Source organism: Pithys albifrons, chromosome Z, assembly GCF_047495875.1.
Source record: "Pithys albifrons albifrons isolate INPA30051 chromosome Z, PitAlb_v1, whole genome shotgun sequence".
In the NCBI taxonomy this organism is placed as follows: domain Eukaryota; kingdom Metazoa; phylum Chordata; class Aves; order Passeriformes; family Thamnophilidae; genus Pithys; species Pithys albifrons.
Window position 1 is genome coordinate 81,269,623 of NC_092497.1, and position 143,317 is coordinate 81,412,939.

Consider the following 143,317-nt stretch of genomic DNA (forward strand, 5'->3'; position numbering starts at 1 on the left):
ACATGGAAAAAGTAACCCTGAGGCAAACCAAACAAAGATGGACTCTGATTTCTGCAGCAAAAATTATATCTCTTCTCAAGCCAGAAGGGAGGGTGACTTCTATTGAAGGCACTCCAGTTTAATACAGAATCCTTCACTTTAGCTGAATTTAACATTCAGCCCCCTGAGTTGCAAGGACTCGAGGTTGTTCAGTGTACACAGATGATGTGTTACTGCCATTCAAATTACAGTCTTCAGTGTCTTTGCAAAGTGGTGATTCCATTTGGGTTTTGTTTTGTTTGTTCTGTTTTTCCTTTCGTTTTCTTTCATAGACGGCTGCAAAAAAGTCCAGATCTACACCAGAATCTGTAAATTGTATACTAGAGAAGACTCCTTCTCTTCATTCCTACACTCAAGTACGAGGATGGAGTCAGAATTTGTATTAGGAATTTCCTATACAAAGAAATAGAGAATGCCATGGCTAAATCACAGTCAGGTCTCTGAGTGTGTTGAGTACTGCCAGACTCACACACAGATTTTGCAGAAATGCAACCCTGGCTTGCAGAAGGCTTATTAGATGCAAAGTCTAGAAGAAAGAAAACAGTATTTCACTTCAAAACTAACAGAAGACCCAAAGACATTCTGACCCCAACAGCCCACCCCACCCTTCTTTCCCATCAGGCTTTCACACTGAGATGGTGCTCACCCAGGAAAATGTTTTAACTTCCTGTTTTCTTCTTAGTTTAACTTTTACTTCTCTCCACTGTCTGTGCTGGAGGATGATTCTTCTTTGCGAAAACAGCCTGAGGGATATTCGGAGGCTTTAAACCCAGTTTTGAGAGCTTTATGTTGCTCCCTCCAGAGAGATGAATGTGGGAACTGGAAGCAAAGAGAAGGGCGTCTCCTGCTCTTCAGACCTCTCACAGACACCGTGCAGCAGCACTTTCCCCCAGTGTCAGACAGTAAAGCACTGGGGCAAAAGTACATCTTAGTCATTATTGCAGCACCTGATCATCCAGCAGTGTTTACACAAGCATTATTTAGTTTTATTGCAACTCTCTCCTCCATAGTAAAAAATTTAAAGCTAAAAAAATAGATAAACCACCCTAGTAAGTTCATTGGTAAGAGGGAAATGGCCTAGGTACTGAAAAGCTGCAATTTTTAATGCTGCAAATCAGGGGCCTTGATAATGTCCTTACAGACAAACTGATGATGTTGTGTGGATAGATAGACTAGAATGGCTGAACTGCTAGACACTAAGTACTGTTATTTGATGTACAAAGTCCAGGTGGCTGCTGGGCACTAGTGCCTTCCTCAGGGGCTGATATGTAGCCCAATGCACCTTAATGTTCTTATCAACAACCAGGGCAATAGGATGGAATATGCCCTCAGCAAATCTGGTATCATTACAAAGGATGGGGTGGAGCAGAGGATGAAGAAAGATCAAGTGGCAAGCAGGGTCACTCTTCTGAGGGACTGTGATGTGCTGCAAAAAAGCACCAGCATGAACGTCACAAAGACCAAGACAGGCTTCTGGTCTTACCCAACCCATGAAGTAACTCTGCAACAACTAAGGTTGGGCAGGAGCAGACTGGGGAATAACTTTGCCAGAAAACAAACCAGTGTCCTAGGCTGAGTATCTTCCATCAGTATTGTGTCACTTTGTGGTGATGGACACCAGCCATGTGTTGAGGAACACATTTAGGACAGTGTGCAGCTGCAGCAGGAGCAGCAGGTTGAACTCTGGATGGGAGCCTGAGCCAAGAGACCATGAACTGGCACTGCCCCTTTGCACAACAAAGGGCACAGGGACCTGTGGCCAAATCAGGGACACAGAGACACAGCAGGAGCTGATAACTCAGTAGGAAGACCCCAGGCTTCCACACACATAGACTGTGGGGATATAAAAGTCTGGTAATCCTTTGTTCCAGAATCCTCTTCACAGGCACCAACTCAAGCTGTAATTCTATTGCTGCACCATGATTTAATTACTGATTTGCAACCAGAGGTCTGAGAAGGTGCTATGGGAAACTTGGGTCAGTCTGGGGCACCTGTGGGCCCAGTGGAGCTGGCTGCTGTGAAGAGATTTCAGCAGTGACAGTCTGGTGGTGGAAGTCTGACTGCCAGGGTGCTCCTGCATGTTCAGACAGGGAAGTTTCCCTAACAGTTTGGTAAACCAGAAGGGACCTTAGGCCACAGCCTTTGGAGCCTCCCTTCTCCCAACATCCAGCTGCTGACACAGGGTGAGTTCACCTGTGATCGCTGGAGCAGAGAAGATACAAAGGGTGAATGTTAAAATTCCCTGAGCAGATTCTGTATAAATTTTAAATGTGGATTTGTGTCTCTCCATTAGTGCAGCTTTTTATATAGGTCTGGGGAAAGCACTAGTAGGGGTTCAAGTACAGGTGCACAGCCTGACCAGCATAAGGAGCAGATAGAGGAGGTTGAAAGTCCCTCATAAGATGTGACATGAAAGCTCATGTCTCTTATATGGCACACGTAATTTGGAGTCACTCTTAGCATTTGAAATGACGGAAAATTAACTCATTATAGGAGATGCCCTTGGCCAAGGCTGTGCAAAATTGGGAGCAACTGAAACTGTAAATACTTCATAGAATCATAGAATCATTTGGGTTGGGAAAGACCTCCAAGATCATCAAGTCCAACCCTTGGTCCAACTCCAGTCCATTTACCAGATCACGGCACTCAGCGCCACGTCCAATCTGTGTTTAAAAATCTCCAGGTATGGTGAATCCACCCCCTCTCTGGGCAGCCCATTCCAATCCCTGAGCACTCTCTCTGTAAAGAATTTTTTTCTGATATCCAACTTAAATTTCCCCTGGCAGAGCTTGAGCCCATCGTGCCCCCTTGTCCTATTGCTGAGTGCCTGGGAGAAGAGACCAGCCCCCACCTGGCCAGAACTTCCCTTCAGGTAGTTCTAGACAGTGATGAGGTCACCTCTGAGCCTCCTCTTCTCCAGGCTAAACACCCCCAGCTCCCTCAGCCTCTCCCCACAGCACTTGTGCTCCAGTCCCTTCACCAGCCTTGTTGCTCTTCTCTGGACCCGCTCCAGCCCCTCAATCTCTTTCCTGAACTGAGGGGCCCAGAACTGAACACAACACTCAAGGTGTGGCCTCCCCAAGGCAGAGTCCAGGGGAAGGGTCACTGCCCTGGGCCTGCTGGCCACGCTATTTTTGATCCAGGCCAGGATCCCACTGGCCTTCTTGGCCACCTGGGCACACTGTTGGCTCATGTTGAGCTTCCTGTCCCTCAGTCCCCCCAGGTCCCTCTGCCTGGCTGCTCTCCAGCCACTCTGTGCCCAGCCTGGAGCGCTGCAGGGGGTTGTTGTGGCCAAAGTGCAGGACCTGCACTTGGCCTTGTTGAACTTCATCCCACTGGAATCAGCCCATCTCTCAAGTCTATCCAGATCCCTCTGCAGAGCCCTCCTGCCTTCCAGCAGGTCGACACTCCCTCCCAACTTGGTGTCAGGAGCAAATTTGCTGATGATGGACTCAATCCCCACATCTAAATCATCAATAAAGATGTTAAACAGGACTGGACCCAACACAGACCCCTGGGGAACACCACTGGTGACCAGCTGGATGCAGCTCCGTTCACCAGCACTCTCTGGGCCCGACCCTCCAGCCAGCTCCTAATCCAGGAGAGGGTACACTTGTCCAGGCCATGGGCTACCAGCTTTTCCAGGAGTATATTATGGGAGACAGTGTCAAAGGCCTTGCTGAAGTCCAGACAGACACATCCACAGCCTTCCCCTCATCCACCAGGTGGGTCACCTGATTGTAAAAAGAGATCAGGTTGGTCAGACTGGACCTGCCCCTCCTAAACCCCTGCTGGCTGGGTCTGAGCCCTTGTCCACCTTGAAGGTGCTGTGTGATTGCACTCAGGATGAACTGCTCCATAACCCTGCCAGGCACAGAGGTCAGGCTGACAGGCCTGTAGTTGCCAGGGTCAGCCTTGCAGCCCTTTTTGTGAATTGGGGTGACATTCACCAACTTCCAATCATCTGGGACCTCCCCAGAGAGCTAGGACTGTTGGAAGATGATGGAGAGCAGTTTGGCAAGCTCTTCTGCCAGCCCCCTCATCACCCTGGGATGGATCCCATCTGGTCCCACAGACTTGTGAGGATCCAGCTGGCTCAGTAAGTCAGTAACTATTTCCTCCTGGAATACAGGAGGGCTATTCAGCTCCCTCTCTCTGTCCACCAGCTCCAGAGGCCAGTTGTCTTGAGGGCCACCTGTCTTACTGGTGAAAACTGAGGCAAAGTAGGTGTTAAGTACCTCAGCCTTCCCCTCATCTTTGTTAACTTTATTTCCCTCCCTTATCCAACAGAGAATGGAGATTTTCCTGCCCCTTCTTTTGTTATTAATGTATTTATAGAAGGACTTTTTGTTATCCCTAACTGAATTAGCCAAATTAACTTCAAATTCCACTTTCCTTTGCCTAATTTTTTTCCTGCATGACCTAGCTCTCTTCGTAAATTCTTCATAAGTAGCCAGCCCTTTTTTCTACAGTCTGTAAACTTTCATTTGATCCCTGATTTCTTTCAGAATCTCCCTATTTAACCAAGCTGGCTGTCTTCCCCTCCGACTGGCCTTTGGGCACACTGGTATAGCCTGTTGCTGTGCACTCAAAATTTCCTGCTTGAAACATGTCCATCCCTCCTGGACCCAGTCTATTGCATGGGACCCAGAGAGTAAACAAACTTTAAAAGCAATAAAAAGAGCTGTGGAGTCTGCTCCTGCTCTTGGGCTCCTAGGTTATATAAACCCCTTCAATCTCTGTATACATGAACGTAAAGGAATAGCCAGTGAAGTGGTAATACAGAAGTTAGGACATCATCATGTATATTACTCAGTTCAACTTGATCCAGTTGCACCAGAAACACCAGCCTATATGAAGTCAGTGGCAGCAGCAGTAGCAATATTAGAAATGAGATGTTCCCCTTATCATGGGACATGCTGCAACAGTCCACATAATGTGGAGATACTGTTGAGACAGTCTGCAACCCAAGCTCTAATGCCACAATGGGCACATTGATATGAACTGATCCTCCTAAAGGCAGGTAATGTGATCTTAAAAAGGTGTAACAATTTGAGCCTAATGCCTCTACCTGATGATGGAGAACATCATCAGCGTGAGCAAATGATGCACATTTCAAGTAAACCGTGGACTAATTTGGGTGATGTTCTCTCACATAACACATGTGCAGTTCTATTTGCAGGTGATTCATTCTACTACCTGCAAGGACAGTGACAGTCTGGGGATGATGTGGTGAGGCAGGTACATAACCACTCCCAGCAAGGATGAGAGCACAAGGAGCATGATTAGTACCTTTGATGTGTGCAGCACATCTGGGAAGAGGGAAATGAGTCAACACCTACACAGACTCTCAGTATGCTTTTGGGGTATACCATGCAACAGAAATGTTATGGAAAGACCAGGGATTTTTCACACCAGCAGGGAAAGGGTATCTAATGGAAAAGAAATATGCAAGTTACTGGGATCGGTACAATTACCTGCAGAAGTTGCTGCAGTACATTGCCCAGCCAACAGCACAGGCACTACAGGAGCTGATAGAAGAAATGCTAATGAATCTACTAAAGTGAATGCAGCCACAAAGCTGCAGCATCTGGGAGACTATGCTCTTGTGTCTCCAGTTGACCAGAGTGAATGGCCAAATCTGACAGAAAAGAAGATTGTGTATGAGAAGGACTGCTCAACAGAAGAAAAGGGATGATGGGGCAAGTGGGACGCAATGCAAGATGATGATGGAATATGGCCAATTCTGACAAAGAAATATTTGATCTGTGTAGCTAGATGGCTTCACAATAAAGTCTGGAAAGAGACATCAGGCAGAGGCAATAGCTAGACAAATTAAAAAATAAAAAAAAAAGAATAGCTTTGGGAATTTATGCCACTTGCAAAAAGAATCCAAATAGCTTCCCACCTTGCTGGAAGTTCTCATGTATCAAACCCAGGTCAGAGTTAGGGAGACCATGGGCCTTTTCAGTGACTGCAGATAGACTCTCCAGACATGCCACCTATGGCTGGGTGCAAGCATTTGCTAGTGATAGTAGACCCGCTATCAGATTGGGCAAAAATCTTACCAATAAGAAGGGCTGACACAGGCCTTGACTAAAGGAAGTTATACATAGATACAGGGTTCCAGAGTCAATTGGATCAGACAGAGGTGCTAATTTTACAGCCAATATAGTTAATCAGCTGGATAAGTCTTTGGAAATAGAGAGAAAATTACATATACTGCATCACCCACAATCTTCAGGACAAGTAGAGTGAATGAATAGGACATTAAAAGAAAAAGAGAGCAAAAATATGCACATGCACTAATCTGAAGTGACCAGAAGTCTTAATTTTGACTCTGTGGAATGTTTGGAATATTCCATGACAACCCATAGGACTAACACTGACAGAAATTCTCTTTGGAAGGCACTCAGCTATACCAGGAACTTTTGGACTATCTAGGACCAGCCTGTTGGATGGAGACAAATGCCTGACTCAGCATTTTTTATGTATGCAGAAAGGCTTCAAAGAGTGGAGGAGGCATGCACAATAGCATCAGCCCAGTCCAGTCTGATATACCAGTACATGATACACAACCTAGGGATGAAGTGCTAATCAGGATGTTATCATGAAAATCCAAATTAGAACTTAAATGGGAGTGACCATATACTGTCTTACTGTGTTCTTACTTTGCTGCCAGAATTTTGGGCTAGGAAAACTGGATGCAACAGTCTCATATCAGACATGTAGTGAGTGATTAACCAGTTTGTCAATAACAGACATTTGAGAATCTTTCATGATCTTGTCTTGATAACAATTTCTGCCCTATGACCATCTTGTTAGCCTTAATTTTGTTACTTTGAATAAGGTTGTGTGTAAGGACATTGGAAAAATGCTGTGAAAGCTTTCTTTCCCCCTTATAATGTATTAGCAAGTATGGTCAATCGAAACCAAGGGAGGACTTTTGAGGAACACATTTAGCACAGGTAGCTCAGTGTGCTGCCGCAGTGGGAGCTGCAGGTTGAGCTCTGGATGGTGACAGCCCCAAACAAGAGGCCAGGAACTGGCACTGACCCTTAGTACAACAAAGGATACAGGAACCTGTGGTGCCAGCCAGATGACCAGACACTGAGACAAGGCAGGAGCTGAGGACTCAGTAGGAAGATATCAGAGTACTGCATGTTCAAACTGTGAGGGTACAAAAACCCAGGAGACCTTTGCTCAGGGTCCCTCCTCAAAGACACCTGCTTGAGCTGGTACTGTGTTACTCTACCACAAATAAGTTGCTTTAGAGATCCAGAGGTCTGAGACTCTGCTATGGGAAACCTGGTCTGACCGTGTGAGTGTGGTGTGTGTAAGGAATCAAGCAGGGAACCCGTGGGCTTACTGAAACACATGCCCACTGTGAAGGGACTTCAGTCCCAGTGGTGACAGTCTCTGATGGTGTGAGTGTGACTGACATCCTATCCTGAATAATAGGATAGGAAAGTTTACTTTATTCACACACTGCCCTGGACAAGACACACATTGACTCCATTAAGCAAACCCTTCTGCAGAAGTCACCATGACAGTAATGGAGCTGAAGCTTAATATTTCCCAAAAGACATGGCACTGGACTTGTTCAGACTCCATCAGAGAACTCAGTGCTGTCTACAGCTCCCTTTTGGGAGTAGATTGAGAAGATGAGGCTGAAACTCTCCTTGGAAAGGCACAGTGAAATCACATGTTGAAATGAGAAAAATGTGCATTGACATTACAAAAAGTTTTCTGTGAGGCTCATCAAACATCAGAACAGGGTCCCAAAGAGACTGTGAAATTCTTGTATTTACTGATTTTAAAGCAGGCACTAGTACTTTGTGTGTGTGGGATGAAAGTGAACAATCTCCATATATCCCAATGACTCTTAAGATTCCATAACTCTAGCACGGGGTCCACATGAAGCACTTTTGGAGAAAATCCCTGACTTTCATATCTACAATGCACTTTCTGGATCCTTGATTATGTCAGCAGCTCTTTAGAATGCATGAGATTCTGCCTTCTTTCAGCAGGATTGCCTTGCTTCTCAATGCTCCACGTTCTCATGTATTAATACACATACTGACTTAAATGTTCCACCAAAACAGTTATTTTTTAAATCTCTTCCTATTTCTTCACACCTTTTGTTCTTGAGTGCATGTCTGTGTTCTCTACTGCTTTTATTCCCAGAAAGAAGAAATCAGATTTGGCTGAATGTATCCGAGTTTTGGCCAATGAAAGTATGCAAACCCTGTAAGAGCATGAGCACTTTATTCTGACTTCTATAAATGAGACGTTATAAGCACACAATTCTAACTGAAAAATCGTGACAAAACGTCCCCTGATGACAATTTGTGTTCCGTTTTCGTGTCAGGTGTTTTTCTCATCAGTAACACTGACGCCCATCGCTCATCCACACTGCTGAAACTTCACAAAATAGCCAACTTTCCAACGCAGGGTCCGAAGTTAGCTGCCGTAGCACCGCCTGTCAGGCATCCACCGCTGCATCACGGTTCGATGCCGCACCGCGGCACCTGCGGGGCGTGACTGGGGCCGGCCCCGCTCCGCCGCCCGCCCTTCGGAAGGCAGAGGCACGGCGGGGCAGCGGCCGCCGCTCCGCACACGCCGCTTGCAAAGCGCTGGGCTCCCGCACCGTCCCCGCACCCGCCATGGCGCAGGGGGGGCCGCGGGTGTGCGGGGTACATGCGGGGCGGCCGCTGGAGCTGTTCTGCGAGGACTGCGGGCGCTGCGTGTGCGCGCTGTGCCCGGCGCTGGGAGCGCACCGCGGGCACCGCGCCAGCCTCCTGCCCCAGGCCGTGCGCCGCACGCAGGTGAGTGCGGGGTCGCCGGTGCGGCGCAGGGGACGCTTACAGCGAGGCGGAGGACGGGCGTATAAACCGGGAGCTGGAACAGACACCTTCCCTGCTTGGTTTTATGTCTTGCCGTTTTCCCCCTCGTTTCTGGTGCTTGCAGACCTGGGCTTCGTTTTGCCAGGGTAAGATAATGGCAAGTGTCACAGTAGCAGGCCAAGCATCTTCAGCTATTGGCCTTGCTTTGCTTGCCTTATAAACAGCTGGAGTTCCGAGTCTGTTGTCACATCAGTTTTGTGGGCTGTGCTGGCTAGCAGAACAAAGCTTCTGTACTTTCTGTACTTTGACAAGTGTTTTGTAAATCCCATATAGACAAGGGTCAGCCTCCTGGCGGCGCACAAGGACATGCACCGGAGGCAAAGAGTTAACCAGTCGCGCACAAAGCCCATGTAGCAGATGTATAAACCAAGGAACAAGTAGGAAGTGAGATTCACTGTTAGGTCACATGCAGTACCATTTATCCTCCGACTTTGTGTCTGAGAATTTTTTTCGCAGACCTTGTGTGTGGAGTCAGTGGAATTTGGTTGCCCCGAGGAACTTGTTTTTATTGCCAGACTGGAAGCACCTTTGTCAGAAACAGAGATGCCACAGGGGAAGGTGAAAGGCCATTTCTGTTTATCCCCTCCCACACCACTGTAGCTTGATACACCACGGTGACTGCCCACGCACAGGACCTGTTCTCTGATAACCCTTGGGTGGGGAGCAGGGCTTGTTGTGGGCTAACCCAGCTAACAACACAGCTGCCTGCTTACTCCTCCTCCCGTGCCCAGCAGGAGCAAGACAGGAAAATTTAATTAAAAGACTAAAACCAAGAAAATTCATGAGCTGAGATAAAAATAGCTTAGTAAGTGAAGAAGATGTGGGGGAAAAGAATGAAAGAATCAAAGTGATTTAAAGGTCACTCATACCAGCTGTTTGTAGGCCAACACCTAGACAGTTCCCTACCAAAAGATGGCTAATCCACTCAACCATCCTTACCTCCCAGTTTTGTTTCTGAGCTTGTTATTTTATGGCATGGAATATCTTGTTGGTTAGTATGGGTCATCTACCTGCTTGCATCCCCTCCTAGCCTTTTGTGCACTCACATCTGAAACATAGCACCATACAAGCTCCTATGAGGAAAATTAACTCCGTCCCAGCCACAATCAGGCCAGGGGTTCTTCCCTGAGCTTTTTTTCTTCACCCCACTGTAGTAGTCCATCAAATATCCTGAGGAGGCTTTGCAAGCTTGCTCAATACTTCCTGCTTGTGCTTCTGTTTTAGACTGGAGAGCATACCGGGAGGCTTGCTGAGGCCTGAATGCTATGGTGTTAAGCTTGAGAGGCTTAAAAATTGTAACACAGAGGACAGGTGTACAGGATGGGGTTTTTTTCCCCCTCCACAATTTCAGAGAGCTCCTTTCCACTGCCTCTGTGGTATTTTGGAACAGTGTTACTCAGAGGCTTGCTACAATAAACAGCAGGGAAAACCAGTTCCTATGGAACTTCCTACTTGGAAGTTCACAAGGATTGTGAGTAGATGCATAGATCATACTAAACTCTTCTGGCATTTTATTGTACTTCATGTTAGAGAGCATTACAAGGGCAGGGGGCAGTCACTAGGCTGCAAGCAAACAACAGCACAGGAGTAGAACCATTGAAGACTTCTGAGCAATGCAGAGCACTCATCCTGCCTGCTGGTGTGCTTTCATCCAAAAGCAGCTGGGAATCCACTACCATGTTTGCATTCCCTTCATTCCGTGCCTGGCAGGGTTATGGAGCAGTTCATCCTGAGTGCAATCACACAGCACCTTCAGGGTGGACAAGGGATTAGACCCAGCCAGCAGGGGTTTAGGAGGGGCAGGTCCTGTCTGACCAACCTGATCTCTGTTTACAATCAGGTGACCCACCTGGTGGATGAGGGGAAGGCTCTGGATGTGTCTATCTGGACTTCAGCAAGGCCTTTGACACTGTCTCCCATAATATACTCCTGGAAAAGCTGGTAGCCCATGGCCTGGACAAGTGTACCCTCTCCTGGATTAGGAGCTGGCTGGAGGGTCGGGCCCAGAGAGTGCTGGTGAACGGAGCTGCATCCAGCTGGGGGCCGGTCACCAGTGGTGTTCCCCAGGGGTCTGTGTTGGGTCCAGTCCTGTTTAACATCTTTATTGATGATTTAGATGAGGGGATTGAGTCCATCATCAGCAAATTTGCTGATGACACCAAGTTGGGAGGGAGTGTCGACCTGCTGGAAGGCAGGAGGGCTCTGCAGAGGGATCTGGATAGACTTGAGGGATGGGCTGATTCCAATGGGATGAAGTTCAACAAGGCCAAGTGCAGGTCCTGCCCTTTGGCCACAACAACCCCCTGCAGCGCTCCAGGCTGGGCACAGAGTGGCTGGAGAGCAGCCAGGCAGAGGGACCTGGGGGTACTAATTGACAGGAAGCTCAACATGAGCCAACAGTGTGCCCAGGTGGCCAAGAAGGCCAATGGGATCCTGGCCTGTATCAAAAATAGCGTGGCCAGCAGGCCCAGGGCAGTGACCCTTCCCCTGGACTCTGCATTGGTGAGGCCACACCTTGAGTGTTGTGTTCAGTTCTGGGCCCCTCAGTTCAGAAAGGATATTGAGGGGCTGGAGCGGGGCCAGAGAAGAGCAACAAGGCTGGTGAAGGAACTGGAGCACAAGCGCTGTGGGGAGAGGCTGAGGGAGCTGGGGGTGTTCAGCCTGGAGAAGAGGAGGCTCAGAGGTGACCTCATCACTGTCTGGAACTGCCTGAAGGGAAGTTGTGGCCAGGTGGGGGCTGGTCTCTTCTCCCAGGCACTCAGCAATAGGACAAGGGGGCACGATGGGCTCAAGCTCTGCCAGGGGAAATTTAAGTTGGAGATGAGAAAAAAATTCTTTCCAGAGAGAGTGCTCAGGCATTGGAATGGGCTGCCCAGAGAGGGGGTGGATTCGCCATCCCTAGAGATTTTTAAACACAGATTGGACGTGGCGCTGAGTGCCATGATGTGGTAAATGGACTGGAGTTGGACCAAGGGTTGGACTCGATGATCTTGGAGGTCTTTTCCAACCCAATCGATTCTATGATTCTATGATTCTATGGCATAGGGGCAATGTGTGGATGCAGATATATCAGGATTCTGTGGCAACCTGATTTGAGCTAGGGTAAAATGTACAAAGCTACAAGTTGTGCTAGTTCCCTGGAGGCTCTGATGGACACAGGACCACATACTGCTGGTAAAGAGTTGTCTCAGTACCAAATTAGGAATTGAGCAGTATAGAAACTTGTGTTCCCAAGGGAACACTTTGCCTCTGGGAAGTATCTGCTGACACCTACTGGCTTAGGGCTGCAGAGAGTTCATGCACAAATTGTCAATAGTTGTAGTCAAAGGGATGGGATTTTGGCTAGTAATTTGGTTTGCTGGGAGTAGTTACTCTGTACAGCCCTTGTGCTACAACATGAGCCAGGCAGCACTTCTTCCACAGAGAATCTTCCACAGCAATTTTGGCAAATCCTACCTGTGAGTACTAAGAACAGATGCAATCTCCTGTGTGAGGTCCATCAGCTGCTTCATCCCTGGATCAAAAGTTGTATAAAATCATCTGGAAGGACACTCTTTCTGCTCCTGAATGAAGAACACAGGATCAGCATTCTTTGCACTCATGTCCTGTGAGCCTGAGAAGCTAGGAGTCTCATCTCTTACAAATCTTTGCTTTGATAGTGTTTTTACTTGAATGACTCAAGGCATACAGGCAATCCCTAAAGGAATGTTTTTGGAGTTGATTCCTCAGGATGAATGACACAGGTTGCCTGGCATTATGCCAATTGCTAAGAAGCAACTCTTTCATGTAAGGAAAGTAATCAGAAATGCTTGGGGTTGTCATAAGTATTTGCATATGGTCATTTTTGTGAGGGACTGAGTGCCTTGTGTTGTAATTGCAGAGAAGGAAGATTGGGTTTTGCTCTGTGGTCTTTGTCAGGCTTGAGGAAGGGAAGGTAGCCTAGATTGCAAAATAAACTAAGGCAGGCTGATATCTGGTAGAACTCCTGTATTCTCAAGTGATGTGGAACTCCTCTAGTTCTTCAGAGACAAGACTGGAAAGCTGTGGCTGGAATGGATAGGATAACATGAGTGGCTTGTTCTGTGCAAGAACATTTAACTGCTTGCATAGATGTGTCTGTGCCAAGGGCCTTCCAGATGCAGAGTGTCTGAGTTTTGCTGGGAGCCCATTTTCTTCTGACTCCATCATACTAAAAAGACAAACTGCATGTTTTTTAAGGAGGCATATGTCAGAAATGCAACCATAAAACAACACTTCATGCTCAGTTAGTCAGCCCTGCAGAGTTTAAATGCTGTGCTGCCCTGGGGCCCTGGAAATGTTCCAGGGATCTGGTACATGTGCAGGCAGATGCTCTTGACTGGATTGCAGCTGCAGAACAGGACATTGATAACAGGTATAGCTGGAGCTTCCTTACTATTGACAAAAGTATATGAGCAGGTACATCAAGACTGTTGAGCCTGCTGCACAGAGAACAGCCAATTTCAGAGGGCTACAAGTGAGAAACTGCAGGGCTGTACATAGCAGAACATTAACTATGGTAACTATGGTTTGCTAGCACATCACAAGTATCACAGATACTGGGATTTCCAGCCAAGCTTACAATATTTACTGTTGTAGTTGTTCAGACTAGGCATCACTGTAGTGATAGTGGGGTATATCTGATTGGTCTTTTTGGGAGACATCCTAAACTTTCACTGGATTTTGACTAGATGGAACCTCCCACTGATCCTCTGAATAAAATCACTTGGTTAGCTGCCATTCAGCTGCTAAATATATTAGCCTGTAGACTTGAAATGCACAGCACCACAGATTTAAAGATGGAAATGTTTTTTTCATCATAGATCTCCCTGTACCTTAGAGAGGTGGTACGAGTTTGTAGAAGTCCCCAAATTTTACCCGTATAGCCACCAGGTGTTTTCCCCTGTATGGAAAACAAGCTGGATATTCATTTCTGTTTTTCACAGATGTTGCTGTGAAACTGTTTTATTTTGTTTCATTTCTGTATAGGAACTCATGGCACTGTGCTTGAAGGATCTAGAAGAAAGAAAAGAGCAAGAAGCTGGTAACAGAAGGAGCATAGAGCAGGCTGTGAATGATGTGAAGGTAAAGTGTGGTTCCCTTCCCCACCAGATGGTCATTTTCCAAGGAGAGGCACTTTGTTTCCTCTGTAGCTATTCAAAGACTCAGACACCTACTGCTTCTCAGGAAAAGAGTGTATTCCCTGTATACATCATAACATATTACACTATCAAAGGGACAGAAGAGGAAAAGAGTCTCCAAAGACCTGGTCCTCATTCCCTGATCAGCTGAACATCTCTGGAAGAAAAATGTTGAAATTTTTGTGCAGAGGAATAGCAGATAGCCCCAGCTGCATATGTTATTCACTGATATATGTTACATTGCACTGAGCTGCATTATTGAATCCTTGAGCAAACACAAGAACATTGATTGTATCTTAAGAACACGAATGTGTGTTAAGCTGCACCTCATTTAGAGAGCATGAAAGGGCTTTTGCCCTAAGGAGCATCTCTCAGCAGCTCTGCTGCAGAAGTGTCAATAAGAGCTGGAGGGGGGTCTAGAGATTTGGTTTGATGTCCCTTTGTTTTGAAGGCTTGCTCTTCCTAGCAACTCCTTGTCTCTAGCTTGCTTTGGAAGAGGCCAAAGTGTTGGAAGGACCAGGTCTGCTTCTTGTTGCACTTAGTACCTGACCCTGTAAATTCCAGATGAAAACAGCATTCCTTGCATAAATAGGTATCTTGGAATCTTTCCTCAAGCTTTTCCATCCAGACATCAGCCAGTAAATCCTGGCTGCCCTCCCTTAAGGGATGGACACATGTTAGTGAAGAGATGCAGAAAGATCAGTAAAATTCAACCAAAATGCTACACTGAAATCTTGAAAGATAAATGTCTGAAATATTTATGGTCTATTGAGTGTGAGGAGACACTTCTCTGCTTCACCTGTAGGCACATGCCCATATGATCAAAAGGCAGCTATCAGAAAAAGTGACCGAGCTCCAGTTACTTCTTCGGGAAGAAGAGAGTATGGCAAAAAACTTCATTGATGAAAAGACTCAGCTAGCCTTGGGGACACATGATCAGCAGTTGGAGTCCTGTCAAGAACAGCTTTCAGCCCTAGAGACCTTCTCATGTCGAATCAAACAAATACAACAGGACAGTGATCCTATTCAGTTGCTGGAGGTGGTATCGTGTGGTCTATTTCTACCTCTTATCTTCATTGTCTTTGATAAACTGTTCAAGTAGTCTCTTCTGTAGATCCTCTGTATGTAAGCAACATCTGTCTGACTGCTTTTTAATTTTTTTTGTGTGGGTGTTTTGGTGAACCACTTTAGTTCCTGATCTTGTTGTGTTTCTGCTATGACATTGATTTCAGTTCTGCATAAAATTCATGTTATTTTAAGAATATATGGAAGAGAGAGATAATTTTAAGCATATATGGAAGAGAGAGACATGTGTCTCTTAATCTTGAAGACAAATGCTGAATCAGGTCTTTCCCTGTCCAGTGTAATACAAAGGTCTGAGGAAAAGTGTTGGGAACCTCAGAAGGAAGGCAAAAATGTCTCATCTCTTTAACCGTAAGAGATCCTAATCACTGTGAACAATAGGCATCACTTTACTGGATCTCAAGGTCTTCCTCACCTTCCTTGGAAAGGGTGTGTTGCCACGTGCTTATGCCCTGACACCAGCCAAAGGAAAATATTCATCCTGATAAAGCCTCTGGTGCAATTTTGTATCCTTGCAATTTGACAGACTTGAGTTTTCATCGTTGTGAGCAATATGGCCCTGGCATTCTGCTGTGTGTGCTAGCAACATACCCCCACATGGGAAGTTGCTCTTCCTGAGTTTGGGGAATTTATTTTGTGGGAAAGGTTGGATTTTATTCTTTAGATTGCTTTTAAAACTTAATGGTTTGATTTTTCCATTGTTGGGATTTCCCTCAAAGGGTCCTAACCAGGCTAAATTAATTTCTATCCTGGAGGGCTTTGTTTTAAACTATGACTGCTGGGTTCTCCATCTCTGGGCTGGCTACTGGCTCCACTGGCATGATAAGGTAATAGGCAAGCTAATGAGATAATAGGCTGGTCGAACACAGCAAAGGTTGCCTATTACGGCCCATAGGTTTACCTGGTGATGAAGCTGTCCTTGCTCTGTGCCATGTGGGAGCTGGGAAGAGTCCTTTCATGTCACTGACTCTGCTAATTGCAGAATTTGGGTTTCTGCCCTCAGAAGTACACAGAAATCGAGAAGGAAATGAAGGAATCCAAGCAGCTGTTAGAACAGTGGCATCCAGTACCTGTCTCGTTTGAACACATACTTAACCATTATAAGCAATTCTTCAGAGTTCTTCAGTCCATTCTACAGAAACCACTAGAAGCCCGGCTTAAAGAAGGTACTTGGGAGAGTGCTCTGAATTTTGCTTTCTTCTGCTCTCTTTGTAAATAAAGTGTGGTTTGTAAGTAAGAGCAGGACTTTTACCAAATCAGCTGGAGAAAAGAGCAATGTTTCAGGCGTAGGTACTGTTTTCTAACAGCATGGGTTTAATGCCACTATAGTAGAGATGATTTAGGAACATAAGAGTTTTCTCTTCTAACTCTGAAAATGGTCTTTTGTTTGTCTGATGCTTCCCCCCCTCCCCAGTTCTGTCAGTTATTTCAGTACAGTTTACTTCTTCCCAGACCATCACACCTGCACAATATAACTATTCTTTCTTTCAGTTACTGTTGGGTGTAAGTGCTCTGGCACTGAACATTGTGTACCTGTAAAATTTGAATGCTTTTTCTAATTGACATAGCTGGTGATTTTTCTGCCTCAGTCTGAAAAAAATCTGTGCTTTTTGGTACTCTTAAAGGTGAGCTAACATGTTCTACTTAGAATTACTTTTGTCTTCAAGATGATATTTCATCCTTAAGTGACCTTTGGCATGATTAAGGCAAGGAATTTTCTAATGAGACACAGAGTCACAAAGCCACATAACCATGGGGAAACCCTCCACCCATGGAGTGAGAAGGCAACACTGGCCATTATGCTTCACCCAGTTACCTTTTAATAATCCCTTTTCAGAGAATTGCCACCAAGAACAGAATAGCAGGATGCTGGAGTAAATGATCAGACCAGATCTGAGAGGCCATTGCATGTTGTGTGTAGGACTGCTTGACAGCTGCAGCTGTCTTCAGGTGCCTGACTGCTGTCATCTGCTGGGGGTTACTTTTTATGGACTCAGATGTGATTAGTTGGTGGTATGCTCAGCTGTGTAGTTCTCTGACAACACTGGAGTCCAGCATCTCCATGCTGTCCAAAGAGCAGAAGGTTGAAAGCCTACAGAGTGAATAGCCCTTCCCCAGCAAAAGTACCAGAGCTTGTCCATTAAGTTTAAAATGGAAGTTGAAAAGATTCCTAAACTGTCCCTTTTCATCTCTGTCCAGATGTTTTCAGCAGCCTGAATGCCACTGCAAAGAAGGAACCTGGAACAGTGTTGAAAACTATGACTCCAACTGATCGGTTCCTTTTCTTAAAACGTAAGTATGATCACAGAATCCTAGAATCTCCTGAGGTGGAAGGGAATCAGAAAGATCATTGAAGTCTAACCCCTGCACAGGACCATCCCCAAGAGTGACACCAGGTGTCCAAGAGCATTGTCCAAATGCTTCTTGAATTCTGTCAGACTTGTGCTGTTACCACTTCCCTGGGGAGCCTGTTCCAGTGCCCAACCACCCTCTGGGTGGTGAGGAACCTTTCCTAATACTCAATCTAAGCCTCACCTAGCACAGCTTCATACAGTTTCTTTGGGTCCTGTCCCTGGTCACCAGAAAGATCAGTGTCTGCCCCTCTGCTTCCTGTTGTGAAGAAGTTGTAGACTACAATAAGGCCTCCCCTCAGTCTTCTCAGGCTGAACAAGACAAGTGATGATAGCCACTCTGCATATAGTTTCCCCTCATCCCATCACCACGAGTGACCCCGATTAGAAAGCTGTGGAGGCATCAGTGTTGGTGCCCTGCTGGGATTCCCTTTTCACACCTTTTCCAGCCCGTGTCTCTGGAGCTGCAGGCTCCACGGCTCTCTGAAGCCTAACCCTAATGGCAGCTGGTGATGAGGCTGAGGTCCCCATCACCTTGGTGGCCCAGATTAGAAGGTGTGAAGGCAGCAATGTTGGTGCACTGCTGTGATGTGCTTGGTGTAAGTTTTCCAGCCCCATTGCTCTTGGAGCTTGCAGGCTCTGTGACTCACTAAAACCTATCCCTAACAGAATCTTGGTGCCACAGCTGATGTCCCCATCACAACAGGTGGCCCAGATTTGAGAAGTGTGGAGTCAGCAATGTTAGTACTGGAATGGCTTTTCAAGACTGTGTCCTTGGTCCTGTTGGCTTTCTCTTCTCTGAGCCCTAACCCTGCCTGTAAGCAATGGTGGTGCTGCAGTTAAGGTTCCATCACTGTGGGTGGCCCAGATAACACAGGAGGCAGTAATGTTAGTGCCCTGCTGGGATCCCCATGGTATGCCTTTTCCAGCACCTGTGCCCCTGGGATTGTGGGCTTTCTGGCTCTGACTCAGTAGACACCACGAGCTGTGAGCTCTTTTGCAGGCATTTTATAACTTGGACTTCTTCAAAGAGTTGTGATAAATGTACTAAGTATGTTCATGGCTTTGACTGCAGATGCAAGAACACCAACCTGGGAATATGACAGCGTTCACCCAAGACTGAAATTGTCCGATGACCGTCTTGTAGTAAGCTGCAGTTGGAGGAGGATATTTTACCCTTGTAATCCCCAGAGATTCGATAAATTATGGCAAGTGCTAAGCAAAGATTCATTTCTCTCTGGGAGCCACTACTGGGAAGTTGACCTGCTTCATGCTGGAGCAGGATGGTGGATTGGCGCAGCCTACCCTTCCATTGGCAGGAAAGGAGACTCTGAAAGCTGCCGGCTGGGATGGAATAGAGCATCTTGGTGCCTTAAGAAATTTGAATTTGAATACTGGGCATTTCACAAGGGGGAGAGAACCCCTATCTTGATAGATGAGGATCCTGATCGCATTGGCATTTTTCTGGATTATGAAGCAGGAATCCTTACATTCTACAATATTAGTGATGGCATGGCCCATTTGCACACCTTCCGCTGCAAATTCACAGAACCAGTTCATCCAGCCTTGAGACTCTGGGAGGGGTCCATTGGAACATGCAAACTACCATAAGGAAAGAAGCAAAAAAAAGCCTACTATTTTATGCTTTTTCTAGGAAAACCACTTTAGCAATTACCTACATGAATTAATCTCTGTTGTATGAAAGTTGTAATTATAATGTTTTTCGAAGGTAACAGTAATTTCAAGAAAACCAACTGTAATTTTTAATGTATGTGTTTTTCAGCGAGGGAAGGTGGTCTGGCTCTTATAAATGGTGTTGATGTACCACCCAAAGTGCTGTATGTAATATTTCTGTACTTTTTTCCACTTGTGAAATGGAAAAACTTTGGTTGAAAGAAGCATATTACAGGTCAGACTGGAACCTGAATACTGACTTATTTTTTTTTTTATTTACAAACTTCCCTCATCTGTCTGGAGAGGCTGTAATTGTGTCTGTGTCCTAGTTGAGCAGGAGGGACCAGCTAACCCTGTGTGGGGGTGATCAAAGCTGTGTATTCTACCCCCTCTATTCATTCCCCAAGGTCAATGGGCCATTAGCAGCAGCTGCCCAGGGAGCCATTATCACCTTCTCACCCAGCCTGAGGGGGCGGAGCTGCTATGGGCCATCAACAGTTCAACACCCCCTGGCTCCCAGAGTTAATCACCCATTGTGTGAGTCCCCGCCCAGGGGGAGGGACTGGGTGCTCCCTGAGGGTACATAAGTGGGGGGTAAGAAGACCTCGGGAACTTCTCGTCGGATCCAGAGGAGCAGCAGGACCTCGACAGGAGGAGATCCCCGCTCTCACCCAGACCACAGCCCTTGCCTGCACCAACAGGTTTTTCTTTTCCTTTTGCTCTGGACTTGGGGGAACCACAGGGGTCTCAGCACAAGGGCAAACAAACCCCCTTGGGTTTGTGCCCCAGGACACTGGGTTATACTGCTGGGGTTTTGTGAGTTGAAAGCAATTTCCCTTGTGTGTCAGTGTTGTTATTGTAATATTGTTATTAAATTTTAGCTCTGACTTATAATCTCTCTCGTGGTGAGTTCATTTCCCCTGCTGGTTCACCTTTAAACCAGCACAGTCTGGTAATTGGTTTAGTTTGGTTCAAGCTTCAAGTTTATATATTGTATGTTGTTAAAGGTGACAGGGTCAGATTTGGATAATAAATGCAGTCAGTGAATCAGCTTTAATTAAGTGTCTTCTTGAAAAAATCAAAAACCGGCACTAATTGTTGAAAAGGTCCCTTCTAAAGTAGGAGCTTCTGAGGCCACATTTAATAGCCATTAGGTGGTCTTATGTGACAGAAACTTTGAACTGGGCTTCTGGGTGGCCCTATTCTTCTCTATTGATAAACAGTTGTGTACAACCTGCAACAGAGGATGAAGAGCCTGGAGGGCCTGCAGGTGCAATAGAAACCACTAGGTCTGTGGGACACTTATGCCAATTTGTTTTTGTGTCCTATTTGCAAAGGCTCTTTTACTGCAGCTGGATAAACCTATGCTCACATAAAACTAGGAAACGCACCTTGAATTTTTTGCACATGGATGTTTTATTTCCCCCCAATACATTAATTAAGCTAGGAAATTTCTGGAGCCTATGTTTGCAGCAGTCTCTAGGACCAGCCCTGCTAGAGTGAAGAATCACTGCAACTTGAAGCAGGTCAATAATCTTACAGTTTTCAGGTATTAAAGGCCCTGGAGTCATCACTAGTGCTAGCAAAGACAAGGTCTGACCCTAGGCTGAAATGCAAAAACAAGTGCTTGTTTTATAAGCTAAATTTATTTTTCACATTTGAAATTAAAAAAATCTTTTAACAATGTAGTAGTTTTTTAATATAAGGCAAGCATCCTGTTTCATTCAAAACTCACATATGGTCAAGCACATGACTCAAAGAATCTCTGCTTTCCCATTTAAAGATATGAGTACAGTTTCTTCAGAATTGCAGAAGGGAAAACATTCTGAAAGTGAACAGCTCACAGGTACAAAAACACCCACCACCAAAGTCAAGATACTTCACCAACCTGTGACCAAAACAAAGGTACGAAATTCCAAGAAACCCTCACTAGTAAATTATTCTACCACAGAAAAAAGCAGATGAAGCAGATCTGTGCTAAGCAGGATAATTGAGAAATGCCTGGTTTACAGCTTCTTCATGGCTCCTTCCTGGTCAAAAGGAAAAGCAGCAGGCTGGTAGAAGTGGGACTGCATTTCTTACTTGGAAAGTAAGAAGCTGGGATGCAAGAGCACAGCACACGAGAGGTGCACTGAGCATCATGCTGAAGTGTAATGATGTGATGTATTCAGGGAAAAACCTCAACATAATGTATTTGCTTGTTAGTACAGGAAAAAAAAGCTGCTCAATCTTCACCAGCATTTCCCACCTGAGAGGCTGCCCCCAAGGTCCAAACAGATGTATCCAAAAGCTCTGCAGAATCAAGATTCCAGGCTTCACTCAGCTCACGATAGATGGTTCTGATAAATTCTGAAGCATTGGTTAAGTTAATTTCCACCAATCCATCCCAGAGCTACTTTTCTCCCCTGCTTAATCTGTCTTGCCCTCTTGCCCCTTAAATGGGACCTTTCTACATACCTAGTATGCTTCCTTTCTTGGTACTGTCTCTTGAAAACCTATGTTTCCCAAGAAGCCCATTTTTCCAGAGTGCACATCCCTGAAAGCCACTGTTTTATCATGAGACTTTTCATCTTAAGGCTTTCATTTTGAGAAAAATCCATCAGGCCACATGTGCAGTTTCCTGTTCAGTGTATGTAAACTTCTTTTTAGCTGTCCTCAACTCCAACTAGAGTCCTGCTATCACAGGGTTGAGGCAAATGTCAGAAAAGAGCAACATCAAAAGATGGGCGTTAGAACAACTCAAAAGTGGTAAAAAATTCTTGTGATTTATTATATTCTTTAAAGAAAAGTGAAGCTGGAAAGCAGAAGATCGTGGTCTTAGATTTGGCTAAACTCCAGATTAATCTAGGTTAAGTGGAATGGAGAAGGAAGGAGCATGGTTTTTCCTAGGCACAATACTATACAATTTCTAATAAAATGCACTTCATAATTTATATCCCCTTGCTTCAGAAACTAACTTCCTATGAATGAGAACCTGAAAATTCCAACCTTCTTGGATATTCATAATCACACTCCTTTCTCCTAACTGCCCACATTGCATGTTGTGCAGTAGGACATCATGAAATGTGATGAGTGCTTTGGTTTAGCACTTCACTTTTTTCACATGATTTTCCACTACTTGCTCAGTGATGGTTTCATCTTCTTCAATATTTCTTTTAACCTTCTGTCCCACCAGATCAAAGATGGATTCCGGGGGAAATCCCTTTGGCTCTCCCACCTTCACTGTCAGCATGTCCAGTGTCAGGATGGCACCTTCAGGAATCGCCACTTTTGCCACAACAGACTTTCCCAGCTACAGGGAATGGGGAAGAAAAAAGTTCAAGTCAAACACATTGCTAGGCTCAGTATATCAAAAAAGAGTAAAAAAAATTCTGCAGTTATTTGAAAACAGGTTGTGCCCTCTCCATTACTTATTCCAAATGAAGGCTGAGTTAGTATAGAACCCCTCACTGTAACCAGACTCCCAGGAAACTGGATGGTGACTTACTGGAATTTTCTGAAATCACAGTGGAGGGAATCTGGTTAGAAGGACTGGTATTTTAGCTTACTATAAAAGCAACTCACATACAGTCATAGAGACATATTATTCCTATTACTATTAGCAAGTACTCAGCACTGGTGAGGCTGCACCTTGAGTACTGTGTCCAGTTTTGGGCCCCTTATTACAAGAAGGACATTGTTGGAGCAAGTCCAGAGAAGGGCAATGAGGCTGATCAAGGGTCTAAGAAAAGATTTTATGAGGGGCAGCTGAGGGAGCTGGGGTTGTTTAGTCTGGAGAATAGGAGTCTCAGAGGGACCTTACTGCTCTCTACAGTTGCCTGAAGGGAGGTTTTAGCCAGGTGGGAGTTGGTCTCTTCTTCCAGGCAACTAGAAATAGGACAAGAGGAAATGGCCTGAAGAGGATGTTTAGATTGGATATTAGGAAAAATTTCTTCACCAAAAGGGTTATCAGGCACTGAAACAGTCTAGAACAAGGAAGTGGTTGAATCACCATTCCTGGAATTACTTAAAACATGTGGCATTTAGGAACATGGTTTAGTGCTGCACTTGGCAGTGTTAGGTTAGCAGCTAGACTTGATGATCTTAAGGGTCTTTTCCAACCTAAATGATTCCATATTTCTACTCATCTTAGTTAACTACTGGATTATAAACGCAGAACTCCATCATACTAAAAACTGCCAACGTTATACAGTGAGAAATTTTTTAAGTGCAGAGGCAGAAACCCTACTGTAATAAAAAAATAGCAAGTTATTTTTCTGCATATAGGTTATTAGCTATAGTTCTAAACAAGCTGCAGGTTTACATGAATCAAAAGAGAAGTTACCTTTTCATTGCAAGCCATTTCACAGGGCAAAAGTTGTTTGATTGGAGAACCCATGGCTTTTTCCACAGTACGGATGGCTTTCACCAATTCCACCAGTTCGTTTGGCTCCAGAGATGCTTGGTGGTCACTTCCTTTCCATGTTTTGTCAAGGGTCACGTGGCGTTCCACTACTTTTGCACCCATAGCAACAGCTGCCACTGAAATGGCTATGCCAGTTTCATGCCCCGAATAGCCAATGGGGATATCAGGAAAAGCTGACTGATATGCCTTGAATCAAGACACAGTTGGTCTGAATTACCAAGGTAGCAAAGACAAAGCAAATCTAACAGTGATAACTGCAATAAAACCCCACGGGCAATTATTTTGCCACAAAACAAGCAGTTGGTTATGCAGAGAATACATTTTCTTACATTCAAAAAGTCACACTACATTACCAATTGTCATATTCCAAGTTTTGCTATCAATAGTATCAAGAAAAGGAGGTATGTTCTTTTCTACAACTTAATGTTTTTCCTTTTAATTTAGTCCTACTATTGAAGGTCTTCAAAGTCTACATCACTGTAAGTAACACTGATAGAGTGGTGTTCTATTTTTGGACAAGAACCCAGTGGATTGGTAAAACTTAAAACAATATCCAAAGACAATTTCTTCACTCTGTATTTAAAATCTGAAGCAATCTTTTAATCCATACATAGGGGACAGTCACACAATTCTAAAGGCAATTAAATGCAGCCATGTCACATTCTACTAAAAATTACATTCTACGTGTGGATAAATCTAAGCTAGTGCTTGAACACTGGCCAATTCAGGAAAACTTTCCTACACCATTATTTGGCATATCCAAGTCATATTTTCATCCCAGGAAACTATGCCAGCATCTAATCTCTTTTCTTCATTGCTCTGAGAGTCACATGAAGCTTTTTTAACAAAGGTTTCTGGTCTAGTGCCCTATTTAGAGTTATGTTCTCACTTCCATGGGCCTTCTTAGTGGTAACAGTCTAAATAATTTTTCTTTTCATTATAAAGCACAGGGTTAACCTGTTAGCCATATGTCATGTTTTCCTCTGTGGAACTGTGAATTCTCCACTAATATCCTTTATCGTATTCCTTAGTTTTGCTAAAAAAGCATCGACTGTTACTTTAACATTTGCATGAACCAGAGGAACACGATACATCTTCTAAATTCTCAGAAGCAAATTCCAGCATGCCAAAGATCTGGAAATACATCTCAGCAAAGGTGCACGGCCCTTCTCTGCCACTGTACCCATGGCACACTCTGGGTCCCTCACTGACCGATATCACACGGAGATTGACATCCTCTGGCTGAAGTGGGTAGGCACTGGTGCACTGCAGGAAGCAGAAGTTTGGATTGATGGGCTTCACAATCTTATAAACCTGCTGCATTGTGTTCATTGACTGCATCCCGCTGGAAATCACCATTGGGCGACCTGGTCGTTAGAAAATACACACAAATTTGGTCCTGGGTCTGCAAGAAGGCTACACGAGATTAAATTAAGCTCTTAAAGGAAATTAATTCAGTAAAACTAAAAAAGAATGCTGGGTGAACGTTTTTAATGCAAACCTGAGGGTTTCTTCTAAAGAAACTTCACATTTTTTCCCCAAAATCAAACTGGATGAAAGATCTAATAACTGATCTACTGAGACACAATGACTCTCACCAAGATGGCCCAAAGAAAATGCTTACCTTTCTTTGCAGTCTTTTCCAAATATGGAAAATTATTTGTATCTCCTGATCCTACTTTGAAAAATGGAACATCGAGTTCATGCAGAAATTCCACAGCCATCTATATGGAAAAGAAATCACTACATTTTAAAACACCAGCTGGATCAAGGGATGAAGTACTCCTGTGCTTGGAAATAACCCTTCAAAACAGAAACACCAAAGCTTAAATAAGTAGGTAGATATTATAGATATGCCGCCCAAAATACACTGCTCCTGAAGTAACATTTGCTATCCTCAGCATATTAGTTTCTGACTTCCTTCCAGGTGAAATACAATTATGATGCCTTCTTTCATACTTGTACTATTTCTCTACAGGTTTTTGACTGGGATCACTGTGTCAAGGCACTCTCTTTGTGTCCCAGCCAGAGCTGGTCAAGCCAGTTGTAGGTGCTGCTGCTTAGTACAGGTGAGTTCCATTGCTCCTCTAACTTAAGGAAGAACTTGTCGGCCACAGCATTCTTGCCTTTGGGTTTTTTGTTTGTTTGTTTGTTTTATTTTTCTTTTTTTAAGCACTACCAGAGAGAGCAACCACCTGCAGATGAGAGCTAGCCTGTTGAAAAAGAAATTAAGCACAGCTATGCAGGCAGTCTTCCACCACACACTCCCTGCGGGTCTGAAACATGAAACCACAGAGAGTTTAAAACTACAGGTAGTTTTCCTGAATAATCCACCACACAGAAATGTTCTATGAGCATATTAAGCAACCACCTGAAAAAAAAGAAGCACCCAAAAATGTAAATCCAAAACAAGTTTGCTTCTAGGAAAGATATTAGAAAATAAAATATGCCAAAGAAAAGACTATCCAAGAGTTTATTCAACAGCTAATTATAGTCTGCTTTTGTCTAAAAATATGTGTGTTATATTGAAGAAAAATTAGAAATTATTAGAGGCTTCCTGAAAATTGGGTATTACATTAGTAAGTAACCTTTTAAAAATCAGTACTTTCACAGAAGATATTCCAAACCTATCAAAGGCAAGAGAAATTTAAATCCTCTGTCTACCTCCAGAGGAAATAATGAAATGGTTATCTTTGTCCCCCATCAATCACCCACAACACTTTTAATTTCTTCAGCTCTTTCCTTGGTGCAGTTATATTTACTTAATGCCAGAGAAAGAGTGATGCTGTTCAGGGGAGAATCACATCTTCTTCAGTCTAACTTTTCTATCATCAATATGATGGAGATTCAATCTCTTGTACCTAGGAGGTATAACAGCTCTTTAATACAGCTTATCCACTAAGATGCATTGTGCACAAATACAATGAATACAGTATATTCAAAAGCCACAGATCTAATCACAAGAGATGGCAAAAAATGAAATACAACAGGATAGACCTCATAACTAAGGCCACTCTTCGTTAGATAAACATCTCTTGAAAATTGGCAGCTTTTCTGTAAAAGATTCAAAGATCAGGAAGTAATTTCAAATAACAGGAATGACATTAAAGGGAGTGGTTCAGTAAGATCCTGTTTGTCTCCAGTGCACACAGGAAGAGAATAGATAAGAAGTTTTTCATAGCCTTTGTATTTACTTCACACACACTTTATTGATTTGTGCATATAGTCAAACATGCAATTTATCCTCCTTGGCACAGCTGGAGTTCCAGAGATTATGTTAACTTCACAGAAGGACTTATTACATCAGTTTATGCAATGTTTTCCTTAAGTCCCAAACCCATGTCTGGCAGAAATGCCACCAGAAATCCTATGAGCTGTGCAATCTAACTCCTGTTCAAACAAGAAGGCACAAACAGGTACAGTTCTGCTAATCAGCTGATGTGGTCACACACAATGCAGCAGCAAAGAAAAAGATGGATGGTAGAGTCAGAAAGTGATCTTAGCTGCTGAATATGAAAAGTGTTCTGTAGAGCTTTTAGAAACCACAGGCTTGAACACCAAAGAAAGAGTGTGGGGTTTTTCTCCCCCCTGCAAAGGCACACGGGTCTTTAAGTTCCCAGATACAGAAGTCCAAGAATCCTGGGTTTAACTACTCCTTTGTTAAAGCAGTACATGGTTTTCAGCAGGTCTAGACATGAAGACAGCAATAAAAGAAATATTGAAATACTGTTTTCACAGATCTATTTCTGACTCTATGGCACTTAAGCTATTGCCAAAAAACATCTTTTTGTCTATCATACATCTGAAGTAATCTGTTGTGGTATTTGGTACATCTCAGCAGAGGCTCAGCAATTCAAGGATTTTGGCCAATAGGACAGTATGTTGATAAAAGCAGAAACACTGGCCAGATGACTAGAAAAAACAGCATAAAAAGGTTGAAGGAATTGAAATTGCCTAGTCCAGAGATTAAAAAAAAAGAAGAGGGGTGATAATTATTGCATTCAATTATCAGAGAGGAGATAAAAGTATGAACTTTTGTATCAGATGAAGAAGTACAAAAAACTATGAGAAAGAAGGTAACGCTGATGTATCAAGAACTCTCTGAGGGTAGTGAGTGAGGCACTGAACAGATCACCTTACAATGTTAATTAAATCACATCCGTGTTGCATCCTGGATACAGCTGCTTGCAGGAAGCCAGGGACATCGCTGTGCTGGCCATATGCAAGAGTGGCTAGCACACTTCTGTTCAGTTTGATTCTCTGTATTTTCTGGACCCCAAAGAAAAGTAAAACAATCTGTAACCTTTGATCTATGCTGAAGTTCAACTGTTACCTAGTCTTTTCAGTTGACACATTTCAACTGTATGTTGCATTTCTTAATATTGTAACTAACACCCTTCCGAGGTGGGCAACATGCAACAGGAGTTTCATGTCTTAAGAGAGAACAACAGTAGCGCTTCACGGAGTTCATAAACTGCTGACTGTTCAAGAGACCTCTGGCAAAAATCAGTAAATGCTTCAGGAGTAACAGGGCAAGGTGGGGACCTTCTCCAGGAGATTAGCAAAAGAAAAAGGGGCATAAACATTTTTGCTGCTTAGAAACACCAAGAAAGAGCTAGTAAACAGCAAGGAGGGGGAAAAACAAGAGTGAAATTTGGATTAGGTTAAGAAAGGAATCTGGTTTAAATATAGAAGGAAGTTTGAAATGCTTGGAGCCAATATACCAGACAACACCAGAGAGCAATCAGATCGCTGACTTGATCTGAACTCTCAAAGCCTTGATTGTTTATGCTGTTCAAACTGAGGCCTGGTCTCTAAAATTATTTACTGTGTGTAAATATCTCAGAGCACAGGGCAAGTCTTCCAAAATTTTCAGCCATCTACTCAGCCTTGGTAGAGACACAGGTCAATTGGCAAATGACTCCAGTTCTCTCATTTAGAAATTCATCATCACATATTCCTTTCATCTAAGAACTATCACACCTAAGTAATTCCCAAAAGACACAACAGCCAGACTCCCACTGTCATTCCAGTATGACTTACATACCTCATCCATGCCAGAAGCTGTGAAGAAAATGCCAATCTCCTCTGCATACTTCTTTAGCTCTCTGTACTGGTCATGGCTGAACTCCAAGTGGCGCTTGTGCTCCCCATAGGTCTCTCCCCAGGAGTGTTTAGAGGTGTAGGGCCTTTCTAAGGCTTTCCTGTTGAATTTGTACTCCAGTTCACTCTTCTGGAACTTAGCACAGTCTGCTCCACATTCCTGCAAAAGAAGCCAGTGCACACTGAGTGGCAGCACAAGAGAAACTGCACTCATCCTAAGTTTGAACACAAGGACTGAGCAACGAATGTGCTCGTTTGCTGTGGAATTTCCACATTATCACCAGAGCAATCACAGAAACAGTAATGAACAAAGAGTGACTGAGGACTTAAAACAAGGCACAGGATTCTGTGGAACAAGGAGTATGAATATGAGATTCATAGAATCAAGGTTGAAAGAGACCTTCAGGACCATCCAGTTCAACCACCCACCCAGGACAACCACTGTAACCCTTAAACCAAATCACCCAGGACCAGATCCAGATGCCTCACGAACACTTCCAAGGATAATAATCCATTTGAAGGGACACAAACAGTAAAGATATATCATCACTACATTATTTTGCACTTACACAACGGTCACAGGTGTGAACACACTGTGCCCTGAGCTGTTCTTCAGTCACAATATGCCAGTTTCTATCGAACAGATGTAACATCGAATTTCAAAGCAGCCTGGCTGTCCTGGATGACACAGGCATTACCTCAAAAAAGCCCTAATGCAACCAGGTCAAATTAGAGGTTCATCAGAAACGGTTCAGCAGCTGCTTGATTCTTCCTAAATTCCCCGTGAGCTCATGCCACAGCTGTGGGGCTGCAGCTGCCACACAGAATCACAGAATCAATTACGTTGGAAAAGGTCTCTGAGACCGTCGAGTCCAATCTATGGGCGAACACTACCTTGTCGACTAGACCATGGCACCAAGTGCCACGTTCAGCCTCCCTTAAAACAGTCCAGCCTTTTCTTAAACACTTCCAGTGACGGTGACTCCACCACCTCTCGGGGCAGCCCATTCCACTGCTCGGTCACCTCCTCCATGAATTTCTTCCTACATCCATCTTAAACCTTTCCCGGCACAGCCTGAGGCCATGTCCTCTTATCCTGTCGCAAGCTGCCTGGGAGAAGAGGCAGACCCTCCTTCCAGGTAACTGTGGAGTGATGCAACTCCCCTTTAAAAGCCTCTCCCCAAAGGACCTGCGCTCCAGACCCTTCCCCATTGTCAAGTGCCGGCGTTTGCTTTAGGAGAAAGCTCTTCAGTGAGTCCCTGCGCTCCTCCCGAGCTGCACCACCGGGCGCAGGAGCTGCCGCTCCCCGCGGTCCCGTCCCCTGCCGCGCCCGCCGCCCCGCGCGCACCTTGACCATGCGGATCATGCGCTTGGCGATGTCCAGGTCGCCCTGGTGGTTCTGCCCGATCTCGGCGATGATGAAACACGGCTGCTCGCCACCCACGCGCCGCCCGGGGCACAGCTCGATCTCCCGTGCCATGGCGAGAAGCAGAAGCTGCCACCGCCTCCTCCCCGCCCTCGACTGCGCCGCCGCCGCGCCGCACCGCCGCCACAGCCCGGCCGCAGCCAATCAGCGCCGCCGGGAGCGCGGCCGCAGCCAATCAGCGCCGCCACAGCCCGGCCGCAGCCAATCAGCGCCGCCGGGAGGGCGGCCGCAGCCAATCAGCGCCGCCGGGGGCGCGGCCGCAGCCAATCAGCGCCGCCGGGGGCGCGGCCGCAGCCAATCAGCGCCGCCGCCACGGCCCGGCCGCAGCCACTCAACGCCGCCGGGGGCGCGGCCGCAGCCAATCAGCGCCGCCGGGAGCGCGGCCGCAGCCAATCAGCGCCGCCGGGGGCGCGGCCGCAGCCAATCAGCGCCGCCGGGAGCGCGGCCGCAGCCAATCAGCGCCGCCGGGGGCGCGGCCGCAGCCAATCAGCGCCGCCGGGAGCGCGGCCGCAGCCAATCAGCGCCGCCGGGGGCGCGGCCGCAGCCAATCAGCGCCGCCGGGAGCGCGGCCGCAGCCAATCAGCGCCGCCGGGGGCGCAGCCGCAGCCAATCAGCGCCGCCGGGGGCGCGGCCGCAGCCAATCAGCGCCGCCGTCACGGCCCGGCCGCAGCCAATCAGCGCCGCCGTCACGGCCCGGCCGCAGCCACTCAACGCCGCCGGGGGCGCAGCCGCAGCCAATCAGCGCCGCCGGGAGCGCGGCCGCAGCCAATCAGCGCCGCCGCCGGGGGCGCGGCCGCCTGCCCCGCTGGCAGCTCCCGGAGCAGCGAAAGGCGCCGATGGCCGCCGGGCGGCGCCGCTGTCCCGAGTCACAGGCAACTCACCGGCTCCGGACCTCGCACTGCGGGCGCGGTACAAGACACCGGTTCCCCACCTCCCTACAGCCTCCTTTAGAAGTACCTGTAGGGACTTAGTTCAGGAAAACTTTCCATGGTGCACTGAAGTAAATGGTGAAGTGTCTGCCGGACACGTGCCTGTGGCTCACACACTGCAGCGCTGCCTCCTGACACAGCCTCACACAACTCAGCATGGAGATAAAACTGTGTTTCATTCACTCAGCAGCTTCAGACTGGCAGAACGAGCTAAACGTTACACCTGCTCACATGGTTGCAAAAAATTTCTGGTAGTAATTCACAGAATCACAGAACAAATTAGCCTGGAAAAGACCTGAGAACATCCAACCTATGACTAACCACAACTGTGTCAACCAGACCATGGCACGAAGTCATCGTCTCCAGGGATGATGACTTCACCATCTTCCTCGGCAATCCATTCCAATGACTTATTACCCTCTCTGTGAAGAAATTCCTCCTAATTTCCAACCTGAACCCCCCCCCCGGCACAGCATGGGGCCATGTCCTCTCACTTGTTGCCTGGGAGAAGAGGCCAACCCCCCCTTGGCCACAGCATCCTTCAGTAAACCCTTTCGGTTTTATGCTTTTAATAACAAAGTGAGTTTCATGAAGTGCTCAGAAGTAGGTTCAAAGATATAGTAGAGGTTGTCCAGAAAACTTGATAGACAATAGTTTACTGATTAAGTTTTTAAATATATTTCTGAAGAGAAATGTTTTACTGAATGCATTGTACAGTGTTGGGGTAATCTAGAATTTCTGATGTAATATAAATATGTCCTTTCAGTTATGTCAGGGAAAATGAGGGTGAGGCAATAGGTGCTTTCCACCTGCACAGTTTGCAATTCGTTTGATCAGACATGCTAGGACGTTATCCTCTATGGAAAACTACTTTTTGTCACAGGTCAGTTCTGTCAGGCAGGCTGACAAGTCTTCCATGCAGGGCATGCTAGAAGGGCAAGAAACTGTGAAGTCAAACATACATGTAACTCCTTTGTGGAAGCAGAAATTCTGTGTTATATTTCACTAGTGAAGAATTCAAAAAGGTTTTCTGTGAGCTTGTTCTTGAAGACATGAATGACTATTGCCTTTCTCCAGGCATTTCAAAGATGATTGAGTGGCCTCACAATGACATTAATCATCTTCCTTCTTGGCATGAATGCCAGGGAAGGGTAGATTAAACAAATTTAATAGGCCAAGGATTTGAGGCTTCTTACAGGCTGCAGTAGTTCTACATAGTAACTTTTTTTTCCTCCTGGTAACGAGCTTTTAACCTGAAAAGGGGAATCAGTCTGCTGACTTGCAAATATGTTCCAGAAATGCCCACAAATAGGTAATTTTTTTTCTTCTGTCTCTACATATGACTTTTGCTTTCTGATAATTAGTAAGTTTTGTACCAAGAACTAAGATCAACCCTTCATGCACATTCTCTCTTGTTATTTCATACAGCTCTCATTGCATCACAGAAATGTTCACCCTCACCATCTTTATGGAAATGGAACATTCTATAGGAGTTAGTTTTTCTCTGTGCTTTTCTTCTGATTTTGCCTCCTCCTTTTAGAAAAACAGATGCACTTAATAAAACAAGGTAATGTCCTCAAAAAGCTAGTCCTAGTTTCCCTTGGGCTTCTAAGGAAATAATGATCCATGGGGAGATATGCACTACTTTTCACCATCACAGAGGCACCTATCTCTACGCTGGATTTACATGCACCTATATCAAACTCTCTACCTTGGATTATGAGTAAATTTGGAGCACCTTATTAGGTCTGTTATAAGCAAATGATCCTAATCTGCAAGAACTACATGGCTCTGCAACCAGAGAAATAGTTTGGAGCAAAGAAGACTTACTCTGGATAAAGAAGGACCAGTTTAGGGAGCACTTAAACAAATGGGCCAAACGTTGCACCCATGGGAAAGCTGATGGATGTCACTGGGAGGCAACTCTTGATAATGTTTAAAAGGCCATGGCAATTGGGAATGCTCCCCAGCACTGGAAGAGAGCAACTGTCACCCCTGTCTTACATAAAGTAAAAACGAACATTGACAGAGTGACAGGCCAACCAACTTCAGGTGAGCCACTGGGAAGATGATGGAGCAACTGATTCTAGATACCATTTCCAATATCAGGAAGGACAAGAAAGTGGTCAGGAGTAATCAGCAGAGGGGAAATCATGTATAAACAACTTGACAACCCTCCACAATGAGCTGACTTGCTTGCTGGATGAGTGGAGACCAGTGAGACCATTGTTTACCATGACTATACTTGGGTTTTAATGCTGTCTTCCACAACAGTCTAACAGACAAGCTGACAAAGTATGTGATAAATAAATGGGCAGTGAGGTGTGTGTGGGGTGTGTGTGGGTGTGTGGTGTGTGTGGGGGTGTGCGTGCATGCGTGTGTATTTGTGTGTGTTGGCTGTGTGGCTGCAGCTGTGTGCTGCTGCAGGCGTTGCCTTCATTTGCTTAACCACTCCCAGTTGATAGTGATTAGTATAAAACCCCTGGATCATTAACAATAAACTGATTTCTGTCCATCAAGCCAGAGGTCTGTCACTACGTCATAGAATAACTCCAGAGATTCTTGGAGCTGAGTAGCTGGAGAGTGGCTTAGCAAAGAAGGGCCTGGGGGTGCTTGGGAGCAAGAAGTTGACCACCTACCAGCAATACACCCTCATGATGAAAAAGGCCAATGGCATCCTGGGCTGCACAAGAAAGATGACTGCCAGCATGTCGAGGAAAGTGATCCTTCATCTGTATTCAGCACATCTGGAGTGCTGAATCCAGTTTTGAGCCCACAGAACAAGAAAGACATGGACTTACTGGAGTGAGTGTAGGGCAAGACAACAAAGATTATTAAAGGACTAAAGTATCTTTCATATTAAGGAGAAGCAGAGAGCTGGGATTGTTTAGCCTGGAGAAGTGATGGCTCAGAGAGATCTTATTGATATGTATGAAAATCTGATGGGAGAAAATGAAGAAGAGAATGACAGGCTCTTTCCAGCAGTGCCCAGTGACAGGACAGCCACCAATGGACAGAAAGTGAAAAAAAAGTTATTTTAAGCATAAGGAAATACCTTTTTGTTGGTTGTTTTTTTTTTTTTTTTAACTGTGAGGATGCTCAAAACCACATTGAAGACAGCATTGAGAATTCTGTGTTTTCTGACTCACTTCAACAAGCAAGTTGGACTAACCAGCCAAAGCAAATCTGTGATCCACCTGTCACCTTTAATGTCTAATTCCTTATAAAAACTTTCAATATGCATTCTATTCTCTGGATTCTTTACCCCCACTCTATCCATTCAAAATGTCCCCAAGACTTTACCTGCATGGTATTTCTTATTCTGTAATTCATATTATTTCAAGTATCTTGACCTCATATTTGCCAACCTGCCACTTTGTACTCCTCTTGTCATATTACTTCCTACTGTTCTGCTCTGACAGCCTGTCCCTTTGCTCTGTTGCTCTTTGTGCAGCTCTGTGCTTCCCTTAGGCATGGAACAATCTCTGTCCTTTGCTTAGATGCTGGTTGAATACCATGAACTGCTGTGATGAGATACAGCTGTTAACAGCAGCAAAAAAGTAGCAGCACAGCATCACATCTTTATTAGTTGTAGGTATGTTTATTATTTTATCTTCTACTGGGTGTCCTTTGGAAAACAGCTGCACTTCTTTACTCGGGATGTTTGTGTTTAAGGCTGTGGATACTATCAGCATTGTCTCCTCATTACTCCATCTAATTGAATTCTCGGACAGCAAATCAGCATGATAAACGGAAAGTAGTGTGGCTTGCTGTGGTGTTGGAGGTCTTGTAGCAGAACTCAAGTTTACATGTAGCCAAACATGTAGCATGTTTACATTGTAGCTGAACACAACATGCATATGAAGTAAGGGTGAGATGCTCCAAGCTCTCTTGCATTGCTGGTGACTCGGTGCACCCAAGGAGAGCCTGTCATGAAACAGCTGCCTTCCTTACGGTGATAAGTACTACATATATTTAAAGGCTGGCTTCTCTTGGGTGTTGTAACAATAAACACGTGTCTCCTGTTTGATTGTCTGAACATGTGAATTGGGTGAATTGCTCTTTGCTCTTCCAAGGTAGGCAGAGTGGGCAGCTGGCTTTTTTAAGCTACTAATGTCAGTATGAGTTATAGACACTGGCTTAGCTTTAATTTGGCCTCATCAAAACAGAGTGAACAGCTGCAGCATGAGTCTGTAGTGCAGATGGACTTGACCTGAAGGACAGTAAATTGTAAGTGTGCTTTCTTCATGGGCTTTAGTCTTCATAAACCCATTTAGTAGAACTGTTAATTGTAGCTATATATGCCCAAGTCACTGTATGTGCAGGGATCTCTATAAATCTGCTTTGAGGGAGATTCCAGACTGAAATGGTGCACAGGGCAGCTGCTGTGGAGCAGAGATGCTGTTAGATTTACCTGCCTCTCAAGGCAGTCCTTTTTGGCTCCTCTACCTTGTGAAGGAGTAGCAATTTGACAAAGTAGCAACCATCTTTCAGCTATGGAAGCCTAGTTATAAAATGCTAGGTTCTCAGAACTGAAAAGCTAGGGGTTTTTTTCTAACTTCTGTCTACAGCTTGGAAGTTCCTAGCCATAAGCACGTTGATGGAACGTCTTAATAATTTTAATGGACCTGGACCAGATCCTAATCATTACCTCTCCCCTTCTACTTGCCGTTAACTGTGGGCTCTTGTGCAATGAGGTTCCAGACAGAAAGATTTCCTAAGATGTGATTCATATCCAGTTGTCAGTTTGCAATGCCTTTCTCATCTGCATACTTACAGACTGTAAGGACTTGCATTTGAATTCTCTGCTCTGGGAACATATGTTCTACTAATTATTTAATTTCTTAAGTCAAAAACTTTCTGAAGGAGTCAGTAAAATTCCCACTACTCTTGCAATGATTTCCTTAATATTGGAAGAGCAGAACTGCCAACTTATATTTTCCTAATGCTCGAAAACCTCTTTTTAAACTACTTCTAAAATAGATCTCAGTACATACAGAAATTAGAATTATATATCATCTTCTTTCAAAGAATGGAGAGAAACAGAATGGTCCTGAAACTCTTCTTCAGGACCATATTTCATGCCTCTTCATATTTACATAAAGGTTTATTCATCTAATATTTCTGTAATAAAGTCTTCTCAGTGTGACACATCAACAAAAACTATGGCTAAATTGCAAAGGGTGTGGTACTCTCATGTTTTGTATTGCTCTCTAAGCAGTAATATCTGCCTTTAGAAAAGGCGATCACTTCTTTTTCAGGGTAAGAATCATAGAATCACAGAATCAATTGGGTTGGAAAAGACCTCCAAGATCATCGAGTCCAACCCTTGGTCCAACTCCAGTCCATCTACCAGATCATGGCACTCAGTGCCATGTCCAATCTGTGTTTAAAAATCTCCAGGGATGGTGAATCCACCCCCTCTCTGGGCAGCCCATTCCAATGCCTGATTACTCTCTCTGTAAAAATTTTTTTTCTGATCTCCAACTTAAATTTCCCCTGGCAGAGCTTGAGCCCATCGTGCCCCCTTGTCCTATTGCTGAGTACCTGGGAGAAGAGACCAGCCCCCACCTGGCCAGAACTTCCCTTCAGGCAGTTCCAGACAGTGCTGAGGTCACCTCTGAGCCTCCTCTTCTCCAGGCTGAACACCCCCAGCTCCCTCAGCCTCTCCCCACAGCACTTGTGCTCCAGTCCCTTCACCAGCCTTGTTTCTCTTCTCTGGACCCGCTCCAGCACCTCAATATCCTTTCTGAACTGAGGGGCCCAGAACTGAACACAACACTCAAGGTGTGGACTCACTAACGCAGAGTCCAGGGGAAGGGTCACTGCCCTGGTCCTGCTGGCCACACTATTTTTGATACAGGCCAGGATCCCATTGGCCTTCTTGGCCACCTGGGCACACTGGTGGCTCATGTTGAGCTTCCTGTCAATTAGTCCCCCCAGGTCCCTCTGCCTGGCTGCTCTCCAGCCACTCTGTGCCCAGCCTGGAGCGCTGCAGGGGGTTGTTGTGGCCAAAGTGCAGGACCTGCACTTGGCCTTGTTGAACTTCATCCCATTGGAATCAGCCCATCTCTCAAGTCTATCCAGATCCCTCTGCAGAGCCCTCCTGCCTTCCAGCAGGTCGACACTCCCTCCCAACTTGGTGTCAGGAGCAAATTTGCTGATGATGGACTCAATCCCCTCATCTAAATCATCAATAAAGATGTTAAACAGGACTGGACCCAACACAGACCCCTGGGGAACACCACTGGTGACCGGCCGCCAGCTGGATGCAGCTCCGTTCACCAGCAATATATCCAGGAAAATAATAATAGCTTTGTCAGTGCAAGGGCACTTCATGGTGCACCTGAATTATAAGTAACACACAAATGTTTGAATTCACCATGAAAACAGATCTAAGACACACTGTGTTTTCCTTTGTCTCTAAACCAAATGACATTCAGTTACTCATTCTGATGGAACACAGATAACAATTTTCTTGGGCCATTTGAAAAATTGTAATTCTGCTTATATTTCATAGGCCTTAATCCCTATTCTGCAATTTTAAGACAAGCAAGTAACTGGATTTGCTTTTCATTTTAAATCACAATGTTCTATTTATGTTTGGGCCATTAAGTCATCAGAAATCCCCTTCTGGGGGTTTAGAGGCAGTGGAAAAGCAAAAGAGGAAGTAGTTAGACTGCCATCCAAAATTCACTGCTCACAGTTAAAAGGAAGCTGTGCAATATTCCACTTTTGTTTACATATAAGGAGAGAAACATTATGAAAATGCACATGGGAGTGTGTTTTTGAAACTTGTGGGACAAAGTCAGCAAGTTTCAGTGAGAGCATGGCATACACTTTGTGATGGCGTTTCATGTTAATGGTCTCCTACTGTTAGTTATGGGCCTGCTTACTGCTGTTATATTTAATTCTTTATTTTTCCTGTGGCAGCTGGAGATTATTTAAAATAAATGACCTTGTTGTGTTTCTCCTAGGAGATAAAATCCAGGGAAGTCTAGCCTCCTGCCATGCCAGATCCTGAGTTTTAACATAAGAAACTAGGCATGTGTTTTAGCTGACTAAGTGAGGGGAAGGGAGCTGTCTGTCATGCGTCAAGAGTTGGTGCTTTTCTCCTTGGAAATCATATTGCCGGGGGGGTGGAGGGTGGGAAGGAACTCAGCCTGAGTTTTATCTTACTCCATTAAATTCACATGGGAAGCAACTTCCTTTTAGAGTTACATTTCTCTCTGAATGTGGCCGCCTTCTGAAAGATGTTTGTAATTTAAACCCGTTTGTGATTACCTCTAATATAGTGGGAAATACACACACAGATTTACAGGCAACATGTTAACAGAGTTAAACAAGTATGTCTTGCAGCAACTGCACCAGCTTTAGAGCTGCCAGTGTCATTTTCTCCTTTCTTTCAGCAATATTTTCCCCTCCCCTTTGTCCTAGTTCAGCAGGAGGGACCAGCTAACCCTGTGTGGGGTAATCAAAGCTGTGTATTCTACCCCCTCTATTCATTCCCCAAGGACAATGGGCCATTAGCAGCAGCTGCCCAGGGAGCCATTATCACCTTCACACCCAGCCTGAGGGGGCGGAGCTGGGCCATCAACAGTTCAACACCCCCTGGCTCCCAGAGTTAATCACCCATTGTGTGAGTCCCCGCCCAGGGGGAGGGACTGGGTGCTCCCTGAGGGTACATAAGGGGTGGGTAAGAAGACCTCGGGAACTTCTCGTCGGATCCAGAGGAGCAGCAGGACCTCGACAGGAGGAGATCACCGCTCTCACCCAGACCACAGCCCTCGCCTGCACCAACAGGTTTTTCTTTTCCTTTTGCTCTGGACTTGGGGGAACCACAGGGGTCTCAGCACAAGGGCAAACAAACCCCCTTGGGTTTGTGCCCCAGGACACTGGGTTATACTGCTGGGGTTTTGTGAGTTGAAAGCAATTTCCCTTTGTGTGTCAGTGTTGTTATTGTAATATTATTATTAAATTTTAGGTCTGACTTATAATCTCTCTCGTGGTGAGTTCATTTCCCCTGCTGGTTCGCATTTAAACCAGCACATCTTTCCTCTCTGCTGTGCCAGTGAACTCTTGCAGGGTCAGCAGGTTGGAGGAGGTGATTCTTGCCCTCTACTCTGCTCATCAGACTCCACCTGGAGCACAGCACTGTGTGCAGTTCTGGTGTCCCCAACAAAAGGACATGGAACGACTGGAGCAAGCCCAGAGGAAGGCCACAAGTTTGGAAAGAGGACTGAAACCAGTCCCTGTGAAGGGCAGGCTGAGGAAGCTGGGGCTGCCCAGCCTGGAAAAGAGACCTCACAGCAGCTTCCAGTCTGTGAGGCCTGTGGCGAAGCCTTAGAGGGAATCCTCGTCAGGAACTGTAGCGGTAGGACAGAGAGTCATGGGTACAAACTGAAAGAGGGGAAATTTAGGCGAAATATTTTCTTTACTGCGAGGGTAGAGAGACATGGGAACCGGTTGCCCAGAGAGGCTGTGGAGTTTTCCTCACTGGAGACATTCAAGAGCCGTCCGTACATACTCCTGTGCCATGTGCTGTAGGACGACCCTGCCTGCGCAGGGTGTTTGGGCCACGACCCACTCTGGTCCTTTTCTGCCCGACCTGTTCTGTGAGTGTCTTTTTTGAAGCTTCCCAATGCCAGAGACAGCACGCAAAGTCACGGCAGAAAGACGAACCCATGTTTTTTTTATGTACTCTGCGGGTCACGGATACGCCTCAGAGACGCCAACACACGGACACAGACCCCCCCCCCCCCACAGGACACAGACCCCCCCCCCCCCCCCCCCCCAGTACACAGACACCCCCCCCCCCCCAGGACACAGACCCCCCCCCCCCCCCACGGGACACAGACCCCCCCCCCCCCCCACGGGACACAGACCCCCCCCCCCACAGGACACAGACCCCCCACAGGACCCTGCCGGGGCCCGAGTGGGGCCGAGTGGGGCCCGAGCACCGCCCCCGCCCGGCCCGGCCCCGCCCGCCGCCAGAGCCGCTGTGCACGCTGATTGGCTCTCGCCCCGCAGCCCCGCCGCCGGGCTCGGTGATTGGCCGCAGCTGGCCGTGCCGGCCCCTGATTGGCGCGGCTGCCCGGCATAGGCGCGGTGCGGCGCCGCACCGGCCGAGCCCGCCCCAATGGCCGACATGGAGCTCTCGGGAGCCGGAGCCGGAGCCGCGCTGCCGCCCCAGCCGCCCGCCGGCAACGGGGAGCCCGACGGCGGGGAGGAGGACCCCGCCGCCGCCTTCCTGGCGCAGCAGGAGAACGAGATGGCAGGCATCGAGAACGACGAGGGCTATGGCATCCTGGAGAACGGCGAGGTGCCCGAGGCGCTGCAGGGTCCCGGCGGCCTCAGCGAGGGTACGCCCTGCGGGAGTGGCGGGGCGGACGGGGCCGAAGGGTCGCGGCGCCCCTTCTCCCTCGCAGGCGCTGTGTGTGGGCGGGGGCAGCACCGGCAGGACCCTCGGCCCGGGTGCTGCCCCGAGCAGGGCTTGGCTGCCCCAGAGGGGGCCCCGGGGCAGGGTTGGAGCCGCTCTGGGTGTGCTGTGCCACAGGGGGAGCGGCCGCACTGCTCCCTCCGGTGCATTTTGTATCTCCTGGAGGTGCCCACGGTGTGTACTGATGAGAACGGTGCTGATCCCCTCTAATCCAGGAGCCTGCCTGTAAGGAAGGGCCCCTGAAAGCAGAGTAAATCTGACACTTGGGTTTCTTGTCTTCAGCGGGCTTTATCTTAAAGTATAAGAGCAGTTAAGCTAATGTTTAATTTTACTAAACCATTAGCCTTTGTTCCTTGGTAACCTTTGTACTGAATGTGACAAAACTGACGCTGCAGAACCCTCGTCCAGAGAAGGGTGGCTGTGTGTCTTCGCACTACAGGTTAGTGTGCTTCCAGTTAGTCTAATGGTCGCCAAAGCAGCCCTGAATAAACCCTTCGGATTAGAAAAGGTTTCAGCTGAGGTCTGAATGGAAGGGAGTTGATGCTGCAACACTCTTGGAAGACCTTGCTTCTGCTTCTCCCTAGGTCCACAGGAACTGTTTGTTCTCATGTGACATTCGTTTGTCACTGGGAGGATGGTGCTCTGGTTCTTCAAACTGAGTTGAATAACTTCACTCCCCAGTTCACTGTCAGAACATCTTTAGAATTAAGTCTTCTTTTTGCAGCCTGATTTCTGAAATGACGGGTGAATCTTACATAAGAGGATGCAGGTTCATAATATCTCTTGGAATAAAGCTCTACTAGACATATTGAATGATGGTGACCTGCTACTTCCAGTGCTTATTTAGTGGTAGCACTGGCCTTAGCATCAGTTCATTCAAGAAGTCCAAAACATATGGATTACATACTTCCTGTAAAAAGGGTTGTTTACTGAGGAGTAACTTGCTTCAGCACTAGAGCATGAGGATAATTATCACAGCACCATCCTGTTTTGATATCAAACATTATTTGACTTCCGTATTCTATGTATAGTTTCTATGTATAGAAACAGACACAGGGGACACTTTGCTTCTTACTTTCAGAGACAAACACTATGGCTTACATTGTCTTTATGTTTCAAACAGTCTCTGGAACATTAAAGTAGCTGAGAACTATTTTCTTTGCAGAAAGTTCTGTCATTGGTCTTTATCACAAGATGCTAGAATCAGCAAGAATCATTCCATCTCCACATGCATGCAGTGTGACTGTTGCAGAGTATTTCCTTGTCAAAAAGTCAGTTTGTTAAATGCTTCTAGATTGGTTTGATATCTAAAAGTGGTTCTTAAACTGCTTTTCAAGAGTGGTTTTTTCTCAAGTCACATACATTGACTTGTCATGAAATGCAAAAGTGTTACCGGAGAACTTTCTCTATAAAGAAGTTCATAAAATAATAATTATGATAATGATCTCAGGATCTGGGAAGTCTAAGTGTGAGCTCTGTCACCTTGCTTTCTTGTGTGCACTGGGATTGCATTTAGGCTCTGACCAGTTAACTGGGGATGGGGGATGGTGCTAGTGGACATTTGGTCATCCTGTTTTTCAACAGAGCATTGATTTGTTGACTGTCAGAGCCTGAACACTTTCCCTCCTGCAGCCATGTAAAATGTACTGGTTCAGGCATGGTGACAAAAGATCTAAGGACTTCTGTTGCCATTTGTGTTAGAGATTTCTTATCGTCTGGTCAGTACATTAATACATATCAGACAGTTGTAGTCTCTAGTGCAGATTAGCTTATCAATTGTTTTGTAATTAAATAAGTAAATGTAAATTGCTTGAAACAATGCAAATTCTTATGTAAATCCTTAAGTATCGTGATCAGGGATTTATGGATTTACCTTTTTTAGCCATAACCTTTTTGGATCTCCTTATTTGCAGGTCTGTTGGATAGGTTTTCTTTCCAAATACTGGGCCAAAGTAATAAATAACTCTAGCAGCTCTCAGCTGAAGTTAAATGTCTTAACTTCAAATGTGGTTACAAGCAGTCGCCAACTTCTGGAATACACTTTTAAGAATCATAGTGACTCATCAACAAACAGTTTTTAAATTGCAATCTCCTAATAAATGATTAGATAAATACATGGACAGAAGTGATCTTCATGGATTGTTAATATCAATATTGGAAATTCTGTTAATTGTAATGGTGGATACTGGGTGAGTATGGGGGGAATGGAAGAATGTTGCCAAGCTTATGTGTCTCACACATCATCACTTCATTTTGCTGTGATCAGGGTGGGAATACTGTCCAGATCCAGTAGGCCATTCGTTATGTAAGGAGCTATTGCTGTTCAAGCCTCCTTGGCATGTGAAAGATGAAGCATAACCACTGCTTCAGAGAGCAGGAAGGGCTGTATGAATGAACTAATAAAATACTCTTGCCTAGTTATTAGTAGTTATTAGTAACTTGATGTCTTATGAGATTTCCTCTTCAATGACAAATCAGTGTTTACATGTATTTAGTGAAATTCTTCATTTCTTTCCAGCCTGACAATACTAGGTCTTCAGGTCGTATCAGTTCACTTGCCATGTTGTCTGGGCATGAGAGAGTGAGTTCAAGTGGAGGTTTATGGCTTCTGTGTGTCAGTATAAAAATCTTGTGACAGTTTAGTTGAGTAGCCTCTTAGAGAGAATTTCATTCAAAGGCAAGCAGTTATGTATGTTAACAATTATGCAAACACACACAAGTTTAATGTAGGCTGAGGAGTCTCAAACATTGCCTTCAAATTTTCAGGCTCTGTTAGTTTTATGTTAACTTGACTGAATGATGTTTCTCCATCTACCAAAGATGTTCATCAGGCTCTAGCAATTAAAAACCCTAATTGTGTTTGGTATTTGTCCAGAAACTGCATTGAATAGCCTTTCAGGATCTGAATATCAGTTTGCTTTAGGAAAGAAGTGATTCTACCTGTCTTTGTAGTTAGCACCACACAGAGAGTGAGTTACTTTTCTGTGACTATTGGTATTTTTAGTTAATCGTTTGAACAGCCGTTTTTCTGGGTTTTGCTGTGCAGTCAAGTGTGTGATGCTTCACAGCACCTTAAGGCAGCACTGAGAAAGGTATAATAAAGGGGTAGTGTCTGTTTAACTTGTATTAGTGATGCTGCATGGTTATGAAGCTAAGGGCAGAAAAAAACATTTTCTTTGTTTCCAAGACAATACTACATGTACTGGGAAATTGAAGAAGCTGTTATGGTTCAATGTTATTGCAGGTGTAGTTTATTACTTGCTTATTGATTATATTGAAAATGAGGGAACTCTTAAGGGTTTTGATATGACAGCAGGTTAGAACTAAAGCATGGGAAAGAAGCAGTCTTCATGAGCTGCTTGCCTTTTTTTGCCCATGAGCATGAGAATGACATGTCTAGAAAAGCTGCTTCTTCCCCAGGCTCTTGCATAACTATCTAAACTAAAACTATGTAGGAGAATCTTATTTCTTACAATCACCTGGGTGAGAGGTAGATAAAGAGGAAGCATGACTGTGCCCGGAAAAGACAGGATGGGAAAGCAGGCCTTGAGTGAAGTCACTTAACCTGATGTCAGAGTATGTTATACTTGGTCATGGTCATGTTCTTCTGTTGCTTGAATTAGCAATGAAGAAGCAGTTTAAAAAAGATGTTGAGGGTAACTCATAAAAATACTTCTATTTTAAAAAAGCATAAGAAAAGTGTTTTAATCCTCTGCAAAGCCCTGCCTCTGACTCTTCTGATGACAGTCTTCTTTTGCATTGATAGTAACACTTTAGAGAGGCAGGTGAACAAGGCTAAGAAAACTTCCTTTTAGGTCTAGTGGTACTGAGTAGTATTAATGCAAGTTTGCAGTCGTCAGAGTAGTTGATCATCATTGTGATAAGCCTCTGAAGCCATAAATGAACTTCTGGAACTGAAGTAACAAAATGGTTGTTGTATTTATTTTCAAACTACTCAGCACTTTGCTTTGTAAGCTGTAGTAAATGTGGAAGGCACTGATGCTAGCTTTGTTTCTGGCAAGCTTGGGTGTTGTGTCTCCCCTGTGAATGCACAGCATGACTTAGCTGCTCCAAACCCTTCCAGACTCTCAAAACTATCTGGGTTGCTGCATGAAAGTTCATTATTGCCCTATTGTCAGCATGTGTTACAGAACTATAAATGTTTGGATGTAGTCATTGGAACAGTGTCCTTAGAAATAAAGCTTCGTCTGAAGTTCAGAAGCAAACAACAAGGAATATTGAGTATTGCTAATTGGGATGGTTCTGAATGTGCAGTGTTAACTTTAGAAGCTTCAAGGTGCAATACTGTAATAGGATGGAATGAACTCTCAAGCCAGTGGAGGAGTCCTGTTGTTCATGACCAGGGAAACCATGGTGATGGCAGTACCAGTATTTAGGCTTTTTCTGTGGGAAGTCAGTTATCAAATTGCATGTTTCTGTGAACAAAAAGATCTGATACACAACTGGTGTTAATTATTGATCAGAAGGTAGCTTTTTTAGGCTTTATACTTAGTTATACAAGTGCTAAGACTGGAGACCTGAAATGAAGGCATGTTTTACTATTGGTCTTAATGCCAGTACAAGTATGGTAACTGAAACATGACAGTATGCTGGTACAGTTTCATTTCCTCTTCTGCCTTCAGTATGCTCAGTCAGCGTGCTGACTGTGCATGTTAATCACAAGTTCTAGAGAGCTCAAAACAGATGGGAAGTTTGTTCTAATACTTTTAGTGCCTCTGACCTGGGTGCCCCCTGTGAACAGCTCAGTGCCAGTTAGTGGCTCTTTCTATGCAGAAGAGAAATGGCCCTAAGACAAACCCATCTGTTTCATCCCTGCTGGAGCCCTTGGCAAGGATGTTGTTCCTTTTACCTCAGCAGACTACCAGCCTGAGTAGTGAAGATCATAGTGAATGTCTTTTCCATATTATCACTGTTCTTGGAAGCATCTTCAGTACTTGGGAGCCCACCTGGTGACTTTAGTCTTCATAAAGGCTTCTATATCTTGCAGAGGAGTAGCAATCAGACAAAGTAGTGACCATCATTTAGATATAGGAGCCTAGTTATAAAATACTTGGTTCTCATAACTGAAAAGCTAATTTTTGTTAACTTGAGGCTTCTGTACTTCTGTGTTCTTGAGGACTAATATCTTCCAACTTAACGGCCATTCTTGAACTGATGACTTTATAGTCCTCTGCCTAACACAGTTAATGATTGCTATTCAGGGCTAAAGACTTAAAATACTTGCCTAGTTCCCTGATAAAGGAGTATAAAGAGTTTCTTGTCTGCCATTTTTAACGCCAGTAGCATGAAACTGGTGCCTACCTAGCCACAAAGACAGAAAAGATACAGCAGATACAGAAGGTGGTGCAAAATCAGCTATCTCTTTTTAAGAAGGTGCTTACTGTAGGGGGGGTATGGTACAGTCACTTATTTCACTAGAGGGTATATTAACATGCTGTCTGATAAATTTATCCATGGTGGCATTAGAGGTGAGAGAAAGGCAGTAACATGACTTTGGTATATCACAGGCAGATCTTACATGGTGCTGCTCCAGAGAGATGCCCTGTTGTGATTCAGCAGTTCTTGAAAATCTTAGTGTATTTTGTGTAATCCAGATAGTTTCACAGATTTGTTTGCCTCAGAACTGACACGTGCTCCATATATCAGTATTTTAATAAGACAAAATTTTAGAGTTTTGTGGCAAAGATTCCTAGCTTATCCTGTTCCTGAGGCTCAATTGGCAGTATCACTTCAGAGATGATAATTCTGCAACTGAAGTAGGAAAGTATTAAGCATGTCAGCACAGAGGGTTGCAGAAAGGTGACTGCTAGGAATGGGAGCTATATATTTTGAGCTGATTAAAAGGTAACCAGACTAGGATAAGAATTAACAAGTGTTGGCTGCAGGATTGTTAATCTTCCAGATAGACAGTCATCCATTTTAACATGGGAGCAGTTGTATAGTAGTCAGCTTTTAAGACAGAAGAGGAAGTGGGAGTAGCTTTGGAACACTGTAGCAGCCTCTCAGCAGTATCAGCTCTGCTGTTTATGTAGTTTGAAGGAGGAACTCATTATGAAGAAAATGGTTGTGCTGAATGATGGCCCTTTGGTTTTTCATGCTTGTTCAGAAAAGTTTAGGGAAAAGGAAGGATATCAAGGAATTTTCGAACTCTCACATTAGATAGTCTAGTAAAGCTTCCCATACAGATTACTGAAATCCATAAATCTGGCTGTTCTGTCTTTGCTCAAATGACTAAACAAGTCACCTCTTTACAGATGCTGTTGATGGAGTGGTTAACGGAGATGTCTTTCAGGTAAGATGGAAACAGTCTGTACTGAGAATGTGCTGTTCCACTTTGAGAACTATAACACAGACTAACACTGTGTTTATTACCTCTAATGTACTTTTGTCTCATCTCTGACAGGGAATTTCTGTTCTGATAGCTCATCTCACAAAGTTGTCAATGCTCTTAGTGTGCCCCTCCTCTGAACTTAGAGGCAACTTAAAGCAGCAGTCCATTAGGAATTGTGGCTTAATATTACACAACACTGTAGACTGACAGGCTCTGTGATACGACTTAACAGTGACTTGCCACTGTTTATAAGCTGAAAGCATGCTTTGATTACCTAGTTTAAGGCAGAGTTTTCACATTTTCTTGCTCTTTAAAGATAATTCATGCATCTGGTTGTCTTACCAAGATGGGTCTGGCAAGGAGCTGACTGAAAACATTTGACACTTAGTGACACAGAGTTGCATGAAATTAAGTTGGTGGCTAAAGAACTCAGTTGGAATATTAAAGCATGTTACACAGCCATGGTAATGACACAAGGAGGAGATACCTGCTTTATAAGTGTCCGGGAGGAATGAGGCATGCCAAAGCAATCACTGTGTTGTAACTGAATTTCACACCAGTTTGTCCAAGGCATTGTCATGGCCTGGTGTCACAGCTGGCTCCAGTAGCACTGGGTAATTAAATGAATGCCTGGGGAGAAAGCAATGTATGAGATACTTGCTTCTCCTTAGTGTTTTAACTGAATGCTGAGCTTTGTGGAGACACAAACCACTTTCTCTGCTGCTAATATTGTTATATCCTCAGCGTTGCTGTGAGATTGATGGGAAAACTGCATTTTACTGGCCCTCCTTACACAACAGAGGGTAGATGAAACCTTGATTTTGTGTTTGAAGCTCTGAGACACCAGTTGCTTTGGTTGATACAGCTTTCTCTTAATGAGAAAGAACAGACTGAATGGGCAGGCTATACATAACTAGTCTTTTAGCTACCTGTAATTAGGTGGCCTTGCAGCTGGCCAGTTTCTGTGGATGGAATGTGAAGCCTGCTGGTGTTGCACCAGCCTAGCTCCTTCTCTTTGCATTATTCCATCATTGAGGGCTACAGAAGGTCCAAAAAGGGGCAAGGCATAGCCAAATAAATCTGTTGTCAGCTGCAATTGATCTGGTAATCTCAGGAGAGGTATTTCTTAGCTCTGTTAAGGGTAGGATGAAGAATTAGAAGTTAAGTGTCCTCTATAGCAAATAGCACAATATTGATTAGCATGGTGAATTTGATGTATTAATGATAATCCTATTCATTGCAAGTCTTAGTACTGTAAAAGTATGCTAGTACTCGCACAGTTTTGGTGCTAAAATATTGAAATGCCTCTTGTGTTGTCAGCTGCACACAGCAATCCAAATTTTGTAATGTGATAACAGTTAGGTTTTCAAATGTGTCTGAAGTTACAGAGAATGTTTTAAACTCCTACGCACAATATCGTATTAAAAAATGGCTTTCACAGCAAATATTTAAGGTGAAATGAATTTAGGGAATATCTAGGCTTACAGTTTTGTAGTAAGGTGCTAGGCATTGTCTTCTGTGTTCTTGAAGCTTAGTGTTCTGTCACTAAGCACTTGTGGTGCTTATCTAGCCTGCCATCTTGAATTTTTGTTTGATTTTTTCAGGGGCAGGTCTGTATTAATTTCCTTCAATCCTTCTAATTTGTCGCACGATGTTTTTCCTGTTCATGATGGAAGTGTGTTATAACATCAGATGAATGTAATGTGTTCAGTTCAATAGGGTCCAATTTTATGTAGCTTATAGGCAGTTATCTGAAATACTCAGTAGTCATGTATAAATGACTTCACTATTCCTTTCCTTTGAGGAGGCTAATGGTCCAACAAACTGCTATGCTGCCATATCCCAAGCAGATCGACTGCAGTCAGAGCCAGAAAGTATTCGTAAGTGGAGAGAGGAGCAGAAGGAGCGCCTGGAGCAACTTGGTAAGGAAGGTTTTTGTGAAAATGTATTTACGATGAGGGTGGTGAGGCACTGGCACACGTTGCCCAGAGAAGTTGTGAGTGCCCCATCCCAGGCTGAAATGGGTGTAGAGCAGTTTGGTCTAGTGGAAGGTGTCTTTGCCCGTGGCAGGGGAATTAGAACTAGATGATCTTTAAGGCCTCTTGCAACCCAACCCAATCTATGATTCTTAAGCAGGGGATTTCTCAGCCATGGCTCTACCCCTTTGGAGTCCTAATGCGCCTCTTGAGTTTGAGCAGCAAGTGTGGATGAGTTTGCCAGTAAGCAGACTTAATACTGCTGTGGAAGTCAGCAAGCAAGTGGCTTTCTGAACTTATACTTACAGATAAGCTGAGAGAAAAGGAACAGCTTTTGTAAGTAAAAAAAGATAATAGTAATAATAACAAATAATTACTGCAGCCCTTAGTACTTTTTTCTAAAGGATAAAGATCACTAATTTTGTGATTGCTGGGGCCATCTGTTGTCACGTGGATCTAATCTAATAGCTAAATTAAGAAAGTAATGGATTATTAACTTAACTAAATGCAGCTATCAAATGCAGTGATATCTACCCATGGACAGCGTCTAACAGCCTGTAACCTGGTATGCTTTCCACTTGTGGAGGAGCCTTTGCTTGAAACTGTTAGAACAGAAACTTCTATAAAATGTGGTTCTGGACAGAGCTGACTCTGTTGTTCCTCTTTTGGGCTACTTACAGTAGATGGATGAGCTTGTCCTGAACTCTAGGCTGAGTGTAAAAGTGTGCTGAGTGCCAGGCTCCCTCACTTTGTTTATGCACAAAGGTTTGTTCTAGCACTGGCATAGCAAGGTGACTGTTTGTGGTTTGAGCAGCTTGCAGACCAACAGACTTACTGAATCTGAACTGGTCTGCCAATGCCTGTACTAAACTGAAGTGGGCTGTCACAGTTATGCAGTACAGGAATTCTGTTTATCTAATCCTTTGAATGTTTGTAGTATTCAAAATTCACATAGCCTAAATCAGGAAATCTCCTTACCCTTGTCTGAGTAGATGGAGCCACTGTCTGCCCTAGAATGCACCCTGAGCCATCAGGTGAAATGTTAACAAGTTATGTCTGAAACAAACATGACTGACAAATTAATTCTTAAATCTTCAGATGCAAACTCACGAAAGCAGGAAGCAGAATGGAAAGAGAAAGCAATAAAGGAGTTGGAAGAGTGGTATGCAAGGCAAGACGAAAAGCTCGAGAAAACAAAAGCCAGTAACAGGTAAAGTTTCTCCAGCCGCTGGAAGAGTATTTGAAAATAACTGGGGAGGGAGGTTAGAATACTTCTGGTATGCCCTAAGGCACTAGTCCTTCAGATCAGTAAACACTCCTACCAATTATCTTTTTAAGTTTTCTTAAAGAGTCTAGATTAAATGTCCAAGAATAACAAGAAGCATTAAGAATAATCCAGAATTACTGAAGATTCCTTAAGACACAAAGTTTGAACATGGCCAGAAAATGTTATATTCTATCCACTTGTTGGCATGCTCCTAGCTGCACAGGCCTTCAGTGATTTCAGGAATTGCCTACCCTGAGATCAGCATTCTTACTTGCCATCTGTAGAACACATGGAAGTGGCATTCTAGTTAGACATTGCTACAAGTTAGTTATTTCATTAGATATGTTAAAACCTTTTACCACTCCTTTTGGAAGTGTTTCAGAAATAACATGACTCAGTTTTACTAGTAAAAAACTAAATGCTGACTGTGTCTGTGGTGGTTTGATTGTCTAATTGTGGCCCCTGTGGCAGAAAGTAATGACTTGGCTCCTGATCTAGGAAGCTCTTACACTTTCTGAGAGGTTCCCTGTGGAATTTTGGCTTCAAGCTGTGTAAAGCTACATGTGATAGTACTGACTTAATACAACTTAGATTTCTTACTTCATTCTGTCCAAGTAGTCATCAAGACTGCTTTGTATTTTGGGAACTCACAGACTTCAAGATGAACTGCTGTTTTGTTTGTTTGGGATTTTTTTTGAAATATCACTTTTCTTATCAAAATGGCCACCAGGTTTGTCTTTAGTAAGTAGAGTCCTAGTAGATTACTCTTCTTACTAAAGAAAAAAGTAGACCTGCCTACAGAATTACAAATTTGCCACTTCCATTCACTGAGAAATTCACCATCTTTTGGTTGAGGCATGAAAAGGAAACAGGACTGGTACTCTTCTAGCTCGTGGCCAGAGCTCATGATAACCCCATAGCTTTATTAATGGCCAGTGTTTGAGTGTGGAATATGGATTCTGGACTAGGGCCCATTACACAATTGTTGCACAGGAGTGTTTGGCATTCATCAGCCTGTTGAGATCTCTTGCCTAATGGTAGTTTCTGTCTTCTGGAAGCAGCCTAATGGTAACATTTGTGTTCTAGTCCTAACTAGCTGGTCCAGACTTCTAGGATGTAGCAGAACGTCTGTGTTGCCCCTCTGATCAATGGCTTAATGAATACAATCCATATAGTAACTGCTTTCCTGTTACAGAAGTCTAGGTGATGCAAGGTTAATGTGCTTGTTAAAACTGCCTTCAGCTGTGTTCTGTACTTCTTACCCATATCTCTTTTCTCCTGCCTGCTTGCCTGCCTGTTGGACTACTTGCTACCTAGGGTGGCAGATGAAGCTTTCTACAAACAACCCTTCGCTGACGTGATTGGTTATGTGTATGTTGCTTAACTACTAATTCTATTTGCTAGTCAACGAGATAATAAGGAGGATCAGAAATAGCACTGAGTGTCTTAAGCTGACTTCTGAATATTTCAGGGCAGTATAAGCTAATATAACTAATAGCCTTTACTTTGGTGACCTATTCTTATCTGCAGTATTAAGTGCAGTTTTCTTGTATACACTGCACAAAATAGCACTTTCAGATTAGGTCATGTAGTATACATAGCACTGGAATTTTGGTAATGACTTCAAGTAGTCATTAGACGTAGGGGTTTACAGTTGGTTCCAGGTTAGTGAGCACTGCTTGGCAAGATGGTTTGCTGGTTATGTGAGTTAGTTCCTGCAGTTTCACATGGCTGCTGCATTTAGTCCTACCACAGAGAAGCAGTGTTGAAGTCTGTAATAGGCATTGAGCACCTGATCTGTGCTCATTTGCCTACATAGTCAGAAAAATATTAAAGCAATGCTTGCACATAAAGCTCTGTAAGGCAAGGAAGGTAGAAAGAAATCACCTGAAATGAATCGGGGTAGAAGAGGCACATGCATAGAGAAATAGCAGGCTGTTAAAAAACAGATGAAAAGTACAAGAAAGTGTGTTGGAAAATCAGCATAAGCTGCTGGGAAAACATTTAGAAGCAGCTCAGTGTAGATGTTTTGCTAGCCTAATGAGTCAATAAGAACACAGCCATGACTTTGAGGCCCCAGTGAGTATGCTAGTTTCCAAAGGGTAGAAGGAATGCAATATTCATGGCTTGTTCATGTATTTGATTTTCTTCCCTTAATTTGTAGACTTGATTTGAAAGATGGACATGTCACAGATTCTCAGGTGACACCTTTAGAAGGTGTACTAGTGAGCCATGTTGTGGCTTTGAGTGGATTAATATTGAAGATTCAATGTGGAATTAACTGTAGGTGGATGTAAATCAAGACTTGTGAAATGATGGATTTACAGGTGGTGTTTAATATTTCTGAAGTCTCCTGCAGTTGATTTTGTTAGATTTTTTTCAATAAAACCCTTGTTTTCATATGTCCAATGCAATTGTGCAGTTTAAGTGCTGCATAATATAACTGGCTGCCTGTTCTCTGAATGTAGGCTAAGCTACTAGTGCATGTTCAGCCAGCTAATCATCTGCATTAAACTCATTCTCATTTTCTATATCTGACTTAAACTTTCTCTCCTTGTTTCTTTTCTTCTCTTCACCCTTAAGCACAAACATAAATCATCCTTGCTACAGCCTAGAACAGTTAAGTAAAAAAATCTTCACTGCCCCTTAAAAGTGTCATGTCACATAAAGTAGCAGTGTTGTAGTGATCCTTGTCCTCAGTGGTGTCTGTAACCTTATCATCCCTGTGAATAGTGCTGAACCCTCATGGGAGAGTCATTTTCACTGCTTTCTCTGTACTGCTTGTTGGAGTAGATGGATTTGGTTTGATCTCTTGATGCTTATTGCTCTTGCACTCAGGCAGCTACCAGGGCCCCACAGTTCATGTAAACTGGATGCTGGAGTGTTACCCGTGCATTGAAGCAATGCTATTGGCAGTGTAGAAATGCTAAACTAATACAGCTGGGAAGCCACTGGCACTAACCTGCCTGTATGTAATACACAAAGCCTCCTTAGAATCTCTTTAGGGTGCGAGCAGTGGAAATGTATTTATTCTGTGAGCTGACCTCAAACAAATCATCTCCTCTGCCAAAAATGCTGTAGTCTATAGAACTCAAAAGCATGGGATTCATGACAAATTCCTTATGATTCATGCTGCTTCACTGTAGCATTGGGAATCATCAGCAGATAGTTTTATGATGGCCTGTAGGCCTTGGGGCTGATTTAAGTCCTCAGATGGAATCTGTTTTAAGATATGCTCACAGGCAGTTGTAAATTTCTAGTTGGCAAGTGTCCAATATAAGCCATCAAGTGGCAGGGTCTTAATGAGTTAAGACTTGGGCATTTCTCCATAAATAAAATGCCTACATAGAAATATCTTACTTCTGGCAGTTTGTGCCGTGACTCCTTAGGTAAATACTCTGTAACTATTCTTAAAACCAAACACCTGTATTCCAACATTTTACACAGCAATCCTCAGCACTGCTTGTTCATAGCATACTACTGCAATCTATTTTCATCTCCAGGACTGTGACAGTGGGATCTTAAGTGGCCATAATGTCCACAAGCAGCTGTCAGGTCACATTTCTTATGAAACATACTGAAAGAAACTGCATCCGGTGAGAGGGAAGGAGTGCCTTACATGCTGGGCATTAACACAAGGTGCATTGCATTGCTTTTAGGGCAGCTGAAGAAGCCTTTGTGAATGATGCAGAAGAAGTTTTTCCAGGCACTGAGTGGGAACGTGTGGCTCAGCTCTGTGACTTTAATCCCAAGTCTAGTAAGCAGGCAAAAGATGTGTCCCGCATGCGCTCAGTCCTCATCTCGCTGAAGCAGGCTCCGCTGGTGCGCTGAAGCAGAGCTCAATGGAAACACTACAAATGCAATATCTTAACCTTACTCAGAGAAGCTGTGTTTGCAGTAATTTGATTAATTGTTTCAGTGTGTTTTTTGGACAACATCATGATGTATCTAGATCTGATCATTGTTTGATTGCATGTTCTTCCTGATGTTTCCTTTCTGTGTCTGAAATGGGAGAACCTCCAAAACTCTAGTCTCTGTTCCGTTGTGCACTGAGGTGTCACTTCCCACATTATTGATATTAAACATCTTTTAAACAGCAAAATGTGTTGTTGACTTTGGGTGAAGGTGGTCTCCTGCTCCCTTTTGACAGATGGTGTTTGAATTGGGTATGGGCAAACATTTCTCTTAACTGCTGGTGATTTCACCTTGTCCACACAGCAATTCTCCTGGTCTCTGTGAGGCTGTCCTGCTTGTTTCATTAAGCTTTCTTAAAGCTCTTGAGAGCTTTAGTTTAAAAACTGCTCCCCTATCCAATTTATCACACTAGATAAAAGCTCTAGGAAGCTGCAGCAGCAGGCTTGTTAAGGAGCTTAGCTCTTCCACTGGAACTAAGGACACTGACTTCTCAGGTAAGCAAGCAGTTTTGTGTAGTTCTCTGCCATCACTCTGGCTTCCCATTTTTGGCTCAACATATAGTACAAGGCACTGAGTAGTTCAAAGCTTTTGATATTCTACTGTATATTCTGTTCTGCTGTGTATTCAGTGCAAAAGATTTGTTGTGCAGAGGTTGCACAGATGTTTTTGAACTGTGTCTTTCTCCTTACTGATTTTTGCAGACACTTTCTCCTACCAGGGTTATGAACTGGAGAGCTGGAGAGCAAGAGATGGAAAGACTTGCTCTTACTGCTGCTTATCTGCAGGTTGGAGCTCTGTCTGCAAAGGTGGTTGAATCTGAAACAAACTGTTCCAGAAAATCACTGTTTCTGCTTCCTTAGCTCACACAGCATTCACAAGGACTGTATTCCAGCCTTGCTCTGTTAAGGTTTACATTACTGTCTATCCTATAATTAATAATCTGTTTAGCCTCTGATGCTGTGAGAGCCCCCCCCCCCCAAAGCAGGACTCCAAGCCATGTTAGTGTAGGGTAAGATAAAAAGTAAAGGTCCTTTAACATCACAGGCCTACAGCCCACAGGAATACAGGATGACAGGCATGTGGTCCAATTCTTGTTTCCATGGCTTTTATAGTAAGATCCCTCCAATCATTGCTTTACACATTTCTCAGTCCAGCCCTGGTTCCACCCCTGGTCCAAGCCCTGGAATTGGGTCTGGGGTCGTCAAGACCCTCTGTCTTCATCAGCTCCTCTTCCTCGGGCACACAAAGGTCTCTTGGAGCTCTTCCAGTTCTGACTTCTGGGTCACTCTGACCTGTGTTTATGTCTTGTTCTGTAGGCCTTTCTGATATCCTTCAGCTCTTTACCTTGAAGAGAGTCTAAGCAAGATTAAATAACTAAAGGAATTTGAGCTCCCAGTTTTGGGACAGGGGTAGTGATAAACTAGAAATATTAACCCACTAAAAATCTACAGGTACTGTGTTCCTAAAATCTACAAAATGTGAAAATCAAAAACCCCTTCAGCATCACCTCATATATTATTCCACCATTTCTTTTCAAAGACAGAGTATCTTAGCCTAGTGTGTAGCATAATTGCTGTAATACCTTTTACGCACAAGCTGGAGGGTTAGTCCAGGCAGCTTGAAAGGGGTTGCAGATGCAGACTGAAACATACAGTCTTACTAGCAGCCCTATCCTTTGGTTGGTAGGATAGTGAATAAATGGTTTCCAGTTGGGCTCCAGAAGTTAAGCTGTACCCTACTGTTGTCTGTAGTGACTGGATCTACTCTCATATTTACAAGTGTAATTCACACACTACTGATGAATGGTGATGAGAATGGTAGTAGACTACAGGACTGGAAGCTTGATTCCACTGAAGATTAAAGCAGGAAGTTATTTTCTGAACTGCACATGGGCATCACAGGTGAGTCTAATAGGATTGAGACACAAAGCAAGTCCATTGCTAGCCTTGACTAATTGTGCTGACACCATGACTGGAAACTTTTCTGCTTACTCCAAGGCTCTAAAAATTAAAGAGTTCAAAATGAAATGATAATCTAGTAAAGAAAACTCCACTGCATGAATGCAGAGTGTTTAAAGTGTTAATATGAATTTAGTAGGATTTGAAAAATCAATATATTAGAGAGGTTTCTTCACAATGAATTATGGAATTTATTGATCACGCTGTCCTGTCTTATAGGATATTTTATCTGGCTACAGGCCTGGTTTTGAGCTGCAATTTTAAAAAAATGGGCTAAGACTCAAATTCAAGGCCAAAGCAGTATTAGGGAAGTTAAAGCAGTATTTTATAAGCTGAGTTTGCAGGGGCTAAGAATGTCTTTGCAGGTTTTTTTATGTATTTCATCTAGCTGGAACACTGAAAATGCAACTCTCTGTTGAGATTTTGTAAGTCACCCCTTCTCCCTTGTTTTTATATTCAAGTGTTGTAGCTCACTGTTTCCTTTATTGCTGCTGTCACAAAGTCACAGACTGGCTGTGGTTGGAAGGGACCTCTGGAGATCATCTGGTTCAACCTCTCTGCTCAAGCAGAACCACCTAGAGCTTGTTGTCCAGGACCATGTCCAGACAGCTTCTGAAGACCTCCAGGAAGCACAATTCCCATCACTTCTCTGGGCAACCTGTGGCAGTGCTTGCTCACCCTTATAGTAAAAAAGTGTTTCCTGATGTTCAGGAGGAACTGTGCCTTTGCCTCTGGTCCTGCTGCTGAGCATCACTGAAATGAGCCTGGCTCTGTCCTCTTTGCACTCTCCCTTCAGGTATTTATATGTCTTGGTAAGATCCCCCCAGGCCTTCTTGTCTCCAGGCTGAACAGTCCCAGTTCATGCAGTGTTTCCTAACAGGAGAAATGATCTAGTTGCTTTACAATCTTTTTAGCCTTTTGTTCAACCCTCTCCAGTGTCTGCACCTCTCTTGTACTGAGGTGCTCGGAACTGCACCTAGCACTCCTGGGGTAAGGATGTTTTCTGTATCTGAGAACTATTTTAGATACTTTGTAATTCTGAGCAAAAAGAACACTCAGGTTTATTTGGGCAAATCAAAGCCCTTGTTTATTTTCCTGAACATTGATTTGTCACTTTGTTTTGTGACAATTCTGTGATACCTCTGGCCTAGCTGAGTGTACTAATTCTTCTGTTTAGTTCCCACTGTTGTTGCTTATCTCCATAGAAAATTGAGTCAGTGTGTGGAATATGGAAAAAACCTGGACACTTCCAATCCTTCAAACATAATCCCAGCTATATGTGTGCAAAGATATCATGCAGCATTGAAACAGAAGCTGCAGACCACCACTGCTGAACACATCCTAGTACAGAACGTGCTTTGTTTAGCTTGTGATCAGGTGGCAAGCCAGCAGCTAGGCAGTCTGAGATTACAATGAGTATTTGTAAAGGGAGATGGAGCGATCATGGGTTCGTTAAAAAGCAGGGAGCCTGAAACAACAGTGCTGTGCATTCATCCACTTAGCCTGTGGAACATGGTTATGTTAAAGTAGCCATAAAACAATGTCCTATGGCTTGCCCATGTCTTGCTGATGTTTTTTTTTTTCTGGGAAACTGGTTAAGAGGGAAACAGAGAGTACTGGCTTTTACTCCAGAATGGATGAGATGGGTGTCTGTAGCCTTCTAAAGAGCATTCCTCCAGTAGTACCTGTTGCTTGGGCAAGCGTATTCCTCTGCAGAACAGTTGTTCTAATCCAAACAATTACCTGGAATTGTGCAAGGGGTGTACACTCCAGGTTATTTTACACTTAGCTGCCTGTAACCTCTTCATGGCATTTGAAAAGGATGCAGTGATCTGATTTCACTGAATCAGAGTATAAATTCTGTCTGCACCTTATTTTCTGGCATGGGTTTCAGTGATAGAAAGTGCTGTTCCTTCAATTGATAGTATGGACTGAGTTTCTGACAATTGTGTTAAAATTACATGGAGGAAGGACACCTCTTCAAGATCACCCGAAAATCGAGGCATTTGTTCATATCAGTGGCTGGACAGCAGGTCAAAGATGGAAAACACTGAGTAATTAAACTTGCTGGTCAGGAGACCAAAAAGAAATTTCAAACCTTAATGCTGTATGGTTTGCAAAGCATCACCAAATCATCTGTAAAAAGATAGCTCAGCTGGCCTTCTCATAATTCCAGGTCCTGGCTGGTTGGGTTTCTATGGTCAGATAGAGTTGCTGTGGACAAAACAGCCATTTCCCACCAGCTGCAAGGATGAGGAGCAATAGGGTATAGGAATGGTATATTGGTTATGTGTATTATAAGCTACAGCACTAATTGCAGTTTTAATTCACTTTCTAACCTTTTGGCACTCTACTGCTGCTACTTGCTTATGTAATGATGGTTATAAACATCCATAATCACAAATGATCTTCTGCCCAAGCTGTTGATGTCATAAGCAATTCTGTGTAGGGGGCTGGACAGTGGCATTCCTGCTAGGGCTTCAGCAGTTGGGATACCATGCAGTGTACCTACCAGGGACACTGCAAAACCAACCTCCACAACATCTAGGATAAGAAGATGCTGCCAGTGCAGGTAATGAGAATGCACTGCTGCTTTAGGCTCTGAAATACAGCTGGGGAAATAGGGCTTTCAGTGCTCCACTTTTTTCCTGTAATGCATGTAAAAAAATATGGTTTGCCCTCATTTAAGTCCATGATCTTCATGATATGGGGCTACTCTGAAGGATGTAGGGCCAGCATTGATTAAGTGCAGTACTGCAGATGTTCTGTGAGGGAACACAAACAAAGAGGGAAACACAAACAAAATCACTATTATGCTATTAAATAGGGGTTTTTTTAATTCTTTCTGATTTTATAAATACACAAACTTCTTAGCGAGAACTGCAAGGACTTCTTAACAGCTTGTACATAATGCAGGAGGTTCTTGGCCAGTTGACAAAAAATTTCAAAAGCATTTAAGAACAGTTTTCTTAACAGGAGTAGATGTTAAAGGTGTTCAGAGTAAACTTCTCAAATTAATTTTAGTCTATTGTGTTTTCTCTATACCTGTACCCTCCCTTCAGCTGCTTTGGAAAAACATCTGGAGTCTGAGATATCAAAAATAGACCTTCAGATGGTCTGTGAAACAAAAGCCTGGTCCCACTTTTAGCTATTCCAGCTAAGCAACCGTTGTGATGCTAGAGGATGGAAAGATCAAATGACAAGCCTCCTCACTGTTAGAACCTCAACACTGTTACTCCTGATTTGAGCAACTATCACTGTAGAGAAATGCTGACTTCTCCTTGACTTGCTCACAGACCTAATGGTATTGAAGTTAGTGGAAATCACCAAGTTAACCAAGACATGCAGGAAAGAGATCTAAAAATCTGTGGTGACATAAAGCCTACTACAACTCTGAAGATAGTTAAGAATCAGCATTTCCTGATTTTGAGAAAAACTATGATATAGAGGCTGCACAGTTGTTCCTGGAGACATTAGGAAGATGCAATGGTGATTCTGAAATCTGCTCTGAAGATGCGAGTTCCCTGTAAGCATTCCTTGTGGAAGAGAGCATGACGTGAAGACAGTCTGTACACAGGGATTATATCCCAGATTAGCCAGTGTACTAAGAGCTATTCAGTCCAAGCTTATTGTGTAGCAGAGGGCAATGGGTGCAGAACATTTTTTCACTTTGATTGGAGAAGTTCAAGTGCAGAAACAGCCCCTTTCCCTCTACTAACACATTATACTGAACTTCTGAGAATATCAGTGGTTGAGTTAAGATGTCAAAACAGGCCATTAAATGCAGGATAGGGCACAGTCTTATGACTTCCTCCACAGCTGTTTTCCTGACAAATAGGTTGGGTTTTCAGTTCTCCCGAATTTTGAAAGTGTGCTATAAAAGCAGCTGGATCTATGTATCAAGAAGGAATAGCTAAAGAAATCTAAACCATGGTTTACTTAGACAAGCCCTCATTGGTATCTGACATACTTTCCTCCCAGGCCTCTCTGAATGCTGTGAATGTGAGGATAAGGCTCAGATTTGACTTTCCATCCTGAAAGCTGATGGTGAATGCAGGACAAGAACAGTGTACCTGCAGCCACCAGAATGGGTGACAGGATTCACCATGTCACTCTGCAGTGGAAGAGTTTTCTTGAAAGGTAGAGTCTTTATCATCACATGTGCCATGTGGCTGAATTTCAGCTAACTGGCTACCAAAGAATAAGCAGTCTCCCCCTTTGCTAATTTGGCAGACAAAGTAGTAGATGAAATCCCTTGAGAATTCCCCAAAGAATAAAATTCAAACAATTAACTTTTGGCCATAGCCATAAGACAAAGATGCTCACTTATCAGTTTGTCTGCACTGCTCTGCAGGCTGTAAGCTCACTAGACTGTAGTCTTTTCCTTTCATATGCAAAGCTTCTAAAATGGGATTCTGTCCTTTAAAGATGATGAAATAAATAGACTTGGTTGCCACTACCAAGTCCTTCATGAACCACAATTTCTAGGTGTTGCCTTATTTATTGCAGAGGCTGCTTCCCACTGAAATTACTATCTGCTGTTGGTGATTACATCATACGTACTTTGTGGGAGGAAGCCTGAAAACTGAAAATCTGGTAAACTTCTCATTTCATATAGGCTGGAAATGAGATTTGAATCCCCAAGTGTTAGGCATAATTTTACACACCATACATATAATCCCCACCATACATCAAGAGATGCTTATAAATAATTCAGCTACACTCAAAAGGCACATATATGCTTACCAACAGAAGTGCTTAAAAAACCAGAATTGCACATTACTTCCTACGAAGTCAGATGAAGTTTAGGAAAACTACAAAAAGATAATACTTCTATTAGGAATTGCTGAAGTGGTCACTAGCTACTCAGAACACTACTCTGATTCATTAGCTGCTCTCATCAAAGAAAAATGTGAGGCAAAGTATTCCCTCCACCCATTAGGAATTTGAATAGTCCATTTCTATAATTATTCAAGGTAGCTAGTATATTCTACGTGTAGTATAATCCAGTACCAGACTAGCAGCTCCAAGAAGAGCAGGATCTGCTAGATTTGAAACCACCACATCCACAGTTTTAACTGAGGACAGAGCCTGTTGATTTATCACATCTTTGACAGCATTAACATAGTGGTTAGCTAGAACTCCAGAAAGGATCACAAGAGAGGGGTTCACGGTGTGTAGAATGTTCACAACTCCAAGGCCTAATGCAGTCCCAGCTGAAAAGATAAAGAAAAAAGAAACTAAGTATAATACTCAAAGCAGTTCTGATGCCAGTAGTTGAAACAGGTCTCTTAGCAGCAAATAACTGTCAGGTAAATGTTGTTCCATAGGGCAGTTTTGAGTTTAAGTTATCACCTAATATGAGTTTGCCATTAATTTTTTCTTTCCAAAGTAAAAGGAAAAAAAGGCAATTGATTTTTTTTTGCACAATAAGGAATTGTTCAATGATATGGATGTGAGAGAGAATACATTCATTATGCTTGTATGCAAAGACAAAACAGGAAAGCATTACTCTCTACCATCTTAGTGTTAAAAGCTACATAAGGAATATATTTAGAGCTAGAAAAACAGTAAAATATTCTGTATAAAGTAATACATAAATTGCCTTTGCTAGCTCAGATTAGCCATTCATGTGCCTACAATGACATGTCCCCAAATCGTTCAATATGAGAATGCTGACACTTTTTCTAAACTGATCTTTGCAGAAGCTTTTAACTTTCTTGCTTATTGGAACAGATAGTGTGAATATACACTTTTGCTGACATTTCCTCCAACATTTATATTTAAAGTTTCCTTACCATTACTAATTTTATAGAGAGTGTTCCTCAATGTGTAAAGTGTTTGTAGTGTTACAGTGCACTACCAAATCTGTATCCCCAAAAATAAAATCATGGGGGTGTTCCACCCTTTGGGCCATGTTCTTACCTGTTCTGAGAATGCTCTCTGCTTTTGTATTCCCCAGTTTAGCTGCTTGAATAAGATGTGCAGCACTAACAGTATCCTCCTTCTTCATTGTCATTCCTTCTACTAAAAGGAGATCATCTGAAAAGGAGGAAAAAACCAAGAGCAAAACATGGTGATGTGGCAAGTCAAGAAACTGACAGTGAAAAAGCAGGCAATTAAAAACTTTACATCTCTTTTACTTGCATACTGAATACTGAGAAATCTGCACAACCCTGAGTTTAGCCAAAGAGCCATAGCAATACTGTTCAGGGAACTACTTGCAGAAGCAGGGAATCTCAAACAGTTATAGTGTGGTACTTAACTAGTCTTGTCAGGCCCAAAAGTTACTAAAATATAAATGTTCTCCAACTATTTAAGAAGCTGTTGCTGAAAGACAATCACTGTGAAACAAACCATAACAGAATGTCTGCCAGATTACATTACAGCATGGTTAAAAAGTACAGTCTAAACTCTGTGGTGTGCTTCTGGTAATTTTGAGACCTGTGGTTCCAAATGTTCTTTGCCATTGAAAAGTGTTTGTACTATGCATGTTTCCAGTACCTCTTCCAAGATAAAGATTATCTATTTTTGATTAGTATCATCTTTGAAAATTTCTTCCTATACTGCAGTTTAGTAATTGTGTTTTCAAAAATAAAGTAAATAGATACCATCATGCAGTTTTTTAGCTTCTCTCTGTAGTGCTATTCCTGAGGCATATGCTTCTATACATCCTTGGCTACCACACAGGCACTCGGGTCCATCTAAAGATACGACAATATGCCCAAGCTCAGCAGCACAGAAAGAACTGCCATGGATCAATTCATGTTGATGAACAATTCCACCTCCAATTCCTGCAAAGGTACGAAAACTTCTGTGGTTAAAAAAGAAAAACACCACCTTCCACCTCACAATAGTTTTTAAAGGTGCCAGTTCTGCAGGACACTGATGTTTCCTTATTCTAATACAGACAAGATAAAATAATTTCCATCAGTAATGATGTACAGTGGAAAGCTTACTGGTTCTTAAAAGAACTCTTCTCCTTTTGACACACCTAATAAGCAAGCCTATAGCTCCCTCCTGTTCCTGTTGTGTCAAAATGCTTATCTCTTCTTAAAAAGCCTATAGATGGTAGTGAACTATGACACATCTTTTAAGCTTGTGAGTCAAGCTCTTTATGCAGAAAACTATCCTTCCAAGTGGCCTTAAAATTTGCACTTAAAGAGGAGAAGTTTTAATGCTGTATTAGACTATAAGGTTGTGTGCTAAAGAGCCAGAACACAAACCTGCAGGCCTCTACTGCCCCTTCCCAAGCTCTGGGTTAGTTATCAGCTAGTTATTATTGCCACCATCTAAAGGACTATATACTAAACAAATGAGAAAAGTTACCCCACATTTGCATTTGAGATTATATCAACCATCATCTCTCATACTTGGTTGTTTACCTTCTGGATACATGTCCTGATCTGACTTGTATTTCTGAAGCTAAAAGAGAATTAAGCCCTAAGCTGAAAAAATACAAAATTATTCCAGCTAAAGTTGCCCAAATTTTCCTTACTTGCCTGCATAGTTGCATCAGGCAGAACTTCTTTTATCAGAAGCTTAAGCTATGGGAGAGATTTCATTTGCCTGTATAAATTAAAAGTACTCTAAGAGAAACAGAGTAGCAAGAGGATTTTTGTTTAAGAACCTAAAATATTAGGGTATTCCAAGCACAGTGGCAGTGTTTATACTTTTAGGATCAGCTGAGCCTCTAAGTGATGGTACTGGAATTTAAGTTGCATTGAACTGTAACACACCCACCTGTACCAGTAATGAGTGTTACAAAATTTTCTACTCCTTTTCCATGACCAAATTTTCTCTCTGCTAGTGCAGCACAATTTCCATCATTGTCCACCCAGACTGGCAGGTGCAGAGCATCTGATATTGGAGTTCTGAGATCCACAGAGCTCCACTCCTGAATGAGTTTTGTAGAGTGAAGCACAATTCCTTCTCGGGGGTTTACACGTCCACCAGTAGAAATACCTAAGTCCCAGAAATAAATATGGGAGAGAAACATCAATGTCTGTGTGATACTTACATAAAAGGCCTGTTTTTCTTTTTGTAATGACAATTTTTATAATAGGCTTTCAAACAAAGCATCAAAGTAAAAATTTCCTTAAGTATAACTGGCAGTGAAACTTCTGACATGTAGAGATATAGAATCATGGAATGGCAAGGGTTGGAGGGGACCTTTATAGATAATCTAGTGCAACCCCTTTGCAAAAGCACATTCACCTAAAGCAGGTTGCCCAGGATTGTGTCTGGGTGGGTTTTGAATGTCTCCAGAGAAGGAGACTCCACAACCTCTGCAGGCAGTTGTGTTTCAGTGCTCAGTCATCCTCAAAGTAAAGAACATAATTTGTAAAGCCCACTACTCTAATCACAATGCTCTATCTAGATAAGTAATGGCTAGTTCAGGCAGAGAATTAACATTTCTACTTCAGGCAAGATTGCAGCACATCATTTAATAGGTATGTTTTTTGTTAGTCATGTAAGAGAGACATAATACTAAACTGTACAAAATAGATTGTTAGTATCCTGGAACATTATTAATGTCCTGAAGTCTGCTGCAAGTCTCAAGATTTAGAATGACTAAAAATAATCACTGGACTTAGAATAGTGATTTCTACTTAAAAGTACTCTGTTTTTGTGAAAAATCAAAATTCTGTTCAGAGATTTCCCTCCTCAACAGAATAATGACCTAGCAATACATGCCATTAGCCAAACCAGTTTTCCCTGGCTGGAAAAGCTTCCAAAGTTTTTAGACTCTCTCGGGACCTTTGAAAGTAAGGCACTATTTTGGATGGTTTTAGCTCTAGACAGTGAAGTTTGAACATTTTATCGTAGTGTTACTTCTCTAAAGATGGTTCCATGGTTAACATTATAATGTAAAGCAGCCACAACACCTCTTAAGACAAAGCAGATCAATCAAACATTAAAGCTGTAAGAAAGATCTAATTTGAAAGTCTAACATTTCTTACAGCTTTGTGTTCCTAACGTCTTCAAAGAATACAACGTGTTCAAATAACTTTTCTTGTGTGATTCAATTTTGGTATGGAACAAACTACTTTTCTTCTGGAATATTTCTCAGCTAAAATGAAGATTCTATGTCTTCCTTAGAAATCTAGGACACATTAATCAACACCTTCATAAGTAAGTGTAATATCTAAGGTGAAGTCTCCCAGTCATGATTAAACTGAAGAAATGCTGTCTGGTATAAACAGTTAAATGTGGAACTCCACTGCAAGTGCAAGTAAACTGGAAGTCAGGAAACAGGCTGCTTTTGTCTCTATTAGCTGCAAATTTAATCTTAATATTCTAGCCATTTTAGTCTGCCCCAGCATAATTGAGGACTCTGCTGTACAGGTGATCATAGCCTCAAGAAAGGCTTACAGACAGCAGAGGAAACTTGACTCAGCTCAAGTTGTTTCAGGAGCTGTTTTGATACACATTTGATTCACATTTCCTACACAGCAGGGAGCTTCAGAATCCACAATAGATATATACCACACGTTTCAGATATAGTTTACTATAACTTAACAGATTGTTTTCATGGCTGTTACAAACTGGAGAAACTTCCGTCTTCGTAGTCAGCTTCTCATTTTCACAGTACTTTTAAAAAGCTTGTTTGTTAAGAATATAATTCAGGAGCTTGAAGTACAATAAATCCGTTTTAGAAAGGTGTTTAAAATTAACAAGTAGTGATTTAATTCTATGTTGAAGAACTTAGATGAAAAGACAGTATCTGTTAACTTACCTACTCCCAAAATCCTGCAGTTTACATTTACTGCCTCTGATGCTGCCTCCACACACATCTTTAAAATTAATTCCAGTCTATCTTCATAGGTTTTAGGGTTCAGCTGGGTATACTTCTTAACTATTTCACCCTAGAAATTGAAAACAACAAAACATGCCCCAAAGAAATACAATTCATGATGAAATGTCTCATTTAAATTATAGGTCAAGTTGAAATAGTGAGCCATAACTTCTCTATTATTTAAACCAGATGCTGTGCTTTAGATCTCAGGACTAAGGGCAAGACTCCGGACAAATCTAGGGGACAAGTCTGGAGCACTACACTCCACTTCTGTAATAAACCTCTGTTGTCTGAAATTAAATACACATTTTAAGGGACACATGGCTTGTGTAAGGCAGTATCACCAGAGCTACCAGAACTGTTGTTACATGTGAGCTGTGATACAGCTATACATTTAAACTCAACACTAAAGTATTAAACAAAACACAGAGTAGCAATTGCTAAAAAGGAGGGGGAAAACATGGTGCTTCAAGAATAAAATGTTTCTAACTTGACTACATGAAAGGTTTGTATGGTGCCACAGACATGGCTATTTTTCCAGCAAAAGGAGAGTCAGCCAGACAGAAATGCTAGAAATTTCAAGGCAAAATTTACTATCCTGTCAGAAATATCTTTTCTTTTAAGCAGCTATACTTCTGAGTCACTTGCAGTATTTCCATCTACTATGACAGAACAGTTTGGGTTGGAAGGGGCCTCAAAGTTCATCTAGCTCCAAGCCCCATGGCATGGGCAGGGTCACCTTTCACTGCAGCAGTTTACTCAGAGCACCATCCATCCTGGTCTTGAACACTCCCAAGGGCAGAGCATCCACAGCATCTCTAAGCAACTTGTTCCAGCGCCTCAAAACCCTCACAGTACAGAATTTTTTCCTTATATGTAATCTAAACCCACTCTCTCTCAGTTTGAAGCCATTTCCCCTTGTCCTGTCACTACATGCCCTTGTAAATGTGTTGAACAGAGTGAGGAGCATCCAGGAGGAAGGGATTATTTTCAACCCTAGGAGTCATGCAGTGGTAATCAAAGTATTCATTATGCATGCCTGGAATCTGTGGGTACTAAGGAACTAATCTTAATGTAATGCTCCTATTGCACTATTAAGCCAGGGATCTGCTTAATAATGTTACTCTCCCCGTTACATCCCCTAGACAATGTATCTGAGCGAATCGCACTGAATTAATGCAACTGAGTCTGTATGCAACCTGGCTAAGTCATTGCTGCCAAAAGAAATTCAAAAATTCCAAACTGGCAGTGGTTTTGAGCATTAGATCCCACCATCTCAGCATCATGTGAGCAAGAGATTTTGGGGATTTTGTATGCTTAGTTTCCCCCCTCTTCATTTTTAGTTTGGAGGGGGAGGGAAATGAAAGAAGTTGTTTTGGAAGACAAGGCTGCAGCAAACATTATCAGAAGACACAACAGCTTTTAAAAAGAATTTTTGATTACTCAGTTATTTGTGAAAATTACATCTCAGATTCTGCATTTGCTGTTAAATGTTTACATCTGCTATTTAAATTTTATTATTCAAGTCTGGTCTACTCACTTTGATTTGCTAGCACTTCAATTTTCATAAATGCCCCCTCAAACTACACTCTGCAAAGCGGACAGAATTTTTTTTAATTAATTTTTTTCCAGGTTGTGTTGACAGAAAATGTGTCAGTTTTACTTCTAAAAAAATTACACCTTAAAAAGTTGTCTGTAAGACCTTGAAGGTCTGTTAGGCATCTTCTTTTAAACGACTATGAAAATTCTGGACTGTGTAAGGTCACTTTACATACCCCTTAATCCTTCTGCAGGCATCTTACCTTGCCCTCTGGATAACTATATCTAACTGATCTAGTTATCAGGAAGTATGCTGTGTAATGGTGGGAGTAAAAGCCAAAGACTTCTCATCATGAATTTTATTCCTATCTCTGAAGGGCTGCAGAGGTCAGTAAGTTCCTTTGCTAGATGCTTGTTGCTGCTGAAAATGGTTGTGTGTTCCATTACATGCCTGTCTAATGCAGTGGGGAAGTAAACAGTCTACTCTTGGAGCCTTTCACTTTTTGCTTGACTTATAATAAGTTGCAGGTTGAACTTAGTCACCTTTTAAGGGGAACCAACACAACTGAAAGTTGTGTTGTTCTTCAAGGTCTGTAGTCAACCCACAAAGAGGAAGCACCTATGATGTTGCATCAGCAAATGGGCCAGTTTGACATCAGTTTTATAAGAGCAAACCAGCACGCAAGTTGCATCAAGACTGTATAAGAGGTGCAAGAAATGAGGAAAAAATCTTCTTTAGCCCTCAACAGCAAAAGCCAGTAGGAATGCTGGAGCTCTTCTGCATCATAAGCCTATATCCTTATTGTAGGAATAGAATCACAAAGCCCAATGGATTTTGCAGGATATCTAGAAACACAATGGAATATTTACCTTCATACTAACAATTGCTACGCGGAGATTTGTTCCACCTAGATCCACAGCCAGAGCACTCTGTGTCTCCAGAATATGGTCAATATCTTGAGAGATATTATCTTTGACAGGAGGAAAACAGAATTTCTTTTGCAATGGTTCTTTAAGGTCAATAGATTTAAGGAACTTCAAGATCCTTGGAACAGCATTACCATCTCCATAGATTTTTGAGCTGTAATAGAAAAAAAAATCCACGAAAATCCATGTAATTGGAAGTAAAGTTCTGTAAAGTTCTTTGTATGACAGAAGACTGTAACAGTGTGTCATTACAAAATTATGCTCTGGCTACTATGACAATACTGCAGCTCACATTACTCAGGTCTGTCACAAGATACGGTAGATAGTGACACTGAAGATCACACAATAGATTGTGCAAGTTTGGTACTAGCTCCATTTTGGAATATGAAACTGGAATGTATAAAACTGGAAGTTAATGATGCCAAAACCCCTGTAAAATTAAGGAAGAAAACCACATCATAAAGCAAAATAACAAAATAAAAACTATGGTCAGTTTATCTATGTGCTACAGGTCCAAAACAAGATGTACTTATCACACAGATGACAAGTAGATAATAATAAAGTGTACATTCATGTCAGGTTTTAACTGTACATGTGTTTCTAAAATACCATCATACATAGTCATACAATTGGTATCACAGAACTCAGATTTATTGCTCTATTTAGGTTCTGAAAAAATACACTTTTGATTCCTTTCCTTAGTTAGCCAAAAATTATCTCTTGAAGTTTGTAAGAACTTACACATTAAAGAAATAAGAGTCAATACTGTAGGACTGAAGGATAATGAAAAGCACATTGCTATGATCTGGAAGATTGCAGTCAGAATTCTCTACATATCATGCCAGAGGTCCACTCAGCTACCAAGTCCTGTGTGACAGTATCAAAGAATAGTTACAGTTGGAAGGGACTTCTAGAGATCATCTAGTCCTACCTGCCTGCTGCGGCAGAGTCACCCAGAGCAGGTGACACAGGAATGCATCCAGGTGGGATTTTAATGTCTCCAGAGAGGGAGACTCCATGACCTACCTGGGCAGCCTGTTCCAGTGCTCTGCCACCCTTAATGTAAAGAAGTTCTTTCTCATGTTGAGGTGAAACTTGTGTTTTGGTTTACGACCTTTCTTCTCATCCTGTCCTTGAGCACCACTAAAGTCTGGCACCATCCTCTTGGCACACCACTTGTAGGTACTGATGAGATTCTCTCTTAGTTTTCTGTACTTTAGACAGGCCCAGCTTCCACAGTCTCTCCTTATAAGAGAGATGCTCCAGATCCCTAATTATCTTTGTGGTTCTCTGCTGGACCCTCTCCAGTAGCTCGTCTTGAACTGTGGAGACCGGAATTGAACACAATGCTCCAGATGTGGCCTCATGGGGGGAAAACTGAGGGGCAGGATCACCTCCCTTCCTGGCTGCAGGGGCACACTGCCAGCTCATAGTCAAACTGTCATCCTTCAAGACTTCCAGGTCCTTCTCTGCTGAGCTGCTCTCCAGGAGGTCAGCTCTCAAACTGTATGAATACTTAGTTATTCCTCCCCAGGTGTAGGACACTACACTTGCCTTTGTTGAACCTTGTTAGGTTTCTCTTCACCCAACTCTCCAGTCTATCAAGGTCCCACTGAATGGCAGCACAGCCCTCAGATCTATCAGTCACTCCCCTCAGTTGCACACCATCAGCAAACGTGCCGAGGGTACATTATATCCCTTTGTCCAGGTTGTTGACTAAGATGGGATCTGGTATTGATTGCTGGGAAACACCACTGACTACAGGCCTCCAACTGGATTCTACAACACTGATCATGACCCTCTAGGCTCTGCCATTGAGGATGTTATGGGAAACAGTGTCAAAAGCCTTGATGAAGTTGAGGTAGACATCTGCTGCTCTATCCCCTTGTCAACCCATCCTGCCAAGCTATCAGATTGGTCAAGCATGATTTCCGCTTGGTGAGTCCATGCTGACTCCTCCCAATGACCTATTTTCCTACATGCTTGGTGATCACGTCCAGAATGACCTGTTCCATCACCTTTCCAAGGATGGAGGTGAGGCTGACTAGCCAGTAGTTTCCTAGCCCCTCCTTCATGCCCCTTTTGAAGACAGGAGTAACATTTGCCTTCCTCCAATCACTGGGCACCTCTCCCATTCTCCATGATTTTCAATGATGATGGAGAATGGCTTAGCAATATCTGGCAGCTTCATCAACACCTGTGGGTGCCTCCCATCAGGGCCCATGGATTTATGGGTGTTAAGTCTGTCTAGCCAATCTCGAGCCCAAACCTCTATGATCAAAGGGAAGTCTTCCTTTCTCCAGCCTTGTCCTCTTAAGTCTGGGATTCCTGAGGGCCATTCTCAGCAGTAACAACTGAGGCAAAGAAGGCATTCAGTAATTCCACCTTCTCTGTGTTTTCTGTCACTGGGACATTCATTTGATTCAGCAGCAGCCCCACATTTTCCCTATTCTTCCTTTTGCTGCTGATGTACTTGTAGAAGCCCTTCTTGTTGTCCTTGATATCCCCTGCAAGACTCAATTCCAAGTGGGCCCTGGCCTTTCTGGTTGCATCCCTACATACTCTGACAATATTCCTGTAGTCCTCCCACGTGGCCTGTTCCTTTTTTCACATCCCACAATTTCCTTCTTCTGAGATTTGCTAGAAGCTTCCTGCTCATCCACACAGGTGTCCTGCCCCCTTTGTCTCATTTCTTCCTCATGGGGATACACTAATCTTGAGCTAGGAGGAAGTGGTGCTTAAATAATGACCAGCTCTCTGGGACTTCTTTCTCTTCTAGGGCCCTAATCCATGGGGTTCCTTCAAATAGGTCTTTGAAGAAGCCAAAGTTAGCCTTCCAGAAGTTCAGGGCTCTACTCCTGCTTACTGTTTTTCTTCCTCCACGCAAGATCCTGAGTTCCATCAGCTCATGGTCACTGCAGCCAAGGCTGCCTCCAAGCTTCACATCTTCAACCAGTCCCTCCCGGTTGGTTGTGCCTTTCCTTGTTGGCTCCTCCACCACTTGCACCAAAGTCATCTTCAATGATACACAGAACTTCCCAGACTGTGTGTGTCAAACAGTATTGACCCTCCAACAAACAACAGGGTGCGTGAAGTCTTCTGGGGCAACTGGGGCCTGTGACCACAAGGCTATTTCCAGATGCCCAGAGGAAGCCTCATCAACTTCCTCCTCCTGATCAGGTGGCCTATAGTAAACACTCACAGCATGGCCAGCCATATTAGCCTGTCCTCTAGTTCTTATCCATAAACTCTCAACTCCTTCAACTATCCCTGGGTAGAGCTCAATACATCCTAGTTGCTCTCTCACATTAAGCACAACTTCACCACCTCACTTGTCCTTTCTAAAAAGTACATATCCATCCATGACAGTATTCCAGTTGTGAACTATCCCACGTCTCAGTAACGACAATGAGATCATGGCCCTGTGACTGCACATGGATTTCTAGTTCATCTTTTTTTATTCCCCATGCTGCATATATTTGTATACAGGCACTTCAGAGAGGCTCAGGTAATGAGGTTGCTTGATGGGGTGTAAGAGGATTCACTATAGCCATAAACACCCTTGATGTGTTTAGTGCTGTAATTCTCATCTTGAAAGGCAACCAAGGAACATCTGCCACTCCACTGGTTGGTATGACCTACTCTCCAGGAGGAAGCAGTGGCATGGGCATTGCCACTATGGGCCCCACTCCTGAGTGCCTCAGTTTAAAGCCCATCTCACCAAAGTGGCCAGCCTGCTGCCAAAGATTCTCTTGGCCTTTTTAGACTGGTGGATCCCATCACTTTCTAACAGGCTGCAATCTTTAAAGTACAAACCATTGTTCTAAAAGCCAAAACCTTCTTGATGGCACCAGCCACAAAGCCAAACGTTGATCTGCACTGCATGTCTGCTTCAGGCTGTTTCCATTTCTCTAAGAAGCAGGATGGATGAGAAGATGACTTAGACACTTATGTTTTTCATGTGCCTTGCCAGGGCTTTATAGTCTTCCTTGATCCTGCCCATTTTCAGCTTGTGACATCATCTGTACCCACATGAAAAAGTGTCCTTTAGGCACAAGTCAGATGTAGGCACATAGGATGGTCTCCCTCCATGCTGCTCCTGTGGAACAAACTCTCTTAATCCTGCTGATCTAAGTTAACATAGGAATTGTGTCCTCTTGACTTCCTGTTGGATGTTAAATTATTAGTTATGTAACAACATTACCAGTAACATTTCACTCTCCAAATACAAATCTGCATACCAGACAGTGCACTATAATTCAGAAATGAAAAATAATTTGTAACCTCAGACTAGGGCATTAAAAGCACTCCAATCAAATATGATGAACCACCTCAGGACTAAATGCCTTTTACTCTACTGTTTTAACATTCCTTTAGATGAATTAAGACAAGTGTACTCACCATGGATATTGCTTACCAAACTGAAGCTGTAAAGCATGAAGAATCTTATCCTGCGTATCAGCATCACGAACGTGAAGAACATTTTCACCTAGATAACAAAAGTTAACATAATAGGACAGATCAGCTCCTCAAACTACGTTAGAGTATAAGAACTGTTTTAGGAATGAAAAAAAATTTGTTTTTCTTTCCTCTGAGGAGGAAAGATGCTCACCAGATCAACACTGCTCTTCATCAGTTATGTGCCTCCCCTTACTCCCCATAAAGCAGTGCTGACACCTGTTACATACCATCCTGCATTACAAAACACTAGAGAGCAGAGTATTTGTCTTTCAAAGAACTCTATTATTAACTATGCTCAAATGAAAATGGGGTAAATGGCTCTTTTGTCATATCTGCATACCTGAAATATCACAACACAGTTACTTACTGAAGGGGTGAAGAGTTCATATTTTAGAAGTGAAGTTTTTTTACTCACCAAACATCAAACTAGCTATGAAGGAACAATTAGCTACCTATTCTGCTGAATGGAATACACTGCAAATGGACATATTTTCACCTGGCTATCGATGAAAGCCCCATTATCTCATGTAGAACATATAAGCAGCACTAATGTGATACAGGAATAGCAAATGAAGTTTTAAAATGTGTCATAAATTGTGTTGCACTGACACTGCAAGATGGCCTCTATGAAGCATTCATCTGACTTTATCCCATGGAAGAAAATAAAACCCTCTGAACCAGAAGGAAATTAGTCAAGCAAACATATACCTGTTTCTCTTCCTGTCTGACGTGTCCCCAGGTTGATGACAGGTGTACCAAACGCTCCTACCTCTCTGACACCACAGCTGCTGTTACCAATCATACAACCAGCATGAGCAACGAGCTGAATGAACTGGTCAAATGGGACATGCTTTACTGCCCGAAAATTGGGATGATGTTCAATGCCCTTCTTCCTCATCACACGAACCATCTCTTTGCTTCCTACAGAAAAATGAGGTAGAACAAATTATTCAAGTTCTACTTTTGAAAAGGAATTGCAGAAATGTAAAGGAGCTAGTTGCTAGCCATTCACAGAGTTGTCTCCTCTGACTAAGTTTTATTCTTTTATCCTTACAATGTAAGTTGCATAGCTAGGCACATAAGCCCAATTTGATCCAAAAAGCCACTGCAAGTCTTTTTGTAGTTTTAAGTTAAGAGGCACTAATATTGCTCCTGTGTGTCTCATTGTTTCCCTTCATTTTCCTTCTCACACCAAAAAGCTGATGTGTCCTCCACCAACATGAACAAGTTGCTGCAGCAGGTGCACACATGATGCTGTAAACATACATCTATTTCCACCTAGCTGAGTGTCTAGGATAAAAGCACTCCTTCATGTGTCCCTCTACCATGAAGGTCTTTTACTCACCTGCATCAACATTAGGGAATAAAACAAGTGTTCTCTTGTTGAAGGAGATGAGTGCATCTAGTGTCAGCTCAAACATCTTAATGGAATGTTTAATATCTGTGGTTACAGGATGTTGCAAAGCCACTATATAATCTCTGGTTTTGACATCTTCACCTGTCCAAATGGGGACCAAGAAAAGGTATTTTTAATTGGCACAGAATATCAAGAGGAAGGAAGGTTTTGAAAATACTGATGTGAAAGTCTGAAGAGTTAAGGCACTGAATGGGACATCTAACAAGTAATGCTACATATAAATGCTACAATAAACCTCAAGGGAGTTACAGGGCTCATCCACCATGTTATCTGACTCTCCAATCAGATCTCATAACTTTATAGAGACCACAGCCTAAACCTCAACATAGTTAACTTGCAAACCTACTTCTAAAGCTTTTCAAGACTACACTAGGGTAAAGAAACTGTTCTCGTACCAGTGCCAATCTGAAATAACTCTTGAAGCTGCTCAGGTTTTCTGTCAGTTTTCTGTCCTCAAGCAAAATTTTGTTACCATTGCTTTAAAATAGTCAGTCATACTTGTTTTACCACATTTGTAGAAATTGATCTGCAAAATATACTGATAGAAAAATATACCAGCTACGTAGGTAAGTGTGCCCTATAGGAGACTGCTTTGTTAAAGATAAAAAGCAAATGCAAATCCCATTGTTTACAGGATTTATTTGTGAGTCAAAGAATATAAAACACCAAAAGCCTTTGGCACAAGTTGCCTTGTTGCAGTGCATTCCTCAAAAAAAAGTTCATAATACAAATTCTGTTTGTTTTTTTTTATATTAGGCCTGAACAGCTCTGATTCTACTTAAACACATCCTTTACACCAGAATAACTGCTCACATGAGAATGTTCTATTTTTAAATTATTCAGCTCAGAGAAATTACCCGTTTAAGGAGTTAGTTTTCTGACTTGGCAAAGAAAGTGTTCACCTGCACAGATTTGAAGCTTTTCAGCTACACAAGGCAGACTACAGAACAAAGAAAAAAATGAAAGGAAATGTAGAAAGAAAGAAATACCAGGTACTATTACCAAACATACTATTTTTTTTACTGATAACCTGCTTATTGACTCTGTCTAGTGTTGAAAGTCATAGGTGTTGTAGTTTGGGATTATTATGTATATTCTCTCCCCTGCCACTAACTGCCCATGCCAGCAGTTAACAAAAGAAGTAGTTACTGCTGATCACTTGGGTGGGGGCAGGTTTATCTCTTTTGTTTTTTGGGGACATCTATTTTTTTTCTTAGCTCCGTGGAATGCGGGAGCAGTGGCTGTGGAGGAGGGAAGCTGTTCTGCTGGCACTGCTGGGGCTTCTGGTTGAGCTGCTGCTTTTTTCTCCTTGCCGTGGCTGTTTCTCCCGGTTCCTGCATCTGGGATCCCGGCCTCTGTTCCAGCCTCACCACCGCCTGCACCGTCACAGCCTGCACTGACCACCGCCTGCACTGACCACCGCCTGCACTGACCACCGCCCGCACTGACCACCGCCCGCACTGACCACCGCCCGCACTGACCACCGCCCGCACCGTCACAGCCTGCACTGACCACCGCCCGCACTGACCACCGCCCGCACTGACCACCGCCCGCACTGACCACCGCCCGCACTGACCACCGCCCGCACTGACCACCGCCCGCACTGACCACCGCCCGCACTGACCACCGCCCGCACTGACCACCGCCTGCACTGACCACCGCCCGCACTGACCACCGCCCGCACTGACCACCGCCCGCACTGACCACCGCCCGCACTGACCACCGCCTGCACTGAGCACAGCCCGCACTGACCACCGCCTGCACTGACCACCGCCTGCACTGAGCACAGCCCGCACTGACCACCGCCTGCACTGACCACCGCCTGCACTGACCACCGCCTGCACTGACCACCGCCTGCACCGCCACCGCCTGCACTGACCACCGCCCGCACTGACCACCGCCTGCACTGACCACCGCCTGCACTGAGCACAGCCCGCACTGACCACCGCCTGCACTGACCACCGCCTGCACTGACCACCGCCCGCACTGACCACCGCCTGCACCATCACAGCCTGCCCGCCCCGGCTGGGGCAGTGACCCGGGAGAGAGAGAGGTTTGCAGCTGCTTTTGCAGGACACGTGGTGGTTCCCCACTTTCAGCTTTCTTTTTCCTTCATCTGGGACAAGAGACACAGAGTTCATCTGGGAGCTCACCACGCGTCTGTCTCGCTGGAGAGGGACTGGGAACTACTGGGAACTCACTCTGCAGCCAGCCGGGCTGTGACATTTGACACTGCTTAAGTATAACTTTCCTCCTGGAGGAAAACCTGATGGGTTTTGTTGTTGTTTTTTTTTCTTTCTCTTGTGCTGTTGGGGAAGCGGTTTGCACTAGTCTGTTTATATATAGCAGTTAAGAACAGTTATTCTTCTTGTATTAAATTCCTTTTTTTCCTTAAATTTTATAAAGAGTGGCACGATTATTGTGGAGGAAACCCCCCTCCCCGCTTGTGGGTAAACATTTTGGTTTTTTTTTTCCCCTCAAACCAAGACAATAGGAAAAATGTAAAGAGTGGTCTGCTTACCTAGCCACACACGTATGATACTCATGTAATCCTTGTTTTTAGCAGAGAGCAGCTTGTCATATGAAGGACAGCCTGCCAGAAGGATGCGGTCATGGTCTTCACACATGGCTATCAAATGCTGCTCTGCACTCCTCGTGCAGCACACGTGGTAATGGGCCAGTTTGGTTATGGCATGTCTGATGGAGTCATCGATGGTCCCACTGACTTCCCCACCTTCGATGTGGAGAATGCGAATGTTCATCAGGGCTGCAGACGTGGCCAGGGCCAAAGCATCAAATCTGTCCCCATGAACTATCATTATGTCAGGTTTCAGGCGGTTGAGCACATCTGGTAACTTGACTAAGGCAAGGCCCACTGACTCCACCATAGCTGCCTCATCCTCCCCTCTCACAATGGTGTGCAGTCTTGTATGAATATCAAAGTCATCTTGTTCAATCATACGATAGGTGTTACTGGAGGCAAGAGAAAAAGGGTGGCAGTAAATACATCCTGGTTTTACAGCAACACAGCCTGACAAAATAAATGCAAATCAGAACAGTTGCACTGGGTTTGAACAAAGGCTTACTTATCACATCTCCTTCACTAAGGAAAGCAGATTTTAAGATTTTTCCAATATCTATGCCAAGTGGAAGAGCTGCAACTTAAAATGACTGAGGAGTATCTTTTCTCTGTGAAAATTAAAAAACTGTAGCACATTTTCCTTTCATAATCACCAGACCCTTAGGGAAAAATGAAGGAAACGAGTTTCTCACTTCATATAGTCTGTGGTCCTGTTGAAGATCTCAGTTACAGCATTTAACCAAAACTTTCTAAAATTCCAATATTGGTTGAAAAAACACCCAGAAATATGCAATCTCAGAACGAGTTGCAAAATAAAATCTGAAAAAAAATTTTAAAACTTTGTTGTGTACACTCAGAATGCCAAGACTTTTTTTACCTAACATTCATGATATCACTGCTAACACCTGAGATTGGCAGAAAGACAAAAATCCATCTTACCCATAATCATCAATCAAGTGGGAACCAAGCACTACAACATCCAGCTCGAAAAACTGTGGTTCAGCCTTAATTCCAAACATAATGGGAGCTAATTTTGAATAATCTGCACGGTTGCAAGTAGCAACACAAACACGAAGTTTGTGGTTGTTTCCATTCTTCTCCATGACTTTCTTTTGTTTCTGTTTTGAAAGATTCTTGAAGTACACTTCCTGACATAACAGAGGAAAAAAAAGTGTGTCATTAATAATAGTAGTTTACTTGCTGTAAATGGTACACTTAATGAACAATCACAGTCCAAACCCTGCACAGCAACCAAACCATTGATAACAGACAGCTAATACCTGAAAGTACCTATCCTCTGAAGATTTTAGAAGAGAACAGGTTTTTTTCTCAGTTTAAGATCAATTTCAATACCTCTATTTCTGTAAGTAATATAGAAAAATTCTGTATAAATTGTATTTGAAGTTCAGCTGTAATTAAACAGCAAAATTTCTGTTCCTTGTTGAGATGGAAACCTCTGCATAAGCAGAAATATTATTGTGCCTCAGTAAATGAAAGAAAACCTCATATTTCAAAACGACAGAAGGGAACAATTTGTGCAGATGCATCACTGACAGACTCTGTGAACAAAAGGAGAAAGTTTTTGACTGAGTCTATTTACACATCTTCAGTAAACACAATTTCATCAGGTAAGGCAAGTTAAACATTGACTTCTAAATCCTTACATACTGTTTTGTTGGCCAAAGTACATCAAATATTCAATAATGCAGTACTGGGTTACAATAAACCTGATAAAAAAGGATACAGCATTATCTACCCTAAAGTAACCCAAATTTCCTCTACCCCCAAAAAGAAATTATTCAAGTGTTAGGAAGAGTTTATGAGACTGGTCAATTACAAGGGCAGGGGTTTTTTTAGTTCTCCTTTCAAAAATAAATATATTTTAAATAAGTATCATCCTTCCAGTGTGAAGTCTACTGTTATATCAGGTTTTTACTCCACTGAAATGGCAAGTAAACTTTTTCTGGATTAATGCACAAAGGTTGCTTATCTCCAGCTCAGAGCAGGATCAATCCCTCTCTACAGTTTTTGTCAGATAGAAAAGCTCTTTCTGAGCAGCTGCTCCTTTTAGTATTGTCAAGTATGTCATTTCATGCTCCCTTTAGACCACATTTACATTTTTTCAGTAAAGTTTTAAAAGAAAGGTTACTGTGACATCTTACTCTTATAGACATATAAAGTCAGTAGTTTTTCAAGATTTCCCTACTTTTAAGACAGATTAATTTAGATTTTATTATACATGATGATAAACAATCCTTTGGTATAATAGTAATGTTAGGGTGATTAGGGATGTTTTTTTTAGTTTAACTCCAACAACCATGATTCCTGAGAGTGGTTTATGCTGCCTTTCAGAATAAAACAGAGGTGACAAAAGGCAAAGATGGCCAGCACTAAGTTCATAAGAAATGGCATTTACTCAAACAAAGCAGTTACAGCTACTCCATTCAATTTCAGTAGGATACAGCCTGGAATTTCCACCTCTGATTACTATGATGACAAATTAAGCTGAGCTCTACAGATTCAGCCACAAAGTTAAAAATATTATTTGGTTTACATGATGCCACTTCATTTGAATTTACATTTGAACATTATGTCAGCAGTAGTATGTTAATTAATTAATGTTTTACACTTCCAAAGGATCAGATGATAATCCTTCAGGAAATGTAATCAGTTACTAATGCTGAAAATATCTGCAGGTATGTTGTGTAGATGACGGCTGTTTTAAACTTGCCCTTCTTTTTGTTCAACATGCTTGAAATATTTTAAATGTATGTCAGAAATTCAGTAAGTCACGTTCAAAATGCAGAGAGTACTTTGCAGGATTTTAGTTGCTGTATGAGTCAGAGAGCATGTTATCCTCTATCACTCAGTGAAACCTCAAATCACATTAGCCAGATACAGATTTAACACAACTACTGCTTTACCTCATTCCTAAAACAACTCCTTTTGGAGCTGGTTCAGAGCAGGACATTCTGTCATTACACGTGTAAAAGCATCCACTAATTCAAATAAAATCATGTTCAAGATGGAAAGGCTGCTTCTGACATGTCTGTAAGCTTATCTTTGAAACTGCAGGCACCATTAGAAGCCTCTCACAGGACCGTTCAACAGCCATTGCTGCATAGTTATCCTACACTATAAACTGAGAAGCCAAAGTAAAAGGGCACAGAATAAGGAAGTGACAAACGCAAACTTAATCCAGAGTTTGCTTACTACAAGTTACCTGCCTGAGTTAAGACCATCATATCCCCTCTGACAAACAATTATCTTTTCATTTACACAAAGAAGGCTTTTAAGAAGCAGGCTAATTTTCTGTTGTCCTTTCTCTTTAAGCATTGTCTAAAATTCTAGAGTTCTTCAATCCAAACCCAGAAAACATCATCTCCTAAAACGGTATGTCTGTATGTTTTAAAAAAATTTAAATCTCATGTTTCACCATAACTAGAGATCCAACAGAACTGAATCACTAGACCATACGTCTGTCCAGCCACACAAATCACATTTAATTAGAATTGGTATTGCATGCAGTAATAGTCTCTTCAAATAATTCTGGAGGTAAATGTGGAGACACTTCAAATATGTATGATTTGACGAGAATCAAAAGCAGTTCCTGGTATTTGTGCAATTAAGTTTCAGAGTAAGCCTCAAAGCAGAACTATTTTTAGTACTGCCTTAAAACTCTGTAACAATAGTTTCAAAAAGCTGCCAAGTAAGCCATGCATTGGCCTTGGTGCAGTTTTACTATTGCTATTAATTTTAAACATCTGCTTATCTGAAGAACCAAAATACCTACCCCAGCAAAAGATAGGCAACAGTGCAGTACAAGTGTTAACTCCACATGCAAATTTATCACTAATTAAACCAGTCTACTGTTCTTCAGGTTAAGTTGGATATTTTCTGAAGAAACGTGATATATTCCTACATCACAGTTTAGTAAAACACATAATTCTATCTTGATTCTAATCTATTCTGAGGCTTAATGCAAAAATTATTCTGTATTTTCAGACAGCATTCACTATCAACAAGTAATGGCAAAGTCCTTTCAGCTATCAATAGTAAATTCTTTCAAGCAGACCTGTAATGTCTTGGCTACATAATCTTGTTATCGCTATGATTTTAGAATATATGAACAGTTCTTGCAGGCAATCAACTATTTTCAGAACTGTCCACTGAAATTACTTGAAATAATTATTCACTAAGAGTTGCTTCTGAGTTTCTAGGTGTTTGATGATACACTGTGTTTGATCTACAGTCTTCTGACTCTGGGGACCTTCCTCTTCTACCTTGCAGGGACTAACGAGTCTTTAGCAGAGAGGAAAAGAAATAAAACAGTGCACCATGAAGGACTATTTGAAATAATTAATCGCCACAGCTTTGGTCTACTGCTCTTCCATATCCCACCCTAAGACTTTCAGACTATGAGAGGTTCAAGAAGTTTTTGAGACTGGGGAATTCTGGGCCAGACTTTAAAGCAACCAAGCAGCTTCTGTTTCTCTTAGCACTCTGAAGTACATGAGATACTCCCTGATTAGTGTTCCATAAACAAAAGACACCACATGTATATTCAGCATGTGCACCTCTGAACCAATGGTTTTCAAAATCAAAGAGCCCGGAATTTCTACACTCTGTGAATGCCTGTGTGTCTGGGGCCATTTCATCTTTCTGGGTTTGCTGTGTGATGTCCACACAGGATATTCTGCTCAAAACTGCTCCCACACCATGTACCAGTATATGTGTTCCTGCCACTCTTCTTTACCCATGGAGACATCTGTTCCACATCACCTGTGTGAGCACACCCGAAGCCTGGTCCTGCAGCAAATGACTACAGACCAAACCAAGTCTTTTAGACCCCCTGGAACACATCTGTGTGGGTGGAAAAGCATTTACTGCCCTGCGCACACATCAGGGCAAGAAACCCTTTCCACCATCTTCCCTCACAGATGGGATTGACCTCTTCACCAGCCCCTTTCTGGTGCGAGGTATCATCCCTGCACCTCTCCAGCATATTGGTATGCTTAAGATGACAGAATATTCTGAGGTGGAAAGGACCCTCAAGGACTATCGGGTCCAACCCTTAGTTCCACACAGGAGTCACACCAAGTGCCTGAGTATCATCCAAACGCATCCGAAACTGTCAGGCTTGGTGCTGTGACCACTCCCCTGTTCCAGTGCTCAGCCACCCTCTGGGGGAAGGACATCTTCTTAAGTATTCAACCTAAACCTCCCCTGACACAACTTGAGGCCATAGCCTTGTTACCCAAGTGTAAGGTCTGTCCTGGTGCTCCCTCCCTCCCGTATCCCACAGTCCGGGCAATCCGGCACCCGCGCCGCCCTTTCCCGCCAGAGACCGCGGAACCCGCACATCCCAGGGACACGCACTGCCCACCGCAGGGACCCCGCACATCCCAGGGACACGCACTGCCCACCGCAGGGACCCCGCACATCCCAGGGACACGCACTGCCCACCGCAGGGACCCCGCACATCCCAGGGACACGCACTGCCCACCGCAGGGACCCCGTACATCCCGGGAACAGGCACTGCCCACCGCAGGGACCCCGCACATCCCAGGGACACGCACTGCCCACCGCAGGGACCCCGTACATCCCGGGAACAGGCACTGCCCACCGCAGGGACCCCGCACATCCCGGGAACAGGCACTGCCCACTGTGGAACCCGCACATCCCGGGAACAGGCACTGCCCACTGTGGAACCCGCACATCCCAGGGACACGCACTGCCCACCGCAGGGACCCCGCACATCCCGGGAACAGGCACTGCCCACCGCAGGGACCCCGCACATCCCGGGAACAGGCACTGCCCACTGTGGAACCCGCACATCCCGGGAACAGGCACTGCCCACCGCAGGGACCCCGCACATCCCGGGAACATGCACTGCCCACCGCAGGGACCCCGCACATCCCGGGAACATGCACCGCCCACTGTGGAACCCGCACATCCCGGGAACATGCACCGCCCACTGTGGAACCCGCACAACCCCGGGAACAGGGACTGCCCACCGCAGGGACCCCGCACATCCCAGGGACACGCACTGCCCACCGCAGGGACCCCGCACATCCCGGGAACATGCACCGCCCACCGCAGGGACCCCGCACATCCCGGGAACAGGCACTGCCCACCGCAGGGACCCCGCACATCCCGGGAACAGGCACTGCCCACCGCAGGGACCCCGCACATCCCGCGAACATGCACCGCTCACTGTGGAACCTGCACATCCCGGGAACAGGCACTGCCCACCGCAGGGACCCCGCACATCCCGGGAACATGCACCGCCCACTGTGGAACCCGCACATCCCAGGGACACGCACTGCCCACCGCAGGGACCCCGCACATCCCAGGGGCACGCACTGCCCACCGCAGGGACCCCGCACATCCCGGGAACAGGCACTGCCCACCGCAGGGACCCCGCACATCCCGGGAACATGCACCGCTCCCTGTGAAACCCGCACATCCCAGGAACACGCACTGCCCACCGCAGGGACCCCGCACATCCCAGGGACACGCACTGCCCACCGCAGGGACCCCGCACATCCCGGGAACAGCCACTGCCCACCGCAGGGACCCCGCACATCCCAGGGACACGCCCCCGGCCCCGGCCATGGTCCCGGCTCCCCCGCCTGCTCCCCGCGCGCCCCAGACGAGCGCGCTCCCAGCGCGGCACTTCCGCTCCCGCGGATCTGCCGCCGCTCCCTCCCGGCTCCTGCCCCGTCTCCGGCGCGGCCCGCCCGGCCCCAGCTGCACGGCCTGTGCCACCGCGGGCCCTGCGGGGCGGCAGCCGCTCCGCTCCGCGCTCACCTTTCACCGCGCCGAGCCCGCAGGAAGGCCCGCCCCGGCAGGAAGGGAGGAGCCGCTTCCGCGCCCTTCCCACGGGGCCGGGGTCTCCTCTGCGGGGTTGGGGCGCGGCGTAGCCCCCCGAGCTCCGTAGCGCAGCATTCAGGTTTGCCTGCACAGACTCAATGAGGTTGGAAAAGATCTCTGAGGTCATCGAGGCCAACCTATGATCGGGCCCCACCGTGTCAGCCAGACCATGGCACTGAGTGCCACGTCCAGGCTTTCCTTAAAAAAACACCACCAGGGACGGTGACTCCACCGCCACCCTGGGCGGTCCATTCCAATATCTAATCACCCTTTCTCTCAAGAAATTCTTCCTAATGTGAAGGAACCCTTCCTAAGGAGGCGCCGTATCCTTGAGTCAGAACGGCCTTTTCCTGTCGGTTTATATCTGGAATACCCGCAACGCAGATCTGAGCCATCTAGCTAAAACCTGCTGGATGATCTCAGAGTGTCAGTGGGGTCTGCTGTCACGTTAAGACCTTTTACAGTGAGAGCTGTCAGAGCCCTGCGGGGTTGCTGTAGGAGATGTGCGGTGAGCACATGCAGCCCACAGCAGTGCAGGGAAGAGCAAGGCAGTTGCCTGATGGTGCAGGCTGTGAGGAACTGCAGCCCTCCACAGTCAGAGCACTTACCTGTAGCTCATGAAGAGTTCCTGTGTGCGATGCAGAATTTTGTGCTGATTCGGCCAAGAGTGCCTGCTTTTCTTTAATGATGGCTTCCTTGGCATGTGCCACAAGGAACAAAGCTGTTAAATGAGCTGTCAGGTAGTGCTGGTCATCTGTGTGTTCCAGGTGACCGTAAAAGAGATGTGGTTTGTTTTTTCAAGCTGAATGTGTTTTGGGGTCACAGTGGTGTCACATGAGTAAGATGACTATGACTTGGATCCTACTTCAATTATCTGTCTTGGGTTGAGTTGGCAAAATGCCAACTGCCCAATACAGAGTCAGTCTCTTCCCCCCCTCACTAAGAAAAGGGAGAGGGGAGAAAACCTCCAAGATTTAAACTATATATATTTATACACAAGAGAAAATTAAGAATACAATATAATACACACCTACACAAGTTAGAAATAACAAAAAATAACTCCCCACTCCCCATCAAACACAAATCTCACCATTCTAGCTACATATCACTCCAGAGAACTTAGACCCCCAAAGGATGGACCCACTTAACATGTGTAACAGCAGCAACCTATGCCCCCCATGTTCTGCTACAGAATCTCTCAACCAAAACATTTCAATAGCTAGTGTCACACCATCCCAGTACAATGAGAATTCTTCGCCCATTTTTATCCCTTTGACAGATCTCACCTTTGTGTGGCTGACAGTCTAATGCAGTAGGGCCATACATCTGACCAGGCAACAACCCCCTGCAGCGCTCCAGGCTGGGCACAGAGTGGCTGGAGAGCAGCCAGGCAGAGGGACCTGGGGGGACTAACTGACAGGAAGCTCAACATGAGCCAACAGTGTGCCCAAGTGGCCAAGAAGGCCAATGGGATCCTGTCCTGTATCAAAAATAGCGTGGCCAGCAGGACCAGGGCAGTGACCCTTCCCCTGTACTCTGTGTTGGTGAGGCCACACCTTGAGTGTTGTGTTCAGTTCTGGGCCCCTCAGTTCAGAAAGGATATTGAGGGGCTGGAGCGGGTCCAGAGAAGAGCAACAAGGCTGGAGAAGGGACTGGAGCACAAGTCCTATGGGGAGAGGCTGAGGGAGCTGGGGGTGTTCAGCCTGGAGAAGAGGAGGCTCAGAGGTGACCTCAGCACTGTCTGGAACTACCTGAAGGGAAGTTCTGGCCAGGTGGGGGTTGGTCTCTTCTCCCAGGCACTCAGCAATAGGACAAGGGGGCACGATGGGCTTAAGCTCTGCCAGGGGAAATTTAAGTTGGCTATCAGGAAAAAATTCTTTCCAGAGAGAGTAATCAGGGATTGGAATGGGCTGCCCAGAGAGGTGGTGGATTCACCATCCCTGGAGGTTTTTAAACTGAGATTGGACGTGGCACTGACTGCCATGATCTGGTAAAGGGACTGGAGTTGGACCAAGGGTTGGACTTGATGATCTCGGAGGTCTTTTCCAACCCAATTGATTCTATGATTCTGTGATTCTATACTTGGTGCCTGCACTTTGATACAGTTTTTCCATTTGGATTGTATGTTTGTTTATCTGTATAATATCTGAGGGGTCTCAAATCCCTTCTACATTCATCCTTTAATTCTTAGAAAAATTAGCTGTAAGAGCAACTACCAAGTATGCCATACCTGAAAGAAAATAGATGCAGAGAACAGGATTTTGCATTCCTGGCCTTTACAACAGAGAAAAAGTTGACTTTTCCAGTAGTTACAAATATTTGTTTAGAAAGGTTTTGAGGAACAAATACTGAAGTCTTCATTTAAAAAAAGAAGAATCTTAAATGGGGATTATTGAAGCAAAAACAGCTTAAAACTTGACATTGGGAATTTAAAATTATGAACTGACTGTTTCCCAAGACAGCTAGAAAGAACATTTATTGTGATGTACAGAAAGCCCTCACACAGCTGTGGTTCAATGAGTCATAGCTCCTCAAAGTCTCTGTGTTTTGAGAATATCACAGCACACCCACTTCTTAAATTACTGAAGTGATCTTCACTTGAAATACTGACCAGAGGTAGTAATAGCAACTGGCAGGCACCTTAGGTACAATTCATGTCCCATTTAAACAGTTCTCATTGTTCTCCACATCAGTAGATTTCCTTTATGCATGTTGCACATTGCTTAAAAACCCATGTGCATTCTGCAAATGTCATTATAAGTAAATTTGAATTGTCTCCTGTAAATGCTTTTGGGTTATGATTAGCTCACCAGTGTATCTACAGCTGGTTTCACTGAAACTAAATGCTGAGGAAGGGCCTGAATCATATTTGAGCATGAAAGTGTGAATATGGACAGATTCTTATTTATATTAGTGCTGTCATAGCTAGGAGCAACTGCACTGAGAGTTCATTATTCTTACAAGAGCACCAGTGCATCTCTTAATGTGATTTTTCTGGAAATGTTCTAATGATATTTCAGCATGTTGCAACACAATGTACAGAAGAAGGGAGAAAGTTTATGCTCCTTTTGATTATTTCTCCCCCACAAGACCTCACATATTACATAAACAAGATGAAATTTATCTTGTTACTGAGTGAGCCCTGCCTCAAGTCTTTCCAGCAGAGAGACAAATGCTATGCAGAAAGATGAGATGGGAGAAGCCTCAGCCCATGATCTCCCTGCTCCAGTCAGCCTTATGCTTTTCTGCTGAAAATCTCTGAAGGCACTGTGAAGAAACCCTACTGTCCTTGCGACAGAAGTGGGATTCCCTCTTGTGGCAGTAGTGGGGCTCATTAGAGGGGTAGGATCTCAGTATCCAGATAATTCACTGGTCCTCTCCTTATCAAAAAGCTATGCAGAAATGGTAAAGGCCCCACAGAGACTAAACAGACATTAGTGCAAGAAGTGTTGGGAAATGCTGGAGATGAGGACCTTACTTTTTTAATGAGAGGTCATGTTGCTTAAGGTTTGAACAGAAGAACCTAGATCAACTGGTTTGCTTTGCCCCTGGCTTGAACTCATTGGAAAGCCACCCTGAAAGAGGTGAAAGGTGCTAAACTGGGATTGTCTGTGTTCGACTGTGCCTGGATAGTGTCAACATACAGTCAGTGGCACTCTGATCTTCTGCGCTGGTGCTAAGCACTGTGTTACCTCTTCCCTCCTGACAGCAAAGGAATATGACTTTTTACATCAACATCTACTTGAGGTGGATCTTTAATTACTTCTTTCCTTAACTCTTCTTTTATATCCCTTTTATTTATGTTAAAACAGCTGCTGAATGTAAGAAAGTGAAAACTTAGGCTAACGTTTTCAAAAGCAGCTGCCCATGTCAATTCTGTGCTGTCCAGCCTAAAACACCTGAAAGCAACTTAAGTTTTAAAGGTAAGGATTATAGCACTTTCAAAAGAGCAGGTCCCTCTGACACAATCAAACTAATAACCTCTGGATTCTTGCACAGAAGTGCTCACTGCTGCAAAGGCAATCCATTATAAATACCCCTTACAGAAGACCAAGTAACACATACTACCTGAGATAAGAAGAATATAAACAGATACAATAGGGAAAGCATAACAAGTTTTACCTTCCTGCATTTTCCTGGTTGTTCTTCCATATGCTGTGCAGCTAATAATAACTGTAAGCAAGCACATCACAGCTTGTGTTGATGTTCCAGAGAAATGGAAGAGATGACAATGACATAGATGCGATGCAGAGGGAAATACGGGGGTTTATTCTTTTCCCAGTCACAATATAGATCTCTCATATCTTTGCTCAGTGTCTTACACTAACAAAAATGGGAATCTACATGTAGATAAGATTGTTAGGAACAGACTTCCCAGCCAAGGGAGAGGAAATAAAAAAGTGAAAATCTGCTCCCTGTCTTTGGGAAGACACCATCCAAAAAAAGGTCAATGAAGCTGGTGAAAGGAGCTTTCTTATGAGGAGCTTATAGCTCTCTACATATACTCGAAAGGTTGTAGCAAGGTGGGGATCAGTCTCTTAGCCCAAGTACCAAGTGACAGAACTGTAGGGGTGACATCCCTTAAGGAAAGCAGTTTAGAGTTCTCCCTTAAGAAGAGAGCTACTTGGAGTGTGTGCGTGGTCTTGTAGCCAATGAGATGCTTTGGTGAATGTGATGTGAATTGGCTAGCCAGTAATGTCATGACATGTTGGATGTGAGAGGATATAAAAGGTGTGGATGTCACTGAAAGAAAAACTAGTACTTTTACTACTACTACTACCAACTACTATGATCTGTGAGCTACGAGGAAACTGTGAAACTGTCTTGAATAAACACTTGTAAGCCTTCTGATCAAGGCTTCTGATTCCTGCTGTGCCTGAGCTCTTCTGACCGTCATTCACGCTGCCCCCTACTCGGGATAAGGGGACCCCAATAAATGGTGACACCCCCAACACACCTCAATAAAGGGTGACACCCAGCGAGCCCCAATACAGAACAGGAGGAAATGGCCTCAAGATATGCACCAGTGCAGGTTTATTATTAAATATTCAGAAATATTTATTTACTGAAAGGACTATCAAGCCGTAACTGGCTGCCCAAGGAACTGCTGGAGTCCCCATCCCTAGAGGTATTTAAAAGACACATAGATGTGGCACTTAGGGACACAGTGTTTAGACTTAGCAGTGCTGTTGATACCTTAGGATTTTTATTTGTATATTTTAATATTTTATATATTTATAGGGTTTTATACAGCTGTAGAGTTTCTCCCACTTGAGGCAGCAGCTAACAGTTTCTCATTGTTTGTGCACATTCCTGAATTACTGTTTAATTCTCCTTTCAAGGAAGGAGATTCCAGCAAGGACATAGTGTTTGGGACATATGCCCCTGGACCAGAATAGTAATACGTGTTAGTCAAAGCAAGATAGAAGCCTGGAACCCTTGGAGGTGCTTCAACAGGGCAGTTCTGAGGGTGGGACCAGGGGCAAAAGGCTCTGAGTTGAACATAGCCATTAGAGATGCTAATTAAGTAGTGATCAATTTGTAAGAACCCTATACTGGGTTTGCAGCTATGTACTCTGTGCACCCGAAAGCTTTAATTAAAGAACTGCACTCTGCTTTACCTATGCTAATGTTGTCTCAAAAGCTTTTTTCCTGAATTTTAAGCAACACTGTGTTAATGTACTGACTCAATGATCTTAAAAGTTTTTTTCCAATCTAAATAATTCTATGATTCTGTGTTAAAATTTTGTACATTAAAATCCAGGTAACAAGCAGAGTTGTGAATCTCACTGACATAACTAGGAACTGTGTAATAATAATTAAAAATAAATATGATAAATCACACTATTTTCTTTAGAATTGTCAGCATTCTGTAACAGATTAACAATCTCTTTTTTCTTGTTGAAAAGATAGCATACTCTGATGTCTGTGTTACAATATAATTGCATTTGCATTTATCCTACAGAATTTGAGTCAAGTTTGTCATAACTAGCCAGAGTTGTAGGATGTGATTGATGGATGGCATAAAAAGCAACCTCCACTCTAGGGGATTTCTTGATCAGGGGTGTGTGGAGGTGGGATAATAGCCATCTGAAACTGGAAGCAAAGAACTGGAAAGAGTGCTGGAAACCTCAAGAGGGTTTTTTTTCATTTCATTCAATCTCTAACCACTTGGACCTTTATCTCAATTTCAGCTGAAAAAAACCTCACAAATATTTTCTTTCCCTCTCCCTCTCTCTAAAAATACTGAAACTGACCCAATTTATGCTGCCATCATGTGACCCGCTCTGCTTGTGTGATCAGTTTAATCTTTCAAAAGGGTCTATTTTCTTTACTTGTAATAAAAGCAGTTAAGGTTATGGCTTGTCTTTTTCCTCTGAAGCTCCCGTTCTTGCTCAGTCCTACTGGAATAACTATGATTGCTCTTTCTGATTATTGCTATTTCTAATTTTAAGGGGTAATAATGCTACTAGATAATTAAAAAAAAAGTCTGCTAAGCAGAGATCTAATGTCAAGACTAAAGAATTATAATACTAAACCTGTGTTTCCACCTTTTTTTCAGTATTTAAGTAATTCCGTGTGTGTAGATTGTGGACTTTGACTATTCATTGCATTAAGACAAAAAATGTGACGAAAGAAGAAAATGTGAATGCAAAGTTACAGTTACAAGTACGTAGTTAATTTACAGTTTCAAAGATCAATGAGGAAATTTTGAGAGAGAACATGAAAGGGGCAAAGAAGTGTAGTAGCTACCCTTTACTAAGTCTAAATCCTCCTGTCTTGGAAGCTTGTATCTCACTAGACATTATTGGTGAGTTATTAAAATGTCTAATCATGTGACTCTCAGAGCAATCTTAAATCCTAAACTATTACATGGCTACCATGATTTTCTGAAACAATTTCAGATTTTCCATGTGAAGAAGTTTGCAGAGATGTAACAGAAGTCAAAAGCACAGTGGCATCAGGCATTATGCAAAAGTACATCTCTGCTTTTAATTCTGGGTCAAAAATAAAATGTCCTCATTTTGTGTTTGGAGCATCTGTAACCCTTAGTTTCATTACAAGTGATGGTCAGAAACAGTTTTGTTTTTCCAAACAAGAAACAAAATTCAAGGAAAAGTGAAAACAAGGACACAATTTTAAAAGAGGTACTATCTCCAAGGAGTGCATAGGAAGCCTTCAACCAACAAACCTTCTGTAGATGTGCTTCATTTGGACAGTAAATCAGGATCTTGGTGATGAAGAGCAAATCTTTGGAATGCAGGATGGCATATAGGAAAAAACCACCCCCCCACATGCTAAATTACCATTTACTTCTTTCCTTCCTTCTTTTTGATACTTATCTGGAAAAAAAGTCATATGAAGAGCATCTGAGTCAGCTGTTACTCCAGAGTAGTCTAATTTTTCTCAGCTGGATTTGCTATCCATATTGTTTTATTAAAGCTTTGATTTGGTACTGAGTGTTTTAATGAAAGTTCAGAATTACACATAAATATAAGTAACTGCTAAAATATTCTCTGATTTTGTAGGAAGGGGAATTCTTCCAATAGATGTTTTAACTTCAACACATGTATACAGACTATATTGAGTCCCTCCAATAAAGACCACACACTACTGAAAGTAGAAGCCTATTTTCCCAAGCCTTTCTACGTGCCAGCAGGGAGGAGGTTACTCAAAATCATGTGGATACAGATCACTTTCTGACTGGCCTGGCTGCCGAGGCAGTATTTATAAGAAACTTAGCCTGAATGTCCCTGACATTTGGCTAACGAGAATCCATGCTCTGAGAGACTCTCTCTTTTATTTTCCCTGTGCTTTTTCAAAACCCTCTTGTGTGTCTCTGCAGGCAGTTATGAAATACTGATTCTGTGTGGCTTGCTTTCGTGCCTGTATTTTCTCATATAAAGTTCTATGATCCATCTCAATCTTTTACAATGAAATTGTAAGAAAAAGCATACAATTTGAATAGCATTTTCAGAAGGATATTTTTGTATTCTCAAAGCTAAGTAATTAGTGGAAAAATCACTGTGATGGGCTTCTACCATGTGAAATCATGCTGGTTTATGGAAAAGATTATGGGGGTCTTTGACTCAGCCCTAGTGTCAGTTTTACATAGCACATAAAAATCCTCCTTCCACAGGCAGCACAGTGTTGATGGGAATCAACTTTCCTTAATTATTTCTCCTAGTGTGGGCCAACCTTCTTACCAGCTAAATTCTCCAGACTGCAGGTAGGCTTGTTAAGTGTGATGTATTTAAGGAGCAATGCAGGAGAGGTGAAAAATCTGGTAGGAGAGTGCTTCCAAGTCAAAAAGTCCACTTAGTTCTTGTGCAGTAACATTCTATTTTGAAGTCTTGGGGGATATGCAAGCTTTCTATAGTTTTCATCATCACCTTTGATTTCCTTAACATGAACGAGGAGCTTTGTTAATTTTCACTTTTATCCCTGAGTTGGTTTACTCTTTAGCATCTGATGTGTTGACATGGTGGCATCAAATTTGGACTCAGAGCACAATAGGAAAACACTGGTACAAAAGGGCAAAACCAGCCAATTAATTTCTTATTTTAAAATAAGTACAACAGATATATTTTCAGTGATTTTTGGAAATCCATTTCTTTAAAGATAAATCTGACTCTTAGATGGTTGCCTCCACTAGTAAATATCAAAGGTGGTATTTGTCAACATTTCCAGATTTCAGGGAGACCTGATGCCAAATGTGAAGTCAAAGCTGGCTAGGAAGCAAGAGGAAAGGGAGGATATGTAAAGAAACACTTCAGACAAAGAATTGACATGGTGAGACATTCCCATTCAAATGGAACAAGCCTTCTTTGCATAACAGGCACACATCTTTAGCTTTGTATTCTGGCAAACCTCACCTCTGAGGCCTCTTCCACACCCTTCATGCATGCAGAGAGCTATAGCCCCTGGTAGGTTCAAACAGTTGACAGGCAGCCACAAAACCTGCCCTACAGGTGGCAAAGTAAATGGTCTTGGGCAACAGCATCGGTAGAACTACTTTCTGCAGTGGGTGTGCTGGCCAATAGGCAAGGAAGCAGGACTGTCTTTGTGTGTCTTGGATTGATCTTTGGCCCACTATCCAATGCCACCCTCCCAGCCTTTCTGGACTTGCTATCCTTTCCTTCTTCCTGCTGTATGCTTCTCTGCCTTCCCCTCAATGTTGCTTTGACTTCATGTGTTAGCTGAATGTCTTCTGAGAAAACCTATCTGAAAAAATTCCCCCACAGAGCTTAAGCCCCCTTGTTACCCTGCCTGCATTCATGTCTCTTCTCCCAAAACCTGACCACATTCTGCTTGAAAGTGAATCCTTGGAGGGTGCATGCCTTTCTTCCCACTGTGCCTGTCTAGCACTGGCATGGTAGGAGCATTTCTCATTGACACAGGTACATCAGCAAAACAGAACTGATTAACAATTCTGAAACCCTGCCGAGACTCCCTTCCAGGTAGTACCCCATTGTGGGTGAGTCTAATTTCTCATCTCCCAAATAACAGACAAGACAGTCACAGTGACACAGAGTGTTAGCTCTGGGGAGGTCACCGGCTCCTCACAGCTTGATATGGACTGGGTAATGATAAGAGAACCCAGAGAGAATGGGCACAAATGGGCAACCATTTAGCACTGGTCTTCCGAAAACTTCTGAATGCCGAGCACATCAGCCGGCATGGCCCCAAATTCCGTGTGCCAGATGGAGAAACGGAGGTACAGAGGCGGGTCCCGCGTTGGCCCTGGAGACGGCGCCTGCCGTGACATCCTATCCGAGCGGGCACGGCGGCTCCCGGCTGGGCTGCATGCGCACCGCGCCGGGAGCCGGCTCGCCCTCCCGTGCAGAGCATCCCCGTGCCGGCCGCCCGCAGGCGGGGGCTCGGCGTACGCTGCCTCTCCCGGCCGCCGCCCCGCGGCACCCCCGCCCGCCCCGCCGGTGCCCCCGCAGGCACCGCTCACTTACGTGGGGGCCGCGGGCGAGCGGCTCCCGGCGCAGCGGCGCGTTGGTCCCCATGGTGGCGGGCGAGCCTCTGGCAGCGAGCTCCTTCCCCGGGCGGCTCTGCCGCGGCCGCGAAGAGGCACTCGGGGCTGGGGCCACGCCGGGACCGCCCCGCAAGCACCGCCCTCCTCCGGGAGGGGTCCACGCGCGGCAGGGAAGGGTCCAGGGATGACGGGCTCTGCTGAGACTTCCCAGCTGTGCTGTGCTGGTTCGGGCGTGCGGGAGCCCAAGGCATTGGCACTGCGTGCGCTCAGGCCGTGCCGGCAGGGTGGGAAGTGCGGTCTGCCCTCCGGTGCCTGAGGGAGTCGTGTCCTGCTCGGTACCCGCAGGGCACGCACAACAGGGAGGAGACACAGGCAGCCTTACTCCTCCTAAGTGTCTCTGTGGAATTACCCTCTAATACCCATTAAACCTTGTGTGTTTAACATCGGCAGACTATCAGGGTTGGTTAGAACAAAAGGAACCTGCAGATGCTTTAAGGCAAGGAACTTGGGAAATTTATAAAGATGCGGGTCTCCAAAGGCCTGGAAGACAACAGCAGTCAGAACTTTTGAAGTCTGGTTCCAGCTTCTTCTTGTCTTCAGACAGTGATTCAAGACTCTGTCTTGTGGTGTGTTATTTGTAGCTGTACTTCTGACTCCTTTCAGGTCTTGGCTCCTCTGTGTGTGCTCTGTCCTAAGGGACCCCTGCAGTCACACTTCTGATGGAGAGGCCCAAGCTGCTCCGGACATCAGTGTGCCCCCTGACTTTCTGGGTCATCTTGAAGTACTTACAGTTCTTTCCTAACTGTTGTTTGATTTCTGACATGTAGGCCTCTGTGTTTGCAGAGAAATTATTTGTCTTCAGCCGTTCGTTCCTTTCCTGCTTGTTTTTCCTGGAACATGGATGTTCAGTGTAACACAAATTTATAGCAGGTCAGTGTACAGCACCTTGTGAATTTTACTGACTGGCATTTCCTCTGTGACCAGGTTTACACCTATGCACAAGCAATTCAACAGTAGTGGATATGACTGTAGCTGTGATATTTTGTTTAACCTGTGATCAATGTGCTGTGCTGGTATCTGCTTTGATTCATCCCTTTATAGCCATGGCAGTATTTTGCATTCTGTTAGCAGAGTGTGTTTCTAGCTGCTCATTTTATCCTATATATCCTTATATATCTCTAAGACAAGTTGCTAAATAGAGCATCAGAACAAAAGGAAGGACAATAAAGCAGCAACAAAAGACTTAAAAGGGTGGACACTTGTAGAACTGGAGGACAAGGAGGTATTTTGTTAGCTTGCTGTGAACCATATGTTGCATTTTTTTCCTGTTTTACACATAAATTGCAGATCTCTGTGATTCTTCTTTCAGTGTATTTTAACTGTGAGTTCTATTGCTGTTTTCTGCTTTCGTTGTCTCAGAAAAATACCTAATTTTTTTCTGCCTGCAATTTGAAGCTCACGAGCATTACACTCTGTGCTACTGAAGTCACATCCTACAGGCACATATTTGCAGCTCTTACTGCCTCTCAGCACTGTCACATTAAATTAACAGATTTTCTTCTCCCAGAGCTGCATTATGCATGTGTAAATGTGTATATAATACATAAACATATATGTAGGTATATGGTTTTTAATTGCCTGTCAGTTGTGGGAGAAAACGAGCTGTATTTAAGTTTCTCTGTATCAGAACCTTGGTTTCTAAAATTTCTTTGTTATTGACAAAAAGGGACATTAGATTTGGAGAGCTTGAGGTTCTATATTTTCCCCTGGGACAACAATACTAGAAAGACAAACCTGAATTCCCTTGGGCTTCTCTAAATCCAATTCCTGTTTTACTGTGCTCTTCCACTTTTGAAGACACTTGTTTTCCTGCTTCTCTAAGTCTCATTGTTAATTCTTCTGGTGTGGGACCTTTACTTCCTACTCTGCTGAGGATTAATTCACTTCAGATGGGCATTTGTGGAAAAATTTACGTCTTCCAGGAACAGTGTTGCGATACAAGACCTCTCTTTTGCTTTTCCTTAAACTTAGCAACAGCAGCATCCCCAGAGTATGAGATGTCAGCCTGAGATATTACTGAGTCTGCTTTGAAAACAATCCAACTTCTTCAGACAGATGAGCACACCTGAGTACTTGTGGGAGCAGTTATATGTTCTTGTCCTGGTCCTTTGTGCTTTATGAGTTTTACACGTATTTAGCCAGTGGGGAGGAAAACATGGCTACAGGCTTCAGAGATGCAGCGAAGTATCCCTAAGGCATCTGAGGCTCTCAGTGTTATGTGCCTTTGTCTTGGCTTCTCTAGCTGGAAGGTCACTGTTATTCTCAGGCAGGGTCTACAGACACACCTGTATAGATGTGGTAACATGTAAGTGCAGACTCTGTGCAGGAGCTATGGCTGGGGACGCATGAAATGAACCACTGACAAGGTTTTCCCTCACTATTTCTTGACTTGGAGTAGCAACAAGTCATTTCTGTGATATGTCCATGTCCTGGTTTCAGCTGGGATAAGTTAATTTTCTTACTAGTAGGTAGTATAGTGTTGTGTTCTGGTTTTCATGTGAGAATAATGTTGATAACAGACTTGTGTTTTCAGTTGTTACTAAGTAGTGTTTATACTAAATCAGAGAATTTTCAGCTTCTCCATGCCCTGACAGCAAGAAGGCTGGAGGGGCACAGGATGTTGAGAGAGGACACAGCCAGGACAGCTGACAGCAACTGGCTGAAGGGACATTCCATGCCATATGATGTCATGCTTGGTATACGAACTGGAGAGGAAAGCTGGCTGGGGGCTGCTGGTCCCCAACTGGCAAGGGAGTGAGCAATTGCATTGTGCATCTCTTGTGTTGTTATATTCTAATTATTATTATAATTATCATCACCACCATTGTTATTAATATTTTCTTCCTTTCTGTCCCATTAAACTGTCCTTATGTAAAGCCACAAGTTTGAGTCTTCTAATTCTCTCCCCCATTCTGCTGAGAGGGTGGATTGAATGATCAGCTTAGTTGCCAGCTGGAGTTAAACCACAACTGTCCACCACTCCTCTGCAGAAATGACAGAGAAGATTATGTTCTCCTTAGTCTTCAGTGGGCTTGTGAGTCACCTATGGTTCTACAAGTTATTTGGGTCTTAACTGTGTGCCTATCTCCTCACACAAACCCAGACTTTCAGGTGCCATTTCTGGCCTTGCCTTCTGGCCTTTCTTTTAGAGAACAAGTCATGGCAGAATGTTGTTGCCCAATGTGATCTCGGTCTACAGTCTAAAAAGTTGTTGAATTTTAAATAACAAATTTATCAATTTTTATCAATTTTGCAGAAGTGTCAATTTGTTCTCTATGTCCCCTCTTTGATGAGACCAGAAACTTCTGAATGGCAATAACCCCAGTGAACAGAATGTTCTGAGGAAGAAACTGCACGGTGAACTCAAACAGACCTGCTTGCATTGCTGGCTAGGTCAGGCAGCTGACACAGCTGACAGCAGCCCAGCTGCTTCACAATGAGAGGGGAATAAAATAGGTTTTGTTTTTGTACAGTTTTACGTGATATAAAATGAGTATAATGATATATAGGATGCACACTGGTGACTTCAGACATCCATGCCTGTTCTCCACACAACTTCATGGACCTTTCCTATTGGAAGGGAGATAGGACCACCCTTTTCCTGCCAGTATTTCCTGGGTTTCCAACAACATCTTACAGCTTCACTTGATCTCCATTTTAGAGTTTATGCAGTCTGGAGTTTTCTGCCCTGCCCAAGTGAGGAGGCATTAAGTGTGGAGGAAGCTGAAATGTGGATATGGAGGATTTGCAGAGTATTTTTTCTGCTTCTGTATGGGAATTCAGGGCCTGAACCAGTGTGGCAAGAAGCTGAGAGTCAGACTGAGAGTAAATGTTGACTCCTCTGACATGTTCTAGGATATACTTTACTTTGGGGCAAGGAGGGATAGAAGCCAATTTTCAAGCAATCTCTTATTAAACAATTAATCTTACTACACTAGATTTTCTTGTTCTACCCTCCTTTATTTGCCTCCAGGCTGTTCTTGTAAAGAAGCATGTGAAGGAAGTCTCCTCAGAAATGAGCCAACAGTCTTAAGTAGTTCATGCAGGCTCAGTTAAAAAATGTCACCACAATACTGGAGGAATTCAGAATAACAATTAGGATGGCAAAGTTATTGAAGGATAAAGGAAAGATTTGAACTTCCAGAAGGGCATGAATAGAGGTGGTTTCTAGCAACCCCTGCAGTGAGGGACTGGGGACAACTCAGGCCATCTGGATTCCAGGGCCTTCCCCTGGCCCTTTTCATCTGCTATGTAAGTTCCTGACCAAACTGTCTGACAGAAGTGGAAAGCAGGGCCTGGACCCACAACAGCAGAGGCTCCGGGTCAAGAGAGAGGTGAATGGGAAAGCTCTGTGTGGAAAATCTCTAGGCTTGCAGGCTTAGTAAGATGAAGTGTTTTGATCAGATTCAAATGTTTTACTTATATTTAAAAAAAGATCAAGGCTTCACCTAAAAGTCCAAGTGTGTTAACACACTAAAAGCCCTTGAGTTTCTATAGCTAGTGGCATGAAATGTAGTGAATGATTAATATATTTAGTTAACCGCTACTCATTAAAAATAAAACCAGTAGCATCTGTGATGTGATAACATCTCTCTGCTAGCAGGAGCAACATCATATTTATTTACATGTTCACAGCCTGTTCCAACACTCAGTGAAGTCAGATCTTACTCCTGAGTCATGTTTTGGCTAAGTACTCTGTTGTAATCCCAGTTATGTGTCTGTATGTAATCAGGGTCTCAGAGCAACAATTTAGCTACGAGGTGCCAGAGGAAAGCATGTTTGCTTCTGCTTTTCTAATTTCAAATGCCAAAGCTCTGCAGTACCTGAGGGATCCTGCACAGATGGAGTTCAATGAAGTATTTGTAAGCTGATCATCTTCTGACTGTTCAGACAGAAACAAACTGCAGTCCTAATATTACGTGCCTGTGAAGCAGGAGTCTGGAAGCACTAGGCTTATATAGCTAAATATGTATGGAAGCAGGCTGAAGGTGGAATTCGTTGGAGATGGCATGGGATGTTTAGCTAGAAAACAAGAAAGACCATCTGGTGCTGTATTTAAAAAAGGTCTCATTTTGCTTATAGGTTATTAGGGAAGATTGCAGATCCCTTGGAGACTTAGATTGATGCTTGCCTTGGTGCTACAGAAGAGAGATGAGAGTAACAAATATTCTGAGGAAGATGAGTGATTATGTCCAGGAAAGGCATGTGGATATCAAAGTTCTCTAAAGAGGCCTGTTACCGTGTTCTGCAGTCACGGGATCTAATTAATCTTTGAGGAAACAGCTCCATGTGTGTGTTATGCCAGGTCAGATTTGATTTTTGACAGAAAAGAGCATTTGGTTGTTTTGGACAGAACGTCTCTGTTAGAGGTGATTCTCAGACAACCTCTGCCCTTAACAAAATTTGGGAAAAATACCCTTACCTGCCTTCAACCTCCACGCTGTGATGGGGTATATCAGGGGGACCAGTCAAGACTCAGCACTTTCCAAGAAGCCCTGTTTTTTCAGAGAGCTGGCTGTTTATGAACAGAGCTCCATGGTCACCTGTCTGAGCATTAGAGACTCTGGCTGGTGCTCTCTCTCAGCGCACTCTGTCATGTCTTTCCTGACAGACCAGTGAGAGGCACAGAGCACTTCTATTCCAAGTCTCAGAGAGGTGCCTGCTCACCCTTGTATCAACATATCTAAGCTTGAAGGTTTCTCTGGGAAGGTTTAGCCAGCTGCTCTGTTATGATCCTGACAACTGCTCACTCCCTGTCCCTGCTCTCCCTGGTCAGAGCAGAGGAAACATGGGATTTTCTTTCACAGCTCAAAAATATCTGAGCAGCAGAGGACAGCTAAGGAATAGAGGGTGCAGGGATTTTGCTTAATAGCAGATAGACAAGAGAAACAACATACTTCTACCAGAAAACATCAGTGATCCAAATTTTCATCTCTGAAGAATAGTGGTCACTCTACAGTTAGCAAAGAGCCTCCTCCAGCCTTATCTGGAAAGAGTCATACTGATTAAACACAGGCATAGACAAAAAACAACCCTTCCTATTCTCCTATTGTTGCTGTTTAACTGAATTATTGATGCCAGTGGATTTGTGCAGTCCCCAGCACTTGGGAACAATAAAAACAATCTCACTTGGGTGCCAAGTAAGAAAGCTCACAGTTGGACACAGCACACTGCAAATGCTGTTGATGTATTGCCAACAGTCAGAAAGCAGGCCTGTGCCTTCCCCATCTTAGTCTGTGTTCAGTAAATTATGGCTTCCTCATGTCTTGCACAATGAGTCTTCTACAATGAGTGGTTAAGTCACAGTATAACTATTTGCTTGCCAAGCATGGTAGAAATTAATTTTTTTAAATGTCTGTGGGACTGGCAAAAGTCTGAAGAAAGGAGGATTTAGTAATTGTGAGAAATGCTCACACAACGATAAAATTTAGAGAGGACAAAGTCAGCAAAGAAAAGCTAAACTTTTATTTAACAAATTCACCTGAATCAGTGTGTCCCTCTGGCCTAGGAGACAGACACAGAACAAAAAGAAACAGAACTTTTTATACCCTCTCCTGGCTGAAAGGTTCCTGTCCCCCCATTCCTATTGGCTAGGAATTGGGGGACACAATCTGGCCCAGTCCACCCACATGCCCAAGACTCCCACCCCTCCAAAGGCATGAAAAACTGTTGGAAATTTAACTACCCCATCCCACTATTCTCTTCTTTATCAATACTGTTCCTTTAGCTTCAGCAAAACCCTAATTCTGCTTCCAGCATACTCTTCTTGTTGGAAGAGATTCAGATTAGGGAATACTTAACTAAATTAGACATACCTAAACCCATGGGCCCTGAGAATATGCACCCATGAGTACTGAGGGAGCTGGCAGATATTTTTGTGAGGCCATTGTCAATTATCTTTGAATGGTCATAGTGACTGGGAGAGGTTCCTGAGATCTGAAGGAAAGAAAATGTCACTCCTGTGTTGCTTGTTTTCAAGGAGGACAAGAATAAGTATCCAGGGAACTACAGGTCAATCAGCCCCATCTTGACTTATTAGACAAAGGGAGAGCATCCTTAGCTAATTTGCCAATGACATCAACCTGAGTGGTGTGGTTGACACAGCAGAAGTATGGGATACCTTCAAGAGGGACCCGGACAAGCTCAAAAACTGGGTACATGGGAATCTCAAGAGGTTTAAGAAGACCAAGTGTCATGATGGATATGGCTCTCTGCAGAAATAAACCACAATGACAATCTGCAGTTCAAATCAAGCAAAGCCATTTATTGAAATCCCGTGTTACAATTATATAGAGTCAGGAAGGGCCATTCAAAGCAGGGGGACAAACTGCTGATTGCCCACTCAGGGAGGTGGCAGGGTAGCTGGGAACTTCCCAGACATAGGGGGAGTCATAGGGGGATGACTCAGGATTTTCAACTCCCTTGCAGGTGTGGTGCAGACCTAGCAGACAAGGGAACATGTGGTGGAGGCAAGAAGATAGGGGAACAAACATATGCAACACAGTCTGCAATTTGTGGTGTCTGCTTGCTTAAGTGCAGAGGATGAGCTGTCCCTCTTTGCTTCTGTTTAAGCTCCAAGATTTACTGCTCAGGTCTGTTAGATCCACATCCGATGGCCTCAGGACTCCCATGCCAACAACCAAGTGCAAGGTGCCTCACCTGTGTCAGGGCAACCCCTGGTAGCAGCACAGGCTGGGGGATGAACAGATCAAGAGCAGCCCTGCTGAGAAGGATTTGGAGGTGCTGGTGGATGAGAGGCTGGACATGAGCCAGCAGTGTGCGCTCACAGCCCAGAAAGCCAATTACGTCCTGGGCTGTATCAAAAGCAGTGTGGGCTGCAGGGAAAGGGAGGGAATTCTGCTCCTCTCTGGTGATACCCCACCTGAAGTGCTGCATCCAGCTCTGGAGGCCTTAGCACAGGAAGGACATCAACCAATTGGAACTAGTCCAGAGAAGGGTCACCAAGATAATTAGAGGACTGGAGCAGCTCTCTTATGAAAAAAGGCTGAGAGAACTGCAATTGTTCAGGAGAAAAGAAGGCTTTGGGGTGACCTAATTGTGGCCTTCCAATATGTGTATGTATGTATGTATGGCCCAAACTTCGTGAATGAAGATTTGGGGAAGGGCTCTCCCCACGTGGGGGTGGGGGGTGTGTGTGCCCTTCGCGCCTGCGCAGTGGATTTTTTAGGTCAGGCTCAGCATGCACAGAACTGGCCCCACTGTTTAAGTCCCAAGGTCCATCTGCCACGGCCGAGTGAGCTTGGACAGTGACAGGGAAGTCCTCAGGACTGTCACAGCACCCGGTACTAACCGGTGCTGACCCTGCTGAGCATCCGAGATCTGATGGGATCGGGATGGCAGGGAGGCATTGAACTGCCCTGTACGGTCCCCACTGAGACTCGAACTCACGACCTTGTGATCAGAGTCCGGAGTGCTCACCATTACACCACGGGACCGCCCGGCCTTCCAGTACCTAAAGGGAATTGACAAGAAAGTCAGAGAAGGACTTTTCGCAAGGGCATATAGTGACAGAGCAAGGGGGAATGGCTTAAAACTGAAAGAGAGCAGGTTTATATTAGCTGTTAGGAAGGAATTCTTTACTCAGAGTGGTAAAGCACTGAAACAGGTTGCCTAAGAAGCTGTGGATACCCCGTCCCTGGAAGTGTTCAAGACCAGGTTGTATGGGGCTCAGAACTATCTGGTCTGTGTCTCTGCTGACAGCAGGGGGTTGGAGCTAGACGATCTTTAAGGTTTCTTCCAACCCATGCTGTGATCCTATGTCTCCTGACATGATGGTGAAGTCAACTATTCAGTCCTGGAATGAAGGTAATTGGGATTAGTCAGCATGCATATACAAAGAGGAAGTCCTGCTTAATGCTTCAATGATGAAATTACTCCTCTGGTACATGAAGGGAGAGTGGTAGATGTTGCCTACTTTGACTTTAGTAAGGCTTTTGACATTGTCTTCCATAAGATTCTGGGATAAGCTGCTGACATATGGGCCTGATGAGCAGAGAATGTAGTGAATTGAAAACTAGCTTAATGACTGGGCCCAGAGGGTAGTGTTCAGTGGCGTGAAGTTTGATGCTAGTAACTAGTAATGCAACCCAATCAATACTGGGTCCAATACTCTTTAAACATCTTCAGTAATGATTTGCATGATGGAACAGAGCTCACCCACAGCAAGTTTAGTGATGATATGAAACTGGAAGGAGTGGCTGATACTCCAGGGGGCTGTGCTGCTGTAGAGTGGGAACTTGACCTTGACCTCATAAGGCTCATCCAAGGGAAGTGCAAAGTCCTCTGTCTGGGAAGAAACAGTCCAATGCTCCCTCTACAGTATATGCTGTAGACCAATACTCTGGAGAAAACAGCTTTGCAGAAAAGGACCTCATGTCCTGGTGGGGACAGCAGGTTGGACCTGAACCATCATTGTTCCCTTGTAGTAATATAGTTGAATTGTACCCTGAGCTGTCTTAGAACGAGTGTTGCCAGCAGGCTGGGAGAGAGATATTTCTCCTCTATTCAGCACTGGTAAGGTCACACCTGGAGTACTGTGTTAAGCTCTGAGCTCCCCAGTACAGGAGACATATGGAGCTGCTGGAAAGAGTCCAGTGAAGGACTATGAAGACGACTGGGGCCTGGATTATCTTTCATATGAAGAAAGTCCAGTAAAGCCAGTGTACTCTCTCAGAGAAGGCTTGGTAGAAAATGTCATTAGTGGGTACCAATATCTGAAGGAAGGGCATAAAGAAGATGGAGCCAGGCTCTTTTCAGTGATGCCCAATGACAGGCAACTGAAACACTTGAGGTTTCCTCCAAACATCAGGAAACGCTTTGTTACTATGAGAGTGACCAAGGTGGTAGAATCTCCCACCCTGGAGATCTTCAAAGGTGATCTGGTCATAGTCCTGGCAACCATTATTAAGTGACCTTGTTTTAGCTGGGTGACTGGGCCAGATGACCTCCAGAGATTGCCTCCAACCACAGCCATTCTAAGATTCTATGATAGATGTAAAATATTGAAGACATGTAAAAGATCCTACAGGTTATGCACTGATAGCTGAAGGCCATGAGGGATGCTTAAAGGTCTTTAAAATTATATCAGATATCTAGAATTAAATGCCTGAATTACTTTTTATTGTTTTTTGGCAGTAACTTTTCCACAGAGCAAACATGTTCCACTCAGTATTGTATCTGAGGAAGGGCAGGATCAGGATGTGGATCCTATTGAACAGGAAGAAGATATTTGTCTTACTGGTGTTGGCTCATCTGGTGGGTGAAATGACACATCATGGGAATTCCTTCCTTTTTTTTTTCTGAAGCGTGAACATTTTAGAGTTGTTTTTTTTCCACTTTTTTTTTCTTGGTCAGGTTTTGATTCTATTGTTTGTCAGTTTGTATCCTTGTAGGGCCAGATATGTGCTTAGCTCTTACAGTGACAAGGGGCACTTTGAAACATGTGGCCTCAAGTATTAAGATAAGAAGGGGTGGCCTCAAGCATTAAGATAGGAAGGGTTTAGGAGCTTAATACCTTTATAAAACTGGACCTTGCTCCTTGATACTTCAGAGGTGGAGATTCTGGTCTTGGTGACCCTGAGCCAAATGGTTGGAACTAGAGGTTTTTGGAGAGGTCTGCATCAGGAGACTTTGACAGAAGTGTTGAAATCTGGGTTGAGTACTGTTGTCTTTGAGCTGAAGATCTAGGCTTGGAGTCCAATTGGGGTTGGAGTAGCAGGGATAAAAAGGCTTTATTGATGAGAGAACATTTTCAGGATGTTGCCTACAGACACACTATTTTTCCATCTCAGGTCACCTGCAATCTCATCCTGCCAGTTTCTGACTGTAAACTAGACTAAAACAGAAGGCTACTGGAACAGATACTTTTGTACTGGATTCTACACTGTGGAGAAATTTAGATTGTTGTTTGATTTGGGCTTTTTTTTTTTGTGATGCCAGCTATGGCTGACAGCATAGCATTGCTTTCATGACCATTTTTTACTGTCCCAAAACCAAAAGGACTAATTTTGTCATGAGAGTCTAAGTGAGGATCTGATATGTGTTGGATCTGAAATATGCTGAATTTACACCTCCAACAGGTTTTTGAAGTTTCAGGGGTAGGAAAACAAAAAAAGAAATAGCTTCACTATGTAAGCAAGCTTTGTCTTTTCTTTGCAGAAGTGTGTCATTAATACAGCTGACAAGTACACTTGGCCAAGAACAAAAAGTCCCACTCTGTCCCCTGTTCAACTCAAACATAAAGTATGAACACACCTTCAGGGCTGTTCTCACAAACTGTGTTGCTCTTCTAGCATTTAATGGAAGAGTAGTGACTTGCAAGATGATGGCTCTGCCTTTTTGCTTTCAAAGGAAAATTTGCTTAATACTCTTTTGAATTTGGTTCTCTATGTTCCCTTCTGCAATGCCTACAAATATTTCTACTCTATCCGTTATATATAGGAAATCTGCACAATTTATGTCTTAATTCAACTCATGAACAAGTGAGATCTCTACTTAAATCAGCACTTTGCTCATCCAAATCACAAGATGCTGTACCAGAGAAGTGCTTTGGTATCAGTGCAGGTTTGTGAGTGAATGTGCCATACACTTGTATCCTTTTGTTCCAAGAGCAAGATATGGTATTCCAATAAAATCCCAGACCCGTAAGACAGCTGAACCTCTCCTGTGGTAACTGCTTTGTTAATAATACTCTTTGTTAATGATACTCTTTGGCACACTCCTGCCCTCAGAGCTGTGACTATGCACCGCTGGGCTGAGCGAGATCTTACCTGTTTGGGCCACAGAGAGGCTCTAGAGGACATTCTGGTTTATGTTCTGTTCTCTCTGGGTTTTTTACACCAAGTGAGGAACCTAGCAGACTCCTTTCCTTAGGTAAGGCCAGCAGCCTGCTATAGAGAGAGGGTTTAGGAAGAAGAAATGTAGTGTACAAGTAACATCTCTGCAGTCACACTGACTGCTGTATTGACCCAAGCAGAGTCCTGAGGTAAATTCCCCTCTAAGCTTTCAGAGCAGACTCTTTCCCAGTGCTCAGTGTGTGCACCTTCTAAAATACATGCATCCTTCTATAAAGCATAAGAAACTATGTATGGAATGCACAGGTTTCAAGAATTCCTGACATTAAACCTATTGAAAAATTTTAGTGCTTTTATGTTTGTCAGTTACTCATGAAAGGGCTTTCTGGTATGTGAAATATTTTTGAAAATGTTCTACTTTTTCCATTTCAATTACCTCAAAATAGCCAAACTGAAATACTACATAAAGAAGGAAAATAAATCACCTTTGAAAGAAGAGATTGGAACATTGCAAACTGAAGGGATTTTCTTTGAACAAGTTATGTCCAATGAAGGAAGCCAGAGGTGTTGAATCTTGCAGTAGGCCTAACTGGGTTCTTCTCAGCCTAGTTTGGAAGCCATCTTTAACAGCTAGATTTTGCTGAATTTTTGTTGAGGGAGGGCAATTTTTAAAAGTAGTTTGGCACTTAAAATGTAGAGAGACATCATGGAAAATTTTGAATATGCATTGGGAGGGACTGAGGTTCAGAACTCACTTTCCCTCTAGTACTTAGTCCATTGGGATCTAAGTCAGCCAAGACCTTTCTCCACCCATAGGGACCACAGTGTATTTAAGAAGCTGACAGTGTGATGCCCATTTTTGTCCTGAAACAGAAAGCTCTGAGACTGTTAAGAAGCTGAGAGTGCAGTCATTCTTGACTTCATCCCTGGCAGAAGGTAGGGAAAGTGTTATCAAATCTGCAGGAAGGCTGGCCAGACTTTGAGACTTGGCACCAGTTGTGTGGGCTGTTACCACTTCCTTTGTACCAGAAGACTTTGAGGAGTGCCACGTCATGGCACAGCAGGAGGCAGAGCATGGTCAGCAGCACGTCTTTTTCTTCCTTGTTCCCTTTAGATGACATAGTTGTTTTAACAAAGAGGTACAGTTCTCTCACCAAACCACAACTCCACCCTCTTGACTATGTAGTCCCACAGCAGCTCTCCCTTAGCAAACAGTCGCTGTATGTCCTGCAGCCAGGCTTAATAAAAAAGGAGGTGTGTGTGTGTGTGTGAGTGCTTCTACTTTTTGTGTATGACTGACTTTTCTTAGGGCTCTGTTTATGCTGCAGAACTCAAGAGCACACAGTTTTCTCAATGAAGGAACAGCAAAGGGTAATCTGCGTGGCAAAAGTCTACAGTCAGAGAGGGAATGCTGTAATAAATATGTGTGAATGGCATGCCTGTCACTCAAACAACTCAAGATTTCCAGTATTTGGCTAAAATCTGCAGCTTATAATACCTGGCATGGTCCACTCTTTCCTTTCTTGAAAAATACAAATGAGAACAAGTCAAAAATAGCTCACAGAACACGCCTCAAACATTCAGGGGTGAGCAGGTCAAATTAAGAAATTCTAAAATACATGACAACAAAATCCTTTATTATCTTTTTGGGGAATATAACCATAAAATTAAGGTATCTGGGATTCTATCTGCTTTTCCTACTTTCCACTGCTCTCTTTCAGTTCTTTTGTGCCTCATTTCTTGTTGGGAAATACATTTCCTGAGACTGCAAGGACCCTATTATCTAAGCAGACTGTCAGAGAAGACCCGTGCTGTATCCTGAAAATCTACATACCTACAATTACAAGACCAAGGGATTTCTTCAGTGATTCCTTAATGGACTAAGTTTAGGGACAGTTAGGAAGGACATGAACACCTCACCGTGGCCTTTTTCAGAAAAGATTGCCAGAAACCCTACATGGTAGCATAAGGTTGGGGACTTCTCTGTCAATATGAAGTACTCTATAACTAGTTGCAGCAACTGGTTTAGTGGACTAAGCTGGTGCAATGCATCAGGGGAAGTATTCCTGTGTTTTCTGTGAAGCTTCATGGTGTGTTTTACTCAGGTCTTGCCAAGTATCGGTGCTAGGTGTAAGAAATCAAAGTAAAGCTGAGGAGTGCAAGGAACAAGGACTTGTAGACAAGTGTCCAGAATTTGTCTAGACCCAGAGTGAAGGGACCAGGAAGAAATGGCTTTAATTAGAGAAAGCCAAGACCCCTTGCTCTGGCACTGTTAGGGTTTGATCTTTCTTGATATGGTCTTTCTTGATATGGCTGAGCATAGCTCAGTGAAGGCCAATGGGCTCTTTCTAGAAAAGTGCACTACAGTTCTATGTCTCACTGCTATGGGCACAGCCTTTGAAGCCAACATGGATATCATGACATATCAAGGCAAACATGGCCTCCCCAGAAGATCAAAGGATAGGTTATGGACAGAAAGCCAGGTATCAAAAGAAGCTGTAGACAGCTTTACCTAAATCAAGCTGAGTCTTTCAAATTTGGGAAATTTTGGTTGGTTTTGGTGAGGGCCTGCTTGCAAGGAGAGTCACCAAGAAGCACAGTGTTGTCAGTGGTAGAAGTCTAAATGCCAGTTTCATGGTGCTTGATACTTGAATCTGAACTTTAAAGAAGTGTCAAAATGAATTTGCAGCTCTTTGGACCGGGATTTGAGAAATGTTCTCTGAAGGTAAGAAAAAAGATAAGACCTGAAAGGACTCAAAATAATAATAACAATAGTAATAATAAAATCTATCTTACAGATATTGGCATTTCTGTGACCTATTCTGTTTGCATCCCTGGGTGACTGATCCTCATTTCCTACTAGTATATTCCACTCCTGAATGAAGCAATTGCTAACCTTGAAGATAAAATTGAAATCCTCATGCTGGACCTTTGGACCTCTGGCATATAAACTTCTGATTTGGAAGAAACATCGTACAGTCCAGGTGTAGAACAGCTCTGTGTCACTGGCAGAATGGTGAGACTCAGGGACCACTAAGCTGAGGGGCACAGCTTGCTATGTGGCTTGCACACTGGAAGTGGACTTATTCAAGCACTCTACCACTGCTGCTTTGATCTGCCAGCCCATGATTTTGTTTCATCTCCATCTGCCAACAAGAAAGCTGCAGTGATACTGGTTCAAGGCTTGGAGGACTCTTCTCTGTACAACAATGTGTACTTTCGACTTCTTGGACTTGATGAGTTGTAAGGTCTAGTTATATTTTCCTCAGCACCTTCCTTTTGTTTCCAGGACAGTTAATGAGCAAAATAGTGATGAAACTGTATAGATAGGTGATAAGTTCAGCTCTTGTAAGTAACTTGGACTTGCAAAGAGGAACTGCCACTTTATCTTCTAGCAAGCAGACTGCTTCATGCCAAAAGCTGCATCTGAGCCTGTGGACACATGTGCTTGCTTATCATGTGCAAAAAACTAATACATCAAGACAATGAATGGTTTTCCTCCTCTATAAAATTCATTTTTCTTGATGTTTTTCAGATGTTTCCTTACCTCTATATTTTTTGCATTGATTAGTCAATCCTACTTGCAAATGTAGAACTACATTTTTTTTCCTATTCCAGGTTTTACTAGTCTTGTATTTCTGAAGTTGATGATGGTGTCCTGTGGTGCAAGACAGGAAGTTCAGGGCACAACTCCTATCTCAGACAGCAGTCATACGTGGTATTAGTGCTGGTGTCATGTGGATAGGCCAGAAGTGAGGTGAGGACTGGAGAATGAAATAACATGTGATCCTTGGCAGGAGGCAGTGGGGACCATGATCAGTTGTCTAGAAAGAGTGTGAAAGTGTTCCAAAATGTTGTATTTTGTACTGTTCATGCCTGCCACTGAGAAGTGTGCAGCTGTTACAAAGATGATCTAGATCTGCCTCACAACTATCTGAAGAGTAGGAGCTACACTACTTCATGTATTCACCAGGCCATTCTGGTCCAGGCTCAAAAGTGCTTAATAAGTAGTACTGGTGACTACTGTGACTGCCACTCTGCTATTCACCAGCTCAGAGCGGTCAATTATTGAACTCTGTGAGTTAAAAATAAACATGATTTTAGTAGTTCTGAGAATACCATCTGTTTTAGACAAGGTAACTAAAAGGCGTTTCTCAAGTTGATGGCAGTGATGCATGCAAATCTTCTCTGCAAGCCAGCCTTAACTGGTGTTTCAAGGTCATTATATCTGTGTAAATATTTGTTTAAATGTTTAGGTGTAGTTTCTGGTTCTGAACCTGGCTCTTTTTCATCTGTTTCCTGGCTGTTCAGAGAAGTGAGGTGGTGTCAGACCTGTGTTAGGCAGACAGCAGAACCTCAGCTGCCAGCCTACAAGAGGCAGTCCCCTCTCATATCCTGTGCCTGCCTTGGGGTTAGGGGGGCAGGAGTGTGACAGCTCCTCTCTCATGCCAAGCAGAGCAGAGATAAGGGCCAGGTGCAGCAGCTGTCTGGTCGTGACTGGGAAACACCCAGGTTGACATTTCTTGACTAAAATCAGAAATATTGGATGTTGCTTGTTTGCCGTATTGACAGGATCACATTCTGGTGGGATATTCAAAGCTGGCTCAGACTGCATCATTAAAGGCCCAGGGCATGTATTTTCCCTTTTCATCCGTTGCACCTATTCCTATATAGCTAGTTTGCCATTGGATGGGATTTTTTTTTATTTGGACTGTCTTCAGTTCACACTTGTATTCTCACTGTGGTCACTATAGCTCCTTTGAGGTCCCCATAATGTTGCTTTGAAATAGCAGATTGGAGTCTTGATTCCAGAGCAAGCAACTTATTTTTAGCTTGTAGATTTTTATATGACCAACCATTGACCTGGGATTAGTGAACTTTACTAAAAATGAGTGTCTCATAGTGAAATGACTACTCATCCTCACAGGTTAACAGAGATTTTTATTTTGATATGCCAGCCAAGCTGAAAAATGTTCTCATTTTAGTTTTCTGCCTTGCTCACCACCCAGTGCCCTCAAGAGTTTTCATCAGGGTCAAAACATTTCAGTCAAAAGCACAACTCATCTCTCATCTCTTGTCTGTTGAAGATTCAGCTGAACTAAAAAATGAATCCTTGCTACAGGTTGAAAACGGATTTTTTTCAACTATAATCATATGACATTTGGACAGAAAACCAAGGCATTTCTTTATTGCAGTCCATACAGATTTGCATTCGAGCAAACAAATTGTTTTACTTTCTCAGAAAAAGAAAAAAGTCAGTTGGATATTTTTGTTCCATTCCACTTCTCAGGTGGGTCTTAAGAAATATCCACAAGCTCCTTCTGGGAATAGCTGCTAAAATCTTGCCTAAAATCATGGCAAAACTGGTTCATTGAACTATATTCTAGTCTCTGTAAATTCAAGGAGGGTGGTGCAATACAAAAATCTCCCTCTCAACAATGGAAAGAAGCATCTGTAATTAACCAAACCAAGCCTATGCAGATATATGATTTGCTATTCAGGAGACTAAGCTATCAATTGAGACAGTGGGAGGTCAGAGAAAATTCCAGTGATTGAGACAGTTTGGGAAACCGATAGATTACAGGGCAAGGCTACCCCCATGGGACTTTCTTTCTTCCTCCTGTAGTCAAATCCTTGCTAAATACTGTTAAAATTTTGCATCTAGCAATGAGGAATTGTTGAGGGGAAACAGATGTATGAAACACTGTGGGTTTTATTTTTGGTTTTGGTGGGGTTTTTTTGGTTTGGTTTTTGGTTTTTTGTTGTTGTTTTTTTTTTAATCTGGTGAAACTGGTTAACTTGGCTCTCTGTGAGTGCTTCAGTGGGGGAATAATCCTGGGGTCATAGCTCTGCTGGTGGTGGATTAAAGGAGTGAATAGTATAAAAAAAGGTAGTGTCAAAGAACACAAAGAAGCTGTAATGAGCTCCACTGTTAATGCTGAATCTGGGAAAAAGTGCAGCAAGCATCCTGGTACTTCAAGAAGTGCTCATGCTGTGGAACTCCTGCAGGAGATATGCAGCCTTGCTACAATCTGAGTCCAACTCTTGTCCTGTAAGTGCAGACAATGCAGCATACTGTTATAATCTCAACACGGTTAGTAACAGCATTCTCCTAAGTTCCCATTTCTTCAGGTCCACTAGGAAGCTGTTTTAAGAGATTTTCTAACTTGTGACAGGCCAGGTTTCAGTGTAATTTTTCCTTCTTTGATGTTAAGACTGGCTTGCATGCCAAGTGCTGCAAGAACATTCACTACTGGTAATTAATCCAGCATGTGCTACAAAATACTGTGTTGTTCAAAATCTGTCGTTCAGAAGAGGTGTCCTAGTTCAGCAGGAGGGACCAGCTAACCCTGTGTGGGGGTGATCAAAGCTGTGTATTCCACCCCCTCTATTCATTCCCCAAGGACAATGGGCCATTAGCAGCAGCTGCCCAGGGAGCCATTATCACCTTCACACCCAGCCTGAGGGGGCGGAGCTGCCAATGGGCCATCAACAGTTCAATACCCCCTGGCTCCCAGAGTTAATCACCCATTGTGTGAGTCCCCGCCCAGGGGGAGGGACTGGGTGCTCCCTGAGGGTACATAAGGGGTGGGTAAGAAGACCTCGGGAACTTCTCGTCGGATCCAGAGGAGCAGCAGGACCTTGACAGGAGGAGATCCCCGCTCTCGCCCAGACCACAGCCCTCGCCTGCACCAACAGGTTTTTCTTTTCCTTTTGCTCTGGACTTGGGGGAACCACAGGGGTCTCAGCACAAGGGCAAACAAACCCCCTTGGGTTTGTGCCCCAGGACACTGGGTTATACTGCTGGGGTTTTGTGAGTTGAAAGCAATTTCCCTTTGTGTCAATGTATTTATTGTAATATTATTATTAAATTTTAGCTCTGACTTATAATCTCTCTCGTGGTGAGTTCATTTCCCCTGCTGGTTCACCTTTAAACCAGCACAAGAGGGAAGACTGCAAGCTGTCTGTAGATGGTATTTGAACTTGCTTCATTCTCCTGTTGTGTTCAAAGGGTATCACTAAATTCAGCTTAGAAACACCTACCTATAAACTGAGAGTGAGTTTATGAAGTTTTTTGGTGGAAGTTAACTTTCAGTTCCTGCTAAGAAGAAATTAGGCAATGCTGCACATCTCTCTCTAATCTTCAAAAGTTCAGAAAGCTTCAGTTATTTTGGGAAGTGATGATGGGTAGGCTTTGTGAACAAAGTTTTGGGAAGGGCTCTACCCATGTGGTGTGTCTTTTGATCCTGCACAGTGGATTTTAGGTGAGGCTCAGCGTGCACAGAACTGGCCCCACCCTTTAACTCCTCAGGTTCATCTGCCAAGGCCGAGAGAGCTTGGACAGTGACAGTGAAGTCCTCAGGACTAGAACCTACAGCTCATTGTATTCCCAGGAGGTCTCCCATCCAAGTACTAACCAGGCCTGGCCCTGCTGAGCTTCTGAGATCTGACAGGATTGGGTGTCAGAGGAGCATTTAACTGCCTTCATTTTGTGAAGTATTTTTTAATTATTTGCTTAAAAAAACCCCATTCAGTTCTTTACACTGAGAAGATACTGACATTTACTTAAAATCATAAAGCAATGTATTTTGCCTTCTGACTCTCTTCTTTGTGTCTTTGAATCTTTTGGGTGCACGTATTTGTCAAGATTTTCTCTGAAACTATGAAAGTCAGAATCTTAATTTTTGATTACAAAAGAGAAATTCAGATGATGTGACTGCAGTAGTTGGGACTTAAGGAAAAACACAGTACTTGCCAAAGTAGTTAATTGAATCTTGTGTCTTCAAACAGTACCGATGGTGCGTTTGAGGGTCTACATCAGACTTTTGGAGTGGCTTGAGTTATCTGCTCAGTGGGCAATGTTGGCAATGTTATTTATGTCACAGGTTGGTGGTATAAATAACAAATCAAGTGACTCTGCAGAAAGCATTCCTTTTGATATATGAGGCAGACATTCCTCTTTGACTGTGGTGAAAAGCAGCCAAAACCTGCCACATTGTCCCTCATTCACTGAACAGAAAAGCAGAGCTGATCCTGCTGTTTGCAGGGGAAATGGAGATTAGTGCTATCTTTTCCTCCCCCAACACTCCTCTAAGTTGAGTCTCATTCTTGTAATTCCACTGTTATCACCCCCCAGGTACTATGTTGTTGCAGACATGATAGGGGTGGTAGGCAGAGGTTACTGGGTGTAGAGAGGAAGGACTAGACTCTCTGACCTTTTAAATCTGTCCTCCATTTCTCCTGCATTTTTCTCTGACAACCTCATTCATGTATCAGTTTTTAAAGGGCTCTTCCTGGGAAGGTAAGTGGCATCCCCTCCAAAATGTTCTCTAATATGAGAGAAATCTGCAGCCAAGTCCAGCAAATCATATATGAGATTTTATGAACATCTACAGTCCTGCAGTATATTTTTATAAAAACCTGTAACAGAAGTTTTTCATTGGTGTACTAGGTGCTATAAATATGCATAAACAACCCCTCTGAAAATGCTTCACTTCCAAAAAGGGGGGAAAAAAGGACAGAGGAATACCAGAAGGGACATAAAGCCATAGAGAGATTAAACCATTTGCCCAAAAATTTAGTGATTGCACCAGGAGCATGTCATGCATTTCTATCCTTCACTTTTCTCTGTCTCTCTTGAGCTGTGCTTCCCCATTGTGTTGTGTGAAGCCACTATAATCACACACCTCTTCAGAAATCAGTGGTTTCTAAATCGGGTCAATATGTTTGGTGGCTTAGGTTTCTAGGTCAATGTAACTGCGAGCTGACTAGGCAAAAAGAGAGATACCTTTGTTGGTGGATATTTTTTTGTATCAATAGACCATTGAATAGAACTTGATAGAGCATTTTCATCAGAGTAATGCCCTATGGGAAACAAAATTTTAAGGGGTTTAAAGTAATCCACTAAGTTGTCATAGTTTCAACAACATTTAGTTGAATAAACCCAAATATAAATAAAAATTGACCATAAAAGTTGTGACCTTCTACATGAACCAGTTTATTTGACTAGATCCAGTTGAAGAAATAAGACTAAGTGGATTGGTGTTGTGTGATAGTGCTTAGAATCCATAGAAACTAAAAAATTGAATTGCGTTCCTAAAAGGTGTTTTAATTTGAGATGAATATATGAATATGAAATATGTAATGTCAAGTGTTTCCCTTATCTTTCTTCCCAAAAACCTATCTGCCTTCCTAGAAATGAAGGTCCAGTGGAACACTTCCTCATACAGCACTAAGAACAACACTAAGTTTGTAACAACTGCTGCATGTTGTAAGAAATACTTAAGGTAGAATTCGGTTTTAAGCCCTGAAAGGCTAAGTCCTTAGAATAAGGAGAGCAGCACTCAGGCAAGACTTGATGTTTCTTTCTTTTCTGCTTTGTATGCTGTGCTCACAGCATCGAGTATTTCCTTTTCTGCTAAAATCCTTTCACAATATTGTACAATAGCACACAGCATGACATTTCCAACCAACTACTCATGTAGAAAATGAAGCTGTCATTGGTTACCTTGTTCTGCTGAAAGTAGGCAGGGTAGACAGTGATGACAATGGTGCAAACAGGATGGGTCTGTCATGCTAGTACAACCTGGGCAGTATTTCTCAAGTGACACTGTGAGGTCATCTTTCCAGGGTGATCTTGGCAACTGTGAGTCTGGGAGGGCTGGTTTCACACTTGACCCCAGCAGAGCTTTTTCTGATATTTAGCACCTGTATGTTGAAGATAGAGCTTGCAGGTTTCTTCTTACAGAAGTCCAAACCTTGAAGATTAAGTTAAATTCATCAGAGATGATATCCCAGCATGGGCAGCAGACCTGCTGCTGGGCAAGGGGAATGATTAGTAACTTATTGTTAGTGTTCTCTGGTGAACAGCAAGGAATTGTTACAGACAACCCATGGCTTCTTATGCATAAATAATGTCCTGATACACAAACTGAGTAGGTCCTTCATGGGCCAAAAGGTGTTTATTTTCCTCTTCTTTTTCCAAGCAAAGTACCGTATTTCTCATATGTCTAGTGAAGATGGAATTTGCAAGGGGAAATGTTTGATTTTCTGGAAAAGGAACAGAGAAAAGCTAATCTTTGTTGGCAGGACACCACCTTTTATCCAGACAGACCTGTGATAAAACCAGATAAGGCTGATTTCACCTTTTGATGGACAGTTACCTTGTCACTTGACAGTTTCAGAGTACTTAATAGGTACCACCTTTAGTCTTTCAAGGGGTCCGGAGAAGATAAATATCTAAATTTTCATTGGATTTTATCCTTTTTAAGTGGACTAGTGCTATTCTTTCAAAACTTCTGTCCTCCTTGGCAGGCTAACCCTTTTTGGTGTAAACTGGACTTTGCCATGAAATACTGGCATTTAAAAAAGAAAATGTTGTTAAAGTTTGATAGCAATTTTATTTTTCTTTGTCTTGTTTTCAGTAATACTTTATTCCTTCATCTCTTCCTGCAGTTCATGTCTTCTACTTGGTCAGCAGACGACTCTGCCATGATAGGTTTGTGTGAAAAATGTGACTGGAACTTGGAGTGGTTTTTTTAGGCCAGAAATGCCATGTAATTGTCCTCAATATTGCAGAAAATGCTTTAAGTAATTTCAGCATCTTTTAACAAAGATCAAAGCATGAGGTGTGTGCAGAGAATATGGCAGTAACACATGGACTGTAGTGTCACTGTAATTAAACTGGTTCAACTGGTCTATGATAGCTTAGTGTAAATATTGGTCATTCTGATACCATCAACCCTCTCGCAGTTTAATTAAATAAGACAATAACCATGAGGAAGTAGATCAGTGTAAGCCTGCATGCCATCTGAATATCCCAACAGAGAGAGAGATAACAACAGTGATGTTTCCCACAAAATTATTTCTTACAGTGAGAGTCTCTGAATCCAGCCTTTTTTAACCTGGAAGATACAACTAGGGATGGCCATTACTGCCCACATGGCAACACAAATGTTTCTCTACAGATACAGGGCAGTGGGAGTGTGGTAGTGAGGGAATAGCTAGCCTACTTCAGTTTCACAAGTATGGGGACATTGCATAAGCTCCTGGATGCCTCTGGTGTTCTGATGGTGGGCTGTGGTTTAGAGGGAGCAGTGCTCTTTTGGGCCACATAATATCATGGGGACATAAACAAATCCCTGCCATTGGGGGACAGGTGAGGGATAGAAACAGCTGTGTTCAGTGCAAATGACCCCAAGAGATGTGGGGATTCGTCAGTTCACTGTGGTTTTTACCTGAGGTCCTCCAAATTGGTCCTGAAATTTTCTTAAAATTCCACAGTATTTCTGATACCAGTTGCCGACAGCTGAATGTTGTTTGTTTTAGAGGACCAGGCAGGATATGAGCGTATGTTCCACAAGCCTACACATTGGTTTCCCTGCTTACACTGAAAAGTCTTTCTGTAACATTTTCCTTAGCAGAATGAGGAGGGAACTTAGCCATTTTTGCAGAAGCTGAGTTCAGGACTGAATTTCACTTTTCTGATTCATTTTCCTTGCTGCCAGGCCCATGGGACCAGATTTCTGCTCAGAAACTCCCATGCCTGGCAAATGCAAGGAATATAAGACTTTCACAACCCACCTCCTCTTATTTCTGCAGCTCCACAGTACAACACTGTTTTCTACTTCTAGAACCTGTTCACCAGACAGGCAGAGAGGTGGCTGGTCTTGCCTGCATGCAACCAGGCCAATTCACACACCTGCTGTGTCCACAGAGTCAAGGGGAGGATGGAGCACATGGAACAGCTTGAGCATTCCCTGTAGCCCTTACACTTAGCACTGTCTAGAGCAGGGTCTTCTCTGCTCTGTGTGATTCCAAGAGACACCTGACAGAGTGTTAAAAGGACAGGACACAGGAAGTTTTATGCCCTAAGCTGGAAAAGCAGTGCTCCTGTTGAAGGTAAAGCAACAGTCCCTTTTGCAGTGTAGTGATGTCCTCCCTAAGCAGAAAAACACAAGAGCCATGTGTGTGCTCAGAACTTCCCATCATAAATAGGATCTGTCCAGAGAGAAGAGAAAGGATAGGCCAGTCCAAGGGGTTCTATGTGTCTTAGTTCTGCACTTGGGAAGGGTGGTTCTGTTTCCTTCAAGTGTTAGCTATCTTGGAGTGCACTGAGATTACAGAGCCAAGGTGGCGAGCCAGCGGAAATGTCTGGAGTTAAACTTTTAAATCTCCTGGTTGGGACACAGCAACAAACAGAGGACATTGGGAGAGGTGTTAGGCACTTATAATAGCCAAGGAGAGTATGAGTCACTATGTTCCTGTCAGCGGAATCCTCCCTTGGCTTACTGAGCCTGGGGGTGGCTTATTTGCCCTGTAGCTAGAAGGAACAAGCAAGCAATACACATTTATGCATTCAAGAGGAACATGAAGGTTCAACTCACACGAGAGCTGAAGAAATGCAACAAGACCGTGCACCAAGACAAAGTGGGTGCAGAAACCAGACAGCTCACGCCAGTGAGAGCCCTTTCCTTTCTTGGTTTGCCCACAGTTGTAGGAGAGGTGAGGAAAGAGAGAGTCTGGGCAGTAGACCTTCACTCACCAATCATCCTGGAGGGCCACCTGGCCTAAGCATTACGTGGAGCATAGCATTTAACAAACCACGTCATTGCTAGACTGGGCTTCAAGACAGTTCTAGCCACCACCCTTGTCTGACAACCACACACTCGCTGATGCAGTCAGAAAGCTGGAACAAAAGTACCATTCAACATGGACAGGAACACATTGTGACCTACAGCCAGGCAGCAGTTTCTGGGAAAGGCAGAGCTGTGCACAGAGTTCTGGCTTGGGAGGTGGGGTGAGGGTGGGCATGGTGAAGCAAGATGAGAAATTATGGTTTAAGTGCTAGCTGAGGTGAGTGATTTTGGTTAACACTCTTTTTGCCTCCTTTTTTGGTCCAGGTCCAGAGATACTTTGTGTCTCTTTTGGAAATTGACTGGAGTTACCTTCTTTTTCATGTCCCTTCTTTTTCTAATGGAAGTGCTTGTCTAGGCTTTAGGGTTTAGAAAGCTACTTCAGTTAGAGGGTGTAGGTAAATAAGACTCAAGAGACATTGGAGAGAAAGTCCGAGCTGATCCAAACTAGTGAAACTGAAGCTATGCTGACCCCTATTGAGTGACCATTGGCCTCTATGTGTTCCATCAAGAATTTCAGTTTTACATTTTGTGTTCTTCTGCCTCTTTAGGGCCTGTTATTTAGTATGGTAGTCACCTCTGATGCCAAGATCTCCCATAGCCTTTGGCCTCCAAAACTGTTTTACAGTTGTGGAGATAAACTGTTGTCAGGAAAAGAGCTTCCACATACATGCCAGGGGTCAGCCACCTTGAGCTTCTTAGATAACAGAATCCAGAAATATCCATCAGACTTGAGTTCATTCACTACCCAGGCAAATTCTACCCTTTCACTCTAACTGAATGCCATGTTAAGAACTGCTTTGGTACAACTAAAATTTTTGATTGCATGAATGCTGTCCTGCATACCATTACACTTGATTTTTCAAACTGTCACTCTCATCTGAGTGATGGGCATCTCCAGACTGTTGCAACCCATTCACTCCCAAAAACATAGCAGCATTCTGGACGTCCCTGTTTTCACATTTGACATAAGGAGGGATGTTTTGCAGTTGAAGGATAAAGTGAAAGAAAGTGGTAGGTCATGGGAAAGGAATGGCGAAGTGACAATGCCAGAAGTATCTTGTCAAGCCTTCAGCAGCAGTCACTTGAAATGGCAGGACTTTGGCAGCAATTTGGACCATTTGCTCGATGACTTCGGCAGGCTGGTCCAGTGGCTACAGCAGGCCTTGAGGAGACCCAGGCTGCTTCCCTGTGATCAAGGGGCCAATCTGAGCAATAGAATGGCTGCAGTCTGTAAGGCTGAGAGCTTGCACAGCTTGTGCTGTCATGGGAAATGCAAGTACATACACCACACTGCACAGTGCTAACAGCAAGGCTACCCTCTCTCCAGAACTGTCCATCTTTAAACATTTGATCTTCTGATGGCCTGCTTGAAACCCCCATTATCTAAGATAAGGTTGGCATTTACCCCACCTTGAACTTGAGTACTCTCTGGAAATCCCTCTAGCCCATTCTACTTCTTAAGGAGCTCTCTTTCTTTCCATGGCCTCATTCCTTTCCAACTCACCTTCTTCCCTCATCAAACTGTCACAGTCCTTTTGAAAAAGATAACTGCTTTGAGCAGATGTACAAGTCTCTTAGCTACCTGTTCCTTGTTCTCTTTGACGGTGAAAACAGGAGGGCAACTGAATTTCCAGACTGGAATTACTGGCCCCTGTTGCTGTGCAGGCGACCATTTCTGGTGGAGTAGCAGTGACACCTGGTGGCCATTAAATAAATTCCTTTGTTTAGTGAGTTCCGCCTTCATCCCCTCCGTTCCCGCCCTTGGTGCATTTGCAGGTATATGAAATACAGAGTACAATAGCACGGCGGACAGTTCCGTGGTGTAATGGTGAACGCGTCGGACTCTGGATCACAAGGTCGTGAGTTCGAGTCTCACTGGAGACCATACCGGGCAGTTAAATGCCTCCCTGCCATCCGATCTCAGATGCTCAGCAGGATCAGCCCCGGTTAGTACCCGGTTAAAAGAGAGTCCTGAGGACTTCACTGTCACTGTCCAAGCTCGCTCGGCCAAGGCAGATGGACCTCAGGACTGAAACGGTGGGGCCAGTTCTGCACACTCTGAGCCTCACCTAAAATCCACTGTGCAGGCTGGAAGGGCTCACCCACGTGGGGACAGCCCTGCCCAAATCTGCGTTCGCGAAGTTTGGCCATACATACAATAGCGTGACACCCACAAATCCTCACAGACAGACTACTTCAACTCCTCACCTTTCTCATCTATTGAGGACAAACTATCAGCGATAGAATTCTTTGGTCACTTGAGAACTGTGTAAACAAGTGCCAGCTGCATTTGTTACACTACGTAAGAGTAAAACATTTTCTGTAAGATGAAGGGTCGTATTTTAGGAACAGGGTGTGTGCAAAGGACATTACTCTCCTAAATTAGCTGTACTCATAATCTGTAGCAAGCAGTAGAAGATTTAAATGATGGTGATTTGTAACAATGTACCCTGGAGCTGCCCAGAACATCTTGGCAAACCTTGAGGAAGACAGGTTAGACTATTCTTCACACAGGCCAGTTTATCCCTGCAGCAGCAGGCAAGTGTTTAAAGGCAGATTGTCTGATCATCAGTAGATTTTATGCATTTTAATTTCCACTTAGAGAAAATAGTGAATTATGTGCAAGCAGGAGAATATCTTTCTACAAAATTACAGCCAAATCTGGCAGATTTTGTGCAACTTCCCTAGCTTACAGCTGTCCACAGAAGTGTTGAGGCTGGCAGACATCACATGAGATCATCCACTCCAACCTCTCTGCCTAAGCAGTGTCAGTTGAAACAGGTTGCCCTGGCCTGTGTCCTATCAGATTTTGACTCTTAGGGGTTGAGATTCCAAACTTCTCTGGACAACCTTTCCCACTGGTTGAGCATCCTCACAGCAAAAAACTATGCTTTTGGCACAGGTAGAATGTCTTGTATTTTAATTTGTGTCCATTGCCTTTTGTCCTGTCAGCATCACTGAGAAGACCTTAGCACTGTCCTTTCTAGTCCTCTCGAAAGGTATTTATTTACACTGACAAGATCACCAAACCTTCTCTCATCTGGGTTGAACAGACCCAGCTTGCTCAGCCTTTCCTCACATGATGGATGAACCAGTCCCTTAATTACCTCCGTGATCCTTTATTGGACTCTTTCCAGTATACCTATGTCTTTCTTATAGAGTATAGCCCAGAACAAGGTACTGTACTCCAGGTATGGTGTCACCAGCGCTGACTATTGCAGAAGAATTACCTCCCTTCCTGTGCTCAGAACCCTGGGGTTGCTCTACATCAGATTTCACATTTTGCTCTGTTGAACTTTGTGAGATTCTTGCTGTCCCATTTCTTCACTCTGCTGTCCTTCTGTATGGCTGCATAGCCATCTAGTGTATTATCTACTTCTGACACTTTTGTGTGTTTTGGAAACTTCATGCAGGTGCTGTCTTCCTAAATGTCTACAGCATTAATGAAGATATTGAACAGTATTGGTATCTGCCAGGATTTGTATCCCTCCAGGGCATACATGACTGGTGATTAGCCTCCAGATGGACTTTGTCCCACTGTCCCCAGTGCCCTGGGCCAGATGCTTGATGCAGTTTTAATCTACCTAGTTTTTTTTTTTTTTTTCTAGTTTCTCTTTTAGGATGTTATGGGAGACACTGTCAAAAGCAAACCTAAGTCAAGGTAAACAATGTTCACTGCACTCCCCCCATTCAACAAGTTATTCAACTTGTTGGAGAAGGCTATCAAATTAGTTATACATGGCTTCCACCTTGTAAATCCATTATGACTACTGATCACCATCTTGTCCTTCATGTGCCTAGATAAGTTTTCCAGGATCAGTTGTTCCATCACCTTTCAGAGACTGAGGAGAACTGGTCTGGCCTGTGCTTCTATTACTCATTCTTCTGCCCTTCTTGAAGACAAGGTTGACATTTGTTCTTTTCCAGTCCTCAGAGCATTCTCCCAGCTGCCTTCTAAAGACAATCAAGAGTGATTTCCCAATGATATCTCCTAACTTCCTGCAGCACTTGTGAGTGCAGGCTGTCAGGTTCCACCAACTTCTGCATTTCCAATCTATGTAAGTGTTTCCTATCCTGACCCCCCACCACAAGTAAGTCTTCCCTGCTCAGATTTTCTCTCTGATCTCAGAAATCTAGGGTTTTGAAATGCTGGTCTTACCAGTAAAGGCTGAGGCAAGAGAAGCATTTGGTAACTTGGACCTTTCCTTTGGTGCTGTAATCTCTGCTCCATTTAGTGGCTAGCACACATTCTCTTTCTTTCATTTATGTACCTGTAGGATCTCTTCTTGTTGCCCTTCCCATCCTTCATCAGATTGAACTCCAGATAGCTTTTGGCTTTTCTAATTCCATCCCTGCATGATCTTACAGCAGCTGTATCTTCTTCCTCAGTCACAAGTCCTTCTATTCCTAGTCATCCTCACAGAAGAGCTTTCTTTATGCTTTGGAGGAAGCTGAAATGAATACATTTAACACTGATTAAAGTAGTGGTGTACTGAGACCACAGTTTTTGAAATTAACTGTCTAAAAATATTTTCTTGCTGTCTCCCAGGCTTTTGCCTGCCTCAGGCTTAAATTATGGGTTCTTTGGGACTGAGATGACATTTTTGTCTGTTTTTTTATTACACATAGCAGGTTTTTACTTATTGGTGTAAAGAAACAACAGATAAACTTGCTCCTTGTTCACATTTTCACCTGAGTCATAAGGAAAGTGGTATTTCTTCAACTGTGTTTCTACCATAGAGTCACACAGTCATCAGACATGTCTTAATTGCAATGGATGTCCTGGTGGACAATAAGCTGTCCACGAGCCAGCAGTGTGCCCTTGTGACCAAGAAGACCAATAGGATCCTGGGATGCATTAGGAAGAACATTGCCAGCAGGCTGGGAAAAGTGATCCTGCCCCTCTGCTCAGCCCTGGTGAGGCACATCTGAAGTGCTGTCTCCATTTCTGGGCTCCTCAGTACAAGAGAGACATGGAGCTCTTGGAGTGTGTACAGCACAAGTCTATGAGGATGATGAAGGAACTGGTACAGCTCTTTTATGAGGAAGGCTGAGGGTTTTGGGCCTGTTCAGCCTAGAGAAAAGCAGACTGAGATGGGACATCATCAACATATACAAGTATCTGCAGCGGGGGTGTCAAGAGCCAGGCTCTGCTAAGTGGCCAAGCAATAGGGCACGAGACAATGGGCAGAAACTGATGAACAGGAAGTTCCACCTGAATATGGGGAAGAATTTCCTTACTGTGCAGGTGACCATGCACTGGAACAAATTGCTGAGAGGGTTGTGAAGATACTTAAGTACCACCGGGACACAGACTTGTGCCTTGTGCTCTCAGGTGACCTCGCTTGAGCAGGGAGGTTGGGCCAGATGACCCACTGCAGTCCTTTCCATCCTTACCAATCCTGTGTGAATAGCACACAGGTGAGCAGAAAGGGCTGAGATGCTGGGGTGTGCTTTTGGCAGAAGGCCTTCCTGGGAGCAATTCTCAAAATTATCCCATGTTCCTGTAACCTTCAGGGCAACTTCCTTTGGGATTCTTTCATGCAGGTCCCATAACAGTTCAGATTCTCTTCTTCTGATGACTGTGGTCATTATGCTCTTTGTCTTGTTGTTTCCTCTTGGGACCTTTCTGTAGCCAAGAATGCCCTCAAACTCCTCACTGGCAGCTCATGCACTTTTGTTTGGAAGTCACAGGTTGAGCAAAGTCCTTGTTTCTGTAGCCTTGAAAGGTAACTCTGTAGAGATCTGGCTTTAGGTTACAAGTTTAGAATCTGTTGACAAGAAAGGTCAGGACGATGACCCATGGAAGCAGACCTGACCTCGGTGCTGGTCAGGTGAAGTGTCGGGTGACTGGAAGAAGGGAAACATTGTATAATCTTAAAAAGGGTAGCAAGGAGAACCTTTGGAGCTACTGGCCTGTTAGCCTCACCTCTGTGCCTGGGAAGACCATAGAACAAATACTCTCAAAGGCTACGCTAAGGTACAGTGAGGACAAGGGGGGTAATTCAGGACAGCCAGCACCATTTCACCAGGGGCAAGTCCTGCCTGCCCAGCCCTGGAAGGGTTACAGAAGTCATTTATCTGGACTTATGTAAAGTCTTTGACACATTGCCCCTCACCATCTGCTACACACCAGATCAGCTATTATTGGGTCAGCAACACCTTATGGGGGCGGGGGTGGGGGGGTGGAGGGGGAAGGGATGGGTCAAACCTCACGGGGGTGGGGTGGCATCATATCCCTCATGGCAGGCCCTGGAGCCCACATGGAGAAGCCCCAGAGCAGCTGCCAGTCACAAACAGCCTGGAAAACTATAAGAACCCCACAGGTCCTGGAGCCCCTGATCCAGCTCAAATTGGCAGGGACAGTGGGAACATGGCCTCTAACCTTGGGCTGGAACTCCAGAGTGGCTGGGGGGGTCAGAGGGTCCACCTGGGTATTTTGTTGTAGAGACCAGAGTAGACAAAACCAGAGGTTTTGGAGTGCCACGTGCCATGACCCTGCCACCTGGACATCTGAGAACTGGCCTTCCACAAAGTCTCTCCCTCTTTCTCCTTCTCTCTCTTCTTCCTCCCTCTGTTTCTTTTTCTTTACTTCTTTCTTGATCCTTTGGGTGGCTTGGAGCTGGAGGGGTTGGATTTATCTTAAGTGTAGTTGAATTGGTTGGATATTGACTTGGATGTTGCTGATTAATATGTACTAATTTGGTATTATGGTGAAACATTTTGTCCAGCTTGTGTATGACCCTTTTTGAACCTTTGCCAAGTTTCCTTATTTTCTCCCCTAAATTAATAAAGAAGCTCCTTGGGAACAAGGACTTATTTGTAAGGTATTAAAGAACCTTAATAACATATATTCAAATAATCATCATGATGGCCAGGCTTTGCGAACGAAGATCTGGGAAGGGCACTACCCAGGCTTGCTGCAAGCTGCTGGTGGCTAAAAAGGCCAATGTGGGATAGGCAAGTCCAGTCACAAAAGGCACAGTGAAGCATCTCCTTTGGCGATATTGGCAAGGAACAGTTCTTTCTGCGTTGTCTTTGCTTCTGGAGACTGATTCTGTGTGTATTCTCAAAGGAAGCAGCAGTGTCGGGAATGGTGTGTCTCCATGAATCCCGATTGGAGGCCAGAGTGGACCATTGGTGGCAGTCAATATGGCCAAGGCTGAGGTGTTGTTTCAAGGAGTGCTTGCACCTCCTCTTCGGGGCTCCTCTCTTTCAGGCCACTGGCGAGTTCTCCATAGAGCACAATCTTTGGGAGGCAGTGGGTGATCCTCCATCCTGGAGACGTGCCCTGCCCAGCACAGCTGCGTTCTCATCAGCATGGCCTCGATACTACTGACCCCTGCCTGTTCAAGAACAGACACATTGGTCACGTAATCAGACCAGTGGATGTTTAGGATTGAACGGAGGCAGCGCTGATGGAAGCGTTCGAGGAGCCGCAGGTGGTGGCGGTAGATGACCCAGGATTCAGGCCCATATAAAAGAGTAGACAGTACAATGGCTCTGCAGACACTGATCTTTGTACTTTTCTTCAGGTGTTTATCACACCAGACTCTTTTATGGAGTTTTCCAAAGGCTCTGTATGTCTTTGCCAGCCTGTTGTCTGTCTCTTTGTTGATCTTACTGTCTGAGGAAATGATGCTTCCCAGATAGGTGAACTGCTGGACTGACTTAAGCTCTGAATAGCCTATGGTGATGTGAGGATGATGGAAGACTTCTTGAGGTGCAGGTTGGTAGAGAACTTCCGTCTTCTTCAGGCTGACTTCCAGCCCAAAAAGCTCAGCAGCCTCTGCAAAGCAGGATGTGAAGCGCTGCAGAGCTGCTTCTGTGTGAGCAACGAGGGCAGCATAGTCAGCCAAAAGCAGCTCACGGACAAGGTGATTCAGGGTCTTGGTGTGGGCCTTCAGTCGCCTTAGGCTGAAGAGGCTTCCATCGGTACGATATCGGATGTAGATGCTGTTTTCTTCATCGAGCTCTGCTGTGGCTCTTTGGAGCATCCTGCTGAAGAAGATTGTGAATAGAGTTGGTGCAAGAACACAACCTTGTTTCACACCATTGGTTATTGGAAAGGGCTCAGAGAGTGCATTGCCATATCTGACTTGTCCACGCTGATCCTCATGTAGCAGGATGATCATTTTGAGGAACTTGGGGGGACATCTTAAACGTTCCAAGATCTGCCACAGGCCTTTTCTGCTCACCGTGTCGAAAGCTTTGGTGAGGTCAACGAAGGTTACATAGAGACCTTTGTTCTGTTCCCTACACTTCTCTTGCAGTTGTCTGAGAACAAACACCATGTCTGTGGTGCTCCTATTGGCTCTGAAACCACACTGGCTTTCAGGTAGAAGCTCTTCTGCAATAGTGGGTACTAATCTGTTCAGAAGGATTCTTGCAAGGATTTTACCAGCAATGGAGAGCAAAGTAATACCTCGGTAATTTGAGCAGTCTGATTTTTCTCCTTTCTTCTTGTACAGGGTGATGATGACTGCACCACGGAGATCTGGTGGTAGTTCCCCTTGTTCCCAGCAACGCACAACAAGCTCGTGGAATTTGGGATGGAGTGCTTGACCTCCATGCTTCCAGATTTCAGGTGGAATTCCATCAACCCCAGCTGCCTTGCCAGTTTTCACCTGTTGTATGGCCTTGAGTGTCTCTCCCATAGTAGGGGCTGCATCCAATTCATGTTTCACCGGTTGTTGTGTAATGTGCTGAATTGCTGAGCCTTGGACTACACGGTTGGCACTGAAGAGAATCTGAAAGTGCTCAGACCATTGGTTCAGGATGGAGGTTTTATCTGTGAGAAGCATTTGACCATCTGCACTGAGTAGGGGGCTTGAACCTGGTGTGTGGGTCCGTACACTGCTTTCAGGGCCTCATAGAATCCTCTGTGGTCACCCAAATCTGCGCATAGTTGAGTCTTTTCTGCTGGGTCGAGCCACCATTTGTTCTGGATGTCTCGAAGTTTCTGTTGGAGCTCACTGCATGCAAGACGAAAGGTGGCTTTTCTTACATGGCAAGATGGCTGAGCAAGGTGTGCTTGGTGAGCAGTTCTCTTCTTCTTCAGCAACTCCTGGATCTCTTGATTGTTCTCATCAAACCAGTCTTTGTTTTTTTTGGAGGAGAACCCTAGGGACTCTTCAGAGCACTGCAGGATGCAACTTTTAATATGTTGCCAAAGCGCTTCGGGAGAGGGATCTATGGGATTATCTTTAAGTCTAGTTTGAAGGTTTCCCTGGAAGCTGTTTCTCACTGTGGCTGTTTGAAGATTGCTGACTTGGAGCCTCCTCCTTGGAATGCTGCCTCTCTTAGGCTTGGGCTTGAAGTGGAGGTTAAGTTTGCAGCGCACAAGGCAGTGTCTGTTTGACATTCTGCACTCGGCATCACTCGAGTATGACGGACATCGCTGACATTTCTCTGTTGTACTAAGATATAGTCAATGAGGTGCCAGTGCTTGGACTGAGGATGCATCCAGGTTGTCTTCAGGCTGTCTTTCTGCTGAAAGATAGTGCTGGTGATGGTGAGCTGCTGTTCTGCACAAAACTCTAGCAGGAGGCGTCCATTGTCATTGAGGTTTCCAACGCCATGCTTGCCCAGGACTCCTTTCCAGGCTTCAGAATTCTTACCTACTCTGGCATTGAAGTCACCAAGGATTGTGATCTTATCATCTGCAGGAACATTTTTGGGTGAGGCAGCGCAGGTCAGTGTAGAATTTGTCTTTTTCTGCAGGGTCAACTTGGGGAGTTGGGGCATATTCGCTAAAAAGAACAACATGTTGCTTGTTGTGTAGAGGGAGGTGTAAGGACATAATGCGATCGGAGTGACCTGTAGGTCGATTTTCAAATTTGGAGGCAATGGAGTTTTTAATCATGAAGCGACTCCTGAAAGGTGACTTGTTTTTGGGTTTGCCTGACCAGTAGGGTGTGTAGCTGGCACGATGTTCTTTAAGGCTGCCTTCCTCATGAAGGCGAACTTCACTGAGAGCAGCAATGTCAATGCTGAGTCATGACAGTTCGTGGGCAATTAGAGCAGAACAACGCTCAGGATTTTGACTATCCCCCAGTATCAAGCATGGTTCTGATGTTCCAACATGTGAGTGTTAATTTGAACACACCTTTGCAGGCAGGTGTCTGCCTTTGAAATCTCTTTGGTTTTGTTGGACCGCGTGGAAGATGCCGGTTGGCCGTGGTTATCCAACCGGGTGTGGAGATGAGCTTTGTTTAGGCCACCTTTGCTAGGCCCCTCTCTGTGTGGAGGAAGCACTGCTGTCCCTAGAAAAGGCTGCTTGGTCATTCAGGAAGCTGCATCACAAGACTGTCATCTCCGGGGTCAGTCTCTAATGACCCATATCCTGAACCGCCTGCATGCAGGGTTGGGTCTGCGGCTTCCAGCTGCTTCCTATCACCTGCCGTTTTCGACCCTCACCTGTCACTACAGGGCTTTGCAATGTGGGTGAACCCTTCGAGCCTGTGCAATGGATTGTTTAGGTGAGGCACAGCGTGTGCAGAACTGGCCCCACCCTTTACTCCTCAGGTTCATCTGCCACGGCCTAGCGAGCTTGGACAGTGACAGTGAATACCTCAGGACGTAGGTTTGGTCAGAGTATCCTTCTCTTAGATGGATGGCCTTACAGGGCTAAGTGAGCTCCATCTGCCCGGGTTTGGGGTTGGAGTTGTCCTTCTCCTAGGATGGTTGCCAGGGGGCTAGCGAGCCCGTCCTGACTGTGGACACACTTTGTCTGACCCTTCAGCTGAAACCTGTCTGGCATGGGAGACCCTACCAGAGGCACATACCACTGCCAACACAGCACATAACCTCAAGAGGGTATGCAAGCTTTGCCCTGCGACAAGGGGGTGTCCCCAGAGAAGTATTCAAATAATACTATTAGCAGAATCCATGGGTCAGCAGCTCTGGGACTGGATTGTTACACCATCCTTCTCTCTAAATTGGAGAGAGATGAATTTGGTGAGGGGATTGTTAGATGGATAGGAAAGTGGGTAGATGATTGTCTTGGTTTGAGGGAAAAACCAAGATGTTTACTAAAAAGCAGAGGAGAGGATTCCTCCACAATAATCACTTTACTCTTTACTATTAAGAAAAGGAACTTTAATTAGAAAATGGATATAAGAAGGATAACTGTTCTTAAAGACTGTATGTATACATATAACTGTAAACAGACCAGAGCAAACTACTCCCCCAGCACCAAAGGTAAAACAAAACAAAACAAAAGAGAATAACCCCCAAAATGGTAGATTCCTCCTGGATCAGTTATACTTATGGACAGTGTCAATGTCACATCTTGGCTGGCTGTGAAGTAAATTCTCAGTCTTTTCCCAGTGAGGCAGAGGTAAAGGATGAACTCATGTGGACACTCTCTCTTTCTCTCTCTCTGCCTTCTGTTCCAAACAAAGAAGGAAACCTGGGGGTGGAGGAAAATGGTGATAATTCCCAGGAATCTACTTGCAGTCCAAATTGGTCCCTAGGAAGAGGGAAAATAAAGGTCTGCAGTGTCCTGAAAGCAACTGTGTCTCTCCCTTCTTCTTTCTCTAAAGCTCAGGGTGCCCAGAGATGGAGAGGGAAAAGCAAAGAGCAGAGCCAGCTAAAAAGAGCTCACTAGCAAGCAGTGGCTCTTTTTTTTTCTGCTGCTGTCCAAAGAAAATCCCCCAAAAAGTCAAACCAGCACACAGGGAACAAAGAAAAAAGAAAGAAACTTCTCCCTACCCGCAGGTGCTGGGGTTCTGTTTTCTCATCCCACCCAACCATTAAGCTTGAATCTAAAAGTCATCAGCTATCTTTTGTCTTCACTCCTGGGACTCCAAACCTAAGCCTTTTGTGTTGGTATGGTGAGAAAAATTCTCTGAGGGGACTCCTCCCAAACACCACCTTCCTGTGTTTGAACCTTTAACAATGATCACATGCAGAGAGTAGTGGTCAATAGCTCAGAGTCCTAATGGACATCAGTGACAAGTCCTGTCCTTCAGGGGTCTGTATTGGGACCAGTGTTATAAAATACGTTCATTATTGACTCATTAGATGAAAGGATTGAGTGCACACTCAGCGAATTTACAGATGACACCAAGCTAAGTGGTGTGGTTGACACACCTGAAGGATGAGATGCCACCCAAAGAGACCTGGACAAGCTTGAGAAGTGGGCCATTGGGCATGTCATGAGGTTTAACAAGACCACCTTCAGGGTGCTGCACCCTGGGCAGCCCCCAGCATCAATACAGGTTGAGGGATGAACTGATTGAGACTGCTGAGAAGGACTTGGGGGTGCTTGTGGATGAGAGGCTGGACATAACCTGGCAATGTACACTCACAGCCTAGAAAGCCAGTTGTGTCCTGGGCTGCATCAAAAGCAGCATGGCCGGCAGGACAAGGAAGGGGATTCTGCCCCTCTACTCTGCTCTGGTGTGATCCCACCTGGAACACTCTGGGGCCCAGCTCTTGGGTCCTCAGCACAGGAAGGTCATGGACCTGTTGGAGGAAGTCCAGAAGGGGGCCACCAAGCTTATCAGAATGATGGAGCACTTCTCCTATGAGGAAAGGCTGAGAGAACTGGTATTGTTCAACCTGGACAAAAGAAGTCTTTGAGGTGAGCTACTTGTGGCCTTCCAATACCTGAAAGATGAAAGCTGGAGACAATTTACAAGGGCATGAGTGATGGGACAAAACAGAATGGCTTCAAAGTGAAAGAGAGTGGGTTTAAATTAGATGATAGGAAGAAATTCTTCACTATGGGCGTGGTGAGAAACTATCCCTGGTTGCCCAGAGAAGCTGTGGATGCACTGTCCCTGGAAGTGTTTCAGGCCCATGTTGGATGGTGCCTTGAGCAACCTGGTTATCTTTAAAGTCTCTTCCAAACCTAGCCATTCTATGATTCTATGATACTGGGGAAGGTTATGGAGCATATCATACTGAGTGCCATCACCTAGCATGTGCAGGAAAACCAGGGAATTAGGCCCAGTCAACATGGGTTTACAAAAGGCAGGTCCTGCCTGATGAACCTCATTTTCTTCTATGACAAGGTGTTCCACTTAATGGATGAAAGAAAAGCTGTAGATATAGTCTATTTAGACATCACTGTCTCCTGTAGCATTCTTCTGGAGAAACTGTCTGCTCAGAGCTTTGATGCATGTACCCTTCACTGGGTGAAAAACTGGCTGGATGGCTGGGCCCGGAGAGTGGTAGGGAATGGAAATAAATCCAGGTAGTGTCTGGCCACCAGTGTTCCCAAGGGCTCAGAATTGGGGCCAGTCCTATTTAACATTTTTATCAATGATCTGGATGAGGGAATCGAGTTTACCCTCAGTAGGTTTGCAGATGATACCAAGTTGGGCAGAATCTACCTGCATTAGATGCATTATATAAATTCCTAAAGAGCTTGCAAATAGTGACCCTAACTTTTCTATTTCTTGAGATACTTCTATGCTGTGTTTCTGTTCCTGGTAGCAGCACCCTGACACAGGACAAGGCAAAAGCAGCAGTCTACTTATGTGGATGGATCATGTCCTCACCCATGCTGACAAATGTTAGAGAAACATGCAGGTGTTATGTCCCTGGCTATGAACACTTGAGGTTGGCAAGAGCCTCTGCATGTGTGCAACATGAGCTCTGGTCATCCTTCAGTGGCCAGTCAGGAAACAAAATCATGCCTATGAAAGTTCTGGTAATACCGAAGGATGTGTCTATGGTGAAATTGTTTAGAAGGCATCTAACAACTGTGAGAATTTTTCAAGGAGGTGCATCATCTCCAAAGTTTGGATGAGTGTCAAGGTCAACCTTATAGTACTGTTGACACTGCTACTTTTAATTCTTAATACCACTGTACATGAATCCCATCTTTTCTCTGAAGGGAAAGAACAGTTTGTCCTCAGGGTCCCTCTTACTTTTCCAACTTAAAAAATCTTGACAATTCATTCAAAAGGAACTGTTATTTGTTGTGCTTTAGTATTCCTCAAATAAGAGAGATGTTAAATTTTTATGTTGTGCCCAAGAAATATGAAAGATATTTAAAATCTTTTGAAAAGTAAGCTTCCTGAAAACTCATAGACTCAGGAAGATGAGATCTATTGATAGAAAATATAAAGAGGGGATTTTCTTCTTTACAAAAATGGGATTCAAGAACATTCAATGTATTATTTTTAAGCCGCAATGGTAAATCAAAAGACAAAATCTGAAAGAAAAAGGAATTTATTTGCACAAAGAAAAAGTGGCTTTTAAAAATATCTCCCTCAGAAACAGTGCCTTGTATTTTAACTTCTAAATTATTATTCTCAGGTTGCTGCAAGTGCCCAGTATGAAAAAAAGTCACCATGACAACCACCACACCTTATTGCATTTTTATATCAAGGGCATTAACTTCCTGATATGGTTGTGATTTTTGATACTTGGATTGATATGTGAAATTCCTTGGGATATAAGCCATCGCATTTATGGACTGTATCTAACTGCTTGTTTAAGAACTTAAAGTTGTGTTCCTCCGAGGACATCCTCTACTGCTTGAGAATGAAGATACAAAATAAAAGATGCTCAGCTCATTTGTGATTTCAGTCCCACAGACAGATTCCTTCTGAAAGCAAAATTTGAGACATTGAATGTACTTTGTTTAAAAATGCGAAGAGACTGAGGCTTAAGCAACTTGGCATCTACACAGCCTGTATTAGAAAAAAAATTCATAGAATCAATTGGGTTGAAAAAGACCTTCAAGATCATCGAGTCCAACCCTTGGTCCAACTCCAGTCCATTTACCAGATCATGGCACTCAGTGCCACGTCCAATCTGTGTTTAAAAATCTCCAGGGATGGTGAATCCACCCCCTCTCTGGGCAGCCCATTCCAATGCCTGAGCACTCTCTCTGGAAAGAATTTTTTTCTGATATCCAACTTAAATTTCCCCTGGCAGAGCTTGAGCCCATCGTGCCCCCTTGTCCTATTGCTGAGTGCCTGGGAGAAGAGACCAGCACCCACCTGGCCAGAACTTCCCTTCAGGGAGTTCCAGACAGTGCTGAGGTCACCTCTGAGCCTCCTCTTCTCCAGGCTAAACACCCCCAGCTCCCTCAGCCTCTCCCCACAGCACTTGTGCTCCAGTCCCTTCTCCAGCCTTGTTGCTCTTCTCTGGACCCGCTCCAGCACCTCAATATCTTTCCTGAACTGAGGGGCCCAGAACTGAACACAACACTCAAGGTGTGGCCTCACCAATGCAGAGTACAGGGGAAGGGTCACTGCCCTGGGCCTGCTGGCCACGCTATTTTTGATACAGGACTTGATCCCATTGGCCTTCTTGGCCACCTGGGCACACTGTTGGCTCATGTTGAGCTTCCTGTCCCTCAGTCCCCCCAGGTCCCTCTGCCTGGCTGCTCTCCAGCCACTCTGTGCCCAGCCTGTAGCGCTGCAGGGGGTTGTTGTGGCCAAAGGGCAGGACCTGCACTTGGCCTTGTTGAACTTCATCCCATTGGAATCAGCCCATCTCTCAGGGCTATCCAGATCCCTCTGCAGAGCCCTCCTGCCTTCCAGCAGGTCGACACTCCCTCCCAACTTGGTGTCAGGAGCAAATTTGCTGATGATGGACTCAATCCCCACATCTAAATCATCAATAAAGATGTTAAACAGGACTGGACCCAACACAGACACCTGGGGACACCACTGGTGACCAGCCACCAGCTGGATGCAGCTCCATTCACCAGCACTCTCTGGGCCCGACCCTCCAGCCAGCTCCTAATCCAGGAGAGGGTACACTTGTCCAAGCCATGGGCTACCAGCTTTTCCAGGAGTATATTATGGGAGACAGTGTCAAAGGCCTTGCTGAAGTCCAGATAGACACACCCACAGCCTTCCCCTCATCCACCAGGTGGGTCACCTGATCGTAGAAAGAGATCAGGTTGGTCAGACAGGACCTGACCCTCCTAAACCCCTGCTGGCTGGGTCTAATCCCTTGTCCACCCTGAAGGTGCTGTGTGATTGCACTCAGGATGAACTGCTCCATAACCCTGCCAGGCACAGAGGTCAGGCTGACAGGCCTGTAGTTGCCAGGGTCCTGCTTGCAGCCCTTTTTGTGGATTGGGGTGACATTTACCAACCTCCAATCACCTGGGACCTCTCCAGAGAGCCTGCTTTATGTATTTCAGTAGAAAAATGCAAATAGGAATTGATAGTAGAGGTAGAGGGATTGTTTACTGAAGCAAAGAACAGAACGTGTATGGAAGATAGCACCTTAACCACAGATAAAATCCAGGTGCTGTGGTGAGTCTGACATAACTCATCTGCTTGAAATCCAGGTATTTGTTGGAGACTTTGGTTATGCTGCCTGTGAACATCTGCAGATTAGCAGTGAAATATAGGTCCTGGCTATTTCTGCTTGTTTTCTTAGATGAGCTGTTGCTGCCTATTGGGAGTACATGTGATGAATCCATCATAAAGCCTGTGTGCAGCTCCTGGCACTGCCTGGGTATATATATATCTATTTAAAAAAAGGTTAAAAAGGTGGTAGAAGAACTCCCACCTTTTGATGGTCCTCTTTTGATGATCACCCTCACACAGGAAAGTGACACACATCTACTCTTATTTTCTCCCCCTGAAAGGAATGTAAGTATCAAATTTGAGATTGATCCTTAGCTATTTTCTCGAAAGAGAAAACTTAATATTCATGTCAGTAGCCTCAAAACATGTAGTTTTTATTAAATGTGTCTGGAAGTGTGAATGCACACATTTTAAGAGACTGAAAGTGTTCTGAGGAAGGATTGCTCTAACTTCCCATGCTTTTGAACTGTCCTGCAGATATCTACTTCTAGCCATAATATGAGATGACACCCTGGGTCACATGACCTTCTGAAAAAACAGTGTGTTGGGGTATTTTGTTGTATTCTGTTACTGTGTAGCCCTATAATCTGGTATTGTCATTGCTACTAACCCTTGGTAGTCAAGTTACTGCTAGGCTTACTTTATCTGAACTTTAGGGGTTGTATCTGCAGCTGGTTTCACCTAATTCAAATTTAACAGGAATTTTTATGATTTACCAGATGCTGCTTTTCTTACTTTTGCTTAGCTTTGTATGGTTTCATCACTAATGTCATGATGTAGCATAGAGAAAACAGATTTGGTGTGACAATAGAAGCCTTGAGACTTGAAGACAGAGGTGTTGTGAAGAGGACTGCAGGCATGGGAAGATACGAGACAGGGTAGAGGGTAGACAGTGCAGATACCACAACTGTGTGCTCTGCCTCTGCATATGGCAGGTCTCAGTGGCAAGGAAAGCACTGTGGAGGGAAGGCAGCCTAGGATTGTCCGGCTGGATGCTGGCCATGCAAATCAAGCAGTTGTAGTCCCATATTTTCACAAGATGAGGCTGTGTTAGAGCAGTATTTTCTAGACTGGTGTGCTGTGAAAGCACTTAGCTTGTGTAAGTGAGTACACAGGAAATGCAGACAGTTACTAAGATTTCATCAGACAGACATCCCAGTGTGAAATGCAACTCCTGTAACCCTGTTGAAGCTCCAGGACAACTGCATCATGATCTGCCTTCTGTCAAAAATTATGACTTAGGGCATGTGAATGGGATGGCTGATACTTGGTGTGTAAATTCAGACAAGAACTGATTTAGCCTGTAGCTGTTTAAGGCACAATTGATTTTTTCTAAAGCATTCCCGACAGTTGTTTGTTCAATATTCCCTTTCTACTTTCTCTAATAGGGATCATCCTTTCCCAGGCAGGCAGTGTTTGGATCTCATTGGTTTTGCCATTAGAAAGTATTCCTCAAGTCTAATAAAGCTCTACCATGACGCATTTGCAGCACACAACATTTGTCCTTTCTTGTGTGTGTATGTGTATGTTTCTGTTGCTGTTTATGTGATTGGGGATTTGCATTTGGTTTGGTTTGATTTTTTCTCCTCTGTGGAGCATTTAGGGCTTGTGTTTCTCCAGGCCTTCAGTCTTAGTCACAATCACAAGAACATAACTTTGTCTAAAAAGAAAAAAAACGATTGTGCTACATAATACCAGGGGGTAAGACCTTATAGAAACTGCTCCGTGCAATGTAGTCTAGGCCACTTAAAACAGGTACTTCAGAACCCTGCTTTGGCAAAGACAATTCCTTTTTGACTGGAGCCAGGTTCTTGAATGGTATTGTTTCTACTTCTATTTAGCAAAGCACATATTTCTCCAGGCTACTGTTTGAAAAGAGAAAAAGAGAACAGTGAGAAATAGTCCAGTAGACACTGAGGCCTGTATGTAGGAGTTCAGCTTCTGTTTAGCTTTCTAGCTCCTACTAGAAAGAAACTTGGAGAATATACTGGGTAGAAAGGCGCTTCCAAGTGTTATTGCCTGACAATGCTGCAGGGGCCATTGCCATGTGACAGTGCAATGTTGGGGCTCACAGTGAAGGGCTAACAGAAGGAGAAGTCTGAGAGTGAGTTAAGTCAGTGGCAAACTGGATCAATATGAGTCGGCTTAGATTCTAATATTCTGTCAAGAGATAAGAACCCCCCAAAATTGGTCTGCCTTCATCTCAGATTAAAAATCAAGATGTTTTCAGTTTTAAATCAGAAGAACTGAATGTCTGTGGAAACTAACCATGAGGATATATCTAATAAGCAAGAGACAAAGTGATGTAACTGTATTTTATACTGGGCAGTTAGGCTTGATCAGAACAAGAAATATAGTGTTGCTATTTAATTGTGGCACCATCAGTCATGGACTGGGAGTAGGAAAGTCAGAGGGTCAGGAAATCAGAAGGTGGTTGAACCTGGAGAGCTGACCATGGGGATTGGATGGTGTATTTGGAACCCTGTAAAAGATGTTGTGTTTGACAAGTTAGTGATTTGGAACAGGCCATGTCTGCCCATTTGACCTTGTACTAAGGGCACAAGCAGCCATACGCTCACTTGACTAGCATACGTAGGGGAACCTGCACCAATGCCTGGTGCTCGGCTGGACTGTGATGCTGTGATAGGGACCCCAACTTGTCAGGAAACTACGAGCTGAACAGTTTGCTAATATAATCCTTTGAGAAAGATGAACTGTATCTGAAGCAAGGGGTGGAATGTATTGATCTTCACCAGATGACTATTGTTATGTTGTGGACTAAATGATACAGTTACCCTGAGCACATCCAGGCCTGTGCTGTGCTGTACATACAACATGGCCTTGATGTTTGTGTTGTGTTCTGTAGTCCCTAGGCTGTTAAATAAACTCAGACAGCTCATTGCCACTGCAGTCAGCTCCCATTTGGCATCAGTGATACCTGCATGGCTTTGTCTTTATCTAACAGAGCAGCAAGAATTTCTCTTGAGAACAACTTTTACCAATGAAATTGTAGTTGGAAGGAGTCCAACTTTTAAGTGAATACCCCATACAGGGAGCTGACCTGCAACCTTGGCATTATTGGGACTATGCTCTATTCAACTGAGCTAATTTCAAAGGACCACAGAGGCAAATAATTCTTTCCATGGATGGGATCTGCACAGTGTGCTGTGGGAAAGTCTGTCCGGAGACAGTTCAATGCTGCACAAATGCATGGTTCTCAAAAATTGAGGACATGCAAGATTTACTTAAAATCATTATTCTACTTTTAATTCTATCTTATTGAAACATCTATTTTATTGCATGATTTTTTGTTGGGCATCTCTTATTGAGAAAGCCCTGCACTGTCTCTGCTTCTCTCAGTCCTGGCCACTCTGGTGCAGAACATATGCCAGCTGAGAACTCCATACAGGTGGACTAATAAGTAAGCAACACATGGGGAAAAAATGTAGAGATTTACAAACTAGGGGCCATGGTACACCCAGCTCACTCCTTCTTGTCTGTACAAGGATTGCCTTGAAATGGAAAGACCAATATATTCCCACTTCTTCAATGGATATTTGGTAAGCAGGCTTCCTCAGGTAACAGACAGTACTTCTAAGAAGAGATTTCGGGTACATTAAGGGGAAGGCAGAATATTTACTTCCATGATGATATTTAAATATGGAAAGTGCTGTGGAAGGGCTTGTTTCAAGCTGAACAGATCTGACAAACCCTTTCTCCCATTTTTTTCCAAAATGAATAGGCACAACAGGTGAGGTAAAAGAGCTTTCCTCTGAAAATTTATCCCCAGGAGTATGTGCTGATAAGTCAGCTGAGCATCTGATCAGCCATCTACCAAGTCTTGTGCTCTTGTGTCTTTTCAGCTGAGTATTGATATTTACACATGCACACAAGCACAACCCCACACTCACACATCTATGCTGCTTTCTGAAATGATAAATTTGGAAAGTGAAGTCAATCAACCAACTTCGTACAAATGGTTTCAGCATGGAAATTGCTTCTCTGCTCCTTTGTCCTCCATGTGCGAATAAATCTGCACAGTAACTAAACAGGAGCTGTCTTTAGTTAGGAAGCTGATCCCCATGACACATTGTCATGCCTGAGCCTACAGCAAAGAGGATCTTTATACAGTTTCATGTAATAAGCAGCAAGAGTTAAGTATTAACTCATAACTAACTAATGCAACTTGGAAGTGCTGTGGACCATTTTTTCCTTTTTCCTTCATGGACATAGAAATTGCTACTTTGATTTCCTTTACTCCTATACGTGTTTTTTATGGTGCTCATGCTGTTATCACAGCATACAGAATCCCTACTGGGAATCCTACAGGATAATAGGTGTTAAGCTCCTAGACCCTTAAATTCTGCTTTGTAGTCTTGCTACCTGTCTCGAATCATTTAATCTTGCTTTGTGTCTGCTTCCTTCAGGGAACTAATCCTCATGGTGTTTCATGGCGACTGATATCACACAGCCAGCTCAATCTAGGCTGGTTGCTGTGTTCTTTCTAGTATTCTTTGGACTCAGTAAGGCAGAGTAGCAGATTTTGAGGATGAGGATAAAGGAGAGCAGGTAGGCAAAGGACATACCACCATGGGATGTGTTTCCCAGTTTGACTTTCAAGTGATCTTGAAGTAGGGCCAGAAATAGAAATGTTGCTTAACAGAACAGAGCTGGACTCTCCTGTGCTCCTCTACCAAACAGAGCTCAAAGAGAAAATGACCAATTAAACCTGAGTTTTCCCCCTTTGACAGTTATAGACAGAGAAGATTGCCAGAAATGCCAGTTAATCCTAAGAAGTGGTGCCCTGAGGTACACTCCATATACTTCTGGGGCAAGTGGCAAGGGATGAAGGATGAGCTGAGCTGCTAGTGATTGATATGCCTGCACTGTAATTGCCTACTGCTTCTGGGGAAGCCGGATTTCTGATCACCTCTGGCCTGTATTTCCTCCCTGTACAAGATCATTGCCTTCCAAGGCAGAATATTCAGGTTCTATTCTGCTAGCATTTCAAGAGAGTGAAGAAGCCAGTTGTGCTCCTGACAAAAGGGAGGCACTGGAAAACACTGGCCTTCCATATGCTGATCATCTTCAATGCTGTGCCACTGGGAGGCTTCACTGAATGCTCTGCAGGCTGCCTGCTAGTTTCACTAACTCAGTTGGGAGCTGGTACCTTGTCCAGATCAGCACTCACTCAGGAATTCCTAGTGGGTAACCTGCTATAATGTTCCATCTCCTGCTAAGGAACATTATGATGAACCTACATGGAAATATCACAAATAATTACGATTACTGTGTTTTACCACAAGCTCTTATGAGTGGGATACCTTAGAAATAAAACTCAGTTGTGGAAAAGGGACATTACCTGGCAGTTGAAGGCTGGATTATTGTTCTTTTGAAGCTGCACATTGCTTTTAAGGACAGGTGATTATTAGGTGCGCAGGGAGCAGTGACTTAGGAGCAGAACTGCAATGGCCTATTCAATTTGCCAGTGACAAGGAGAACTGGTGACAGGCAGATATCCTGCTTTCTAGTGTGTTCTTAGTACTTCTACAGGTTTTTCAGTTTGACAGGAATTACCATTTTCCTGAAAGGGATAATGGGCTAGTCTTACAACAGTTTTATGACTAATACCCTGGACTTATTTACATAGTTTATCATCCTTACAGGGAAGCTGAAAGACAAGCACTTTAATCACAGTTGCTAAGCTGTGATTGCCATCTGCTGTGTGTCTTCAAGCTGTTAAAAATGATCAGAATTTTTCTACTGCAATATCGGTTTAGCACAAAAAATTTCATTCTTTTTTGACTGTAACTGAGTTAGTTTTGCTAGATGTGTCTAGTGTCTATAGACCAATTAAATTTCCAAGTAGCAAATATGAGCATAACAACATAGAAACATAAGTTAACCTCAGATGAAGGGCCCCCTAGCTGAGCAGCCTATCTCTAATCATGTACAAAGCTGAGAGAATAAGAACAGAACATGTATATCTGATTTTTCCCTCAAGAATTTCCCATCTTCATGCTATTTTTTGTTGGGAAAAGCCATGAACATGATATAATCCTTCCCTTTAGTCTCATGCAAATACTTAACTAAATTTCCTTTAAATACATGCCCATTTTTGCGTTCACAGCATCCTTCAGCAACGAATCCCACTAACACCCAACCTGTAATTTCAGCTGCAAGCATCATGAATGCAGTGTTTTCTCCTCATTGTATTCTGTATTTCTCTGTATGTTAAGGGTTTTTTCTAAAGTGAATAAATTTTCTGCAGTATAAACACAAAAAGACCAGTGTGCTTCATGGAAATGTGAAAACCAGGGAGAATGAAGTGAGGGGCATATGAGACACATCTCCACCTTTCATTGGTGAAATGGAGCCATAAATGAGGTGAAAAGGTGAAATTTTTATGATACCTCTTTATACCTTGTTGTCCAAAATGCAGCAAGAGAAGGACTGTACTGTTTCACAAGGAAAAGAATTTCAGGAGCTAAGGGTAAGCACAGCAGTCAGGGGCATTGATGTCCCTGTCAGAGTGCCATCACACAGCACCTGAAGAAGGAGAGCAGTAGTCAAGAGTCAAACAAGAATACAGTGCTGGACAGAAAAATTCACAGTGATGAAGTAGGTCTCAGGTACTTTTCTCCAGCTCAAGCTCTCAGCTTTCTCACTGAAAAATCATTCTCTTCCTGCTGTCTTCTTTATGGCTATGTTTGAGCATTTTCAAATGAGACATCAAGCCTAAAACAAATACTAATTTCATACTTTTGTATTTTGCCATGAGTGAATGTAGGCTTAATCTCTGTTTTGACAGAACAAATTTGCATACACTGCAATTTTATGAAGTGTAAAAAAAAAAAAAGAAGTATTCCAATTAAACTGCTGCTCTCTCTTTTTACAGGTGGCTAAAAATGACCAAGTTATATTAGGAATAGCCTGAATTATTCACAAGTCTGATTTTATAATTCTATTAATTTTGACACTAAATAAAAATGATAGTATTTTCTCAGCTTTGTATGATATTCTGTAGCTACATGCTCTGCCTCTATGCTGGTTTAAAGGCAAACCAGCAGGGGAAATGAACTCACCACGAGAGAGATTATAAGTCAGAGCTAAAATTTAATAATAATATTACAATAACAACACTGACACAAAGGGAAATTGCTTTCAACTCACAAAACCCGAGCAGTATAACCCAGTGTCCTGGGGCACAAACCCAAGGGGGTTTGTTTGCCCTTGTGCTGAGACCCCTGTGGTTCCCCCAAGTCCAGAGCAAAAGGAAATGAAAAACCTGTTGGTGCAGGTGAGGGCTGTGGTCTGGTCAAGAGTGGTGGTCTCCTTCTGTTGAGATCCTGCTGCTCCTCTGGATCCGACAAGCCCTCTCTGAGGTCTTACCCACCACTTATGTACCCTCAGGGAGCACCCAGTCCCTCCCCCTGGGCGGGGACTCACACAATGGGTGATTAAGTCTGGGAGCCAGGGGGTGTTGAGCTGTTGATGGCCCATTAGCAGCTCCGCCCCCTCAGGCTGGGTGTGAAGGTGATAATGGCTCCCTGGGCAGCTGCTGCTAATGGTCCATTGACCTTGGGGAATGAATAGAGGGGGTAGAATACACAGCTTTGATCACCCCCACACAGGGTTAGCTGGTCCCTCCTGCTGAACTAGGACAAAGAGTAATCCAAGTTTACATAAAGAGTGATTTTTTTGTTCTTCCTCTGATTTTGCTGCCATGTTTCTAGACAAAATACTTAGTTAAGTTAAGGCGCTGAACCAGGAATGGCAATAACTTCAAACAAATCATGAATGTCTTGGGCAGATTGCCTTATCATCCCACAGGCATACGAAAGTGTATGTGTGGGAAAACATGCTGGGAATAGCATGATGTACTTGACAGACACGGACCTTCAGTGGCCAGCAGCAGGACTGTGGTGTTCAAGGGTCTTGGGTCTTTAAACACATCTTATGAACATAGTAAAGGCTTATCTTTTCAAAATTGTATTTTTTCTTCTGTGCACCTGTAAGACAAGATTCCCCTTCTAAGGATTTTTGGGAAAAAAATTATGTCCTTTCCACAGCCAGAAAGGCTGGTGAGAAAGCAGAAGGTGGGATTAGACCTGCATGCCTTATCTTAAGCAGGCAGATATTGCTCTTGTATCTCTAGGACTGCGTGGGAGAGCTCTAGGTCTGTTTGCTCTCCCAGCATTTGCCTGTCTTTTAACTTCTTGGCTGCTCAGCCACAGATCTGTGCCCACTACCCTCATGTTACCTTCCTGGACAAATGGTCTATAAGCTTTGCCTGGCAGTACAGTCTTCTTTCTCCTTGGCAGATGGAAAGAGTTAGGGATTACCTCATCACCCCTGTCTTCCCTCACCACTATCCAAGGCGATGACTCATTTTTGCAGAATGAGAGCAGTTTGTCCTTACTGCTCCAGAGGAGAGAGCTGGTAATAATTCATGCCTGTCTTTTCCCAATAGGAAAACTTGGAACATTTTGGAGAGGAGACCAGGTCACCAGGCTCTTTCTCTCCCAAGTAGATGCAGGAGCATGTCACAGGCTGCCCAGCAGCTGAACCAGCACAGAATTCAGGTGTCATGAGTGCCAGACCAGTAGAGAATCAGCAAGGGGACAGGCATCCTGCCTTTCTATGCAGACTGGCTGGGCATGGTGGGAGCTGTGGGATCCCAGGAATTGTGGGGCTGGGTCCTGAGGGGAACAGCTGAGGCTACTGCCCCAATGAGAAGCAAGACAGCTGAGGGCATCAGGGCAGCTTCAGCTGAAGGCATCAGGTATCTCCCAGGGGAAGGGCTCCCTCTGGGCTGTGGGACTGTTGCAGGGCCTGGCTTGGCAGAGCCTGTGGGTGGGCAGGTGAGGGCAGGGCAGGACAGTGAGGAGCTGGAGATGGTCCCTTCTGCATGTTTGCCAGGCTGGGGACTGACGGGACCCTGGGC

The 143,317-nt window shown here is 43.9% G+C and overlaps 4 protein-coding genes across 9 annotated transcripts; 2 read left to right on the top strand and 2 right to left on the bottom strand.

Moving 5' to 3' along the window:
* Nucleotides 1-8,630: 8,630 nt before the first annotated feature.
* Nucleotides 8,631-20,106, top strand: TRIM14 (tripartite motif containing 14). The gene is made up of 6 exons (XM_071580556.1): nt 8,631-8,867; nt 13,953-14,048; nt 14,910-15,143; nt 16,191-16,353; nt 17,387-17,479; nt 18,614-20,106. The coding sequence occupies exons 1-6, from the start codon at nt 8,706-8,708 to the stop codon at nt 19,147-19,149; spliced, it is 1,284 nt and encodes a 427-aa protein (XP_071436657.1). The 5' UTR covers nt 8,631-8,705; the 3' UTR covers nt 19,150-20,106.
* Nucleotides 20,107-20,839: 733 nt separating this feature from the next.
* Nucleotides 20,840-30,254, bottom strand: NANS (N-acetylneuraminate synthase). The gene is made up of 6 exons (XM_071581324.1): nt 30,069-30,254; nt 28,665-28,880; nt 25,242-25,341; nt 24,830-24,984; nt 23,537-23,803; nt 20,840-22,504 (listed from the first exon to the last, which is right to left on the bottom strand). Exons 1-6 carry the CDS (start codon nt 30,198-30,200, stop codon nt 22,295-22,297), a joined length of 1,080 nt encoding a protein of 359 aa, XP_071437425.1. The 5' UTR covers nt 30,201-30,254; the 3' UTR covers nt 20,840-22,294.
* A 9,921-nt stretch (nt 30,255-40,175) lies between these two features.
* Nucleotides 40,176-54,211, top strand: CLTA (clathrin light chain A). Of its 4 annotated transcripts, none has more exons than XM_071580990.1 (7): nt 40,176-40,437; nt 46,790-46,827; nt 48,671-48,788; nt 49,941-50,052; nt 51,427-51,480; nt 52,693-52,728; nt 53,769-54,211. In XM_071580990.1, exons 1-7 carry the CDS (start codon nt 40,215-40,217, stop codon nt 53,938-53,940), a joined length of 753 nt encoding a protein of 250 aa, XP_071437091.1. In that variant the 5' UTR covers nt 40,176-40,214; the 3' UTR covers nt 53,941-54,211. The 4 variants fall into 4 exon arrangements, with proteins under 4 accessions (XP_071437091.1, XP_071437092.1, XP_071437093.1 ...); XM_071580991.1 differs by having other exon boundaries at nt 48,674-48,788; XM_071580992.1 differs by lacking the exon at nt 52,693-52,728.
* Nucleotides 54,212-58,792: 4,581 nt separating this feature from the next.
* Nucleotides 58,793-93,656, bottom strand: GNE (glucosamine (UDP-N-acetyl)-2-epimerase/N-acetylmannosamine kinase). 3 transcript variants are annotated; one of them, XM_071579908.1, is made up of 12 exons: nt 93,548-93,656; nt 77,646-77,854; nt 76,647-77,098; nt 74,054-74,206; nt 73,417-73,629; nt 72,649-72,736; nt 68,191-68,401; nt 65,722-65,851; nt 63,726-63,947; nt 62,594-62,776; nt 61,908-62,024; nt 58,793-61,198 (listed from the first exon to the last, which is right to left on the bottom strand). In XM_071579908.1, the coding sequence occupies exons 1-12, from the start codon at nt 93,596-93,598 to the stop codon at nt 60,963-60,965; spliced, it is 2,265 nt and encodes a 754-aa protein (XP_071436009.1). In that variant the 5' UTR covers nt 93,599-93,656; the 3' UTR covers nt 58,793-60,962. The 3 variants fall into 3 exon arrangements, with proteins under 3 accessions (XP_071436009.1, XP_071436010.1, XP_071436011.1); XM_071579909.1 differs by lacking the exon at nt 93,548-93,656 and adding an exon at nt 83,520-83,651; XM_071579910.1 differs by lacking the exon at nt 93,548-93,656 and adding an exon at nt 79,631-82,202.
* Between the last annotated feature and the right edge of the window lie 49,661 nt (nt 93,657-143,317).

Excerpts from the sequence above, each read along its gene's own strand:
- TRIM14 (XM_071580556.1), top strand. The coding sequence starts at position 8,706 with ATGGCGCAGGGGGGGCCGCGGGTGTGCGGGGTACATGCGGGGCGGCCG. Across the intron at positions 14,049-14,909 it reads AGGCTGTGAATGATGTGAAG|GCACATGCCCATATGATCAA; the intron begins GTAAAGTGTGGT and ends CTTCACCTGTAG. Across the intron at positions 17,480-18,613 it reads TCGGTTCCTTTTCTTAAAAC|ATGCAAGAACACCAACCTGG; the intron begins GTAAGTATGATC and ends CTTTGACTGCAG.
- NANS (XM_071581324.1), bottom strand. The coding sequence starts at position 30,200 with ATGGCACGGGAGATCGAGCTGTGCCCCGGGCGGCGCGTGGGTGGCGAG. Across the intron at positions 25,342-28,664 it reads CAGCTTCTGGCATGGATGAG|ATGGCTGTGGAATTTCTGCA; the intron begins GTATGTAAGTCA and ends TTTTCCATATAG. Across the intron at positions 23,804-24,829 it reads TCAATCTCCGTGTGATATCG|GCATATCAGTCAGCTTTTCC; the intron begins GTCAGTGAGGGA and ends TCTTGATTCAAG.
- CLTA (XM_071580990.1), top strand. The coding sequence starts at position 40,215 with ATGGCCGACATGGAGCTCTCGGGAGCCGGAGCCGGAGCCGCGCTGCCG. Across the intron at positions 48,789-49,940 it reads GGAGCGCCTGGAGCAACTTG|ATGCAAACTCACGAAAGCAG; the intron begins GTAAGGAAGGTT and ends TTAAATCTTCAG. Across the intron at positions 50,053-51,426 it reads AAAACAAAAGCCAGTAACAG|GGTGGCAGATGAAGCTTTCT; the intron begins GTAAAGTTTCTC and ends CTTGCTACCTAG.
- GNE (XM_071579908.1), bottom strand. The coding sequence starts at position 93,598 with ATGGGGACCAACGCGCCGCTGCGCCGGGAGCCGCTCGCCCGCGGCCCC. Across the intron at positions 73,630-74,053 it reads ATTCCCTAATGTTGATGCAG|GAAGCAAAGAGATGGTTCGT; the intron begins GTGAGTAAAAGA and ends ATTTTTCTGTAG. Across the intron at positions 68,402-72,648 it reads TTTGGTAAGCAATATCCATG|CTCAAAAATCTATGGAGATG; the intron begins GTGAGTACACTT and ends TTTCTATTACAG.